Source organism: Carassius auratus, unplaced genomic scaffold (assembly GCF_003368295.1).
Source record: "Carassius auratus strain Wakin unplaced genomic scaffold, ASM336829v1 scaf_tig00005214, whole genome shotgun sequence".
In the NCBI taxonomy this organism is placed as follows: domain Eukaryota; kingdom Metazoa; phylum Chordata; class Actinopteri; order Cypriniformes; family Cyprinidae; genus Carassius; species Carassius auratus.
In genome coordinates, this window is record NW_020523638.1 from 829,974 (window position 1) to 963,701 (window position 133,728).

At 37.2% G+C, this 133,728-nt stretch overlaps 7 protein-coding genes across 11 annotated transcripts in view; 5 read left to right on the plus strand and 2 right to left on the minus strand.

Annotated features, from left to right (window-relative positions):
- The first annotated feature begins 575 nt into the window (after positions 1-575).
- LOC113070709 (proprotein convertase subtilisin/kexin type 5-like) lies at positions 576-41,543 on the plus strand. Of its 5 annotated transcripts, none has more exons than XM_026244110.1 (25): positions 576-1,042; positions 2,676-2,780; positions 3,836-3,979; positions 6,073-6,216; positions 6,920-6,996; positions 13,349-13,437; positions 16,430-16,602; positions 17,526-17,738; positions 20,689-20,789; positions 23,552-23,655; positions 25,372-25,489; positions 25,574-25,762; positions 25,935-26,071; positions 27,003-27,128; positions 27,199-27,298; positions 28,927-29,120; positions 29,209-29,293; positions 30,693-30,796; positions 32,137-32,275; positions 32,363-32,478; positions 37,218-37,320; positions 37,428-37,564; positions 37,660-37,856; positions 39,761-39,829; positions 41,416-41,543. In XM_026244110.1, exons 1-25 carry the CDS (start codon positions 872-874, stop codon positions 41,488-41,490), a joined length of 3,210 nt encoding a protein of 1,069 aa, XP_026099895.1. In that variant the 5' UTR covers positions 576-871; the 3' UTR covers positions 41,491-41,543. The 5 variants fall into 5 exon arrangements, with proteins under 5 accessions (XP_026099895.1, XP_026099896.1, XP_026099897.1 ...); XM_026244111.1 differs by having other exon boundaries at positions 872-1,042; positions 37,656-37,856; XM_026244112.1 differs by lacking the exons at positions 37,218-37,320; positions 37,428-37,564; positions 37,660-37,856; positions 39,761-39,829; positions 41,416-41,543 and adding an exon at positions 33,769-35,579 and having other exon boundaries at positions 872-1,042.
- LOC113070711 (proprotein convertase subtilisin/kexin type 5-like) lies at positions 41,524-49,130 on the plus strand. The gene is made up of 12 exons (XM_026244115.1): positions 41,524-41,698; positions 41,805-42,005; positions 42,126-42,209; positions 42,320-42,515; positions 42,762-42,976; positions 43,638-43,874; positions 43,976-44,209; positions 44,614-44,791; positions 46,619-46,833; positions 47,138-47,238; positions 47,486-47,678; positions 48,598-49,130. Exons 1-12 carry the CDS (start codon positions 41,539-41,541, stop codon positions 49,008-49,010), a joined length of 2,427 nt encoding a protein of 808 aa, XP_026099900.1. The 5' UTR covers positions 41,524-41,538; the 3' UTR covers positions 49,011-49,130.
- Positions 49,131-52,264: 3,134 nt separating this feature from the next.
- LOC113070712 (riboflavin kinase-like) lies at positions 52,265-55,045 on the minus strand. Its single transcript, XM_026244116.1, has 4 exons — positions 54,661-55,045; positions 53,224-53,375; positions 52,964-53,066; positions 52,265-52,841 (listed from the first exon to the last, which is right to left on the minus strand). The coding sequence occupies exons 1-4, from the start codon at positions 54,740-54,742 to the stop codon at positions 52,693-52,695; spliced, it is 486 nt and encodes a 161-aa protein (XP_026099901.1). The 5' UTR covers positions 54,743-55,045; the 3' UTR covers positions 52,265-52,692.
- An 18,477-nt stretch (positions 55,046-73,522) lies between these two features.
- On the plus strand, positions 73,523-74,844 carry LOC113070657 (forkhead box protein B2-like). Its single transcript, XM_026244051.1, has one exon. The coding sequence runs from the start codon at positions 73,795-73,797 to the stop codon at positions 74,743-74,745; it is 951 nt and encodes a 316-aa protein (XP_026099836.1). The 5' UTR covers positions 73,523-73,794; the 3' UTR covers positions 74,746-74,844.
- A 6,113-nt stretch (positions 74,845-80,957) lies between these two features.
- Positions 80,958-83,607, minus strand: LOC113070659 (C2 calcium-dependent domain-containing protein 4C). Its single transcript, XM_026244052.1, has 2 exons — positions 83,354-83,607; positions 80,958-82,385 (listed from the first exon to the last, which is right to left on the minus strand). The coding sequence occupies exon 2, from the start codon at positions 82,362-82,364 to the stop codon at positions 81,192-81,194; it is 1,173 nt and encodes a 390-aa protein (XP_026099837.1). The 5' UTR covers positions 82,365-82,385; positions 83,354-83,607; the 3' UTR covers positions 80,958-81,191.
- A 2,367-nt stretch (positions 83,608-85,974) lies between these two features.
- LOC113070713 (glycerol-3-phosphate acyltransferase 4-like) lies at positions 85,975-101,928 on the plus strand. Its single transcript, XM_026244117.1, has 13 exons — positions 85,975-86,348; positions 87,430-87,895; positions 90,073-90,145; positions 91,972-92,305; positions 94,443-94,517; positions 94,610-94,699; positions 96,190-96,283; positions 96,386-96,501; positions 96,666-96,721; positions 98,050-98,135; positions 99,222-99,350; positions 99,838-99,917; positions 101,307-101,928. Exons 2-13 carry the CDS (start codon positions 87,728-87,730, stop codon positions 101,413-101,415), a joined length of 1,410 nt encoding a protein of 469 aa, XP_026099902.1. The 5' UTR covers positions 85,975-86,348; positions 87,430-87,727; the 3' UTR covers positions 101,416-101,928.
- Positions 101,929-107,461: 5,533 nt separating this feature from the next.
- The window catches only part of inpp5l (inositol polyphosphate-5-phosphatase L), a 26,279-nt gene continuing 12 nt past the window's right edge, over positions 107,462-133,728 (plus strand). Inside the window, exons 1-16 of the mRNA XM_026244119.1 lie at positions 107,462-107,920; positions 118,648-118,689; positions 120,103-120,203; positions 120,553-120,640; positions 123,727-123,790; positions 125,059-125,162; positions 125,548-125,600; positions 125,909-126,028; positions 127,189-127,273; positions 127,366-127,461; positions 128,193-128,267; positions 128,379-128,452; positions 128,625-128,736; positions 128,855-128,923; positions 129,018-129,084; positions 131,187-133,728. The exon at positions 131,187-133,728 is cut by the window's right edge and continues 12 nt beyond it. Of these exons, the coding sequence (XP_026099904.1) occupies positions 107,861-107,920; positions 118,648-118,689; positions 120,103-120,203; positions 120,553-120,640; positions 123,727-123,790; positions 125,059-125,162; positions 125,548-125,600; positions 125,909-126,028; positions 127,189-127,273; positions 127,366-127,461; positions 128,193-128,267; positions 128,379-128,452; positions 128,625-128,736; positions 128,855-128,923; positions 129,018-129,059 (1,185 nt within the window). The 5' untranslated portion in view covers positions 107,462-107,860 and the 3' untranslated portion in view covers positions 129,060-129,084; positions 131,187-133,728. The remainder of the gene's footprint in view (positions 107,921-118,647; positions 118,690-120,102; positions 120,204-120,552; positions 120,641-123,726; positions 123,791-125,058; positions 125,163-125,547; positions 125,601-125,908; positions 126,029-127,188; positions 127,274-127,365; positions 127,462-128,192; positions 128,268-128,378; positions 128,453-128,624; positions 128,737-128,854; positions 128,924-129,017; positions 129,085-131,186) is intronic.

Consider the following 133,728-nt stretch of genomic DNA (forward strand, 5'->3'; position numbering starts at 1 on the left):
AATTAGGCATATGTTCTTTGTAAAAATGCACTGCAGTTATGTCTTTTGCCATTTTAAATGCTTGACATCTTTAAAGTCAGGTTGATTCTGATTGGCTGTCAACTTTTTTTTTATCTTTCATTAACAGGAAAACAAGATCATCCTAAAAAGCCATTCGAACACTATCAATTTTTTTTTCTCCAGAATTATACATCTCACAATTATGTTTTTTCTCTCTCTCTCTGAGACTTCTTTGATCATGGGGATAAAACAAACCTCGAGTGCCATTATATTCAATTTAAGCACTCCATGGGTCAATCTAATTTCACAACCAGAACAAACTGCTGTTAATACTTGACTGGTCTGTGCAGTTAAAACTGACCAAACGATTGGCCATTAGTATAAAAAAAATAATAAGACAAAACGGTATACTTAGTCAACCTTATTCTTCACTGACGGCTCCGGGAATCTTATCGCTGTGATAAATGCGACGCCGCCAATCTGTGTTGGCGGAACGCGGTGTGTCTTTAAGACCCTGCGGTGCCCCTGTAACTCTCCGTACTCTACCGACTCTCTCTCTAGTTATTTGAGGGAGGCGCTAGAGACATATCTCCACTTGGAAGTAACGGCACTGTCTTGAGAGGACAAATCAAGCCGCAGCCGTGCACACAGACTCTCGCATCTCTCTCTCTCTCCGCGGCCGATGCGCTGCAGGCTGAAGCTTTCCGAGGCTCGTATCCCGTGTAAACCCTGCGCTCTCCCTCTCTTCAGTATATGTGGAGCTCAAGCGACACTTCTATGAGAAACCCCGCTGAACGGCGAGACGAAGTTTGGTTGTTTTCCTAAACCGGGGGAGCTGGGGAGAGTCGAGGCGAGAGAGAGATAACGAAAGATGGGTTTGAACAGCCTCCCGTGCGTCCTCGCTTCGATGTGCTTGGTGTTTTTCTCGTCTTCTCCGTGCAAAGCTCGGATTTACACCAACCACTGGGCTGTTCGGATAGCCGGCGGACCCGAGCAAGCGGACCATGTCGCCACTAAATACGGGTATAGAAACCTGGGCCAGGTACGTGTGTCTTGCGCTAACATGCTCTGAAGCGTGTCACGGGTGTTATTTCATCGTGTTTGCTGTCCAGTGCTCTTTCTCCTCAGTTCAAGTGTGTTTTCAGTTTGATTGAAGTTTAAACGTCAGGGCTGGAAGCTTTGCACACAAGTTTCCCAGAGTTGTGTTTTGATCATTCAGACTGATAAATACACGTTTTCAAGACTTGAATCTTCACCAGTCTGCCTGAAGTCTCTTTTAAAATCCAGTTCTCGGAGTAAAACCCAGTGAGCAAACTGGTCTCCACTGACTCACAACAACAGGTGTTTCTGAAACTTTCCTGCGAACTGGTGGATCTGTTGACTGTTTTCTGTTAGTAATGAACGCTTGCAGATCATTGTAGGTGTACATCTGAATTCTTAAATGATGAGTTAGAAACTGAAGTCAAGCATGACATGCAGCTTCAGCAGGATTCATGTAAAATTCACTGTAACATGCTGAAAATGTTACAGTTTCTGAAAGTGTTACATCTTTCACGTTCCATATGTTCTAATTGAGTACTTAGAATACTTTATATTAAAATTACATATAATGCAGCTTTTTTTTTTTTAAATGTCAAATCAAGTTTTGTATATGGAAAGAACTGCATTATGTGGCATCATAAACTGCCTTGGTCTCAGTTTCATCTTCCTTATATATACTGTATATGTGTGTGTGTGTGTATAATGTGTATAGTTTAGTTTAATCATATGTTTCGTTATCCAGTTAGTGCTTTGGTGGTAAAAAAAAAAAATGCCGGTGCATTTAAATAATAATAGGTTAATGTAAGTTTATGGTGGAGCCTTAACCTTCGCTCAGGCTTCACCGAGCCTGTATGTCGGATCTCAGACCTGCCATGTGCTGAGAGATTTCACTGCAACCGTGTTCACTGTCTGATTTCACAATGTGCTATCTTATCGCTCATCTGTGCTTATTGTGCCAGCGAAGAGGTCCTTCCTTAACTGCAAGCTTGTCTCATCCAGAGGAACTATTCATGAAAGTTTAAGCACTCCTCTTGGACTTTGCAGCTCATCGGACTCGTGTCCTCTTGTGGGAATCTGTTATAGGATCCCAGAACGTGAGGTTGCCTTAGGAGCCAGCTGTAGCCTATGTGTTCATGAACAAAAAGAAATGTCAAGATAATTTCAAAGCAGTTGCTTTATTAACAGCGTAAGCCCATTTGATTGACTGCAAAGCTTATCATTGGCTTCAAGAGTCATTATTTTATTGTTTTTATGGCAGACTTATGTATCTCTATGGAGTACAGTAGTCTGGGGAGAATGTTTCATGGCTGCCTGGTGTTATTACACTTGCCAAATGAATCCGTTCAGTGGAAAGTGATACAGCTTCTTGAGTAACCAATCTTCCAGTCAATGACATCCTAAATAAATAATGATGCATGCCGGTTTCAATGTGCCTGCGGTGAATGTTGCTGTAGCTCTTTCCTATTTATTCATTCCAATATTGTTACATATTAGATGTGCCTGCCATGATGATATGTTTTTTTTGTTTTGTTACCTAGTATTAGTATAGCTGCGTGTTTTGCAACATGTTATTTTGTGATATGCTTGAGATGTTGCAATGCATTAAATGACAGGTTTGTGTGTTGTTCCTCTAGATTGGTGATCTGAAGGACTACTACCATTTCTTCCACAGCCGGACGATAAAAAGGTCGACGCTTTTCAGCAGAGGCACACACAGCTTCATCTCCATGGAGCCAAAGGTCAGGCTGTCTCTATGACAACCCCACACCTGTGTTCTATGGTCTATATGGACTCCTGATCTTGATCATCAATGACTCTTAATTCACTGTGTATTCAAAACAACTGTTGCGCAATGCACGTGCAAAGTTCTGTTCATGAACAACGCCTTGTGTATAATCTTGAAAAGGACGGTTGGGTTAACATGTTGGAAACCTCACCGTGTTGTTTTATCTATCTAATAATTAAAATTGTCATCTTTTACTAACAGTGTCATTGAAAACATGTTGGATTGCCTTTCATTTGTGGGAAAAAATGTTCAATGTTCATGCTGCTCTTTTCTATGCATGTAAAGTGAATTGTGAGCAATGTCCGTCAATCTCTAAAAATGACAAAAATCACCTTTAAAGCAAAAACTGAGAATTAGATTTTATTTTTATTTTTTTTTCCACCGTAGCTTTCAAATCTCATTTGCATTTGTATAATTATAAATCTGAAATGGGTCTTTTCAAGTTTGACATCAGTGATACCAAAAACCACTGGTGTCTCATAACCATTCGCGTTTTTTATTCGGCGGAGAACTAAATCACACAGGTTTGAAAAGACATGAGGGTCAATTTATAATGACCTAATATTAATTTCTACCAAATAACCTTTTGGGGCTTTTTGTAGCTGTATAATTGAAGTCAAACATTGCGAGATGCATTAATGAAGCCTGTCGAAGCCTGAATATTTCAAGAAAAAATTAAGATATAATATTGTGCATGAGGAAAGTTAGCACTATATATTATCACACATTTTTCTATTGTGACATTCTTTTTTTATATTAGGGGTATTTTCCTCCATAATTCTCATTACCAAAAAAATTCATTGGCATCATTCAAATTTTTGTATTACTATAATGAAAGTATGTTTATATCATCACAGTGTTTATGCCTTTGACTTGTATAAATAAAAAACATCATAGGATAGTTTCTGATTACTGTATTCCAGTAGCCATCATTCATTTAATAATTCATGAGCAGATGTTGGTGTTAGTTTGTCAGTTCCTAAAGGATCTCTTCTCAATCTTTCTCAGGTGGAGTGGGTGCAACAGCAGGTGGTGAAGAGGAGAATAAAGCGAGATTATAATCCCTCATATCCTGGTCCTCTACAGTACAGTATAGGCCAGCCCAGCTCCATTTACTTCAATGATGCTAAATGGAGCAGTATGTGGTACATCGTGAGTATTCTTAATTAATATGTTGGACATTGTTTTAGTGAGTTGCTAACATTGAAAAACACTGAAGTCTTGATCATTGTCATGGTTTTCATCATTTCCTACTCTACTGCAGAAAATATGGGGCACTACTGAACGGTTCAACTCTTCTGTCATTAACCAAGATCTTACATTGAATGAATCAACAAGCACGTCTTATTCTGAAAGGGCAAAAAATTCTTCATCAAATTGGATTTACTTTCTCTACATAAAAAAACTTGGATATGGGAAAATCATTGTTTCATTTATTTGTAAAGCGTTCCTTATTCCTTACACCTTACACCTTACAGATCCCACAGTGATAAATGGAAAGGTGATACCAGCAAGGAAGAAACTTTGAGATAAAGCCTATGATATAATTATCAAATAAAATCATAGACTAGCTCCAAATCCAGACGGTTAAAATCAAGTCACGTCTCATTCTCTTTAAATCAGCAATACAGCCCATTATTGAATTGAAATGCATTGTGAATGCTTTCATTAAAGACAATGTATCACGTTGTGTTTGGTTGAATGCAAATCCAAGCCAATCTTCTGCTTTTCAAAGCGGCTTTCACTAAAACGTAATGGCAGGTAGTAAAACCTCAGTGTTTTTAACTAAAACTAATTGGTCAGATTGAATCTCGCTTAACGGAAACGATGCCTGTCACACCAGATTAGCTGAGTTTCTACATGCGAAAACCACCCAGAGAGATAAACCGAGCTTTCCTAAGCTCTAACATAATGTCTAGCGGAGACATTTTCTGTGAGGTAACTGTAAAAACAGGCTTTTGTTTTCATAGCTGTCATGTTCCTCAACTCACAAGAGAGGAGAGAAAATGGTGTGGTTCATCGTGCTGCGGACATCCTTGCGCTTTTTTAGACCGTAAACAGCCTTTCAGATTTCCCAGAATGTACGAGAGGTTGCACTTTGGCTGGGGCTGAAACCTTGAGTCATTGCACACATAGCAATTGTTGTCATTACTTTCTGTCTTTGAACGTATTTATAGCTTCCACCCAAACGGCGAGCGCGAACGAAGCGCTTGTTCTCTAATGGGTTGTTACAGCTCTGTCAATGGTTAATATGGCTCAGATAACATTAATACTTTGACCTGAATGCATCCATTTGGCTCAGGTTTCTCATGTTGACCTGTGAGTTATACTTTGGGAGCATATAAACTTGACTTTCCAGGATGGGGTCTAATTCCAACACAAGGCCCAATGAAAGTGAACATTTGCTTCCATGTGACGCATGTAATAACAGTGTCTGAGATAGACGAGGAGAGATGCAGTAATTTACAGAGATGTGTTTTAAAAATAATGTTAGGTTGTTACTACGTACTTGGGATTTTTTTTAAAGCACCAAAAATAGGCAGGATTTTACAGACACATTGAGCTATAGTAATCGTGGGAGATGTGGGATTGAATCCACCCTTTATCTCATTATTTTTTTTTATATAATAATAATAATAATAAGAAGAAAACCCACATTTTATTTGCATCTGCAAACATGAACACAATGGGTTCATGGTAGTCCTTCTAAATGCTTAATGCTTAATGATCTGTAAGATTTTTTAAAAGGTTTTTGATGTTCACAAAGCTGCATTTATTTGATCAAAAGTGTAGTAATATTGTGAAATATTTGTATAATTTAATAAGGGTTTTATATATACTGTAAATATTAGGTTTATGTATTCCTGTGATGCAAAACTTAATTTTCAGTATCATTACTCCAGTCTTCAGTGTCACATGATCATTCAGAAATCATTGTGATATGCTGATTTAAGAAATATTTATTATCAGTGTTGAAAAAAGTTGTCCTGCTTATTATTTTGTGAAAACTGATTAATATGAAGTTCAAAGGAACAGCATTTATTTGAAATTTAAGTATTTTGTAACATTATAAATGTCTTTACTGTCACTTTTGGATAATTGAATACATCTTTACTGAATAAAAGTATTAGTTTTTTACAACTATAAAAACACAAAACCCTCGTTGAGTGTTAACATTTGAACAGCAGTGTGACTCTTCACCTAATTCGGTTGTTTTATGTCCTCTTTTATCTCTGTCTTTGCAGAACTGTAATGATAACATCCATAACTGTCAGTCTGATATGAATATCATGGGCGCGTGGAAGAGAGGCTATACGGGGAAGGATGTGGTGGTTACCATTCTGGATGACGGTATCGAGAGGAACCACCCAGATCTCATCCAGAACTATGTAAGTGTATCTCTCTGTGTGTGTGTTTTTAGGAAAGTAATTTCTTGCATTATGCGTACTCTGCATTATATACTTATTAGTGGTTACATTTTTAGTCACATTTGGTGTAAAGAACTGCATTTTGACCAAATAATAAATAAAAATGTCAAAAGCGTTTGACATTTAATATATAAAAGATTAATTTGCAGTAGAAATTGTAGGTCAGCTTGAGCACATTGCATTGTGGGATGCAGTCTTCTGTGTAATGTGCTTTCTGCTTTGTTGTGTCTGTCATTCAGGTATTCTTTGCATGCAGAGAAAATTTCCAAGGTTGGCATTTCTGAAATAGCTACCTTTTTGTAATGATTGAGCCTCACCAATGATGCTTCAGTCACGAAAAACTGATTCCTCGTATGTGTAAACTTACCTGGCATTAAAGCTCATTCTGATTCATTCATTAAGAACCTAAAACTAAGTCTTGGATCTGAGCAATTGAATAAATCAAAAGCACCCAGACTGAGACTGTTTCGTAAACTGACTGTGTTTATATAAGTTCAGTCCTGAAAGTACACGTCCAGATTCACATGTTCACTTGCATAAGTCTAAAAGCGTTGTTCACTTTTAAAAATGAAGTGTCCTATCTGGCACATTCCTATAATGGATGGAAAAATCCAGATTTGACCGTGTTCTCATGTGTCTGTTTCTCCCTTTGATCTGTGTGCAGGATTATGAGGCCAGTTATGATGTGAACGGTAATGACATGGATCCCATGCCCCGATATGATGCCAGTAATGAGAACAAGTAAGAGTGAAGTTCATTACACACTTTGAGCATATCAAGTCATTAAAACCCTGGAAAGGCTTCGTTTATACAGTCCTCTCTGTGTTGTGTGTGTGAATGTGGGTATTTGGCTTCTGATCTGTGTGCTAATAAGAGTGTTTGGCATGTTTGGTTGGTGAATGTGGGTTTTTGGAGTTAGCTTTTTGTGCGTCTGAGGGTTTCTTAGGTGTATGAGTAGATATGGCTCTTGGCTTGCAATCGGTGTGTGTAGAAGTAAGTGTATTTGGCATGTTTGCTTGGCAAAAAGGGATTTTCGGAATTAGCTTTCTGTGAGAGATGATGCGTGTGTGTGGAAATGTTGGCACAGGATCAGTGTGTATTTGGAAGTGTTTGGTGAATGTTGAGATTTGTTGTGTGTATGTGTGTGTGTGTATATATGGGTGTGTTTTGTGAGTGGGTGGAGGCCCCATGTGTTTTTGTGGCTGCCACTCTGTCAGTGTGTGTGAGCCTTTGCCAGATGGCTCTGAATCTTTCTTGGAGCGTTCAGACTGAAGCTTGGCCCGGGCTCTGATCCTCCATGCCGTTGTCGTTTCTGCAAGGAGCTCAACTGCAATGCAATTCTGCAACTGATGAGTGACAGCCGAACCTCATCTGCTCCCTCCGTGGAGTTTTGCAATCGTTTACGCACTCTCATGCCATTCCAGATGTTCATGTTTTTCTTTCTTTCGTGGAACACAAAAGGAGACATTTTCAAGAACGTTCACAAAGCTGTCTACTGTACAGGATAGCTTTCAAAATATGAGCAGATGAAAAAAAAATTCTATATTTATTTGTTCTAGTGTGCTATATTTAAAGTTAACTTTCCCAAAATGGTCATATTCGGTCCTCAAATCAAGACAAAGAAATTAAGTTTTGGCGCAGTGATATTTTAGTTATATTTATATACTCTTTTAGTTTCTAGTAATGTTTTTAATTGGCTTTCATTTTTTCAGTTTTCATTTTAGTTAAATTTTTTATTATTTTGTCTTTTTTGTTATTATTTTCTTTATATATTAATATTAAGATTTAATTTATTTTAGTTTTCGTTATTTCCAGTGAGTAGTTTTATTGCTTCATTTAGTTGCCAACAAGGCAACATTTCAAATGTATCTTTATTTTAAGATTTTTTTCATCTAATATTTATATTTTACTTCAGGTTTTGAGTTTAGTTTTTCATTGTTTTAGTTTCAAGTATTTGTCGTTCTTGAGCTTTTTGATTTGTATTTTTAATATATTGCTATAACGGATTCACTTTTTCTTGATTCAGTTTTAGTTATTTCCAGTTAGTTTAAGTAGAGGCATTTTTGTTCATTTTAAATGTTTAATTTAATTTCAGTTTTTTTGATCACTTTAGATTTTATTTAATAATGATAACCCTGTTTTTGTGTAAATACAATTTTTTAGGACCATTTTTAGGACAAAAAGGCTAATTTCCATCTACCTGTACAAGTTCTCATTACCATAATTTAAAGAATATTTTTTTGTCCCTCTTTCACACCTCTCCACGAGTTCCTCATTTATTTTTATTTTTTGGTATGATTCATGCCCAAAGCTCAAAAAGTGTGGGGTGAGCTATGTGCCAAAGCGTAATACTTTTCCCTAAGAATGAGCAATAGTAGTAGTGATTCTTTTCTTGCCTGGTTCAGACGCCTCTAAATTAGGGATGCACCGGTTGACCGGCCATAAATCGAACTGGCCAGTTTATGATTAAAATATGCGATCGGCAATCGGACGGTTTTTGGTCTCTTTTCGGCCGATTTTTCCAGAAGTACACCCGCATGCACAGACTGCATTGTAATCATTCGCTATGCAATGTGTGGGAAGTATTTCGAAATCTGTGCGCAGGACACGGGCAGCCATTCAGCACTGGAAGTGCAGAACTACACGTCTGAGGCACAGATAGCATGTTCAGCTCAACTTCTCGTGTGTTGGATGAGAAACCAAACGGACTAAACTGTGACAAAACTGAAATGTTTTTTTTTTTTTTGTAAAGTAGAACTTGCAAACACGTTTGAAAAGCCAGAAGTAAACGTCAGCTCTGCATTAGGATGATTATTTTTATTTTACCTTAAAGTAACATAGACTTAATTTGATTTAAAAATCACCTGCTGTAGTACACTGAAAAAAAGTGTTTCATTCATCCAATTAAAACATTTTAGGGTAATGATTCACATTTATATTTTTTAACTTGGGACAATAGTTACTTATTTTTCATTGGCTCAAGTAAAAAAACATGGATATGAATCATCACCCTAATTTTTTTTTTTTAATTGGATGAATGAAACACTTTACATCTTTGTTTTAATCGCACCAACATTATTTGATTTTAACATTTGGAATAATGTATTTATATAGCATACTTTTATTTAGTCTCACTGGTAAAGACTTTTTTTTTTTATGTAAAACCAAATGTAAAAAACTAAAATACTAAATGCTGATTAAGAAACATCTTATTGAATGTGTGTTGATTGTGTTGTTTGGATTGTAGAACTATGCAGTTATTGCCTTTAATTTCACATGGTTACAGATAATCTTTTAATTTAAGGCCAGTTCTCTGTAGTTTCAACCCAATTCAAGCTAGTTTGGCCAATTAAATACCAAATAAACATCTTGTTTAGGCATACTTTCCTTCTTTATTGTTTGTTGCTTAAAGATAAAAAAAAAAAAAAAAAAAAATCGGTATCAGAATCGGCCATGAAAAATCATGATGGTGCATCCCTACTCTAAATGCTGCACAAGCCCCCATCTGGAGGTATCTGTATGTGAGTGCACGTACACATGAGTGTTTTGCTGTCGTGAGCACTATTCCCCCTCTTAATTGACACTTTCAGGAGCCCCTTTAGAAGTATTTCCGTAGCCCGAGGAAAAGGGGAGTGTTTGACGCGGTCACTGTTTTCAGGAGGAAGTGTGTGTTGGAGACGGAGAGGGAGGTTCAGGTCTGCATGTATAGACACGCTCTATAGAAAACCATACCCCTCCTGTCTCTGTGAGGCTTCCAGTGCAAAGGTTCAAAAACTCTCACCCTGTAAAGGAAATATAGAGAACTCCTTTAAATTGGGCATATACTACATTTTTGTAGCATTTTATTTCCTTAAAGGGGGGGTGAAATGCTATTTCATGCATACTGAGTTTTTTACACTGTTAAAGAGCTGGATTCCCATGCTAAACATGGACAAAGTTTCCAAAATTAAGTTGTACGTTTGAAGGAGTATTTCTGTTCCAAAAATCCTCCTTCCGGTTTGTCACAAGTTTCGGAAAGTTTTTTTCGAGTATGGCTCTGTGTGACGTTAGATGGAGCAGAATTTCCTTATATGGGTCCTAGGGCACTTCTGCCGGAAGAGCGCGCGCTCCCATATAGCAGAGCACTGAGAGCACAACAGACATTCACTGATCAGAGCGAGAGCGTCGCGAAATGTCACAAAAGAAGTGTGTTTTTGGTTGCCAGGGCAAGACAACCATGCACAGATTATCAAAAAAAACAGCATTAAGGGACCAGTGGATGGAGTTTATTTTTAAAGAGCATCAACGGAGTTGTGCAAGTGTTTGTGTTTGTTCCCTGCATTTCGAAGATGCTTGTTTTACAAACAAGGCCCAGTTTGATGCCGGATTTGCGTATCGTTTATTTCTTAAGGATAATGCAATCCCAATGAAAAAGGGTCACGATCGTGTGTTGGAACCACAGGCGGTGAGTAAAACTGCTTCAAATATCTCTGCCTCCTTGTTAGTGCGTCCCCTCCCATGCCGGAGACCCGGGTTCGAGCCCCGCTCGGAGCGAGTCGTTGCTGCTGCTGCTCTCGTTCAGTTTCAGCCTCTGGATCTGATTCTGGATCATAAATATACGCTGAATCTGACTGTTAGCCATGGTTTGTTTTGGATGTTTTTTTCCTCAAGGTGTCACAGCTTCCAAACGCTCTCAACACAAAAGCCTACTCGCGCTCGTGATTCTTTAGCTCCGCCCACACGTCACGCCTCCAGCCGGTCGTGTTTTTCCGGGAAAAATCGGTACAGACTATCTTTCTCTTATGAATATAATAAAACTAAAGACTTTTTGGAGTTATGAAGGATGCAGTACTACTCTATAGGTACTCAAGATTAACAGGATATTGAGTGAAAACGAGCATTTCACCCCCCCCTTTAAGGATAATGCAGTCCCAACGAAAAAGGGTCATGATCGTGTGTTGGAACCGCAGGCGGTGAGTAAAACTGCTTCAAATATCTCTGTGTTGTTAACTTAGCTATCGGCGCGTAAGCACATCAAGTAAACAACATGCGATGTTGTCATCAAACTGCACTTTCCACATGTACAGCTTAAAAAAACAAAAAACAAAGACGACATAAAGTGGAACTTAGTCATTTTCCAAAACTGCTAAGCAAATATATACAGTTTCAGTACATACCACATAGAGACGTTGTTGCTGATGCTGCTCTTGTTCAGTTTCAGCCTCTGGATCTGATTCTGGATCATAAATATACGCTGAATCTGACTGTTAGCCATGGTTTGTTTTGGATGTGTTTTCCCCTCACGGTAATGTCACAGCTTCCAAACGCTCTCAATGCAAAAGCCTACTGGCGCTCGTGATTCTTTAGCTCCGCCCACACATCACGCCTCCAGACGGTCGTGTTTTTCCGGGAAAAATCGGTACAGACTATCTGTCTCTTATAAATATAATAAAACTAAAGACTTTTTGGAGTTATGAAGGATGCAGTACTACTCTAAAGGTACTCAAGATTAACAGGATATTGAGTGAAAACGAGCATTTCACCCCCACTTTAAAGTCTGCTTGTAATGTTAGTCAAGATTATTTGCAATTAACAAAATTTAGCACAAAAAATGTAAATATGAATGGGAGATATTTTACTCCATGATAATTTGTAAAGGTGCTAATAATTATGGCAGATGTGTATTGATTTACTTCAATAACAGGTTTGAATTTTGTGCATTTTTTTTTTAATGAAAGATCAAAAGGATCAACAATGCAGATTTATTTTCACAGCCGCCTTTGCTCATATTTACAAGGGTGCTAATAATTGTTTTTGGGGGGCGGGAGTTGTTCAGTGATTCAGTAAAGTCTCCCGTCTTTTGGCCGCTATCCTGCACAAGCTGTCGATCTTTTATGTGCTGGAATGTTTTGTGTTGGTTCCTCCACTGATAGTTTGTGTAATGTGAGTCTTTATTTCCCTGCGGTGGGTTTTGACCGTGAGCTTCACCGCCGGGGGTCGTTCTGAGTGACCGAACGGCTGTATTGTAAATATTGGGAGTTCATATATCTCACAGATGAACATGGGCTTTGCACTGGACTCTCAGACTGGAAATGCAGTTACTGACCCAGTCTGACCTTCATGCTGTTTGTCAAATGTGCAGCACAAGTGGAGTTTCCCCTAATCATGAGTGTGTGTGGCTGTGGACAGATCTGTATGTCACATATAACATGATTATCAGGTTTGTTTAGGGAACGAAGGAAACGTTTCAGTGTCTTGTGCGGTTCTCGGAAGGCCGGAAGGGTTCTGTTCCGGTGTGGTTTGTGTTTCTGGTTTTCACATTGACCTGTATTCTCCTAGCAGATGTGACTTGGTCTCACAAAGCAGGGTTTTGACTGTTGGCATTGTTAGTTAGACAGGAAAAAACTGTCCGAATGACATGTAGAGTGACCAACCACTTTATGTATTTTCTGCCATGTTTGAGTGTTGGATAACCATTGGAATAGTTTTAGTCTGGAGTCACTGGATCGGGATTGAGTCCTCGGACCACCTGGGGTTCCTCTGACCTTTCGACCTTTTGACCTTGTAAATGTTTCTGGTTGCGATGGCGACCGAACCCTGGTCTCATCCCAGATCTTGTGCTGCTATGGATCTTTACAATCTTTGTTTCTCTTTCTCTTTTCTTTTCCAATGGCTCAGATTGGAGATGGTGGTAACCATGGTAGTGTGAGTTGTTCTATGCAGCTGTTCACTGCTGGAGGTTCCAGCACCGAATCTGTCTCCATCTGTCTGTCTGTGTCGTTAGGGTGCGTTGTTTGTGGATGACTTGTATTAGATTTATGTGGCTTTAGTTTGGGTCAGGAATGTATCCACGTTGCGTCTGAGGCGGAGGAACCGCTCAAATGTTTTCCTTCAATATCTTAAATATTTAGCCGCTGTGTTTTAGCTCTGCTGGCCGTGGAAGCACATGTTTAGTTTCAGCCCAGCTGTTTCACTCTTTCTCTGTTTCCTGTCTACTTCTGCGTTCCTTCTGCGAGTGTGTGTAGTAGGTCAGCAGCAGTGCGCGCGCGTCTGTGTGTGTGTGTGTGTGTGTGTAGGTCATTACTAACACTAACGTCTGATGTGTTGTGTTCAGGCATGGCACGAGGTGTGCTGGTGAAGTAGCGGCGTCCGCCAACAACTCTCACTGCACGGTGGGCATCGCTTACAACGCCAAGATTGGGGGTGAGTGCGGCTGACTGTCACTGTCTGATTTGGACCTACTGCTGTAACTGGGAATTCTGCCTTTTGCTCGTACTCACATGCATACCCCTGTATGCACCCAGTACCCCACAATAGTAAAGATAGTCACCGATGTAATTAATTTGTAATAAAATTATGTGTACATATATATATATAAATGTGACACAATATCTGGCCTATTTGGAACTATTTTGAAATCTGGAATCTGAAGGTGCAAAAAAAATCTAAATACTAAAAAAATCGTCTTTGAATTTGTCCAAATGAATTCTCTCTCTCTCTCTCTCTCTCTCTCTCTCTCTCTCTCTCTCTCTCTATATATATATATATATATATATATATATATATAGGGGTGTAACGGTACGCAAAAATCACGGTTCGGTACGTACCCCGGTTTTAAAGTCACGGTTCGGTTCATTTTCGGTACAGTAAGGAAAAAAAATGCAAACATTAAACTGCAGGCTGTTTATTACTATACACTTTTTTTTTTTAATACTTTTGATTAAAATATATATAAAATAAAAAAAAAGAATAAGAAATAAAATACTGCTGCAAAGTTTTCCACTAAATAAAATACTCTCAAACCAATATCATATAATAAAATATAATGAAAAATATAAATAAATAACTATGATTACAGTGCAGCATTACCAATCCCAGCTTGTAGGCCTGCTTCACCAGAATGCCTGCTACTGTAGGTGACAGGGAGACCGCCGACAGACCAGGCTCTTGTCTTCATGACATCAATATCTATACTTCATGTTGAGCATAAATATAAAGCCTACTGATAAAGGACACCGTCAACATTATTGACGGCAAAATGGACTACGTATGTTTGACAGGTGCAATATTTGAAAATCGATAATTATTCATTTATTTTTTAAATTACATTTATATCTGAATTTATGTCAACGTATAGACTTTCAAACATCAAAGTGTCATGAATTAATATGTATTTGTGTACAAAATGACATATAAACATATTTTCTTATTCTATTTTGCCTGGAAACGCTTCCAACATGCGCGCGTGTCGCGTGAAAAATAGGCGTCGGTTCTATTTCTAGCATGCACGCGTTTTCTGCGCATGCCGCTCTCAACGCAGGCAGTCTGCAAGCTCTAACCTGTTAACATGGGAGCCGCACGCAGCTGAGACGCTTGCGCCACGCATCGTGTGTCGCCGGCCTTAGAATCAGCTGCAGGGCGGGATTTGCGCTGAACGCGGAGACTTCCGCCACTTAATATGTTCATTTGGAAACACGAAAATGTACTTATTTTCCGTGCACAAAATATTCCATTCCGTCATTCGGTACACACGTGCATCGAACCGAAAGCCCTGTACCGAAACGGTCCGGTACGAATACACGTGTATTCGTACCGGACCGTTTCAGTACAGGGCTTTCGGTGCAACACTGGTTGGCATTTACTACACCGAGCCGTAATTCACTGACAATCTACACAAAATTGATGTTATAATCGCAGGCGATTCTTTGTCGATTTTGAAAACGATTGTGTTAGTTGTCAGTAGACTACGGCTCTGTGTAGTAACTGCCGCTCCACCTGGACCAGTGTTGCCAAGTCTGCGATTGTTTTTCATGTCCGCGGTTTGAAGCAATCCCAATACCAATAGCGTGATATTTAGCCCCTAAAATGCTAATTTTACCAATGCAACCCTTCCAAAAAATTTATATTTTAACCCCGGGAAGCAATTTTTATCAGGGAACCTCCTGGAAACGCGATTGGACTAGTTTTGGACTATTTTTACGAAGCAACTGGGCAGGATTTGTTGTGAAAACCTGGCAACCCTGATCTTAACACACGTGCTGGAGATATACTTCTAATTACAGGAGCGTCTTTACTGATGAGATGTGCATGAAAATCGCATTCGATTTTTTTGCACAGCTCTAATTGTCGGTGAACACAATCCACCGTTGCCAGCTAAAACTCTGTAGGTCATAAAAGAAGCCATATCTAAACATGATCCAGAAGCACAGGCGTTTTCTCTGGGCCAAGGTTCATTTAAAATGGACTGTGGTAAAGTGGAAAACCGTTCTGTGGTCAGACGAATCAAAAAAGTTATTTTTGTAAAACTGGGACGCCATGTCCTCCGGACTAAAGAGGAGAAGGACAACCCAAGTTGTTATCAGCACTCAGTTCAGAAGCCTGCATCTCTGATGGTATGGGGTTGCATGAGTGTGTGTGGCATGGGCAGCTTACACATCTGGAAAGGCACCATCAATGCTGAAAGGTATATCCAAGTTCTAGAACAACATATGCTCCCATCCAGACGTCGTCTCTTTCAGGGAAGACCTTGCATTTTCCAGCATGACAATGCCAGACCACATACTGCATCAATTACAACATCATGGCTGCGTAGAAGAAGGATCCGGGAACTGAAATGGCCAGCCTGCAGTCCAGATCTTTCACCCATAGAAAACATTTGGCACATTATAAAGAGGAAGATGACCTAAGAAGAAATCCTAAGACAGTTGAACAACTACTGTAGAAGCTTGTATTAGACAAGAATGGGACAACATTCCCATTACTAAAATTGAGCAACTTGTCTCCTCAGTCCCCAGACGTTTGCAGACTATTATAAAAAGAAGAGAGGATGCCACACTGTGGTAAACATGGCCTTGTCCCAACTTTTTTGAGATATGTTGATGCCATGAAATTTAAAAATCAACTTATTTTTCCCTTAAAATGATACATTTTTCTCAGTTTAAACATTTAATATGTCATCTATGTTGTATTCTGAATAAAATATATAAAATTTGAATCTTCCACATCACTGCATTCTGTTTTTATTCACAATTTGTACAGTGTCCCAACTTTTTTGGAATCGGGTTTGTAGATCAGTTGACTAGACATTTAGTCAACATTCCTCTGACTGATTCATTTTGGAAATGAGTTAGTTTCATGTCTGTTGGATGTGATTGGCCCGCTGATCTTCAGTGTTTTCTTTGGGCTTGTCCGGTAGGTGTCCGCATGTTGGACGGAGATGTGACAGACATGGTAGAGGCCAAATCACTGAGTCTGAACCCTCAACACATAGACATTTACAGTGCCAGCTGGGGTCCAGATGATGATGGCAAAACTGTGGATGGGCCCGCTTCCCTCGCCAGACAGGCCTTTGAAAACGGCATCCGACTGGTAAGAGCCATCTCCGCATGTGTAGAAGGATTTTTCAAGATTATATGAAAAGTGTGTTATGCTTTTCCATTTTTCCATATGATGTGGCGTTCATAAATCATAAGTGTAATGTTCAGGTCTGGTCTCTCCAGCAGTCTGGCCCACCGAGGGTGTTTTCCTTTCCTTCTCACACTCACCACCTGCTACGACAGTGAACTTTAGAATGTGATTTTAGTTTATCTTCCCTGAGTCATGAGTCTCAGTCAGTAATTGGCATGTATCCTGTGCCAAAGGTGTGTTTGGAGGGGTTTAGGCATGTTTGAGGTATGTGAGACTTATAGACATCAGGTAATACTGGTCTCCTCTCATCGGAAAAGGCTGGGGGATATTAATGCTTGGAGATTATGCTGTCCTGATGATGTTAGTTTCTGCTTTGAAGTCTTTCAAGGGCTGTCAATCAGTTAAAACGGTTTCTATTTATTTGTTTGTTTGTTTGGAATTGAGATAAATGCTCATTACCATAATGCATCCATTAGATTATTTTTACAGTAATAAAGCATTGAAAATCATTCTGTCTGGAAACAATTAACTTTTTACATTTTTTATTAGTAAATTGAATGAATGTAGTTAATCTGAACCAGCCATGCTGTTATTGCTTTCAAAACGATTACATTTAAAAAAAGGAATTTAATCTAAACGTAAACCATTTAAATGTATTTTATTTCAGTTAGTTGCCCAAGCAACATTTGTCGTTTTATGTACTAAACTTATTAAAACTGAAGAAAATATAAATATATGTTAAATAAAATAAATAAAAATGACTCTATTACTAAAACTGTACTGTGAATATTTATTTTTAGTTAGAATAGTTATTTTTAACGAGCATATTTCATCGTAAACAAAACATGTTCATGTAAAACTTATGTTTTGTTTTTTCTTCACAGGGCAGGAAAGGACGGGGTTCAATCTTTGTTTGGGCGTCAGGAAATGGCGGTCGGAGTCGCGATCACTGTTCATGTGATGGCTACACCAACAGCATCTACACGATATCCATCAGCAGCACGGCAGAGAGCGGCCGCAAGCCCTGGTATCTGGAAGAGTGCGCCTCCACCCTCAGCACCACCTACAGCAGCGGAGAGAACTACGACCGCAAAATCGTAAGAAGAGACCTTAATCTAGATCTTCAGCACCGAGATACTGTCAACTGTTTGATTACAAATATTATTCAAAATCATTTTTTATGTTCAACAGAAGAAAAAAACTCCTAAATGTTTGGAACAACTCCAACAAGATGCATAAAACATGACAGATTTCACATTTTTATTCATATGGATTTGGAATGACGTTATGATGAGTAAAAAATGACTTTTGTTGTTTCAAAATGGATGAAAACTTGATATTAATCTGTGCTTAAAATGAGCTGAAAGAAACATATTTACTCGTTCCAATATTTATGGAAACCTTTTGGAAGTTAAACACCAGTAAACTGCACAATATCTTCGAATGTAGAGATGCGTCTCGCCATGTTTTTTCAATTTATTGCCGTTTAAATGTGTCTAATGCATTTTCATGTATTTCTTTGGCCACACACGTGTGTTTGATCTGCTTTTGGTCACAGTGTCATGAGAGCGTCCTGGTGTTAACCGCTGCGGTTTACAGCCCACGCACAGTTTTACACACTCCTCTGAGAGTTACCGAGCGTCAGAGCTTCCCCGACTCTCAGCTCGTCTCAGAGTGACCTGTGAAATTCCACACTGGCTTTCAAACTCCTTTTGCAATATATGTTTACATTCTGAAGCCCAGTGTTACAGACATTAGCACTTCTCTTTGTTGTGGTCTCCTGCTGTTTTTGGGTAATACCGCTGAAGTTATAGTTCACTGAAACTCAGTTTTCTCCAAGTTTTCGCAACTTTGTCCATTTTCTAGATTACTTATATTTACACAGGGTTATTATCAACCCATCCAGGGTTATTGTCATTTAAAGGCAACTGCAATAAAGACACATATTAGCAGTGAAAGCATTGATAGCAGTGTTTTGGGGGATTGAAAATGCTAACTTTAAAAACCACTTTCAACATGCAAGTGTTTGTGGAAACTACAGAAATGTGCAGTTGTGAAAGTGGTGACATCTCGTGCATGCATTTTATGTGTTCAGTAAATAGGTATGAGCGCAGGCGCGTGGTGTTTCTTTAAAAGTGATATCGCCAACTACTGGCCTGGCATGCATAATATAGCGTTATTGAATGTGTTGACAGAATTTGAACTGAAACTGAAGTCAGGGCGAGATATATATTGAGCAGCCCTACCCTTTTTTAAAAATAGCCTATAGGATTAAATTTGAATCACAGCTCCGCCAAAGCTATTGCATTTTACAGTTTATGACAGCCACAGTTTAAAGGCTGTGGTTCGTTCCTCATTCTCCTGAATAGACTGGAGTGTCGAATAGCCGAGCTGCACAAATATATCCACACCTGTACGAATGCTCACGGAGAAACTTTAAAGATTTAGAGAAAGCATTTAATTCCTAGAAAGAAATTGCAATGAAGCTTGGTGCTGAAGACCCGGAGTTATGCAAAAAGCGACACAGAGAATCATCAGAGAGAAGTTTCCAAAGCCATGAAATACATGTGTTTTTAATAAATGTTACACCATACTGCTGCTGCTGCTGCTGTTATTGTTATTTCAGTAAGAGAGTTAAAAGGTATACAATAAATGAAATGCCAAACGAATATACAATAATAAACCTTTGCTTTTATCAAAAGTAAATCATGATGCCACATAAAATAAAAAAGGTGTAACAATTTAAATCCAGTTTAATAAAATAAAAGAACACTAATAAAATAAAGTAACAAACCGATATGTTTTTTGTCCACTCCATGCTAAAGTTTTCAGACTATGGGACATTCACACTTCCCATAAACGACTGATTATGGTTCTTTTGTATTGCAAACATGTAACTTGACTCTCAACTGCTGCTAATCATTATTCTTTTGTCTATAATATACTGATGCCTGTCTCACACCTAGATTGCCTGGACTTCTTCATTTCGTTTATGTTTTGTTCAGGGGATAGGCACGAGCGTCGCAACATGTTTACAGTAATCTACACCCCACCTCCAGCAAAATGGCATATAATAGTGCATAAATACATGATTTGGGTTTACCTTGTAAGAGTTGAATGCTTATATCTTCAAATCTAAATGCATATTTTGTTATTGTTTTGGAGCACACTAGCTTATTGGTAACCTTAAGGTTAACATTCATACTAAAAGCAAAAAAACTTTGCTTTTGATTTCATGAGGACTTTAAGACTTCTGATCTAATAAAACCTATCTATTCAATTAGACAGGAAGGGGCTGTTGAAACAAAACAGCCACACTTTGTTTTTTGTGGATGTGACGTTTAGAGCAGAGTAAATCTGAAATCCATCATGCTGATGTCTCACAGCTGAAATTAGTCTCATTTAGATGATCCAAATGGCCTTAAACTAAACTCTTGAATATATTTCAAAGATTGTATTGCATGAAACTTCAAACTGATGCAAACAGTATCTGAGTGGATCCAGTCCATGCTGCTGAATCACAAATGCCCCAAAGTGGTGGTAATTTACAGCTAAGTGTAGCAAAATGGCACATTTATAGCACATTTCATTGGCCGTAAGTACTGCAGTTTGCATTTAACAAATACAAATTAAACTTTGGCAATGTTTCTTTTTGAGTTAAGTTTAGTGTGTGTGATTAAAGCAGCAGATGGAACAATATGTGGCTCTGTATGAGACGGGATGAAAATGAATACGCCATATAAATCTAAACCATACTAAAATCATAAACAGTAATTTTCAAAAAAGCAAATGAAAAATAAATCGTTAACTAAAACTAAACTCAAATAACAAAATACAAAAAAGCAATGCAACACTTGTTAAAATGAACAAAGCTGCCTATCCCATACTCTCAGTGGAGACTGTGTTGTGTGTTATAACAGGAGCGGTCAAGTATTGTTACTTCACTTCATGTTGCTCACTTGCAGTGTCAATACACATTCACTCCGTTTACCGATTAACACATGGAAACCCAATGCGAAAGAATAACCTGAATTTCTCTCTTGTTAGATCACGACTGATCTAAGGCAGCGCTGCACAGACAGTCACACAGGAACATCAGCGTCAGCGCCGATGGCAGCAGGGATCATTGCTCTTGCTCTGGAAGCTAAGTAAGTGGAAGCAAACTACTGTCTACTCTCATTTCTCTAAAGCCCCTTTCACACTGCACGCCAGACCCGGCAATATGCCGGAACATTGCCGGAACATTGCCGGGTCGCCTTCTGTGTGAAAGCAAACACGTCCCGGGATTGATTCCAGCATTGAACCCAGGTCGGAGACCTAGTAACATTGCCGGGTTCAACCCGGGACAAGTGCTGTGTGAACAAAACCCAGATCTAATGCCATGTCGAAGTGATGACGCGCGTTATCGCAAAACTCTTTTACCGGCTATTTTGAAGGAAGATCAAATTTTGCGACGAAAAAATATGTGCAAACATTCTTCCATTACATGTCACGCCCTGATGTCACGTGGCGTTACGGGATCTTTACGGGTTGTGTGTGAAAGCAGGCGCATATCCCGGGTAATCACTGGCAGTGTGAAAGTGCAAAATTTAGCGACCCGGGAACAATTGCCGGAACACTTTACCCCTGTTTTTGCCGGAATGGCAGTGTGAAAGGGGCTTTACACTTGTGTAGCGGAAGTGTCTGTTCCAGGCCACTTCATTGGAATTAGCATCACTAATTTAGCCACTAATCATGAAGGTGTTATGCTTTTCACTCTCGATGACCCTCTGAATCGTTCATCCAAAAATTCCTCCTCTGTTAAACGTGAGTTTCTTACTTTTGAACACAAAAGAAGATATTTTGAAGAATGAGGTTAACCAAACAGATGACCTTAGCCGTTGACTTCTATAGTATTATGAAATCACTGGCCACAGCTGTTTAGTTACCAACATTTATAAAATAGCATCTTTTGTGTTCAACACAAGAAATAAACTCATACAGGTTACACAAAATCAGTGACTGAAACGGTGACTTTTAATTAACGCTTCTGATGTGTTTTGACTGTGTGCCTTTGGGAAATGTATATTTATAAATTGACAACTCATAATTATGACTTCAGGTGCATTCAAGTCACTTTGGCTGGAGCAAGATTGTAGATACCTTTTTTCCAGCTTCCATGTTTTTTAACTAATTTTACAAAATAATGAATAAAAATGTGCATTGAGTGCCTTTTTTTCTCACTTTTTTCTGTGACGAGTGGGAAAGAAGTCAAGACTATCAATAATAGTAAAATACCACTTCCAACTAGTATTGATTGGGTTGTTGGGATGGGGAATATTGTTAATTTATGGAGAAAATATTATGGAGATATTTTTAATTGTGTTGACAGGAAGGAATTTAAAGTTGGTCATGTGGCGAATGATGAAGGTATGATAATTACAATTGATGAGGTCAAGTACGCAATTGAGAAACTGGATGAGAATAAAGCTTGTGGTCCAGATCGCATAACTTTAAATTGCAAGAAAGAGGGGTTCCCCCATACTTGATAAGAATATTATATTTTTGGTATATACATCAAACCTAACTTAAAAGTTCAATGGGGTAAGAACGTATCGGAACCGTTTTTTATGACGAATAGGGTTCGGCTAGGGGGGATATTGTCACCTTTTTAACCTGTACATGGATGTTCTTTCTGTGGAGTTGAATAATTGTAAGACTGGATGTTTAATAGGTGATAGTCTCATTAACCATTTGATGTATGCTGATGATCTGGTTATTATGTCTCCTTGTAGCGCAGGATTACAAAAGCTGCTTCGAATATGTTCAAGTTATGGTGTGCAGCATGATATAAAATTTAATGTGAAAAAGAGTGTGATTATGATTGTTGAAACCAAAGAGGACCTTAAGCAAAATTTTCCTTCTTTTTATATAGATGACCAAGTATTGAATGTGGTAAATAAAGTTAAATACTTGGGTCACATCATTAGAAATGATTGAAATGATGACGATGATGTGCAGCGCCAGTGCTGTAGGTTATATGGGCAAGCTAATATGCTGGCTTCTTTTTATACAGCTCACCTGTGGTGTAGGTATGCTAAAGCTAAAATGCAAAAACTCCAGGTGGCATTTAATGATGCGCTAAGAATTTTGCTTAAACATCCAAGGTGGACAAGTGCAAGCCAATTGTTTGTATCTAATAATGTACCTACTTTGCATGCTGTCTTAAGGAAGTGTATGTATAATTTCATATGTCGGTTGAATGATTAAAAAAATGGTATCATAATGGTCTTAAATGATGTTACATTAAGTGATACAAGGTATTTTTCCAGTTTGCGGAAGCATTGGAATGCAAGCTTGTATGTCTTTTAAATTCTGTGTGTGTATTTTCCTCTTCATTCTTTCTTCTTTTCATATGGACCATGAGTCTGAAATAAAGAGTAATAATAATCATGATAAGCTAAAACAGGTAAACACGTCAGTAAATGCTGGGTTTCTGAACTGCTTGACTCAAGTGGCGTGTTTTCTGTAAGTTTCAACTGTGTCTGATTTCACACAGGAAATTGAGGAGTACCTTGACATATGGCTTCCATGTGACTGTATATTCCCAGCACAATGCAGTGAACCAAACAGATTTAGATTGTTTCGATATTTCGGGGGGATAGTCGAGGACACATGGCATCCAGCTTTCTTTTGGTTTGATGTTTGAGCCCACTGTGCATGGTGAATTATGGGAGTGAATGCTTCAATCACACATCTCTAGGCAATGAGACTTGTGAAGTACAGCTGAAAACTGTGGTCAGTGTGATTGTTTGGATTCTAGTGATTGGATTTGAAGATATTGAATCCAGTTTGGAGAGATTATTTAGTCATGCAATTGGTCACGTAGATGCAGATGTCCATTCATCTTATGTTTGACTCTCTGTTGCAGTCCTTTCCTGACGTGGCGAGATGTACAGCACATAATAGTGAAGACATCTCGTGCTGGCCATCTCAGTGCTCCTGACTGGAAAACCAATGCCGCTGGTTATAACGGTAACAGGCTTTTTAATTTCTTTAAACTGCCCTGTCTCCTTTTAATCACCAGATGGGAAGTGATGCTTGTGAGAAACTTCATACCCAGGAATATTCAGATGTTGATTTTAATTTCATTATTAACATAATCTATTTCAGTATCACAAGAATCGAGTACTAGCCTAACAAAAAAAAAGCTTTAGCTTACTGCAGACAAATAAACAATTTATGATAAAATAAGAACAAAGAAACTAATTACATGTTACAGGACATAAAACCGCAACAGAACAAAGGCTTAAAAGAAATAGACTTATGTGAAAAAAGTTCATGTAGTAGAAATAACTACTTAAAATGTATGTTATCTTCACTTGTGTAAATTAAATAAAGATTTATTCCTATAAAAGTTACAAAAGTGATTCAGCTGAAAGCAGTGTGAGATTACTCATTAATGACACACGGCAGGTTTATTAGGCTGCTGTCACTTTAAGACAGAATGTACGACTCTAATATAGTGATATACATGCATTTTTTTCTCAACTGTTTAGGTTCTCTTAAGACATAAATGACTGTATTTATGAGGATGCTCTCAAAGATGGGCATTTTGAAACGTAAGTGTGTGTATTTGACCGTTCAAGCCCAGTAAGCTGCCAGAAAGATCTCCGTTCAGTACTTGTGTGCTGTCTGAGAGGCAGCTTTATGTACGTTTGGGTTTCAAGTGAGTGCACTCAGACCGTCTCTCAGGTGCTCACATATATCAGTTTTTTGCTGCTTCTTGTGCTCCGAGGGTTTAAAATCGCTTGTTTTTTTAAAACCGCATTTAAGTGACAAGCTTTCATGATGGCGCAGTGACATCACGTGTGCATAACACAGATAAAGACGATAGTCCACCCCCATTCCAGACTATGCTGAACAATTAATTTTACAACATCAATATACACCAGGGTTATTATGGTAAACTAAAACCATAAAAAAAACTGTCATGACTTGAAATGTGCTAAACATTTCCTTGAAATAAAATAGAAAAAAAAATCTATATGAATTTTGTTTTTATGTATTAGGCAAGTCATTGATTCTCATTTTCTTTTAGTTTAGCAATGTACTAAAATAACCAAAATTAAAACTATAATAATAAAATTGTAAAAGATAAATATAATCTAAAAAAAATAATAATAATAAAAAAAGCAAAACACAACAAAATTCCTAAAAATGGAGAGGGAAATTATGAAATTCAGTATAAAAATGGAATTACATTTGTTTCAATAATAATGAACCTATATGTGCTGTACTTCCCGGTCAGAGAACACCTGTCCATCAAAAGCTCACTATCCAATCAGAGTAGATCACTGTTAAGCCCGCCCCCCACGGGAGGGTTGTGTCAAAACACCAAACGAAAAACTGTGAAACGTAAGCGAAATCTGTGGCAATAAATTCAAAATCCATGATTAGCGAAAACAAATCTTTGAAAAACATTAACAAAGAATGAAGTATATTTGAAGAGCCTGTTAAATTTGTGCGACTGAGTAAATTTTTTTCGTTTTCATTGTTTTTCTTCTTCTTTTGCAATGGCATATTTTCGATAGTTTCTGAAAAAGTTACGTTCAGTTTTATAAAGTTTCGTTCATTATTATTGAAACAAATGTAATTCCATATATAAGAATAAAAACTAATATAGTCTGGATACTAAACTAGCCCTGATCTGCTTTATGATTGATGGTAATTTTGTAAATCTTCTTCCAGTCAGTCACCTGTATGGCTTTGGGCTGATGGACGCGGAGGCCATGGTGAAAGAGGCAGAGTGCTGGAAACAGGTTCCCCCACAACACATCTGTGTGGAGAATGCTGATAAACAAATCCGGTACATGCCATAGCTAACACCCCACAGTACGTCACATTTATTATGTCCTATGAGTCATAGTAAATGTATATCTGTTTCCCGTAGAACCATCCGTTCAGAGCATGTCGTTCGTTCGGTGTACAAGGCAACAGGCTGCACCGATAATGCAAACAATCATGTTATTTATCTGGAGCATGTGGTCGTGCGTATAACAATTACACACCCGCGGCGAGGGGACCTGTCAATCAACCTAACGTCACCATCAGGGACAAAGTCACAGCTGCTCGCCAACAGGTACAGTGCACTACGCACTAATCTTCAGTAAATGGCTACTTTGGTAGAATTACTGCATATTGTGGTTTGTTCTTTCTGCTGAATTTCAGTGGAAGAATTCCCAGATTTCCACTGAATTGGTCCAGTATTTTTTTAAGTGCATTGGTGTAGCATCTGTTTATTGTTACTGCAGGCTTTTTGATCACTCAATGGAGGGCTTTAAGAACTGGGAATTCATGACCACTCACTGCTGGGGAGAGAAAGCTGCTGGAGACTGGATACTAGAGATCTACGACTCTCCCTCCCAACTCAGGAGCCAGAAAGCACCAGGTACTTTCTCCAAGGAAAACACACTTCCTGTTCCTTCAGCCATTCCTTCACGTTTGATACACCACACGGTCTTACACAGAGGAGATTTGACAAATGCATATAAACTTAGGCTGTGTGGTTTATTCCGCTATTAAAAACTACCACAGTGCCAACCTTTACTGCGGTGATTGCATTGATTACAGTTGAACAGTCGAGGTAGTGTGACATGAAAAACGTTTGATGCATTTTTTGGGGTCAAAATTTTTAATCGTCCATTAACCGTAAGGCAGGCAGAATATCGAACTGGATTTGATGTCTAGTTCTCCTGTTGTCAGGTCAAATACAAAATATGTAGTTTTAATGACATAATATCTAGTAACAATGGAAAAAACATGTTGCTTTTATGACATATGCTGTTATTACAAGAAAATACATCATTTATTGAGCCATAATCTCATTATTTTTAAAGAACATTATTTTAATGACATGGCATCCCGATATTACGATAAAAAAACAAAAAAGAAACATCTAATTACTATGACAAAATTGAAAATTGAGAGGAAAAAAAGTAACAGTAGTTTTAAATAATATATTAACAGTAGTGTGTGTATGTCTGTGTGTGTATGTGTGTGTGTATATATATATATATATATATATATATATATATATATATATATATATATATATATATATATATATATATATATATATATATATATATATATATATATATATATATAATGAATTACTATAAAAAAATATATACTAATTGTAAATTATTTATGAGTCTATTAGCAGTCTTATCTCATTTTCTCAAGTCTTTGTTTAGTTTAAGTACTGATATTGACATACTTGTAAATAACCTCTTCCAATTGGGAAGGCAGAGAAGTATTAGCTCTATAAATGAGGGTTTGATTTCATTGCACACCGACGGACTTGTTATTCACTCCAGGCAAGCTGAAAGAGTGGTCTCTGGTACTTTATGGCACCTCTGTGCATCCGTACTCGATCCGCAGTGACAAGCCTCGCTCTCTGGCGGAGCCGCAGCCTGATGACGAGTACACTGAGGAGTATGTGGGTAAGTAATTATACTGTGGATCTGACTGTGTATCTGTGGAGTCTGCTCATCTTCTGTTTCCTCACGTAAGGCTCGTGTCACCCTGAGTGTGAGAACGGCTGTGAGGGTCCAGGGCCCCAGCAGTGCATCACTTGCCTCCACTACTTCCTCAAGTTCAAGAACAACACCAGGTACACAGCTTTCCACAACATCACCACACACTCTTTTAAATGCTTTTTTAAAAATGTTGGTATTTGGTTCAATAACGTAATGCCCACTTTTTTTTTTTCTGGATTCATTAAAAGTTATCTCGGGGTAGAACAAGTGAACAGACCTTTGCATGAAACAAAAATATCTCATGAAATGATATCACTTATCCATGCAGACCCTCATGACTGTAGGTCTCTTAAAATATCAGATCATTTCATATTTTTATCACATGGTTGGTTCAGGTTGAACTAGAATTAATTAACTTATTTGTGAAAATGCAATTTGTAAAGAAAAAATTATAATAATTTAGAAACCTATATTTAATCATTGTTTATTCATGTAATAAGATATTTTTAGTCATTCAATTTGAACTTTTTATATGAAAATCATTTGTTTTCAAAAACATACACTAATGTTCAAAAGTTTAGAGGCAGTAAAATTTTTACATTACAATAATTATTTTATTTAGCAAAGATCATCATCATAAGTGATAGTTATAATGTTTATACAATTTAAAATGTTGCAAAAGATTTCCATTTCAAAGAAATGCTGTTCTTTTGATTGGTGATTTTTGAGTTGGATTACTGTTTCTACAAAAAAAAAAAAAAAACATGTTCAACGTTGATGATGATAAGAAATCAAATCATCATATCAGAATGATTTCTGAAAGATCATGTGACACTGAAGACTGGAGTAATGATCCTGAAAATACAGATTTCCATCACAGGAATAAATTATATTTTAATATATATTCAAATAGAAAACAGTTATTTTAAATTGTAACAATATTTCACAATATTACTGTTTTTATCATTTTTTGATAAAACATTTTTTTGTTGTTGTTTTGGATCAAATAAAAGCGAAAAGAGAATCTTGCCGACCCCCAAACATTTTTGAACTGTAGTGTATGAAAGCAGCATGAATGCATGAGGACATTTCTAAGAACTGGGCGCATTTGTCATTGACCCACTTAAAGTTTCTGTGAAACTCAAATCAGTATTAAATGTCCATGTTTTCATTTGTTTGGTATGTAGCCTTATAATGAACCGGCTGTACATCCAGTCAGTCATTGCAAAATAAACTCCCTAGCTACAGGGCGATACAACACCCCAACATGAAGCATGTGCATTGCGTAACATAATAAGAGCTACTAAAGAATTGAGAAAGTTTTTAATACATTTCCATAATGTTGTGTATGTATTACTGAAAGTACGTTTTTTATTAGTGAAAATAATATTACTTGGGAGTCAAAAGATTAATTAACTCCAAAGCACATGCTGACAACAGCTGTGTGTCTGTGTGCCCCTGCTAACGTCTCACATCTATCCAGACACACTCTGTGTGTGTGTGTGTGTGTGTGTGTGTGTGCACCCACGTGTCATGATTACATTTATAGAGTTTGTGTTCTCCGGCATATCCCAGGTCACACAAGCCACGCTCACATCTGGAGCTGATGGCTTTCTCAGAGCCTGACTTTTGCCTTTGTTTCCTGGTGAAAGTCTTTCCTCACGGCTGCCAGATGTTGATTCTTCTGGTCTCATGTGGCTCTTCCTGTCTGTGTCTGTCTCTCTCCGTTTCTCTTTCCACCTCCCGTCTGTGTGTCTCTCAGGATGTGTGTATCCGAGTGTCCGACTGGGTTTTTCCAGGACGATAAGAAGCGCTGTAAGAAGTGCTCTCCGCTGTGCGAGACCTGCATGGGCAGCCGCGGTGATCAGTGTTCGACCTGCCGCTCGGGTCTGTATCTCGTGGAGGGAGGAAACAACTGCGTCAGCTCCTGTCCTGACGGCTTCTACCTGGACCTGGGCAAGTCACACTTCATCTCACTCCAAAAAAAACCCCACGTTGTGATTGGCTGTTGAATTTGAGACTTCATGTGGCTGTTCTCTCACAGACTCCACCATGTGCCGGAAATGCAGAGAGAACTGCGAGAAATGCACGTCTGCGAACATCTGCACAGAGTGCCAGACCGGTCTCAGGTAATACACTGCAAATACAGTATTGCACCTCCTACATGGTATTTTTAGAGCCATTATATGAAATATAGTCAGAATCTTGGCCTAAAACTTTCCTACGATCTACATCGAGAGGTGTCAGAATGAAGCCACGCTGAATTATCACTGGAAACATCCTGTTACACACCTCTTAGCTCTTGAGTTTAGATGCATGTTGAAATACTGTCTCTAGTGAGCGGGTTTGCTCGGGCTTTTCCTACTCCTCTCTGACGTTAGATAAAGAGGGAGAGAGAGAGAGTGGTGGAAAAACGGAGAGAGAAACGAAAAACAGGTCATGGCACAAAATCTGGCGTAATGCGCAGCAGCTGTTCTGTGAATGGTTTTGAAATATTCTCTGAATATACGTAAAGGTTTTTTCACCCACTCATCTGGACTTTAATCCGTCGTTGTTGATCTTTTTAGACTTGTTTAGACTACAGAAGGTATGAAGAAGGATGGCAGGGCTAGAGTGCAGATGAGATGAATTTTTCTGCCCGCAGTTTCTCTCGGTTTAAGGTTGCAGTTACAGTCTTTGTAATTATTCATTTGACTTGTCATTCATTGCTGTTTTCGGGGGAACTTTATTAGTTTACTGTATGAGTTTAGAAGGTGGGTCTTACCTCTGAGAGAAAAAAAAACCCTAACACAATGTTATAAAATTGTGATTAAAAAACAGCAGATCTACAATGCTGCACACCAACCATTCTGAGAGATATATATACTCACATTATTTTATTAAATATTTATTTTGCATCATTGAAACTGGCAATGAATATATTCATTTACACACATGGAATTCCATAATAAGGTTTTTTTTTATTTTTTATTATTGATTCAATAAAATTAAACGTTTATAATAAATTTGCACACATTCTATTAGCGATTACATTTTTTATTTTTTATTATTATTTGAATCACAAATAGCAGTTTCTACACAATAAAATATTTTAGAGCTTGATATAACAAGACAAATACTTTACATTAATACTTTAAATACATTAATATTTAAATGTTTAAGTATGTTAAGTATTTAATATTTTATTGCTTTTGTCTTATTAAAAAATGAAGTCATCTTATGGCCCTCTGGGAAGTTTTGCTGTGGGTCCCGGGCCCTCGTGTGAGAGGCAACAGCTAAATGTTTAGTTTTTACCTGCTCCTGCTGTCATCATTTTTATTATTTTGCACAACAATGATAATATTATTTTTCATGAGTTTTTACTTCATTAATTTACTATCCTTTTTTTTCCCTTAAATGCTTTTGAGGCTCATCTCACAGTTTTAAAACAGTGATGTGAAACAAGAGTGTGTAAGAAAGTGTGTTGTGGCTCAGTCTGAACCCCTTTGAATAATTCCTCTTTCTTGGCTTCTGTCTGTCTTTTTTCAGTCTACAGGGGAATAAGTGTCAGCTGAGCTGTGAACCTGGCACCTATTATAATGGACACAGACGAGCATGTGAAAAGTGCCACTTGACTTGTGCCACCTGTGCAGGTAAGCACTTTACTATAGTACTTTATTTTCCATTTAGGTTTGCAGTAGGCTTTGATCATGATCTTTGGCTTAAAATCAATTTATAAAATATAACTCCCAGTTGTTGTTTTTTTGATTGGCTACTCTGTCCTTTTTTTTTTTCTTCTAAAAATGTCAAGAGAATATAACCATCCCATGCATAAAAAAAGATGCAGTGTATGATGTCATTTTGAAGTTCTAGACTTAACAAGTACCTTCTGAGACTATTGCATCAAAGCTGTTCTCTCAGTGTCCAGAAATTGCAACAAATTACTAAGGCTTTGCAGAACAACCAGTGCTTACAGTTGAGGTCAAAAATTTACATACACCTTGCAGAATCTGCAAAATGTTAAGTATTTTACCAAAATACAAGGGATACAAAATGCATATAATTTTTTTTTTATATTGAACTGAATAAGATTCAGATTAAATAGATTAAGTTTCAAATAAAAGGTGCATTTAAATAGTCCACAAAAGAAAATAATAGTGCAAGGTGTATGTAATCTTTTGACCTCAACTGTAGCTGCTGAATATAGTTTATGCAGCACAATTACTGTTGCTAGCTCAGAATCTGCCCTAGATTTTAACAACAGTTGATGTATGCACACGTGTACCCTTGTTATGATCACATGTTCAAACTATCTTTATTGCAACGACACACTTCTAATTCTCAAACAATTACTCGTCACCAAAAGCTTTTCTTGTTCAAGTCATTAGGGTGAATTAAAGTTCTTCTTGGATGTGTAATAGCTTGATAATTAAAGAAAACTTTATTTAAAACTTTATCCTATAATCACAACTTAGTATGTCATAATTTAGATTGATGTCAATTTTTGTCATAATTTCAACTTTATCTCATAATTATGACTTGTCAGTTTTTGTCATAACTTTGACTTTTCTATTTTAACTTCATCATAATTCTGACTTAGTATGACCGTTTTGACTTATGCTAGTGTTATGTCATCATTTTGATGTGATGTCATTTTCAACTTTATCTCATAATTTTAAATGAGTATCTCATACTGATTATGTTTGTATATGGCAGAAATGGGCTTCCATACATTTGTCAACAGCTCAGAGAATCAGTTATTTTTGGTATCAGCTCCCATTTGTAATGATATGTGCCTTTTTAAGATTAGTTTCCCTAAAAGCGATAAGTTATTTGTGTTTTTGTAACTCATTCGCTATTGCCAGTGGCTTCCAAGCATTCTCAGAGGAAGCCCTTTCAGGAAAAACTTCTCTAAGTGTGAACATTCCAAAGTGCATTTCAAATTATTTGCAGTCTGGCTTTTTGGGAACATGATGGTATTCCCTGTGCACAGGAACTGGCATGGAAGCGTGTAATGAGTGCGCTCCGGGCTATTACTTTGAGGACTGGCGCTGCGTCTCCAGCTGCAGTGTGGGATATTACTTGGCAGAACAAACGACAGACAACGGAGATGTCCAGAAGTTTTGTCAGAAGTCAGTATCTCACTGCTTAGCATGACATCTGAGCGAGTGTTTATGTTTAAAGCAGTAATGACGGTCAGGTCTGTGATCTGCCTGCAGGTGTGACCCCACCTGCTACGCCTGCGCCGGGCCGGGGGACAGGAACTGCAGCACCTGCGCAAGCGGCTACAACCTGGAAAACGGCGTGTGTGTCGTCAGCACCATCTGCAAAGATGGTGAGTACTGTTGATGCAGCCATGCTAGCTTTTGGTTTGCTCCTTATTGCAGTGTTTTCTTTTCTTTCCAGATTCTGATCTGATTCCTTTGTGCTACTAAATATAGTAGTTTTTGCATGGGGTTGAATCATGGTCTGTTTATTTATTTTTTCTGATATTGCTTTCTTGGAAAAATGTGTCCAGGTCACATTTCACCCCAAAATAAAAATAAAACTATATTTCACAAATACGTTTTTGTTTCTTTTAAAAATTTCTACAAGCAAGTACATTAACCTCCAATTCTTAATACTTTTTGTTGTTTTATTTGATTAGTTTACTAAGATTGGAATCAGTAATTTTTTTTTTTTTTAAGGAAGTCTCTTATGCTTATCAAGGATGCATTTATTTGAACCGAAAAACAGTAATATTATGAAATATTATTACAATTTAAAAGAACTAAAATTCACATTTACCATTTATATTAATTTTTTACTCCCATGGCGGAAACAAACCTTTGAAAACAGTTGTTCCACCTAATATTTTTTTGAAAATCATGATAATTTTCTCAGGATTTTTGAATGAATTGAAAGTTCGAAAGCATTTATATTGAAATATTTGAAACATGTTTACAATATTCCAAAATATATTTTATATCATGTTTGATCAATTTAATGCATCCATGGGAAATAAAAGCATTAATTTCTTGCAATAATTCCCCTGAATTTTTGAACGGTAACATAATTTTCATGATTCTCAGTAGTGATTCTCATTATATCTTGATTATTGTAATATATTTTTTTTATTACATTTTTATAAAGGAACTAAAAAGAATACCATTGTGATGTGTAAATTCATTGCAAAATAAAAAAGGAAAAAATCTAGAAAATATGATAAAAAATATTATTGTTTTTTAAACTTTCCTCTGATTTTGTGGTGAGATGTGCCCAAATATTTCATATATATAAAATTTTTACGGTGGAGCATATTGTCTTCTATTTCTAGCAAATGAAAACAAAGTTACACTGTCGACCTGTGACACAGTAAAAATTATTTGATGATTGCAGAATCACTTTCTAAATGTTTGTTCTCCTTTTCTTCCTGATGATCTTTCCTTCAAATCTTTTCATCCTGGATTCCAATCACACCTGGATATCCTCCTCTGTCGAACAATCAACTGGATTATAAAAAAATACAAATAACAACCAACGTTTGCCCATCGTCTCTCACTGTGACCTGATCTGCATCATTTCCTGTCCGCCGCCCATCTGTGTGCTGTCTCTCTGCTCTTTCCTCTTCCTGCTCTCTGGAAAGCAAATGAAGAATCATGGGCGGAGGGAAGCTTCTGTGTGCTAGTGAAAAAGAACAATCTGTGCCAGAGGAAGGTTCTGCAGCAGCTCTGCTGTAGAACATGTTCTCAAAAGGGCTGAAGGAACTTTTCCAGCCACACTTGCCGTTCTGCTAATTTATATTCCAGTCAGGAACCTCAAATATGGGACTACATCGTGAGGTTTCCCGATGCCAGAACTACAACAAACCTACCTTTTATCTCTGTGTGTCTGAGTGTGTGTGTGTGTGTGTGTGTGAGTGTGTGGACAGAAACTGTCAGGGTGGTGCGACTGGGATCAGTAATAAACAGCAAATCATACATGTCAGTATTTTGTGACCAAAGCATGGATGCCAAATTTTTGTACCTTTTTCTCCGTTTTGGGTCTGAGAGAAGAATTTGGAGCGACATGCTAAGCGTTGAAGCGGCGGTTCTCTATTTTTCCGCAGTTTCACACATGATGAAAACAATGATCAAAGCCAGTTTGTGCATATTCTGAAATAAAGCGCACTCAGAGAACCTCTACGATTTGCAGCAAAGACCTCCGTGAGCAAAAGGGACGGACGCATAAACCATAGCACAGGTTCATCCACTGACCTTCATGACTGCAGTCAAATCAATAGCTGACTCTGGAGGTACAAGGTACAAGAAGTACTTCCTGAAGCGATAAGTGTTGTACTAACACTAACGACCTGCCGTTTAGCCTCGCAATGAGTTGAATGTCGTCAGGTGGTCTCACTTCACCTCAGGCTCATATCTCATACTTGTTTTGCGTGCGTGCATGTGTGTGTTTGTTTCAATCAGCGTTGAACCTAAACGTAAGTTAGTGGGCCCTGAAGAATCATTGACTGGGCTGGAGTACAGGTTTTATTCGTGGTAGCTGAACGTATAATTTGATACAATCAGGCCTTTGTGATATATTTGTTAAATAAATCCTTAAACATGCATGATGATTTGTGTGAAATAAGGAACTTTAAAGTGTGTGTCCGGGTAGATCAGGGTCAACAGCCCGCTCAACATCTGTTTTTACTTGATTTGGCCACCTCAAATGAAAAAACGAAAAAAATAAAATACTCTAGGGGAGTATGTAACGTTTTACTGAAGGTCAGAAACGAGGTGAAACGTTTAATTCTACTAATAGTACTACACACCACAAAATAGACTTCTGCATTCATTAAGGACATGTTTGACCAATCCACTTTTGTGCAGTGTTAAGGGGATTTCTATGTCTTTTATTTATGAATGATGTGGTTTAAGATGACGTAGCCTTTTATTTATGAAAAAGATTTCTAAATGGTCATCGTTCAAACGAGTTGGGTTTTGTGGATGGGATTGTCCAACCACTTCATGCTACTTGTGTGTTCACGACACACACACACAGACGTTGTAGTATGATTGTACTCTATTCAAGGTTACATAACTAATGTTATATAGGATTAACGAGAATCAGTCTATGTTCAGATGTGTTACATTTACTCTGTTCTGGCAACGTTGTTTCTTAATGTATATATGTATTTTTATCACTATTAATCTTAAATATATTTTGCACCCAGGTTCAACTGAAATAAGGGGGAAATGGATTCTAGAAGTTTTCTAAAATTATTTTATATTTCTTTTTTTAGCCAACCGCCATGAACCGTTAGTCTAGATGATGAAGATGTGTTGTAGTCCGGGCCAAGAAAACTATTTTATCATGTAGAGAAGACTGGACGAAACGAATGGTTTACTGATCTTTTTATTAATTAACTTTAAAATAAAAGAGAAGTGAGAAGCAGCGCTCACATTTTCATCATAATCATCTATGCTTGTTTATTTTGCCTTTTAAGAAATATTGTTCAGAGTTAAATTCTTGCGGTGAACTGATGTGAGAATGATTCAACCTCTCCTTGTTTTCTTAACAAAAGGCCCTTTTTGTTTCGAAGAGAATTCGGCATTTGAGCGAGAGAAAATCAACTCAAATGTGTAGAGGTCACACTGACTTTTAAAGAGACAATATCTGCGCAGCCCCTTGTTCTGACCTGTGGCTGTTTCCTTTAGTACGAACATTTCTAAAATAGTTGCAGCTCCTACACAACCAATGATGAATAACACGATAAAGCCATTATTACTGACACATGCTGTTTTACATGTTACTGTCCTGTGTCAAATATCAAAGTGATTCTTAAGCATTTTAGCAGTTGAGAAAACTCCTTTAACTGACTCTGGATCAGGACCAGTGTTTCTTGACGTCTAGTGATTGACGTCTCCGTTACGGTCACGTAGGGTCATGCGGGTTTGCTTCGGGACTGTCAGAATTGAGTGAATGGAGTGTATCAGAGCGTAAGCCTGAGGTCATCTGAAGGGTCAGTCGGCCATAGACGTCCAGCTCACTCTAAAGGAAATCTCACAAATGCATTGATAGACTGGGGTTAAAGGTTAGCTGGATGTATTTAGCTCTTCCCACATTCCCATAGCATCACTTTGGGATACTTTTGATCAATTTGGTCCTACTCAGAGAGTGAAAAATGTATTTTATATATATATATCAGGCTTGGTTAAAGTGAATGTTTCAGTCGGTTTCAGTTTTTTTGCATCTTACAAAATCACTTTTTTTTAAATTCAGCTTTCAGTTCTTTTTTTCTAAGGCCTGCTGATTGAATGAGGGCATTCTTCATGAGCTTTCTTGCTTCTTTTGAGAGTGATTCATGAATCCTGCATGGTCATGGCCTTTGAATTGTCCACAATCATAAACGTCAGCTGGTCAGTTCTTCAACCAGAAGCCTTTTATTATTAATGCTAAAGCTGAACAGGTAAGCACCTTGATTTCCATCTCCTTTGTATGTGTGTTGTGTGTTCTTTCATGTATTTGCTTAATCTACTTGTCTGTTTGCTTGTTTGTTTTCTTGTTTCGTTTGCTTGTTTGTATGTATATTATGTTTGTTTGTTTGCATGTATTTGTTTAATCTGCTTTTTGATGGTTTGCTTGTTTTGTTTGCTTTCTTTTTTGTATGGTTGTTTTGTTTGCTTTTTTGCATGCATTTGTTTAATCTGCTTGTTTCGTTTGCTTGTTTCATCTGCTGTTTGTATATTTTGTTTCGTTTGCTTGTTTTGTTAGCTTGTTTGATTTTCTTTTGTGTATTTTGTAATTTCCTTGTTTCTTAGCTTGTTGCATTTGCTTGCTTGGATGTGTTTTTGTTTGCTTGCATGCTGAATGTTTACTTGTTTTGTTTGTTTATTTATATTTATTTTAATATATTTGTTTACCAGCTTGTTTGTTTTACTTAATTGTTTGTATTTTCCTACTTTTTTCTAACTGCCTTCAGGGAAATTTGAGTTATTTCTGATGCTACATGCATAAATATACTAGTATAATAAACGATACCTACACTAGATGAAGTGGGATATTCTAGTTATGGATATTTATGTAGCTTGTGTTATCTGTATTTTTTTTCGTCAGGGGAGTATTTAAGCAAAGCTGAAAAATGTGCACAGTGTTCCTCAACCTGCTCGAAGTGCACTGGACCCAAGAGTAAAGACTGTATCAGCTGCCCTTACACCAGGTGAAGTGTGAACAAATCACTTGTTTCTCACAGCACCACAGTCAAAGTTACAGTGAGACCAGATGTGCACTGTGTGGGGAGAGATTTCAGTTTTTGTTCTTTGGCAGGCTTTTTGATAATGGGACATGCGTGATCCATTGTGATCTTGGGAAGTATGAAAGGGATGGACAGTGTCATCCTTGCCACCACACGTGCCTCGAATGTACCGATTCGGCACCTGACAAATGTACTCGCTGTAGCAAAGGTAACCTCATCATCATCATCATGACTGTCTCACATAAGAGAAAAATACAAAATCTTAATGTAATTCTTTCTCTGTTTCTGATTTCACACAGATAGGTTCGGAGTGGAGCGGTACCTCTTTGAAGGAGAGTGTCGTGAAAGCTGTCCAAAGGGCTATTCCCATTCCTCGAAGGGAACATGTGACCCCTGCCCTCCAAACTGCACTGTGTGTACTTCTACAGGCCACTGTCTCTACTGCACCCCGTCCTACTACCCCAAAGACGGGACGTGTGCCAAACTGGAGTGTGGAGTGGGTCAGTTGCATCATAACTGTTCTAGAATGTTTTTCCATGTTTCTTTTTTATGATGTTAAGACTCTTTTTGGAATGTGAGTGAGGTTTATTTGAGAATTCTTCTGAAATCAAATTAGTGGTTGAGCTGTAGGCCCAGTGTTAAAATCACATCCTCATTGCCAAAATACTAATTTGCCAGTATTTTTCACCATAATGTTTCCAATGGATGAATCTCAGAAAACCTGCCAAGAAATAACTATACAATATTTGTGATATATATGATGTATAATGTGTTTATACAGAGTGATGGCATTTGCCGTGCTGCTTTTTTGCATCAACAAACAATAAAAAAGGATAAAATAATGTTAAAACTGTAATATTGCGAAATATCATAAATTAAAAGATTTAAAATGTAAAACAAATGCAATTTAATTAAAATGTATAATTTAAACAAATGTTTTCTAATTGAATAAATGTGAAAATTTTATTTATTCCTGTGACGCAAAGCTGAATTCTCAGCATCATTACTCCAGTCTTATTATCAATGTTGTAAACCGTTGTGCTGATTAATATTAATGTGGAATTTGTGACAAGATTTCTTGAGGATTCTTTAAAGAATAGAAATTTTATAGGAACAACTTTTTTTTTTTTTTTTTTATAATCTCCACAGACATTTTTTTTTTACTGTCATCACTATCATCATTTTTATTTAATGAATCCATGCTGAATAAAAGTAATTTGTAATTCAAACATACTTTTGAACAGTACTAGCACAGTAGTAGTAACAGTAAAACACATTAAATGTATATTGTGATAAAGTAAAAAACTTCTGAGAATATATTAAGTCATCATAATAAATACAGGAAGTGCAAAGGGGGTAATGTACTTAAAGGTGCTGTAGGGAACTTTTGTATAAAAAATATTTTTTACATATTTATTAAACCTGTCATTATGTCCTGACAGTAGAATATGAGACAGATAATCTGTGAAAAAATCAAGCTCCTCTGGCTCCTCCTAGTGGTCCAATTGCCATTTGCAGAAACTCCACCGCTCCCGGTAAAAAACAACCAATCAGAGCTGCGGTCCGTAACTTTGAGTTCAAAATGTAGAAAAATGTATATAATAAGCAAGTACACCATGAATCCATTTTCCAAACCGTGTTTTTGGCTTGTCCTGAATCACTAGGGTACATCTATAATAAGTGTTTATATTCGGACCATTTTAGATTGCTTCGGGGATACCGCGGCGGAGTAACCCAGTACCTTTGTGATTCTTCATAGACATAAACAGAGAGAAGTATTTCCGGCTACGATGTTCTTCCGCAAGACGCAAGCAGTTCTGTTTATCAACCGCTAGAGCGTCAAAAGTTCCCTACCGCAGCTTTAATGCGCCTTAAAGTAGAAGAAAATGTACTTTTTAATCTTTTGATCTTGCAGTGCAGTTTGGCAAAGACATGTTTTCATGAGATTGCTCCGCACTAGACAGACGTTCTCCTCTCTCGTTCTGTGTGCGGTGCTAGAACGCTTCAGCCTTCATGTATATCTGTAAATCTAACTCTATGGATGTTGTTTGGCTTCTCACGACACCCACTGCTGTTTATCTAATCTTCTTCACAAATTGTTATCACAGTCAAAGATGAGCTGAGCATGAAGGAAGAGCTTGTCTGCAGAAGTCAGACTGAAGTAGCAGCAGAAATGAGACAGTGGGGGAACAGAAATTCTTATCATTAGTGGCAGACATGTATAAACGGATCCTGTGCTCTGGCCTCCAGGGCTCCGTCTGTTAGACTCATGCACACTCTTATTATACATGCTAATGCAGTCATTATCTAGTTTTTATGCACATCTGTATCATGCATTTTCTTTTTCCATGTTGGCGACAGTATTAAAGTACTGACTCCTGGTGCGATGCTTGTTCTTCTGTAGGTGAACAAGTCGACCTTGATCATGAAGACTGTGTTCCCTGTGAGGAGGGCTGTCAGCATTGCCTCTCTGGTCAGTATATCATTATTTGGATCCATGTGAACACAACAAGCATTGCTCTTAAAGAAATTAAATGCATCATGTCTTAAGCAAAAACCATCCTTTGCGTAAAGTCTTGAAAACGTCCAGTTTAATAGTCTGTTTATCATTAGCAGGGGCTAAATTTGTAATTAAACCCAGAAATAAAGTTTTAGCATTTAGAAAATGTTCCGTGTTCGTGTTATTAATGCTATAAAGCCTACTCTGTCACTCTATAACACTATATTTTGATACACAGATGTCTAAAGCTTATCAACATGATCAAAACTTTGCTGAAAACCTGTTGTACACAATCCACTACATGCCTTCTGTTTTCTGACTGATAGGTTATATATTTTAAGCAAGTAAACGGCATTTTAGTGTAATTTTAAAAACATCCCCCTTTCAGGTTGTGGTTCATGGTGTTTTGTTTTTTTGTTTGTTTTTGTTTGTGGTAAAATCCTTATTTTAAATTGTCAGTAATATTAAAAGACTAACACTTACTGGACTTGAGTTACTTGATTGGTTTACTTGATTATATATATATTTTTAAATCATGTTCAAATTTATCAGATATAATGCATCAGGGTCTTTTATTTTATGAATGTTTTTACTTTAACAATTAAGTGTTTTTCCTCCTTGAGTGTGAACTTCATGTTCTGTCTATATAATACTATATGAGCCATAAAAGCCTGATCAAATATGATACTGAAAAAAAATCTTATTTAATATGTCAAGATTTACATGCGTATTTCTTACTTTTCTTTTTATATACTTTTTGCTCAGATTATTAGGTTTATTGTTTATTACAAAATTCTAAATTACAAAATGGAAGCATTTTTGTGATCTGGACCCGTTTCTGCTCTAGATGCACCAATGATTTCTATATGCGTCGTGTGCAGGCTACTAGTGAACAAATGATAGGTTGTGTGTGTCTCACCTCAGCTTCCAGTATCTTGTTCATCTGTTGTTATTCTCATAATTAGAGCATGTCTGACTGTATCTCAAACTGTAGCAGGCTGCCTGCATAGGCTGCACTTAAAGACAGTATTATTTGACATCATGGCTCAAAATCATGTGCAAAATGCTGTCTAGATGAGTCAGTGTGTCAAGATTAAAGTTGTAAAGACACAGATGTGTCTCACATATCAGCCCGCAGCTTTCCAGCCCATTTAAATCAGATAAACCAATAAAGTTAACATCTTTCCTTCAACAAAAAGATTTGGAAAACACAAAATCATAATCTAATTTCTGTCTCTGCAGCAGCTCAGGCAGATAAACAATAAACGTTTTTTTTTCTCATGCAGGCGAAACACATAGTCAAACCAAAAAAAACTAAAAGTAGTTGATTTGTATAAATTCATAAGGCAATTAAGTACTAACACAGCAGTATTACATTATTGTTTTGCATTATGAGCTCCAGTAAACGTGTGAAATGCAGCAATGTCGTCCTCTGCTGGTCGACATAATATTGCAGGAAGAAAAAAGCATTTCCAGTCAAGTTTCTAAATCATTATTAATTTAAACGAGTGTGTTCTAGTAATCAGAAGAGTGTTTTAACAGTATGTCTTTTCTCTTAGAGAGTCCAGAGCATTGCATGGATTGTTTACCGGACTATTATCAGTAAGTGTGTCTCATGTTTTCTGACCTGCTGACTTCAGGAGTATTTATAATCCATGTGCTAATGGTGTAAAGAGTAAGAGATGGGGTATTTCCACAGGCTGAAATCGAGCTGTCACAAGCTCTGCCCTGAGAGGACGTTTGAGGACAGGTTTTTAATGAGGTGTGCTCGATGTGACGATTACTGCGAGTCCTGCGATGCCTCTGAATGTTACCTGTGTGAGGAAGGCTTCTTCCTGTCAGGTCAGATCATCTCACATATGCCAGTTTGTGTCAGCATTCAGGTCATCTCACTGAAGCCTGCACCTGCCCAAATATCCGTCTGTTTACTGTAATCATGTTGCTGCAGATGGAAAGTGTGTAGAAAGCTGTAAGGAGGGATTCTATGGTGACGTGAAGCAGGAGTGTGAGCCGTGTCACCGCACGTGTCGATCATGTGGCGGTCCGGACAATAACGACTGTGATTCCTGCGAAGATGACATGTTTCTAGACAAGGGTCAATGCATCAGCAAGAGCGAGATCAAGTGTCCCGACGGAAAGTTCCTAAACGGTACGAAACCTATTTACTATAACTTGTGTTATATTGAGTTTAAAGAAACTGGAAGTCTTTTAAATAAGCGTGATTCTGTATTTCTTGATTGTGTGTGTGTGTGTGTGTGTGTGTGTGCAGGTCAGGGTGAGTGTGAGCAGTGTGACTCCTCCTGCAGGACGTGTTCAGGGCCAGGGGAAGACCAGTGTGACTCCTGTCAGAAAGGTGAGTGAACTTCTGTAGTGCCTTCAGTCTATTTATTTCTCAGTGTGCATGTGCACTTATCTTTGTCATATGTTGCTGGGATCTACATGCGTGTTTGTATGTCTACGCAGACATGTTTCTCACCAACAGCCAGAGGTGTGTGTCCGATTGTCCACGTGAGACTCATGGGAACCGGACGAGTGGACGCTGTGAAGACTGTTCAGCAGGCTGTTTGGTGTGTCAGGACTCACATCACTGTGTGAAATGCAAAGGAAGCTTTGGTCCGCTCTACTTGCAGGACGGCAAATGTGTTGCTGAGTGTAAAAGGTGAAAAATGTTCTCTCAAAACACACAGAATGCTACGTGTTCACACGCTTGGTCTCATGCACACACAGGCTGCATCCCAAATGGTACTTGTCAAGACTTTTATTGACTAGCACTATAAAACCTGTGCAGTGTCTTGATCAAACTCAAAAATATGTACCCTTTCCACCAAGGTACCAACCTTTAGTTGAAGCTGGAACACAGCTGTACATTAACAAAGAGCTTCTAATGTCTGTGTCATCCTCACAGGGGTTACCCAGAGGCCGATGTTTGTCACAGTTGTGCCGTGGGATGTGCTTCCTGTGAGGGGGGAGCCGATATTTGTCAGAGCTGTGAGGAAGACTATGTGCGTTTCAAACACACCTGTATGCATCAGTGCCCTTCCAGGCACTTTGTTAAAGATGGAGTATGTGAGCTCTGTCCAAACGGTTGCGCCGAATGTGACCAAACGAGCAAATGCAGTGGTGAGGTCCTTAACCGTATTCATCACAGACTGACATTTTGTAATAATAACCACTAAACTGTATTATTTACTGTTGTCCCAGGCAAGTGATTTCAAATAAATGTCTTTTTTAAATATATATATGTATGTATGTTTGTATGTGTATATGTGTATGTGTGTGTATATATATATATATATATATATATATATATATATATATATATATATATATATATATATATATATATATACATACATACACACTGTATTTTCCGGACTATAAGTCACACTTTTTTTCGTAGTTTGGCTGGTCCTGCGACTTATAGTCAGGTGCGACTTATTTATCAAAATTAATTTGACATGAACCGAGAGAAATGAACTAAGAGACATGAACCAAGAGAAAACATTACTGTCTCCAGCCACGAGAGGGCACTCTGTGCTGCTCAGTTCTCCTGTAGTCTACACTGAAGACAGAGCGCCCTCTCGCGGCTGGAGACGGTAATGTTTTCTCTTGGTTCTAAATAAATGAGACTTATACTCCAGTGTGACTTATATATGTTTTTTCTTCGTCATGACGTATTTTTGGACTGATGCGACTTATACTCAGGTGCGACTTTTACTCGGAAAAATACGAGATAGAGATGAAGTTTTGAAACTGTCTTCTCTTTCTCCTGCTCTCTCAGCATGTGGAGAGTACTACTTCCTGCATGAGGATCAATGTCTGGGTGACTGTCCCAAGGGCTACTTCACAAACACTGAGCAGAAGCGCTGTATGCTGTGTCACAGTGACTGTGCAGAATGTAATGGACCTGATGACGATGACTGCACCTCCTGTGGGAATTATGGAGATGTTCGTCACAACGGAAAGTGTCTGATCCGATGCCCGCCAGAAACATACCTGGACGGAGCAGAGTGTCGAGGTACAATACATGTTCTCCCTCGTTTATGGGTGTATTGCCTCAGATTGGCAGGATAGTGTTGGACATATCACTGACGTCAAATATGTCAAATATGTTTCTAGAGTGTGATAAATCCTGCCTGACGTGCTCGGGTCCTCATCCATCCTCCTGCCTCACCTGCAGAGACAACATGAAGAAGGATGTGAACGGCCACTGCCAGTTCTTCAGTGACTGCTCTCTGCACACGTTCGCCGATACGGACGGCCAGTGCAAGTCCTGTCACAAGAGTTGTCTCCGCTGCTCGGGCGCCGGCAAAGAGCTGTGCCTCAGCTGCAACCCCAAACACTTCCTGTTCAGTAAGAGACCCCACCTGCCCACAAATTGTCATTTCTCTAAGAAACTGAGCTTTAATGACATTAAGTATAAAGAAAGATCTTTAATTTGTTACTCGGCTTGTAAACACAAACTCTTTCTGTTCAGTAAGAGCTGACTTGCCTACCAGATTTCATTTGGACAGAGTATAAGAGACACTATGAAAGTGAACATCATTAAAATGTCCTTGAGAACCTATGAATTATCACGTGATTTACTAAATAACAGAAATTAAGTGAACTGTAATGTGAAGTTTGAAAAAATATGCTTGACAAAGGCTGTCATCTTGCCAGCTGTCTGAAAAAAGCTGGACTGAATAATATTAATAATAATGGAAATGCATGCATGCATGAACTAATGTCTTGTACACATTTCTGTCGTTTGTCAGATCAGATGTGTGTGTCCACGTGTCCGGATGGTTACTATGTGGACGAGGACAAGCAGGAGTGTGTTCAGTGTCATGTGAACTGTGCGTCATGCCGTGGACATCACAGTAATGACTGTATATCCTGTAAACCAGGTCTGCTTCTGCTCGGACACAGCTGCTTCTCCACCTGCCCACCAAGGTAGCTGATTCACCGTATTAATTATTTGTATGTTTTTATTTATTTATTTATTTTATTTTATTATTTTATTTAATTTAGTTAGTAGTTTATAAATGTCGTTTTTATCATCCTTATAAATTTAGATAATTTAGATTTATTTGCACTTGTTGCTAAAGTAAGAATCGAGTTTGGTTGCAGTTAAAATAAAATCAAACACATTGCAACATGACTGTGGAAAGCCTGTGCGTCATTGAAGTATGTCGTTTTTGAAAATCGGATACATAATGAGAAAGATTCATGTCTTTTAACTCTTTCCCATCTAGGGTGCAGTCTTTTTTGTATTGCACTTGAGTAACATTTATTATAAAGAAATACAGCACAAAGCACTGACTTTTTTTTTTTATTTATGTGGCCAAATGCTAAATCACTACTGTTAATGTAATACTAATGGCTCTCTTTTGTTCTTTATTGTCTTTCGACTAAAATTCATGAAGCATTTCACCCACAAAAAGGTCTGAAAGTTTTAGATATTTTCCTCAGTGTTTATAATGTTGGATAATAACACGAAAGCAACAGTGTGGTCCAGGAGCTTTATTTCTGTTTCTTTTTTATACACTAAACTTTTATATTTCTGATTTATTCATAAGTATATATCCTTTTGTTGAATGAGTACTTTTATTCAGCAGGCAGGTTTTCAACTGATCAGAAGTAACAGCTATGTTACAAAAGATTTCTATTGCATCTGAATACTGTAATTTTGACCTTTCTATTCATTAGAGAATCCTGAAAAAAATGTAGCACAGTTTCTACAAAAATATTATGCAGTTCAACTTTTTAAGAACATAATCATTAGAAATGTTTCTTGAACAGCAAATCAATATATTAGAATAATATCTGAAGGATCATGTGACACTGAAGACTGGAGTAATGATGCTGAAAATTCAGCTTTGCATCATAATAATAAACATCACTTTATATTTAAATACAAGTAAGTGTTTTTTTAATTGTCTTACTATTTCACAAGACTACTGTTATGGTTTATTTTTGATCAGATGAATGTAGCCTTGGTAAACCATAAGATCGTTTTTTTTTTTTTTTTTAAATCAAAACCATTAACAATCTTAAAAGGTTCATTCTCCCACAATTACTCCTCCTCAGGAGGTGCATTAAAACCTGTCACTGAAGAAAGAAACTCAACATGGGTTTATAACAACGGGAAGATAAATAGCATTTCATTTTCAATTTCTCATCTATTTCTTTCATTATAGGATAGAGAACAGATGGCCACAAAAGGACGTTGTGGATCCTCTGAGGGGGTTTCCCAGTGTCATAAGACTGTCACATTAACATTATGACTGCTCACCAGAGCGAACTGAAACTAATCATCTACTATTTCATCTTGTTGGAATATTCTCAGTCTAAATGGCAACAAAATACATACATTTTGTGCAGCAAGATTACAGAGAGGTTTTTCTACTCCACCTTTTTATAACTGATGCTGCATAAGCAGGTTAAATTGGTAGAATATGCAGCATTTTTCTCATTTTTGTCCTTCAAAGAAATTATTACTACAATCAGTAGCTAATTGCTTACATTTGGGACAATTATCTTTTCAATCATGCATTAGCAGGAGAAGGAAGAAACCGTAGAGTGATACAAGAAACATGAAAGTTGCACAGATGTGTTGCAAATGCATAGTTTAGCAGGAATTATACAGAATCAGGTGTTTTAGAGTGTAATGATAATGCTAACTGACTTGCTTTTGATGCAACTAAATCGTGATTATTCAAAGACGATGTTTCCCAAAATGAGAAAGCATTGTAACACATGTCTGTATTTTCCCTGCAGTTACTTTGTGAACGCCACTAGCAGAGCATGTCAAGAGTGTGACCACACGTGTGAGGAATGCTCAGGAAGCAGCCGCTTCTGTCTCAGCTGTAGAGATGGATACTTCCTGATGAGAAAGTCCGGACAGTGTCTGCGTACATGCCCGTCAAACTACTTCCTTCACACCTTCGACGGAGACTGCCAGAGATGCCACCCCACCTGTAAAACATGCAAGGGTAAAACTTAAAGGAATACTCCACCCCAAAATGAATATTTTGTCAATCACTTTACCCCCATGTTTTTCCAAACCCATAAAAGCTTCGTTCATCTTCAGAAAACAATTTAAGATATTTTGGATGAAAACCTGGAGACTTGTGACTGTCCCATAGACTGCCAAGTAAAATACACTGTCAAGGTCCAGAAAAGTCCAGAAGAATACATGTAGAAAACATATCCTGCATTTGAACTCCTTAATCTTAAGACTGTTTTTAGGACAATCAGCATGCAGATGATATGATTTGTGTCTGTGTTGATCGGCAGGCTCTGGTGCGGTCTCCTGTACATCATGTTACGACGGTTTCGAAATGTATGGAGGAATCTGCTCGTCTTTGTGTCTAATTGGGGAATATCCCATCACTGTGGTAAATTACTTTTTAAAACAGTTTTATCAAATCAGTAATCTGTCACCGACAACTTCTAAACTTAATTTTCTCTCTTAACCCTTCATTATTTATGTTTATCTTTATATTTAATTATTCCTGACATATCTGACTCATTCAAACATACATTAAATGGTTAAATGTGTGAATACCCACCTTTTTAGATTACTGTAGAAAAATGTCTTATTTTAGACACCGTTCTTTCTAACACGCTGTGTGTTTTGCACAGAATAACTCATGTGCGAAATGTGACCCATCCTGTGAAGAATGTAAAGGCCCGGGACCCTACAGCTGCATCTCGTGCCCGGTTCTACAGCGCCTCACAGAGGATGGGAGGTGTCTTCACTGCTGTGGAGAAAAGAACACAGGCAAGGATTCCTCAAGATTCCACTCGGAATGCTGCCAGTGCCAGGCACTCAATGGTACAAACTTTGAATTAATTAATTCACTCTACACAGAATTATTATTTATTTTTTTACAATTACTATGAAACAATTTTCACTCAGAAATAGCTAATACATTTTGCAGACATGAAGAAATGGCAAGCAACAAATTTATTTTTAAAAAGCCTGAAAATTGAATTCTCTACTGAAAATGTACTACAGTAATCTTTGTTTCGTTTACATTTTCTCTAAAACAAGTTTTATTTTTAAGACAGTTTATGTTTAGTATTTAAAAAGTCTTTACAAATAATGATTTAAAAATGTATACATTTCAGTGCTATTTTCATATTATTAATGTACTATTACCATATTTATTCATATTTATTTCTATTTTTGTGGCTTTCATTTTTAATTTCAGTAATATTGTGTGCTTTCGCTATTTGAAATAGTTAACATTTTTATTTAACTTATCTTTATTTCAGTTTTAGATTTATTAATTTCGGTATTTCAGCTTATTTTTCGATATTTCTGATTATTTTATTTCAGTTAATTGCAGTTAAGTTTTTGTTTAATATTTATATTTTTATTTCCACCTTATTTCAATGAACAGTTTTAGTAATAAAAAAACCTCTGATATATTTAAACTGCTTTACAGATAAAATGATTTACAAATCAATTATTTATTTGAATATTTATATGCAGAAAGCTCAAACTTCTGCTTAACAGCCTGACTAAATGAAATCTTTTTGCATTTTTGTTTGATTTTAATTCTATTCTATTTTCTGTCATCATGACATCATGCTTAGCTTGAACCATCCATGTAAGATTCACATAGCACTGGATCATTAGACAGCACTCACTCAAAGAGGAAGATGCTACTAAATTACACTTTGAACATTTTTAAACACTAAGCCATTGCATTCAGGAAACCATTGACCTTTAACCTCTCTTTTCTCAGATGAATGCATTGTCGCACTGAGCTACAACCTCTTCAGTAACGATCATGTGACTTCGGTTCATCCTGGCCTTTTTGTTTTCACTGTCATATTTGTGCTGGTGAGCTTGTGGCTCGCCATTTTTCTCTTCCTGCATTTTCGGCAGAAGATCACCTCAAAACCCATCGTCAAATTGAACGGCTACACCAAAATCACAGATGACCCCTTCACCTCTGCGACCCTGAGGGACAGCATGCCGATGGATTATTGCGATAAAGAAAAGGGCCAAGAGGAAGATGAGGATGAGGATGAGGACATCGTTTACATGGGGATGGACGGGATAGTGTATCGAAAGTTTAAATACAGCCTGTTGGAGGGGGATGAGGAAGAGGAGGTGGTGGAGCTGGAATATGATGATATGTATACTTTCACATAAAACATTAAAAGCTTGTTTGTTTTTCTTTGATATGTGCATATAATTGTTATTTATTAACATTTTGACTTGCAGAAACCCACTAAGCTTCACCAATCAACAATTAAAGAAAGTTCATCCAAATATCATGCTTTTGTCGTCATTTATTCAGCATGGTGTTGTTCTAAACCCTTATGGCATTATTTCTTCTAACACAAAAGTAGATATTTGGCAGAATGTGCAAGCTGCTATTTTACACACCATGAAAGTGAATGGTGACCATACATTTTTAGTTATTTTGATTGTGTATTAAAAAAGTGGATTCAAATTGGCTCAAACGTTTGGAATATAGTACTTAAGTTATACGGACTACTATTTGTATGTTGTTGTATTTTGTGGTCTCCATCCACTTCTATTGAATGGAAGAGAGCAGCTTGGATGGTGCACATGAAAATATAATACTCCTTTGGTAAGTAACTAAATATTAAATATTATGTGATTGTTTCATCAATATTCATCAGCAAGTCATGCCTTTTGCTTTATATTTGTAGCTAAACAATATTTCATCCAAATATGAAAATTTGGAGAAAATGGAGCCTCTGCAGTGAATGGGTGCCGTCAGAATGAGTCCAAATGGTTGATTAAAAACACCACAATAATCCACAAGTGACCCACACCACTCCTGTCCATCAGTTAATGTCTTCTAAAGTGAAGAGCTGCATGATGTAAGAAATCCATCATTGATTTCAAAACATTATGAATCAATGAGAATCAATAGTTAAAAGTTAAAATAACTTTTTTTAAATACCTGATGGATTTGTTTCTTACAGATTTTAATTTCACATGGCATTAATTGAGGATGTTATTGTGATGTTTTTATCAGCTGTTTGATGCTTATTCTGATGACACCCATTCACTGCAGAGGATCCATTAGTGAGCAACTGATGGAATAAAAAAAATTATCCAAATTTGTTTTGATGAAATTACAAGCTAATCAATATCTTGGATGGCCTGAGGGGTGAGTAAATTTGCCATTTTCGGGCAAACAATTCCTTTAAGACCTGTCAATGATTTATACAGTGTATTGACAGGTTTTTTCAAATGTTAGCTTATTAACAGTCTGTTATGATAAACTGAACATTATGGCTCTTTGTAATTGGTTTATCTCAGTTAAGATTGATTCCTTGATTAAATTAACAGTGCTGAAAACATCAGATATATGTAGAAACTGATCTTAAGACACTACTACAGTCCCAAGCCAGATTAACATATTCAGTTAATGAATGTAGCCCTACAAACCATAAACTAATCCTTCAAACACAACTTTGTATCGTTTAAAAATGTTTTTATACTTTCATACTTTTATCATATTTTTTATAAATGTTTTTTGCACAGCTTGAGAGATTTATTTTGAAAACATCTTCTGTTGCTCCAAACTCTTGAAAGGTGGTTTATATGTGATGAAGGGTTAACTACAGACAAGTAACAGATTTCCATTAGAACAAACCAAGTCGTTTGATTGCATGGGAAACCCTCACTGAAATGTCAGCTGACCTACAGCACACAAAATGAAATAAGAGCCGGTTCACTCAGCCTTGAGGGTGTCTGTTTTCAGGACATTATCTGTACAGCAGCCTCTCATCCATACAAGCTGACCAAATATTTAGCTACACTGACTTTTCTTAAATTTAAGAGACTGGGACTTCACCAAAACCGCTTTTCCACTTTCCAGTCAGGTTTACTTAAATATTCATTTTACAAAACAATATATTTTGATTATAGTTTTTTTTTATATTGTGAATCAGTGTTTATTTTTATATCTTCAGGGTTAATTTTCACACAAAATAAAGTATTTTGAATAATGATATAGGGACCAAACGGTTTCAGGTTCCATTGACTTTCATTTTAATTTTTTAATGGGAACTGAAATGCTTTAAGTTACCAACATTCTTCCAAATCTTCTTTTTATGTTCCACAGAAGAAACTCGTACATTGATGAAAACCTCTCCCAATCACAAGCCAATGTTCAGTTGGGTGCTGTTTTTAATCATCATTTTATTTAATATTTTTAATCATTCTAATCAAATAAATGCGATTGTTAAAGTAAAGCTACTAAATGACCAATGCCTCACAAGATTATTTATAATGGACAGAGCGTTTATTTACACAGATTCTGAACTAGATATAATTTATTTCTGGTACATATTTCCCTTTTCGCTGATTTATGACATCATGAAAGCATTACAGAAGTTTTCACAAGCACACGCACACACACAAAACAGCAGTAAAATACCACTTAATGCATTTGTTTAATGCTTACAAGCAGGTTTCAACACTGGAGGAACTCTTGGTTGTGCACTGTATATTAATATGTTAGATTTCACTTCTTGAAGGCACTGCCCTAACCTATAAAGGAAACGTAACAGAAAAGGGGAGAAAAAAAAGCATGCACACAGTACCAAACATAAACAAAAGCACCGGTTCAACATATTAAGAGCCAGTCTAGATGAGTAAGTGTTTGAACATTTACAGACTGTGAAGATAACCGTATATTAAAAAACAGGTTTTAAAGAGTATCGCTTTTTTTTTATTACTAGTTACTTCAAGGAGCGGTCACATTTACCGCTCTTCAGCGAATTTTCGCGGGCGAAATCCAAATCCACGTGATCGGGAGTTCCGCGTGAGGTCGAACAATTTCCCGCAAACATTTTCCAACAGGATTCGAGGATTTGAGCAAAAGAAAGAAGCGAAAACTTGGGTTGAAACCGATTTCTGTGTGAGCTTCGTGAATCGTTACACTATTGTTAAGGAATCATTTTTTTTTTGCCCGTAAAATTCGGCTCATAACGTGATGGCACCGGAAGAGGACAGCAGCACGCGCTTCAAGAACCAATTCAACAGGAACACAACATGGAGAAACAGGTAAATAATTTGTAAATCGACGATCTGACCTGACTCTTGATTGTCTTCTCAAATGTAAAACACTACTAAATTATAGAACAAGAGTAAAATACATGTTGTTTTAGGTTAAAGTTTAGTAAACCATATGTACGTTACATACAAGCAAGTCTTTGCTATACAGATCTCCTATACAGACTTAAATATTTAAAAGGCCATTTAGATTAATTCATTTTGTCTTCAGTCACTGTTTGTTCTCCGTCTGCCCAGTTTCTAGGCTTTAACTCTCTTTATCTCAACCTTGGACTTCCAGCAATGGGCACGGTTCTCTGAGAACCATAAATAGCATTCGTTTCATCTCAAAGAGGAGGAACACAAACTGACAATTGTTAAAATGTTTTATTCAAGTAAAGAGAGTCCTCCTCAAACAAAAAAATAAATAAAAGAGAATGTGGCGAAAGAAGTATCCATCTAAAAGAGGAATTTCACCAGGAAGAAGAGATTTTGAGGCTCCCTGACTTCCACATAGTATCTATCATCTGTGGTAATCGTGGAGGTCTGGGAAGAGCTCTGGGAAGTTTAACCTGTGCAGTGATCATTCACCAGTAAGCAACCTGATTCCTCCTTTTTGCGATAAATACAGAAGCAAAAGAGCTATTTGATGATACCATATGAACATAAATGCACATAGTGCCTGCACTTGAGCAAAGCACAACATAGGGACAGAAATATTTTGTATATTAAAAAAACAATAAACTGCATATCTAATAAACAGGCTTTTAAATAGAGGCGATGGTGAAAGTGAATGTTACAGTCGATGACCGTTCAAGATCTGATTGGGTGTTGTCAATACCGCCGTCTTGAAGAAATGATGCTCTTTCAGTTTCAAGTGCTCAGGCAGGTCCAGCTTCATCTTGGCTTCCTCAATGTCACTATGAATCGCTGCTATCAACTCATCTGGGAGGAAGACATGACTGTGAGTTAAAGTCACCGAATGAGTGTGTTTGGGTGAGTGAACAGGGCATCACTGAGATCATGTGATGTGGGAGTGAGTTCAAGAGAGCAGCTCAGAGTCTTACCGAGTGATTCGAATCCTCTCTCAGGACGAATGTAGCCGACCATGGCCACACTCAATGTTTGACCATAGAAATCTTCCTTAAACTTGTGGATCACATGTGTTTCCTGTTACACAGAGAGATAAATACATTATATATGACATAAGAGATGCACTATCAATCTATACTGCTTTTAAAAAATACCATTTAATGAATGCAAAGATATCAACAGAGGTCCATAGCTTGTAGATATCTGGACACTAGAAAGGATGACATGGCCATACCATGGACTTCTTCGTGTTTTTGTAGTAAGGGTTCCAGCCGATGCTCATCACCATCTTGTGAATGTCTCCGTTATCCACGCGTGCCCATCCGTAGTAGATTCCAGTGCTGATGTCAGCGGGGAGGTTGTCCACAACCGACTCTGGGAAGTTTGCTGGGATGGGAATGGAAAGAAAACATGAGCTCTAGTAAGACTAAATACTGGCTTCATGTTATTTTCTTTAATCAGTGTTTATGTCTGTGTTTACATTTGAGACATGACAAACTTGACAAGTAAGGGATCATTACAGCCATTTATTATCGGAGAATACTTTGCTACATGACAAATAAAAATACATGCACATGAAGTCATGATTTTTAATGCATTTTCCAAAATTATGAGGGCATTTACACAATGCTGTTTTTCAACTACAAACAGAAAACTTTATGCATTTTGAAAACCGGTTTTAAAATGCCAGTTTTTGAAAATGATACTGTTACTGTCTCTATGTAATATTTTCAAAAATGAGATTCTCTAAAAATGAAAATGGTTCATGAATGCCAGAGTCAGCAGACTGATTCTGGCATCACTACTGCCAATATAAAACATGATATGAGAGACACCAAGGTAGTGTTGCCATGGGCTGTAGTGAATTATTCAATTTGGTGATACTGGTAATAGAGTACAGCAGTCAGGTTCCAGAAGTAAAAATCCCATTCAAATTCTCAATAGGTGAACTGAGTCAATTTCCCAGTGCTCTTAAACTACTTAATTCACTTATACTGTAAAAAACCTACAATATATTGTTTATCGATTTTAATTGGGTAGTCATTCACAATGCTTCGTGGGATTGTAGTTCTGTAGTACAACGTTTTGTACCTTGGTCATTTTGTCACGATTTTTTGGTTCAAACCAAAGATTGTAAAGTTGTGATTTACCTCGTAGCTGGTTAGTTTGGTTCATTACTTCTAACTCCAAGACTTCTATAAAATCCCTATGGGAAAAATTAATAGAGAGCCAGGGCTCCTGAAAAGATGGGCGGGCACTGTTGCGCTCGCTGTCGGGTCTGGCCAATCACAATCAAACATTTCACAGACGCGAGTTGTAAGACCTATAACCTGTAAGTGAAGTTATATAATAATATGACCAGAGCTTTTACTGAACGGTAACATTCATTACAAGAGTAAAATACTTATATATTGAGTGTAAAGAAAATCAAAAAGCAGCATAAGGAACAATAAATATTGGACATCTTTGGATCAGCTATTCCTTTACAAGCGACGCGACAAAATACAGTAGAACCACAGATCTATATATGACAAGTGAGTAGAACCCATTATACTCGGTGACGCAATCTACACGGATGCCTCGTTCTTTTTATGACGTAAAGTTACTGACACGCAGTTCAAATGCTCTTTAACGGTCGCTCCGGTGTAGACACGGACGGTGTGAGTCTCACCTGTTGGGATGCCCAGCTCTTTGCTTCCCCGTCCGAATCCGCGGACGACCTGTCCCCGACAGAAATACGGCAAACTCCTCATGTCGACGGGTTCACAGTGATCCGGAGATCCAGAGCTGGGTCGGTCAGAGAGCCTGCTGATTCTAGACTCTTCTCTCTTTAACTAATGAGCCCTCTTACACGGGGAATAACCGTTTTATAACGAAGAGCCTTGCAGTCTCGGTCCCAGCCGTTGTGAATCTTTAGATGAAATGAAGGAGTGTTATCCTCCGGGTTACAGCTGATCGGTGAGTTGATTTCTACCGTGATATATGACCGGTTGGTCAACTGAAAGTGTCGTACTCATCATCATACAGCAGTTTTTTCACCAACGACCTTCGCTGACGTATTTCCTTCAGCATACATTCAAAATAAAAGACCTACTTTTTTTTTCTTCAACTTTATCAAATGGAACTGAATGTAATTTACCGAAATCACTAGTATTTTGTGTACAAAGAAAAAATTAAGCTCGTACGAAATAAGTGACTAGACAAAAATAATAATTAGTAGATATTTTTGTCCGATAATAATAAAATACTCCTGCTGCCTGTCACCACGTGACGAAATGTGTATTAAAGGTTAGAGATCATATGATTTTAAATACCTTTACATTACATTCACGCTTCCATTCTATAAACTATTTAATTACCTCACTTTATAAATAGCTCTTGCATGACTCCGAATGATTAAATAATTGTATGTTAACAGTTTTTATTCATGTTTATATACTGTTTGATTAATTATTTTGCCAAACCACCATCAGGTAACAAATAATGTACTTCTTCAATTTCTCAATAAGTTGCATCTGTCCGATCTCGGTGGACATTAATGGTAACATTAGGTTTAATCCAATCCGCAGTCAGTAGTTTTCAATGAGAAGCTCATGCCTTCAGTCAGTGATCAGAAGATGTCGCCATTGTCTTCAGGTGTGGAGTATCATCTGCGTCTCGAGTTCTTTTATAGAATAGCATTTCCTTTAATTATATCTTAATTTGAATTGATTAATTTATCTATTAATTAAAAAAATGTAAAACATAGTTGCAATCCCAAAATATTTGGAGATGCACAAAACCTGGTTATACTTGAATGTATATTCCGAATGAATAAATAAGTTACAGCAATAATACAGTTGCATTATATTTAGTTCTCATGTCGCAAAGTCCGTAGTACACTGTTTTAACACTACTAGTGTTGTTGCCAAATTTTGTCAAAAGAAATAATAAGGAAGAAAATTTGCACATAAAAGTTATGTGCATATCTTATTGCTAACTTGAAAAAGTAGCCTAGAAACATTTTATGAATTATTTATTAAATGATTACATTTTTATCTTAAAGCTGCGGTGAAAGCAAATAATTTTTATTACATTTTTAAGGCCTTAGATTTGAGTCTATTTATCAGTTATTGACTGGATCTTTAGATGTAGGCGTTGCACTCGAAGATGACCGTGAGCTTGCAGTGGATTGTGGAGGGGCGGGGTTTAGGTAAACTAAATGATTGAAGAAGTCCAGCATGTGTTAGAGAGAAGACTGTCATTTTCACCATTACAAGGACGAAACAGGTGAATTTAAACAAGCACCAAACTTTCCCCAGTTGATTAATTACAGGACAATAAAACAGTTGTTTTGGTTTGCAAATTTGTGTTTCCAGCAAACCCATCGTTTCATCACAATTTCACCATCCAGTTAGGCACATCAACCATAACTCCTTCAAAAACAGCTAGAAGCCTTGGAGTTATGACTGATGATCAGCTGACTTTCTCAGACCACATTGATAAAACTTTCCGATCCTGCAGATTTGCTTTATTCAACGTCAAGAAGATCAAGCTCTTTCTCTCTGAACATGCTGCACAACTCCTTGTTCAAGCTCTTGTTCTGTCCAGGCTGGACTGTTGCAATGCTCTATACCTTTACAATTAATCCAGAACACGGCAGCAAGATTAATTTTTAATGAGCCAAAAAGAATAAACGTCACAGCTCTGTTTATCAATTTGCACTGGCTAGTCTATCTGTTATCTTTTTATGTATTATATTATTTAAAAGCCCTTGCTACGTGTACTCCGTTTAAGATAACTGAGACTTGTGTATCATTGCTCTTTTGTTGATTTAGATTGCTTCCATTGTCCTTATTTGTAAGTTGCTTTGGATAAAAGTGTTTGCTAAATGACTAAATGTAAATATGTGTATGAGGCATTGTCTCATCAAATATGCAATTTGTGCACATTTCCAGAACAGAAATCTGGACACTGGATAAAGCCAACCAAGTTTAACGTTCTTGTTTCATTTTATTGAGTTCTTAGAGTTAAATGTTTTTACATCCTGTTGGTTATATCTCTTTATCACTCAAAAATACTGTCATCAACAAGGAAAAAAATAAATTTTCACCATATTTTTTAAGGGAATAAAATGTTATATAAATCAAATGATATAAATAGAAATAGAAATAAACTGTAAAGTTTGGTGTAAGTGCTCCTGAAGTGGAGATTTCTGGGTCAGTGTATGAGAAAGGAACTCATTTTGAGAAAGAAAAAAAAAAACGGCTAAAAATATTGAAATTTAAATCTATGTAAATGGATGACATGTAATACACATGACATAAACACTCAAATGTGTATGTTGGATGTCTTTTTCCCCCAGTATTCTGAAAGAAGACAAGTTATGGAAGCAAACCACCCAAAATCTCAACATTTTGGGACCAGTGCCTGAAACGTGTCTTGCCTTAAAAAATAAAACGTACATGGATGCATTGTTCACAATAAAATATATACAATTACAAAATACACAATTTTTAATTTGTGCAAATTTAAGTTGGATTACAAATGTGTTCTTAATTTTTTTGGAGGGGATATAGTTATAGATGTACTGTATGTGTGTTTACATGTGTTTCTGGTCATAATTTTTAATGATTTAGAATTGAATATAGCATGATAAAACCACAGGACATTATCTAACATCATCTGGCCAACTGTTTCCACAAACCGATGAAGCCTCCCTTAGATACAACTCAGTAGTTCACTCAAAAATAAAAATTCTGTCATTATGTACCCAGCCTCATATCACCCCCATCAATGCGCAAGTGAAACTAAAGCAAGTTGCTCCAAAAAAGATAAATTCCTCCAAAAAGGAAGCATCCTATCAGGGCCGGGTCAGTCTGTGAGAGTGATGAACTTCCACACACCCACACTCAGAGCGTGAGACTCACTGGCAGTGGCTGCAACACAGCAGTAATGAAGCAGGTAATGCATGCTTAATGAAGCATAAACACATTTAAACACAGCTACACAGGAGAGATTAACAGCTTGTATACTCACATTATACACCCACTCCAACATTATTACAACAGCAGTGCACCCCATCTCTCTAGCTCTCTCTTAGTTTCCCCTCATACACGTGCACTGACTCCTCAAACACACCTGTGAATAAACCTTCAACTGTTTATAGTCTCTCACCATCTGTTCGTCTCTTACTACAGCTACAGCGTGGCTACTAGACGCTCACACACAGACGATTGATCGCGCTGATAACAGACAGGGCACGCATCCTCGGTAGATTTGTTTCATGTTTTGACTGCATCTTCTTTGGGCTTTTGCCTTTTTTTGACTGATTATGGAGAAGGAAGGGAAATCAGATTGGGACAGGTTGCATGCCAGATTCGAACCTGCATCACCCATGAGAGCACCAAAGCTCAACACTAAACGGAATGTGATGTGAGCTTGCAGGGTTTAAGCAGGCTAAATGATTTGGGAAGCCATTATTACCAATACGAGATCATAAAAGGTGAATAGGATATTTGTTTAAAGGAATAGCTATGACCGTACTTTCACCAGCTGATTGATCACAGTAAATTAAGACAATTGTTTTGTATTGCAAGTTTAAATATGCAAATGATGCATTATATTTGCATATTTATGTACTCATTTGCATACATGTAAAAAACAGAAATCTGAACATTATAAAAAGCCAGGTTCAAAACTGTTTCATTCTGTGGACACATTCGCGTTTAAGGTTTTTACAGGATATTAGATATCTATTTTGATAAATATAAAAATACTGTTGTATTTTTAGGTCTAAAATGTAAAATCACAAATGATTGGTTCTGCCGACAGGGCGAATGTCCTCAGTAGATTTGTTTAATGGGTATCACTTCAGTTTAGAGACTTGCTTATTAGCAAACATGTTACTGTTTATTAGTACTTATGAAGCACATATTAATTCCTTATATTACATTAGAATTGGTCCCCCAACTAAAGTGTGACCATTGAATGTTTCTGACTATATATTTTTTTCCCTTTTTTATTAGACAGTGATCATGGAGAATAAAAGGAAATTGGATCAAGACAGGTTACAGGCACCACAGCTCAACATTTCTGACATGATTATGGCTTGATGACACCATCATGATGTTCTGGAAAAAACAGCCTGGATACATTAGGATTTAAGATGTGTAAGTTGTGTTTTCTTTCATGCATCATCTGTACATCATGGGTGGTAAATACTGACATTCTGTTCAGAAATATACCCATTTATGAAATATGAAATTAAGATATATTGGAGGTCATACAAAACTTGCAGACTGTAATACTGAAGGTAAACTTGAATTTGTGAATATTACTGTCATCCTTTAAGTACACACGTGAAGAAGTGCATAAAAATTTGCCCCCTCTCTGTGCAAAGTGTACAAAGTGCGCTAGATGAAGAAGTACAAGTGCCACAGCACAGAGGGGGTACAGAAAGCCAGACTTTTTGATTAATACTGCTCTAAATTAACTGTTTACTCTACAGACTCTTAAAATTCCCAGATTATGATAATTTTGTGACAGGCAGCGAGATTGATGTCTGAGAGCTTGTTTTAATTAATGGTTTTGTTTGTCTCTGGAGAATGGATTTTTTTTGTTCTTCTTTATGGTTGCTTTTGAACACTTTTTTTAAAAGAAGCTTTACAGCGAAGTAATGGGACCCCCATGTGTGTTTTTGAATAGAAGTGAAAAAGTGTCTACAACGATTATTTCGTGTTTGAAGGAGAGGCTAATCACACATGCCGTCGTGTTTGCTTTTTTTCTCTTTAATGCTAGTGGTTATTGCATTTTTATGACTTTTGAAATGATCAAAAACAAAATTTGATTGTTTTTGGGCGTGTGTGTGTAGCGCAATTGTTAAAATCTCTTATTTATGTGTTTATCATTGAATGTTCCATATTCCCTCAAAGTTTTAAGTAACTTTGTTTGAAATGCACTTAAAGTAACATTATTTCAAATCTAGTTTATGTTCACATAATCATAATGAAGGCTTGTTATGTCATCTCTTTATTAAAAATGCACGTACATATAGGCTTGTTTCAGGATGAAGTCAAGTGGTGTTTATTCTTTAATCTAGCAGTTATCCTTTTAGAGATCACTTTGATCATTTTTATTTGATCTTAAAATACAGAGATTTACACCACACTTTCTTATTGTGGCATCCAGTTTGTTAATTTCAGATGTAGATTTGTGAAACTAGCATTCAATGAAGGCACAAGAACGACAAAAATGTTGTCACCTAAATATCTGCAATAAATAATTTTTTGTAAGTGTCAAGACAAAAACTACAACCATTCTGAAACATTACAATAGTTTAAAGTTTATTGTGTGGTTAATGGCTCTCAAAAATAGCAACTTTCATACTGAGAACCACAAAAAGCACATATTGTGCTATTTAAAAAATCTATACTACTGAGAGATGTTGGGGAAACTATTTCATTTGTGTATTTTATTTTCACGTCCTTGTAGGTCATTCCACAGGAACTACTGACAGACACAGATAAATGTAGAAGTTGGTAGGAAGTGAGGAAGAGAGCGCGTAAAAAAAAAAGTAAAGCTGACAGGAAACTGTGTGCATCCATTGCATTATTACCATCTCTAGGACAGGGTCGTTTTTCACTACAGATACCCTGATGAGAGCTCTGACAATATCTAGTCTTAATACCCCTCTTAGCAACACTCTTCCAAACACGTAACGCACAAGTCTCTCCGAGTTATTTAGTAATGATGACACCTAAACTCAGGGGCCTGTGATGTGGGGGCCCACTATGGTACATGTTGGGCCTGAGGGTGAGAGGGGCCACCCTTAAAACCATTTAAATGACAAATCTTTATTAACCGACAAGACTTGTATTTTTGCAAGAGCAAAATATTTTTATTCTGCCTTATAACCTTTCTAAATATGTAATGTTTTGTTTTGTTGTGGTTGTGCGCTCTCTCTCTGCGGGCCCACCACAGGTAACGGCTGTTAAACAGTGAATTTCGGCTTCTCCGACCTGCCATCATTATGTAGAATCGCCTAAGGTCCAAACTCCTGCTCGATAACTCATGCCCCGTGCAAATTCCCATGCAAACACAGTCAATGCAAAACACATTTCCTGCTGTCAACAGCATCGCTGGCGAGAATCAATCAACCGTTCATCCATTTACACTCTTTGCATACCCTTATGTCAAAGAAAAAAGCGCTCCGAGACTCCGCAGCTCTTCTGAGGCGATTGTTCCATCGTTCTGAAGAATCCATCAAGCCGGGTTTGATTGATAAGTCTGTCTGCGCTCACAGCAGTACAGCTACAGCAAATGGGGTGGCAAAGCGCGAGCTGACATAATGCAAGTCTGCGCAAGTTTGGGAGACAGACTGAGCGGGTCCATGGGGGGTAAAAGTTTGATGCGACATGCTACAAGACACACACAGCACTCGTGATGGCACACACAAGCTGCCCCCCTGTCCAACCCCTCCACCAAGACGGAGTTCAGCATGTCTTTGTAAAAGTATTTTAGAGCTTGACACTATTGTGGGTTTTGCGTCAAGATTTATTTTCAGATTTAACGGCATGGGTTTATCAGTTGTGGAGCAGTTGTTTTTGGAATAAACTTTTAATACATTCAGCTTGCCAAATACTCAAAACATGAATAATTGCAAAAATAAGTCATAGTGGTTAATGCAGTGCCCCCTCCCATTTTTAGAGTTAGCTATGGCAAAAAATTTTGCTATGGCAAAAAAAAACATTTTTGCACAAACAGTTGGTTATAAAGGCCCATTTACACCAATAACTATAACTATAACCATAACTGTACTGACTGTAGCGATTAATTAGTTTTCATAATCATTATACTGTAATTCTATGAGAGTATTAGCTCATTTATGTCATGGATTAAAAAATGAATTGTGACTTTTAGCTCACAATTGTAACTTTTTCCTTGCAATACTGCGTTTATGTCTCAGTTTTGCAGTTCTCAAAAAAAAAAAAAAAAAAAACAATTGTCACACTGTTATACTGCTGCCACAGGTTGCTTTTTAGTCTGTGAGTTGAAGCAAAACCCTCCAGTTCAGAATTGACTTCAGTTGCAAGAAAGAAAAATGGCCAGACTTGTGAGATAAAAAGTCACAATTACCTCAATTTTAATGATTATGAAAAAAGACTTTCTTAGAAGCTCAAACATTTACTCCAGCAGACAACAATATAACACAACAATATGCACTTCTCCAATCATTTAGTCCAGTTAAACCCCATCCCACAACACCCACAGCTCAAAATCCAATTGGATACCAATGGATGGGACTAAGTCCAACACCCAATATTTTCTTTTTCTTTTTTTGATAATAATAAATGTTTAATAGTCATAGTTAACTTTAATAATTTACATCCATGATGTGAACGAGCCTTAATCCGATAACCGAAACGAATGACTCTAAAGAGCCAGTACATTTAATAAATAGTTGAAATTAATCTGAAACACCGCCCTGTATAATTAACAGCATTAACAGAGAGAGAATTAATCTCTATAAGCAAAATGATCATTTTAACTGAAGTACTCCCAAATGAATCATAATCCAAAACTAATCAGTCTGAATTGAATCGAATCCAATTGAATCAAATCTATTCACCCTCCCATGAAACACAAAAGGAATTATTATAATAATGTCAATGCTTTTTTTTTTATAATAAAAATAATAGTAAAATAATGTGAGATTTTAATAATAATTAAAAATGTAAATATTGATTAGGCCTACTGTCTGTCAAGTTATCTGATTATTCCCACCAAGTCTTAGGAGCCAATGAGATTCATCCAGAGAATTTCACCAATTTATTTTGATTTCTATCTGCAAGACAAGTCTTAATGACAAAGGTCCTTAAAAACAAGGCAATCTTAAGGCCAGCATAATGGATCTCACACTAGGGGCCAGCTGTACACAATGTAACGCCCCCCGTGCAGAGAACCGCCCCCCTGCATAAAACACATTATTCTTTGGGGGGTATGTCGAAGCGACACGACCCATTCGCCCGTGGGTCCCGAGGGAGGAATATGGGCCCCCTCTTCAATCTGAGTCCCTAGGAGGGCCACCCAGCACCTGCTAACCCAGGGCAGTACTCATCAGAAAAGCATTTAGCGCGCTTGCTAACTCCAGGCCATAATTAGGGTGGGTAATTATTTACAGGCAGCACTGGGCAGAACTGGCCTAGCATAAACAAACAGGCGGCTTGGAGACACTCGACAAACATCGTTAGCTCTTCGCTCATTTTCGCCCAAACGGCAAAAACACTAGCAGCATGTAGACTCTCTCCCGGGGAAAAAAATACCCAAAAACTTCTGGTCTGAAAAGCAATCATTTCCCAAATAGCTAGCACATTTGAGACACACAAGTAGGCTTATTGTAACATCTGTAATGTGCTACACACACAGAGAGAGAGATACACACCCAGACTCACACGCTCATGAATATGATAACGTGTGAAATGACAGATTTATTTGTGTGTGGCTCCAGGGTTTTATCTCTAGCACAGTTCATCAACTCCTCAGCACGAGGACTGCTAACCAACGCAGCGCCTGCACATGCTAATTACTGGACCATGGTTAGTTTCAAACCAAAAGATGTGCTTCCATCAAAATGTGTGCCCTGCTTTTTGCTTTTATGAGATTTTTCATCTATCTGTAAGAATGTGAAAAAGAGTAAAGGTTTAAAAGTTTAAATTACTGAGCCTTTCTGTAGCCTGGAGTGCATGCTGCAATGCTAATGATCTAATCACATTGTCACCAGTCTAAACTAGCTCTTTTTGTACAGACAAATTTATTTTATTTTCAATTACCAGATTGAAATGAACTTTAATCTTCATAAAGGTGAATATTTCTCTTTTTTAAAATGTTGTAATGAATCTGCATCAATAATCCAGTGATTCGAGCCAATCTGCTGTAAACATTTACTTCAGACGGGAAGGATGACTGTGTACAGGAAAAAACTAATTGTTGGTTAATCACCCCGTAATGCACTGACGCAATAATCATTTCAAGGACCATAATAGTTATCAATCACAGTAGTCCTAAATTACGCAGTGTGTGCTGTGTACATAGTGATAGTTTGACTGTAACTAATAAGCTACATTGTGTTTGTAGGCCTTGTTGTTTCAAAATCGCTGGCTGGTTCTATTTGAAAGTGCAACACTATTCACGAAGCTGTTTCTCTTGTGCATATTTAATTTCACAGGCAGTAAGACGGAGAGAAACGAGAGGGGCTTGTGAGTGCTCCAGATGGTTCCAACGCTCCACAGAGAACTAGGCCTCATTGTTTGATTTTTTTTGTACGTTTTAATTAGCTGCAAGAAAAAGAAAGGAAAAACTTGTAGGTTTTCTTTAAAGAGTGGGTGACTGACTGTTGTCAAGAAGAATTTGCGTCTACTGAGTGAAAAGTTAATAAATTACCAAACAGCAAAAATGATACGTCTCTCAGTTAGGGATGCACAATAGTCAAAATTGATATTGGATACTGAATGTACTGTACATGCTAATTTATCCAATTTTACATTAAGATAACTTTTACTGTCATGTAACGCTCATTTAAAGTTAAACGGTGGTTCATCCACCGTCAAGTCATTTCAAATCTATTTTTTGTCCATCCATTGAAAGTCAACATTTTTAAGCTTCACACGCACGTTTGGACTTCTGTTTACCATATTTAATTTGTTCTTTACATTTGTGCATATATAAACATTGCAATGAGCAATGTTTATATATGAATAATGTTTATATATGTGTATATATGAATAAAAGCCTAAATTAAATCTGTTCATAAAGCAGTTGTGAAGACTTTGGTTTATACTGCTCAAATCATATGGATGACTTTGATTATTTCAATGGAGAGTTAAAATTTAGTGTATTTAAAATATCTTTATCTGTGTTCCAAAAATGAACAGAGGTCTAATGGGTTTGGACATTAGAGTGAGTAAATTCATTACATTTTTTTTGGCTGAACTATCCCTTTATTCTTTAAAAACACTAATAATTTAATGTTAAATTAATCTTCGGCAAATCTCAATATAAATATCCATTTTTCATACTATGATATTATGTTGATGATGCCCAGATTCACTTGATTACAACGACTGGTTTTAATTTTTAGTTTATTTTGTATTTAGACATAATATTAACTATTAATTTATTATCAAATGTTTTGATTATATTTCATTAAATATGAAAATATTTAAAGGTATAATCGGTATCGGTGCACTTCCAGAGTGTTCGTACAATTGTAAAGAAATTCTGTTTTAGTTTAGCATGTTTTAAGGCTTTCTGGAGCACTGCGATCTTCCATGGTTATTGTCACACTTGGCTGAGTAAGTATCATTCTGTCATCTACACAAACGCATACAGTGCACACATACACATATACACACACACAGTGCGCACACACACACACACACAAACTTTAATGCTCTAATCAAAGCAAGCTTATTTAGTCCTTTGTAAAGCATTTACGGTCTGATCCTAAATGCTGCGCTTGTGGCTTTGTTCTCTTCTCAAACACAATTAGAAGATAATATATAAATATATACATACTGCAAATGACATGCATATGATGGCTTCATTTGAAGCCCGCTCAGGTCATTAGTAACCCAACAGGGCGCTACAGAGCCGCCGGTCCCTTTCTGCCAGTCGACCAGTGGAGATTTATTTGATATTAACTCCCTAATGGCCTAGCTCCTTTTCTGGTAAAATATGCACAAAAGTCCAACACGAACACTGCCATTCAGTTGAATGCTTATTTATTCACTAAACGAGGATCTAATGTTCAATGTTCCCTGGACGCTAAGGTAGTTCTGGGGGAGGAAGGCTTCCCCCTACAGCTATATACATCATTTATTTTACACATATCCCGGTATCACACACTGGGCAGCGAGGGGAGAAGAACGACTTTATGAAAATCAGAACAGTGAGTGTTACAGGGGACATTAAGAGTTGGAGGGGGAGAGCTGTGAATGGAAGCAAAAGAGGGTAGAGCAAGAACATCGTCGCTGGAGAGAGACGATGTCTCTTGCCCGCCACCCACAAGCATAGTGGGCTGCGCTCGACACCCCTCTGGTAGGAAGCGGCTTTCACTTACCGCATCTCTAGAACTCCGAGGCCCTCGCAGCTCTGACAAATGGTCGTTATTGCACAGTTCTGTTTCCACATAAACTTCTTTAATGCATTAAGAAGGATGTCTATCTTGCGAGTTGTTAAACACACTGTTAATTTAGTCGTAGCACTCATGTTCATGAGGCAGGGCTGAGATTGTTAAGTTGGCTGTGGTTTTACTCAAGTCTTGTAAGATTCAGCATTAATCCTTCTAGTGGAGGTCACTGAAATAAAAAACTCTCATTAGCTCTCATCTCTCATCTATACCTAATACAACACTTTCCATCCAGGAATTGGATAAAATCCATATCTATCTAAATCCATGACCTTATTGTGTTTTAATAATTCATTTCTCAAATAATACCTCAAAGTAATATACCTTTTTTGTCAAAACTTTGCTTCTTAAAATTGTCCTATGCTGAACTGAAGCTCCACAAACGTTTCAAAAACTAGTATTGCTATTACTAATAATATAATATAATATCATTATTATTGTTACTATCATTAATAAAAAGGTTCTGATTCACTACACCACATATACCCTTACATAAAACAACCAAATTTTCTTAAATACTACCACAAATTATGCCACTTTTCCTTGTCACCTGTTAAAGCTCCACTATAGCTTCAAAATACTATTGCTTGTAATAATAGTAATAAAATGACTAGTAATAATGCTAGTATTACTAATATACATTTTATAGTAGTATAGTATTACTAATATAAATTCATATTAACGTATATTATAATATAATCAATTTAAGCCCTATTAAAATATATATTTATTATTAAAAAATAAATATTTGATTTGGTACGTAAAATATAAATTTACGTATATAACCAAATAAAGTTTAAAAAAAAATTCTTAAATAATACCACAAATATTATTGTATAGCCTGTTTCGTCTGTGTTCTCTGTGTTTCTGGCCTTGCCTTGCCTTGCTTGTTTTTGATCTTGGACTGTTTTCTTGTTTTTGATCATTTGCTGCCTGCCCTAACCATTGCCTGTTTATTGGATTACTCTTTTGTCTGCCCTGGATTAAACCTGCTGCTTGACCCCTGCCAGTTTTGACTACTCTCTCGTAAATAAAGCTGCATTTGGATCCTCAACTCAGTCGTCACATTTCCCACGTTACAGAATAATCATCCACACCTGGATCTAGCGGCTTTATGGGGTGTCTCAGGCTTATCATGAATCCAGCAGCACAGCTGATGCATCTCTGTCAGGGTGATCGACCCATTGAGGACTACCAGTTCAGAGCCTCTCCACAAAATGACAACCATTCCAGATTCTCTTTCCGTCATGTCCGCCATTCCAGAGTTTCGTCCCATTACGGCCGCCATTCCAGAGTCTTTTCCCATCATGTTGACCATGCCCGGTGCCTCAAGGTCAGTCCCAAGGTGTCCGAGACTGGCATCCAGTAAGGAGGATCCACCACTGATGTTGGTGTGAGTAGCAGGCATCCCAAGTACCTCAGAACGAGTCATCACAGTGACTGTTCCCAAAGGCTCAGTGCTCCCTGTAATGGTGGTCGCCATCCTGTGCGTTTAGGCTACTCACTGCTCTGTTACTCCTCCTGAGGGTGCTCCAGTCCACGAATCCATATCAGAGCCGGCTCCAGTCCTCGAATCAGCTCCTGAGGCGGCTCCAGTCTACAAGTCTGTGCCAGAGCCTGCTCCAGTCATTCGAATCAGCTCCAGACACTGCTCCAGTCCTTGAGTCTGCTTAAGTTCCCTCTTCACAACCAGGAGTGCCATTCACTGTTCCTATGACTCCATTTCCCATGTCACGGCCAGGAGTGCCATTCCCTGTTCCAATGACTCCAGTTCTCTCATCACGACCAGGAGTGCCATTCGCTGTTCCAATGGCTACAGTTCCCATGTCAGGCCAGGAGTGCCATTCCCTGTTCCATTGACTCCAGTTCCCTCGTCACAGCCAGGAGTGCCATTCCCTGTTCCAATGACTCCAGTTCCCTCATCACGACCAGGAGTGCCATTCCCTGTTCCAATGACTCCAGTTCCCTCGTCACAGCGAGGAGTGCCATTCCCTGTTCCAATGACTCCAGTTCCCTCAGCACGACCAGGAGTGCCATTCCCTGTTCCAATGACTCCAGTTCCCTCGTCACAGCCAGGAGTGCCATTCCCTGTTCCAATGACTCCAGTTCCCTCATCACGACCAGGAGTGCCATTTCCTGTTCTAAAGAGTCCAGTTCCGTTGTCACGCCCAGGAGTGCCATTTCCTGTTCCAATGACTCCAGTTCCCTCGTCACAGCCAGGAGTGCCATTCCCTGTTCCAATGACTCCAGTTCCCTCATCACGGCCAGGAGTGCCATTCCCTGTTCTAATGAGTCCAGTTCCGTCGTCACGCCCAGGAGTGCCATTTCCTGTTCCAATGACTCCAGTTCCGTCGTCACGCCCAGGAGTGCCATTCCCTGTTCCAATGACTCCAGCTCCCTCATCACGGCCAGGAGTGCCATTCCCTGTTTCAATGACTCCAGTTCCCTCATCACGACCAGGAGTGCCATTTCCAGTTCCAATGAGTCCAGTTCCCTCATCACGACCAGGAGTGCCATTCCCTGTTCCAATGACTCTAGTAAGTACAACTCCTCCCGAGGTGGCGGTTTGCACTGCAGAACCTCCTAAAGCAGGGGCCTCCGCTCCAGCTCCTCCTGAGGTGGTGGCTTCTGCTGCAGAATCTCTACCTTTTAACTCTCTGTCGGTCCAGCCGTGGCCAAAGAAACTGTCTGTAAACCCTCTGATGGTCCTGTCACAGCCAAAGAGGCCATCTGTGAACTCTCTGCCTGCTCTGCTTTGGTTAAGAAACACCGGTTATGAACCTGTCGTCCCACCCAACCTCCCTCTCCATCCTTCTCCACCTGTCGTATTCTTTGTTCTCTCTCCACTGTTTTGTGTCTGTCCCTCAGGTCATCCTTCAAGGGTGTTTAGCGGTCAGGATTCGCCTTGGGACAGTCAGCCTCTAGCTGCATCAGAGTTAGAAGATCCCAGATTTCCAATCTCTGTCAGGAGCTCCAGCTAGATTGCCCCCTAAGCTTCACTAGAGGGCACTCGATCCTTAACCTTTGCCCCCCCAGACTGTTGTCCCTCCCTTACTACTACATTTCCCATAAGCCTTTGCCTTGACTCATTATCTCTGATTGCATTCACGTGCCTTGTTATCTCATATGTTTCATCCTATTTAAAGTCTGATTTGTTACTTCCATATGGCTGATTATTGTATAGCCTGTTTCGTCTGTGTTTTCTAGGTTTCTTGCCTCGCTTGTTTTTGACCTTGGACTGTTTCCTTGTTTTTGGTCATTTGCCACCTGCCCTAACCATTGCTTGTTTATTGGATTACTCTTTTTGTCTGCCCTGGATTATACCTGTTTGCTGCTGCTTGACCCATGCCTGTTTTGACTACTCTCTTGTAAATAAAGCTGCATTTCCTCAACTCCGTCATCATGCCTCCCTCATTACAAAAGCCTTGTTGCTTAGCAGTCCTCACGTCGCTTCAAATATTAGTGTTATTACTAAGATTAACTTTTATTTTAATATAATATAGTAGAATTTGTATAATATTAAATTTGTATTATTGAAAATAGTATTTTGTTTTATACACTATAGCTTAAAATACTAATATTATTACTAAAATTAACTTTTATTATGATATAATATTGAAATACATTCTAATTATTTTATTATTTAAATTATATGTTGCTTTTATTTTGTATTTGTTATAGCTTCAAATGCTAGCATTACTAATATAATATAAACTAACACAATATAACTAAACAATATATTTTTTATCATTAAAATCATAGATAGATAGATAGATAGATAGATAGACAGATAGATATTTGCCCAGGATATTTTCAGTTTGAAGAGGGGTCTAATAGTGACATATAGTGACTGATTACCAGATGATATAAAAGCCAAAGGTTCACAACAGTGTGTTTAGATTATAAAGAGTAAAATGGATTTTCAAAGGTCTGTTGGGAATGGATTACAGCAGGTCTGAAAATAGCAAGAATATATTTATGTAGGTGGTTAATGAATTGTGGCAGGTAAGGAATAAGGAATGGATTGTGAAAGGTAAGGAGTAACTGTAGGGAAAGGTTTGTGGTAGGTAAGGGCCACAGACTGTGGGCCCCTGGGTGTGTGTGTGGAGGGGGAGACAGACTCTGCCAACTGCACGATTCACTAAACTCTCACCAGGGGAGGGAGATAGATCGTTTTAATGCGTATGTGTGAGTGAGAGAGAGGCGAGTGAAAGAGCAGGGAAAAATACTAATACAGAGAACCAAAATGTATATTCCATATTAAGTATGAGAATGGCTTTTATACTCAATTGTGTATATCGGCCTGATCTGCAGGTAGGAAGATGAATTAGTTTGCCTGCATGCTTATATAGACCAGAGGCAATGGAAAGGAAGGACAATTATATAAATCTACTTCAAGTGCGCCATGTCTAAGATATTGTCTTTGTGAGTTAGTTTATGGACAGACAAAGCCTAATCTTAAAACTTTGCTTTAGGGTTGAACCTTGAAATATCTCTAGAGTTTGAGCACTCAGCATATGCCCTGATACAATTTATCTAGAATTCATAAACTTTAAAACGGAGCATTAAAGCGATCACGTAAACTTATGGGAGGACTTCCTCGTCACACTTAAAGCGATCATATGTTAATTGGCATCCATAAATCATTCGGTGGCCATGAAGTCCTCTTGCTGGTGCCAAAGTCCCATTTCCCAATAGGACCACTCTAATTGATTTAAATGCTTCGTCCTTGCGGCAACGCTACTATGCTCGCTTAGTAAGGGGTCTTTAACGTTATTATTATTACCGTGATTGCGGGTTTCTCCATTTCCTATTTTACCACTAGAGTCAGAATCTTTCGCCCAAAGCTGAACAAAATAATTATTAGCATCTTGGAACAAACAGACGAACCCCCCCGACCCTTGCCTCGCGGCCCAGAGCCGACCCCCTCCTCGCGCGCTCATCTCCCCGTCTCCGTTTTTGCCACGTTCAGCCCTTAATTTATGCAAAATTAATTGATATATCTTTTATAATTGATGTGCTGTAAAATTAATGAGTAATTTATGTAATTAGTCAATTAAGGCTAATTCCAGCATATGTTCAATATGCCCAGAAGATGCACTTTACAAGTTGTTATTTGTCCAGGAGTTGAATGCAGAGAAAACCGTCTAATTAATTTATTATGCATATCAGCGTGTTGTCTACTTAACACTGCGCTTTGTGGGAGCAGGTTTAATATTGATCTAAACAACACGGTGAGGAGGAACGCGCGCGCTCCCGCAGCAGCCTCGCAGGGGCCTTTCGGTGCCAAGCGCGCCGCAAGATTCGCGTGTCAAAGGCGCTTCTAAACACACGTTGTTCGTCAGCGGTCTGGCGCTCAAGTTGTATTTCAAAAGACATTAATCGCGGGATATAATAGCGCTGGGTGTGAAATATGCATGTTCGCCGGTGACCCTTTAAACTAGAGAAACACCGGAGCTCTTCAGGAACATAATGAGAAAGATCTGTTGGCTAATTAATTGACACCGTTTTGAATATTCATCGCTAATATAACCACTACGCCTTTAATTATATTGTTGGACATCGCTCTCAGGAAGGTAAATCACTGAAGGCTTAATTAATGTAATGTATTCTCCTCCCCGTCGGGAGCCCGCGTAAGAAGGCGCCTGGCGGGAACGCGCCGTGACACCTGGCCGCACAAGAGCGGCTGTGCTTTTGTTGTTCTGTTTACCAGAGAACCTGCTCTCGGGGGTTGTGGGGAAGCGTTTATCCTTGTGAAATACGAGCAAAGTTCAAACAGCTTGACAGGTTGATTCTGACTCCGCTCAGCTGCGGTGAAATACGGGCGCGCTCTTGGTGCGTGCGCGCAGACGCGTGCGCTTTCACCTTTTGAATGATGTTTGTAACAAACATTTCACCTGAAATTACTGAAGAGAAAGCAGTTGTATGTAATTATGGAAGCAACGTGTTAATCTATTACTGGGGTCAGGTTTTGACACAAGGCCACGTATTATCCCTTGTATGATGTTCAGGGGAAAAAATATATGAATTGATACTTTTGATCCGTTTTGTGAAGATGTGGTTGTCGTGTTGTTGTCCCTTTCTCTCCCTCTCTTTCTCTGCCTTTCTCTCCATTTCAAATTTTTTTTTTTAACACCATTTATTTTTAGCTTCAGGGGTGACCAAAAAATTGTAAAGTTTGTGAGCAAAAATGAGCTTGCTTGTTAAATGTAGCAAGCGAGATCTCTGATCTGCAGATCTGTGTCAGAAGGCTTTGCCCAGAGGACAATGTTGTGGTTCATCAAACTAACAGTTGAATAAACAAAGTCACATTTATTACCGAAGATGCTCATAATATTCTGCATATTACTATTATGAATAGCATATTAATATAAGTACCTTTTCTACTTATGGTTATTAAAATTAATAAATGTATTTAATTGTAAGATATACTGGAGAAGGCATGCAAAGAAATTATTTCCCCCTAAATGTTCATCCCTGTTGCCTATTTCATTTTTGTTTAAACATCTTTTATAAAATAAGGGGAAAATAATAAGAAAACCCCACAGTAAATAGTTTTGTCTCATATGTAATACAAAAAAAAATAGATGGAATTTTATGACTATATTTCAAAATTCACGACTGCATACTTGATATGCCATTTAAATAATGTTAACATACCAAACTTTACACATTTAAAAATACTAATAATACGCTGTGGCATAATGGAAGTCCATATGATGGCTTTTTAGACTTTTTTAAAAGTTTATCAGCACCTCTTCAGCAACAGCATAAAACAAACAAACAAACAAAAAACATAACTGATCTCTCTCACACACACACATACACACACAAAGGGAAATATAAATAAATGTTGTGGTTTGCACAGGACTAAAAAGTAATTTTCTCCATAAATATTTATGCTTTTTTTCTTGTTAAACTGCTTTATTTACAATATTTTAATTAGCATGTACAGTGAAAATAAAACCGCTGTGAACAATGTGAAGGACAATTATTAATGGCCTATTCCTGTTTAAATAAGGTCTAAACTCCCAAAATTTCGATTTTATGGAAATCGAGACGTTTAAAATAATTCCAGCGCACTCCAAAAACAGAATAGCCTATCATATGGAATGGATCATTCACATGCACGTCATTAGTGTGTGCTATCATTATCAGACTCATTAGTGAGCGCGCTGCTCTTTGCCTCTGATTGGTAGAGATGAGTAGGATCAAACGCACATGAAGTCAGTCCCTCCCCCTATTTCCCCCTTATTCGTCCTAAAGTCAGTGTCATCATAATAAAACGCAGCTAGCGGGGGGTCTGGACCTCTGCCATTCTTACAAAAGCGTCGCGGATCCTCTGCGAGTCAAAGCCGAGCGCGCGCATCCTCCGGGAGAACTTCTCGCGCTCTGAGAGGACGCAGGTGTCGCGCGCGCGTGCGTGCGGGGAGTAACATTAGAGAGGTAACTTTCAAACGGTCCCGTTTTCTTTTACATACTTGTGGATTGTGACTTTGTGAGATGTTTTCATGACTCGCGTCTTATAAAGCAGCTGTAAACATTTCAAACAAACAGTTGAGGTCAATCAATGACTTTTTTACCTATACGGACGATATGCTGGCTTGCTTCTGACTGATACTGAAAAGATTTTTAAAAATGCCTCGGCCAGGCAAGAACTCCTACAGTGACCAGAAGCCTCCATACTCGTACATCTCTCTGACCGCCATGGCCATTCAGAGCTCCTCTGAGAAGATGCTCCCCCTCAGCGACATCTACAAATTCATCATGGACCGTTTCCCGTATTACTGTGAGAACACTCAACGCTGGCAGAACTCGCTCCGGCACAACCTTTCCTTCAACGACTGCTTCATTAAGATCCCCCGGCGGCCTGACCAGCCAGGAAAGGGCAGCTTCTGGGCCCTGCATCCGGACTGTGGAGACATGTTCGAGAACGGCAGCTTCCTGCGCCGCCGCAAGCGCTTCAAGCTCCTCCGGGTGGAGCATTCGGCTTGCAAGAGCGGCCCCGTGCTGCACTCCTACCACTCTCATGCCCAGCCTGCTTTGCACCAATCCCACCACCATTCGGGCAAGCTGGCCGTGGGTCACCCGGAGTACTTGGGCACCATGGGCCGGCTCTCCCACTTCCAGAGCTACACGCTTGGCGGCGGGCAGAGCGGCAGCTTCAAACACCCATTCGCCATTGAGAGCCTGATTGGCCGAGACTATAAAGGAGTGATGGCCAGCGGGTTGCCCATTGCCTCGGTCATGCATCACCTCGGGTATCCCGTGCCCGCTCAACTGGGCAGCATGGTCAACTCCGTGTGGCCACATGTGGGCATGCTTTCTGAGCCGGTGTCATCAGACTACCCACCGTTCAATGTGGCGGTCAAGGGGCTGTACCATCATCACCCGGGAACCCAAAGCATGCCTGCTGTGCCCATGCCCATCAAACCCACTCCGACCCTGGGCGCAGTCCCGTCCTTGACTGGCATGACGCCGGGAGTAATGCAGCTGTGCCCAAGAACGGCGGCTCTGATGGAGAGAAATGCAACAGCTCTTGTCGAGGAGAAAAGCGGGTCTCTCCATCCTGCTCTCCTGCAGTCCTGAGCCAAACACTGAAGATTCAGACACGAGGGTACACATAGTATGTTTTGGGGACGGCTGTAGACTGATTTGAGATGACAGCCTTTTCCAGAAGATCTGTTAAGAGGGTTATTATTATTTTTTTTTTTATTATTATTTTTTTTTGCTGTGTATTATATTCTACAGAGTGCAGATGGTCAGAATTTGGCTCTGCTGTTTTCTGCTTTATGGTATGTGCACATGCTTTATCTTCTTTTAAGAAATGGTGTACGGTACAAAGGACTGTATAAACCAGAAAAACAAAAACATAGATGTACAATTTTGAAAACGTCAAGCCTTATAAAAGCTACACAGATTGTGCATAATGAATTAAAAATTATGACTTGCATGCTTGTATGCCACTGTTAAAACAGTGGATTGCTGTGCATCTGGGAGAGAGTCGTGAAATAACCCAAAGGGAATTTTGCTAAATTATTGTATTCATGTAAAATACCTTTATGTTAAAATGTTGTTATTTATTATCATAAATGTTATACATGTACTGTAAATATGTATAGAATATCATCACTTACAGCATTTGAATTGCTATTGTGGTATTTACTAACATGATGTTGAAATATTTTATGAAGATGAAACAATCAAATAGACAATTATAGTGAATAAAAGCAGGCCTGGTTGAAGTGTTCTGTTTTTAAGTGGTAAGCGAGTTTAAAAAAAAGCAGTATTAATGTATAAGATTTGTAAATTAAATATTTTTAGAGTAAAATCAGTCAATTTCATTCCAGTTTCTGTGCAGTCGAATGTCTTTTTCTCAACGTCTTGTTCATTTGTTTTTAGCAGAATAACATCATATCTGTTACTTCTTTAAATTTGTACTCTTATGCATGTAAAATCAAAGGCATATGTATGCATATATATTATATGCATATATATGTGTAAAATTTTAGGCAGTAATATGATAAAATTCTTTCAAATATACTTAAATGAAAGAGACAATTTTAATGCAACAGAGCATTTTTGTGAATAGGAAATGGTTGTTAAATAATCTTTACATTGTTGTTTCACTGAATATTTAATATATTGCATTCCACTTTGTGAATTATTTCACCAAATCCACATTTTGAACTCCTTACCCTGACAGACAGTGGCTGAACATCCACAAGCATGAATAGCTTAATAGGATTCGCTTCCTCTCCATTTTTGAACATTAAGACAATTGTTGCTCCAAGGCATAGAGACGAAAGACTGAGTCTATTTGCCAAACTACAGAAAACATGACACTGTCCAGCAGAGGAGCATTTACCTAAGAACCCATCCTGGTGTTGAGTGCTGCTTTATACATTTAGTGTTGGGTTGAGTTCACTGCTGGACTAGTTCATGTAACTTTCTAATAGGGCCAGGAATATATTTCAGGAATAGTGATAATGCATACATACCTAACCTGACTTTACAAATACAGCATATTTGCAAAAAATAAAATAAAATTAAACCTGTAGATTTCATTTAAATAACATTAATACGCATGGTGGAATCAAGATGACCATATGATCCATTAAATGATCAACTTACATGTCAGTCTAAAAAAATCCACAGATGTTTTTCTTTTACTCTGTGTGTGTGTGTGTCTGTCTGGGATGCTGTGCTTCACGTAAAGCGGCGGTCGAGACAGATGCATGACTTCAAAAGCAGCCGTCTGATAAAGTTGTTTTGTCCTGCTCGTCTTGACATAAATTTCACCTTTGAAGCTGAGAAGCTGGTCCTCTTCACAACACAAAAGCTGCCAGTCGGGAGGCCATTCAGAGTGTCACTGTTTAGCATGGCAAAGGCTCTCTTATACGTCTTGATTTGTGCGCTGCGGCACACGCTCACACCAGGAGTGAGCCGAACCTGCCCTCTGAACAAATAAGATGCACAAGTGGCTGCCTGATGTGAAAACTACACCCACATCGCATCTAGTCAATGAAAAAGATCCGTCTCTCTTTCTAGCACTTGCTTTTCTCTGTCTACATCACTCTCTGGATTCATTACTGTCTGACGGTAGCAATCTCCATTTCTCTGCATCTTAAAAGACATCAAATTTGTCTTTTACCATAAGCAGCTACAGTGTAAATTTCAGACAAAATGTGATATTTTGCATATGTTAGTGCCTTTTGGAAATAAAACACACCAAGTGATTCGGTGGATAAGAAAATCCACCAATTAAAAGCAAATATGTGACCATTTCTTATTGCAATTATGATTACGCTATGACTTTTTTTCAATTCTTTTTGAATTTTTTTTTCAACCCTTGAGTCTTTTAAATATGGATTATGTGGAAAGTATGATGAATAGGAATGAGGGCATCGTGAAGTTGCTGGTCTGCCAGAATTTGATATGAGATATTATTGTTAATTACTCTGACTCCAGCAGGGGTGGAGGTGACACATTCATGCCCGTCTTAATGACTGCAAGGACCTCGTCTTCATAATTAACCATTTAATACATGAAGCTTGCCACCGTGAGCCCCAGCAACAGCACAGCAACTTAGTACAATTATACGATTCTTTATAAATGTTATAATTCTGGCCACTAATTAAGTATAATATATTGCCTTAATTCATCTGAACACATAACTGAATTGATAGATTCACTGTTTAATTTGTCTGTCTCTTGAAATCTCAAAATCTGGATTTTAACTAAGTAGCTTTAGTATAAAGACTGTTTGTTCAATTTAAGGTACGATAATTGAGAATATGCTCGGTTAACAACAGCAAACTCAAATATTATTAGATTTACACTACTGTTCAAAGTTTAGGGCCAGAAATACTCAATTTATCGATTGATAAAAATCTACTACTATTCAGCAAGGATGCATTAAACTGGTCAGAAATGATAGTAAAAACTTCTGTAATGTTTTTGTAACTGTGTAAAGATAGTTTGGTATTTATTGTGTATAATTAGTTTAATTAGTGCCTCAAATTTCATTTCTTTCTGGCTCAAATTTCAACTGTCATAATTTCCACAGCTACACTAATAAGAACACTAGTATTAACAGAAGTGCTTATAAAACATGTTGACTGCAGGGCAGTGGAAATGACATACAGTATGTTCAGATTCAGAAACAATGACAAAATGAAATGATTGAAAGCAATGAATGAACATTGTTGGTGGACAAATGAAACGTGAGGGACAGACTGAAGTCTTTATCCTCACAGAGCTGATGTGTAAGTGATGTTAAAGGACATTATACAGTAGCTTTGCTCCATGGCAGCTCTCAGGCGCTGGAGTTCAGTGGAAACACATTGATTTGTTGTTTCAGGGCTGAGCTTCACTGCTTGGTGTGTGTCTTCTGACTTTCCCCTTCAGCACACCTCCAGCCGTAAGTCAGCGGCTCTTAATAAAAAGCTCATCTGACATGCATTAACAAAAGATAGCAGAGGTCACCAGAGCTGAAGTGCTGATCACTAAATCTCTCTTTCTCAGTGATTCACTAAGAACAGACAGCCGCGTTCGGACTGCCCCGTGGGCTAATTGAAATGGCTGGAGGTTGTCCTTTTAACAAGGATTGTTAGATGCAGCCAAGTCCGTGTTAATGGGGCTCAATATAGCAGATTGTCTGCTGCTGGACTGCTTCCTCTGATTACCTCCATGAATTCTCAGGGCATTTCTACAAAGTTTTCATGTTTTTCATAACTTTCAGCTGTCCCAAAAAACATTTTTACTCCAGTGAAATGATTATAATATACATATTTTTTAATGTGTATGGACACAGAAAGGTAATTAAAATGCATTTTTTGCAACAACATGCCCTGTAGTATTTTGCGCACTCAAACCTGCAATACAAAACATATTTAATCAAGGAATAAATAAATAAATGTTGTAATTTTAAATCGTAATAATAATAAATACAAACTAATAATAAATAAAGTACACTTAAAATAAATCAATTAATTGAAAAAAAAATACGCTTTATTTTAAGGGGATGTTTTTTAATAAAAATTAATCAATATGAATAAATATTAATTTGTTACATGTACTTTAGGGTTAAGGTTAGGGTTTGGCTTAGGTTTACTTGTAAGTAGTACATGTCACATTAAAATAAAGTGTTACCATAAATTATTTATAACATGTAAAACATTCCCTAGTTAACATATATGAAAAATATTCTTTAACACGATTGAACTTTTCAGTTAAAATCTGCCATCATTTGTCTTTTTTCTCAAAATATGGGAGTGGGTTTACTGTTTTGATTAATCAACAACTGCAACGAAAATATGATGACATTGTAATTTTTGTATTTTTAGTATAGTATTTTTTAGCAAAAAAGGGTTTGAACCAGATGTAAAAAAAAAAAAACATGGCTAGAAAACATATGTTTGAGTAACTGGACCTTTAAAACCTTATATTTCCTGAAATTATCATTTTTGTGACAACTTGCCCCGGATGCAGTGTGTTCCTCAGTTTAGTGAAATGTACAATATGTGTACATCCTTAACCATACAATGTGGAGAAATTTGTTCCCAGAAGTGAGATAAACCTGACAAAATAATTGTCACTATATCCTCATTCAGATGGCTAAGTGAACGTGTGTGTGTGTGTGTGTGTGTGTGTGTGTCCATGCATGCGGGCTCATTTTTAAGCGAGTGTCTGATTAGTGTAGAGAGTACACACACTGCTCATCTGGAGTTAATTGGCTGTTGACAGCAGTTAAAGGAAAGGTCCTGCGCTCCTCCCTGCACATTTATCTTTCTATTAGAGCAGACACTTGGGCTTTTATTGAACTAATTAGCACTCTCTATCTGTTAACACTGTCCTTACAGCATGTGCACTCCTGCAACATGTGTGTTTGTGAGGGAGTTCATGCTACAGATTTGTAATGATTATCTCAATCAGACAAACACTGGCCTCTGTGGACTGCTCTTGATTCTTCTTCCTGTAAAGGGCTCAGACTCCGAGTGCTTGAGGAAGTCAAAGCTGAGGCCAGAGAGAGAAACTCATGCTCGCCCTCTTGTGTTCAGAGATTGTATTATATCATGAAGAAGAGCAAGGGCTGATGGGGCAGTTTGCCACTTGTTGTTTATACAGTTCATTTATTATGATTTCTGTTCTCTAAATGGTTAGTTATTTTGTATATTACTCCTATTAGGAGTAAACTGCTTGTTTAAAAACTGTTTTGTGTTTTCCACATTTGTTTTACTGTGTTGTACCTGAATAGCCATTAAATAACCTATAACACATTTTAATTGTTTTACTTCTTTTAAAAAGTCATATTTAATATATTTTTTAAATATAATACTTTTTCATATTTTTCTTCTCAAATCAGGTTCCAACAGGTAACCTTTAGTGATTTTTTTTTTTTTACCAGAGCTGTTATTGATAAATACAATTAAAACAATTATTAATGTTGAAAATATTTACAAATGTTGCCTTTGACAAATATAACAGAAATGAAAAAGTTGAATGTACTAAAATTACTGAAACTAAAACAGAATTAAAAAAATTCAATCTAAATAGAAAATATAAGTGAAAACAAACATTTTTAAAGTGAAAACTGAAAATGTATGAATAAAAATAATTCAAAATAAATAAATATATATAATAGAATATAAATAATACTAAAATATTTCATAATAGTAATATGAATAAACCAACAAAGCAATTTAAGTATTGACATATCATTTTTATTAATCTGATGAAAATATACAAATTTTTATAAACAATTGTTACATTTATTTTTAAAGTAATCAAAACATACATTCTCTATTTGCTTTTGTAATTCTATATTTCTGTTACTTTTATGAACCTCATTTTCTTGTTATCTGTTAAATCCACATCCAGTGATTTACACTATTATAATATGTTTATTTTAAATGACAGATAAATATTCACAACTCAATTAAAAACATCATGATCTGTGTAACACACCTCTGTAGCTAAATATTTAGATTTTGACAAACTGTAGAGCAGAAACCTTCTTTAGGCAATTCAAAAGATCATTTATCTGTTTTCTTTTTTTACTTTATGGCTGGATGTAGTTTCATGTTGACAATATATACATTTGGATTATGGTAAAACACACAGCTCAGATCATACTATCAAGTAACTAGCATGAAGTTTCCTAACATTGTAAAAAATAAAGGTAAAACTGAGCAGAACTGGAGACATGGTCAAAGAAAAAATCAGAGAAAACGATTATATTTAAATGCTTTTGTGTTTGCTCTTATGTGAACGTTGTGTGAATGTTATGTGCTGTTATTTTTAAGTTATGTGAACAAATGCAGATTCTCTCTGGAGTATTCAAAAGTTTTGCAACTGAACCCAAAGTTTCTCAGGCAATGCAAACAAATGTAAAGTTTCTTGGGGCAACACAAAGCTTGCAATGGAGCACAGTGTTTTTTTTAAGGGGAGTGCAAACATATTGCAATTATGAGAACGCCAGGTTTCTTGCACACAAAAACAGTACAGATGGAGCTCATTTCCTGTTGTTCCCGTCACAGAGGCAGTAGCTGACAGAGAGGTTTGATGACGATTCCCAGCACCAATCCTCGGCCCAGGCCCGAGGCCTTATCCAGCACCTTCAGTCTCAGAGCCAGATCTCCCAGACTGCCCTGCTGCTCCTCAGGCTCCTGGAAGAAGAAGTCTTCATTGAACACGGGGTCACGGCAGTTCCTGATGATGGCGCTGTGTTGCCGCTGCAGCTTGCCTGGAGCGAGGCTTAGGGTCAAGCTGCATGTCAGAGGTCGAAGGTCGCTGGGATCTCTCAAGCCCTCCACAGAGATCACGCGGATGCGAACTGTCGTAGAGCTCTGGGCTGCGCTGGTCCTGAAGGCAGAGACGCGCACCCGGCCTCTCTGAGGAAGAGGAAGCACGTGCTCCTGATGGAAGCGTTCCTGGCAGTGCAGCATGTCCAGGGGGAACTGGATGGGCGGGGCTAGTTTGGAGCAATGGGATGATTGGATAACTTTAGCACGCTGACAGACTTTTGACACAAGCTTTTTATCTGGAGTGGAGTGAACTTTCTCTTTCTCGTCTCTAGAGGCATGAACGTCTTGCTGCAGCGGCTCCTCAGAGGTCGACTGGTCGCTGGTGAAATCCTCTCTTCTGATTGGCGGAGGTGTTGAATAAGGGGAGGAGTCAGCAGAGGGCGTGTCACTCTCACTGCTGGCCGTCTTCAGCACTGGTCTGAAGGACAGTTTGGGTGTTTTGATGGTCATTCGCTCTAGTGTGTAACTGGTAAGTGCCGAGTGGAACAAAGACTCTTTGCGCCGCGTGTTCGGACTCTCGAATAAACCCGACTCGTAGCATTTCAGTGAGTATGGGATGGGTTTGAGTTTGTTGGAAGCCGCTGTAGGTTTGTTTAGACTCGCTCTCAGTGGCTGGGCAGTACCAGGTCTTGACAGTGATGTGTTTGCACAGCTGGAAGCTTTTTTTTCTTCGTTCAGACACTGTGAGATTTTTGCAGCGTCTGCCATGAGGCAGCGCTTGGTCAGTTTGGGAGGCAGGAAAAATTCAGGAATTTTTTCAGGTGTCAGGACGTTGCAGTGCAGTTTATTGAAGATGCTGCTCTTGGCTGAAATCTCCTCCTTATTTTTGCTGATGAGGTGATTGATCTGCATCGGGAGATTTTCTGCTCCCGCCTGCACTTTCTGAAGGATCCACATCATGATTGATAATGCTGATCAGCTCTGCAAAGAAAGACGAGTTTCATGGGACAGTTCACTGAAAAAATTAAAAATCTTTCATTTTTTCAGTCATAATTTACTCCCCCTTGTGTTGTCCCAAACGGGTTTGACTTTTTTCTTCTTCTGCAAAACACAGAAGAGGATAATTATTTTGAAAAATGTAGGTAACCAGACCAATACCCACTGACTTCCACTGAATTGGAAAATACTGTAATACTGAGACATTTCTTAAAATGATTTATTTTATGTTCCACAGAAGAAAAAATGAAATGATGAAAGAGTTTTACATTTTTAGAACATATATTTCTTTAATAGTAAATGAATACCATTTTAAACAATTACAAGACATAAGTTGTGACCCAAGTGAAGAATAATACACTATACACATACTATTGACTATGCACTCAAACATCCAGTGTAAATAGTTTTGAAAAGCTGTTTTGAGTCCAACATTCCACACATTTGTTTTCAGTTTAATAAGTGCATCATCTGGGTTTTTGAAGTGCACTTCTTCTTGTTGGGATTATCAGTATTAACACACAACACACAGTATACTTTATATTACAAATTGGTACAGAATAGGTCATAAATACACAAATCAGGACATATCTATAATAAAAATGACATTTTATACTGTAATCTATAATCCTTGTTTGAATAAACATTTAATCTTTTACTAATTATTATAACGTTGTGGTTAAAAACTAAATAAGGGGAGTGGTTTCAACTTTAGTTTTCCAATCAGCAACACATACTACAAATCACCTTCTATTTCACTAATATATTTACATTAAGTTATACAACTAAAATGTTAAACATGTATTAGTATGTAGAAATTAACATCAATTTAGAGTGATGAAAAAGTAAAAGTCTAGTTTATTATTAGTTCATTATGTATTAACTAATGCCAACCTTTTAGTAAACTGTTAGCATTATGTGTATGAAATCTAAAATGATGATTTTGTCCTTACCTGTTTGGATGATCTGCGGAGGAGATCTGTGTGTGGTCAGTGATGTTCAGGTATGTCTCTCATTTATTCAACACACTGTGGCCAATCACAACACACTTTCTGTCCCATAGGCCGCCTCTCTCTCTTTCCTCTGTATGTAGCCTAGAATATTCTCCTTATCAGCTAAAACCCTTGAAACTGGTTTCAGAAAAGCCCTTACAATCAGTAACCTATGAAACAGTTCTGTCCCAGAGAGCCACACTGTTCTCAGATCAGATGAACAAGGATAATTCAATATTTTTTTCTTATTCTTTCACATGTAAAGGTCACTGTCACTGTGACATCACAGGTGTCACTTCAAAGAGAAACCTTTGCTTCGAGTCCCGTCTGGTCAGGCTCTGTTCTCCGGTGTAGCCTTCATGTAGAGGGGTCAGAAGTCCTGCTGGGTCTAGTGTCCCGATGAAAGCTTGACGTCAGGGTTTTGGTGGGGGGAATTATTCAGCTCCTCCTCTGGATGTCTTTTTGTTGTATGTCTGTATGAAGTTTCATGATTTTTGTATGTGTTTTTTATGAAATCATTTTTATATAATAATTTATTTCATAATTTGTTGATTTTAGTGCGTTTCATGCTCATATTATGGTACTTGTTTATGTGTTATAATTCATCAGGAGGTGGTTAATTCTAAACATTATGAAACTGGTTATGTATTCGCAATTAACTTCCGAAATCCTCAAAACAGCACACATTACCAGATACAGTTTCACAAAGAAAAAAAGTATTTTAATGATTTATGATATATATACACACATACATTGGTGTATATAATTTCTTATTTTTTGCATTTTTGTTTTACACTTCAATGTTTCAGATCATCAAACAAATTTAAATATTAGTCAAAGATAACACAAGTAAGCACAACATGCAGTTTTTAAATGAAGGTTTTTATTACAAAGGGAAAACAAAATCCAAAACTACGTGGCCCTGTGTGAGAAAGTGATTGCCTGTTAAAACTGTAATAAATGGAAACATGAATTCTGCTGTTTACCAAAAACTCCTGAAGGAGAATGTCTGTCCATCTGTTCGGGACCTCAAGCCGAAGCGAATTTGGGTTCTGCAGCAAGACCATGATCCAAAACACACCAGTGAGTCCACCTCTGAATGGCTGCAGAAAAACAAAATGAAGACTTTGGAGTGGCCTAGTCAAAGTCCTGACCTGAATCCTATAGAGATGCTGTGGCATGACCTTAAGAAGGCGGTTCATGCGCAAACCCTCCAATGTGGATGAATTACAATAATTCTGCAAAGAGTGACCACAATTCCTCCACAGCGCTGTAACAGACTCAGTGAAAGTTATCACAAACGTTTGATTGCAGTTATTGCTGCTAAGGTTGGCCCAACCAGTTGTTAGGTTTAGGGTGCAAACACTTTCTCACACAGGGCCATGTAGTTTTGGATTTTGTTTTCCCTTAATAATAAAAACCTTCATTTAAAAACGGCATGTTGTGTTTATTTGTTATCTTTGACTAATATTTGAATTAGTTTGATCCGAAATATTAAAGTGTGACAAACATGCAAAAATAAGAAGGGGTCACTTCATCTACAGCGATATTGTTGACTTGATTGCAAATAAATGCACAGACACTATTTAAACTGAACAGAGATGACATCACTGAATTCATGTCATTTTGCATTATTAACAGTGTTTTCCTAATTAATGTTGTTCAGTTGCTTTGACGCAATGTATTTTGTTTAAAGCGCTATATAAATAAAGTTGACTTGACTTGACTACAATAAATTTGGAGGTATTATCAAAAGTCATTAACAACAATACTCGTTGACTGACATTAAACGGTTTTTAGCTTTTTGTACAGTAATGTTTCTGGGCAATTAGAAACGGGCAAATAATAATTATATATATATATATATATATATATATATATATATATATATATATATATATATATATATATATATATATATATATATATATATAATTATTATTATTATTTATTTTTATTTTTTTGCTTTTTACATTGCATACAGTCCTGCAGCACCACCTGCTGGGTTCTTAGTATAAATTCTGCTGTTTGAAACAACAGTTATTTTAGCCTTTTAGGATTTTAGTTATTTTCTGTATCTCGACAAATTAAGCTCCGTACAGATTATTTAGTTGTTGGTCACTATAAAGTGCTTTTGACTTGCTGATACTGGTCATTGGAAAAAATAAATGGTAGGGTTAGAGACTCCAAAATTGTCTTTAATCGCTCAGATATATAATAATTATTTTGTTAAATTAAATGCTGAGCTCCTCTGTTTTGTTGTAAAGATGTGAACTATTATTGAACCTGAACCTGAAGCGGAAGAAGCACGCTGACACGGTGAACTCACAAATCCTGTTACTTTTCTCCGCGCTCCTCAGGATTGACCAATCACATTTGACAGTGATTACTAGCCAACGTTCGTTTATAATATATATTTTAGCAACTTCTAGAGCGAAATTGTACGAATTATACCAGTCATTTATAGTACAGATTTCTCAAGTGAGACAAAAAATGTAGAAATAAAATAAAAATAAGAAATCGTCCTCCGTCAAATGTGTCGCATCGGTTTTTCCGCGCCTCGACACGCCCCCTGTCGGAACATCCGTCGTGGTGTACTTCTGCAATCAGACGCGCGTCAGTCTGTCGTCACTCACGACTTGCGGATCTTCGGTCTGTTCCGCCGGTGTCGGTGAGCGCGAGGCGGACGCGCCCTCGGGTTGAGATCGACGCGGCTCAATAACGCGCAGAGTAGTGCTTCTGTAGATACAGCACGTGACGCGCGGATGAGCGGCGCGTCTGAGTAAGATGATCCGTGACAGTCACCAGATCCGCTGCTCTGCCCGTTCAACAGCCGACTAACGCTAGCTGACAGCTACAGCTGGCACAGATGAGCGGTTTATAAAGTCATGTAGTGTGTCTGTAGTCTTCGAGCAGTGATACAGATCAGATCAGATCAGTCTGTGTGACCTGACGCGTGAGTACTGGACTAAATCTACTTCATTACCGCTGCTCAAGTGTTCTGTATAATGTAGTCAAGTGCTGTTGAAACTTATGTCTCTCCACTACCTTTTTAAATAAAGTTTTTTTCTTTTTTCCTTTTTATTATATATATAATTTAGAACAGCCAATGAAATTCAATTTAGTGTAAAATATAGTTGTAATTTACTTCCTCTTAACATAAAGCAAATCATTTTAATACCTTTAATTCCAAATTATTCCCATCTTAATAATGACAGCGCAGTAATACTGTTTATCGCCTTCTTTAATGAGATCATAAGGTCAGAACTGATTATTAGTTAACAAATTTACTTTAGTTAACATCTTAACTGTACCTCAATTTTCTTTGGTCAGTTTCAGACAGTGTTATTGTAGTATTATCTATATACTAATAGTGCTCTCAAACGACAGTTTTTGTTTAGATAATATATATGTGTGTGTACTGTGTAAATTTAAGGAAAATGTTTTGTTTATATATATATATATATATATATATACATGTATGTTTGTGGATTTATAAATACATGATAAATATTCATTGTACACATACATATATGTAAACAAAAACTTTTATTATGGATGTGATTAATCGTTTGACAGCACTAACTAATGTACTATTTATTAATATTGAGAATTTTATATTTTCAGAGTTTATTTTAATTTGAGAATAAGTTTTAGTACTTTATGTACTTGCATTTTTATTGATGGTTGTTTTATTTTAGCTCTATTTCAATATCTGAAAACAGTTTTTTTTTGTTTTAGTTTAAAAAAAATGGTTTTGTATTGTGTATATAATTGTGGCTGAGAACTATGAGCAAAAAAATTTTCTCTCCTGTCCTCTCCTCTCCTCTCCTCTGTTATGTAAGTGTAAGTGTGTCTCTCATCTCTGTACTCGTGGGAGCTCTGACTCAAACGTGTCCTTGTTTGAGATCCCAGTGTAGTCCCAGGCCACTCTGTGATCAACCTGTTGCATTTACTTTGGTGTGTTCAGTGACAGTCATCTGGATTTGTATAAACCTGTTGAGTGACTCCTGTTTGTGTTTCCTTCCCATCTCCAGGTTTCTCCAGTTTTGAGTGAAGAGCTGTCATGTTCTCTGAGCCTACAGGCATCTACATACAGTTGCAAAATTGCCATTGTTGAAGAATATGAATCACCTGTGGGCAGTGCTACACGCAGAAGGATGTGTTTGCTTCATCCAGTCGTGAAATGAAAGACTGTAATGGACACGCTCCACATCACACTCCAGAGACTTTGACCCTAAAAGTGCCTGAGACAGCTGTCTATTGGAGTGCCACTTTCCTTTCCCATTTCTATCAGTTTTCTTCCTAAACAAACACCATTTTTATTTGGTAAAAATGGGCCCTTCTTTGTCTCCTTTCAATAATCTGCTATGCATGCTGCTGGGCATCTCGTTCACCGTCTGGTTCACACTGCTCTTGGTCTTCATCATCGTTCCTGCCATCTTCGGGGTGTCCTTTGGGATCCGCAGACTCTACATGAAAACGCTGCTCAAGGTGTTCGAGGTGAGGCAGGAGCTCGTCACGTTGGGTTTTCAGGATGCTGTTGTTCATACTGATTTATTTGTGACCTTGCATTTGTTCACTGGATTGTATAGAGTTGACAGAAAGGTTGGACTGAGACTGAGAGCGATAATTAACCAATCATTCAGTCGCATTAAATCAGTAGTTTTAAATACTTTAAGTGAATTTATGCATCACAACATTGTAATGCATGGAAAGAAAAATTTATATATTTAGCAAAATATTACATTTAACAGTGTTATTAAATTGTAAGCATTTAAAAAAAAAAATTAAGTGAGTTTTAGATTCTTAAATTACAATTAAATATTTAATGTTTATTAGATATCTGATATGATAATGACATTGTGTATAAAATCATGGTACTATTATGTCCAAAAAACACTGTATTATCACAGCACCGTGTCCAAAAACTGGTACTAGCATGGTACTTTTTGATACTTTTTATTTATTGAGTGTAGTGTCAACTTCTCATGTGCTTATGTTTTACATATTCATACTCTTATATTATTGAGTTCATCTGATAAGATGTAGATGAAGTTGGGAGTGCACAGTTTGCATTTTTTATGGGTCCAGAGAACATACTGGGATCTAAATATGAATACAGTCCTGTTTTAAACTAAGAGGCCAGGTGCAAGAAATGAGATCTGGATGAAGAGCACATGTTAAGCACATATGGTTAATGTTTCTAGACAATGCATGATTTGCTTCCTTTACTGGCAATGTCCCCCCCCCCAGATGAAAATCGTGGAGTGGAGGTGGAGTGTAGAGTCTCCAGCTGTGGCTGATGTATTTCAGCATTACCTCACGTCCGTCTGAGGCGGTTATGTAACTGCCTGAGCAGACATGCGTGTTACTCTCCTCCTGCTGCCTGAAACTGAAAACAAGTATTTTTCCAACATCAAACAGGAGAATTTATTGAAATAAAGGAGAAATTCTAGTGAAACGTCATGTTGTTTGGGTGTTAAACAACATTCGCTTAGCCAACCTAGTCACGTAAAGCTGTAAAGAGGAAGTTTGATAGATAATAATAGTTTTAAATCCCTAAAAAATGTTAAATAAGAAAAAAAAAATGCTAAAAAGTGCTATTCCTGGCTGTGTGTAGAACCTACAGCTCTGCAGCTGTACACAGCAACAGCATTGGACATTTATACTGTACCTTGAGCTTCCAGGGTCAAGATTAGGAAAAACTGTGTTGTGTCTCGGTCCTCAACCTCAAAGCACTCTTCTTACAGATTAGAAGAAACCTCAGACGGAGAAATAAGACAAATAAATAGACTAAGATTGAGGCATTGAAGATAAAGCAAAACGAGTGTTAATTTGGCAAGATGTCAATAGCAGCCCTTCAGTGTTTTCTGATTCTCAAGTCCGTTGTGTGCTCCACATGCCTGAATTAACATACTGACATTATTCGTCTTCCCACAGCTTTTCAATAAAGTGCTTGTTGTTCCCTCGGGGGAACATTATGTATGTATGTATGTGTGTGTGTGTGTTTGTTTGTGCTACAGTCCCCCGCAATATGTTTCCAAATCATGAAACAAGCAGTTTATTTTAAGGTCCATTATGATATAATCCATTGAGGAAGTAAATGAGTTTAATTTGGCGATGGTGACTCGCTGACTGTGCATTAGATGTGTAACAGAGTGCTGCAGGGATGACATTGTTTTAGGCCAAAACCTGGAAAAAACAAGTTAACCTAGCATTTTAGCAATTCCAGTTCCATTGGGGGAAGCTGTGGCCTAAAGGTTAGAGAGCCGGACTAGTTACCAGAAGGTTGCAGGTTCAAGTCTCGGTGCTGGCAGGAGTTGTAGGTGGGAGGGAGTTAATGAACAGCACTCTCTTCCACCTCAATATGTGAAACAAAAATATGTAATCACTGCAGCACTCTCTGGTTACAATAATATTTATGATTTTTTATGATATTTCCCAAAATTCATTGATTTATTTGTTGATCAGAGGGTTAAATATGTATTTAGTTTCAAATAAATTACATTCTAGCATTTGTATGCATATAAAGATTTAGATAATACTTTTATCTAATAATAATAATATTTTTTCAATTAAATCAAGATCAATATTTAGTAAAACTATACTAGAATGTCTCAGTGATAATAATATTGCATTAAATTGACGTTGTTTTTCTTTGTTTGTTTTTTTGTCAGTGGGCCACAGTGAGGATGGAAAGAGGAGCCAAGGAGAAAAACCATCTTTTGTACAGGCCTTGCAGTCTTAATAGTACGTGTGTCCGCACACCTGTGGGACGAGATCTGTTACTTCTGCTGTGTGCTCGTCTGCTTGTTCATCTGAGGGACATCGCTTGTTTTGGCGTGTCCCAAGTACACTGTCAAACTCACAGAACGTGTTCTGGGGTGGTTTTGTCAGTTGACCTATCAACACAAAGATCAGGCAGCAATTAAAGGCAGTCAAACTACATTTGTGTCTAGGGCTGGATGATTTTTAGATTTATGGTTTTTTTAAATTACATCGATTCGATATTGCTTCTCAAAAGCCACGAATCAATTTTTTCCAGTATTTATTTCAGCACACATTCTCTGTAGGATTTTTATGCTCAAATGAAAGACTTTTTAAGACCTGAACACATAAAATGAATACCTTATGAAGAGGGTAGGGCAATGTCTATAGTCCCATAAAATACCATAAAATTACTGTAAAAAGCATAATTTACAGTTCAGATACAAGTTTTCACAAAAACGAAATGATATTTGACATTTCAGCCTTTAAAGCAAAAACAGGAAATATGGTATATGCGCACTCGTCTAACTTCCTAGACTTCATCACCGAATGTATGGTGCACTCTGTAGATGTGTTTTGTATTTGCTTTTCGCGATATACTCATAATATCAAATGACATATATAACGATATTATCGCAGACTATACATATTGCACAGCCCTATGTTTAGATTTTTATAATACACTGTCTTCTTATCGATCCACCAGTTGACATTTAATGTTCTGTGTGTTTGCAGGGTAAAAACATGGGTCGATTTTCGCATTGGTCTGAACTATGAACAAAACAACAGTTGTATTGAAAATGCTCATTCACTCTCTGCCAGCAGGTGGAGCGTTTGGTAGAAATATAACCTTTCCCCTTGTTTAATTATCACATTTAGGCATATCGCAAATCTGGTCTTTCCATCCCAAATTTTAAGACCTTTTGAAATCATAATTAAGACTTTCTTGTACAATTTAATACTTTTTTTAAGGCCTTAAATTTGATAGAACTAAATTCAAGACCCCGCGGAAACCCTGTTAAACAAGATCTGAGTAATGTGAATCTTATCATTACTCTGCTCCACTAGATGTCACTCTTATTTATCTTGCGCAATGTTACAACGGAAAGCCTGTTACTCATTCAGCGCTTATCTTATGAAACTGCTGATGAGAACCAAGAACAAAGCCATACGCGTGATTCACAATGCTCAGGTGAAATGCTAAAGGAATACTATACATTTACAGAAACATTTGATATCACGGATAAGGCGCCATGATTTCTGCAATCAATGAATGAATGGCGGATGGTGCAGCGCATTGTTTTGTTTAATAACGTACATACATACTGAAGCGAGGACGACGCTTGCGGTGTTTTCAACTTCTATCATCTCACTATGATGATATGAATACACAAATATCATCTCCAGCTGCTCTGAGAGTCACTTTATTAGCATTTCACCGTTTCATTTGAGAAAACTACCGATGTATCACATACACAGCAGCTGCAAGTTCCTCACGGCAACCCGTCAAAATAAAAGTAACGTTATAGTTTAACGTTAAGGAACGTCAGAATATATTACTATATAGCAGTCTTAAGACTTAATGCTACTACTGCTCATACATATTAATCTTTTTGTATTCACCATTTGTAAACTCGTGTTTACTTTTTAGAAATATCAATAGGATTTGTATTAAAACTATATTCACTGAATGTAATAAAAAAAATCGACAATCGAAATCGAATCGAAGTGTTTGTTGATCTAATTGCAGATTAAGAAAATATAATTTCTTCTAATTTCTTGATATTGTGTGTATTATTTTATCCCAGGCATTATTGCTAAAGAACCTACATCACTTGAAGACGAGCTCAAAGAGATTCGGCGAAACTGCAGCAGCCCAGAGTTGGAAGGCTCCGCCTCCACCATCACAGGCCCCTCCCCTTCCTCGTCAGAGTTTGAGATGTCGGACACCTTCTACTTCTGCCGCCGTGGCATTGAAAGCATCGTAGATGACGAGGTTACCAAGTGTTTCTCGGCAGAGGAGCTGGAGTCGTGGAACTTGCTGACCAGGAGCAACTATAACTTTAACCACATCAGCAGCAGACTGACGGTGCTGTGGGGTCTCGGGGTTGTCATCCGTTATGGGTTCCTGCTGCCCCTCAGGTGAGGAGGTTCGGCGCTAATATTACAATTCTGGTTGATACAAAGAATTTGTATTGCCAGTAACCCATAAATAGCTGATATTTCAGTTTTACACTATTTTGCCTAATATATTAAAATAGTATAAACTAAAATCAGTAATTTTGAATGGCAGTGAATGGAGGCGTTACATCATTGTAATGTACAGTATGAGAAATGTATATTCATTTGTAAATTTTAAATTTGCTAAGAATATATTTAACCATGTTAAAAGTATTCCAGTAATTACTTCAGTGAACATTAGATGACAGTACAAGTAATAAAATATATTTAAAAAATAGGAGAAATAATCATCAAAATTAAATACAGAGTATTGGCTTCCAATATAAGCTGGTACTAGAAAATTAAAAAACCTAATTTATGCTGGTAATGGATGAGGTACCAATATATAGTGTGAAGTAAACTAAGAAAATAACCCTCATTTATTGAATAAACAGATGAGACACTCACTGTGTTCTGGCACGTGTGTCTGAATTTAGCGTCTTACAATACAGGCTAATTCTGCCGCCCCTCAGGGCCTTATGGAGCTTGTGTAGGATTAATGTCAGTCAGGGCAGTGGCCTTAACCCACATTCCTTAATATAAACTCCTCACCATCCCGTGGGCACATTTGAGATGAGGAAGTGCGCCTGATATCTGAGCTCTGTTTAATCAGATGCTATCAGCCGCTTATTGCAGGATTAATTGAATTATGGACAGAAACCCGAATGCTCAGTATTATTGCTTGAACTTTTTAGCAGCATGCATTGGGTCAGAGCTGTGGTGCGATGGAGAGTGTGTGTGCTCCTGGAACTGTTGTGATCATAGCTCATGTGGGTTTATATTTGACCTGTGAGTGACATATTACAGTCTCTCTAATCCATCAAAGAGCAGGTCACTTGGTATTTTAAAGTGTCCTAATATTGTCTTGGAGTCCCCTACAACAGATTTAAATGCATTTAAGATCAGAAAGCATTGCAATTTTATCAGAATATACATTTGATATTAGAGTCATTTGCCAATGATTCCAAAATGATTTGTTCCTAGCAAGTTCAGAGCAAACCCCTCCCTTCCTCAAGCCTACTCTGCTCTGATTGGTCAGCTGGACAAGCCTGTTGTGATTGGCACAGAGAGGAGTCCTTGAGACAGTTACCCAGCACTTCTATTGACAAAACACCTTCACATTAAACAATAATATAGTGCGCCAATCCGTTCTTATAATAATGACATAATACAAAAACACTTATTCAAGCAAATCGGGCACACAGCTAAAGTTTAGCTGCTAAACTGTGAACACTTAAAAGACTAATGGTGGGTTCCTGACTAACTGATAAACAATACAGTCTGTAAACCAAAATATGTCTAGTGTAATGTTTGAAGAACGACAGACAAAAGACGCTCTGTCTTAACTTTGAATCAGAACAGCTGTGTCACAGGAGCACCAGCCTTAAATAACTCCCTCGTATCACCCGCATTAACCCTAGAACTGCCGCTGCAGCACAATAAACAGCAATTTCACAATGATTATAAAGTCTGTGTGCTACACTACATTCATTATTATTAAAATAAGTAATTAGAAAAACCTCAGTCTACAATAATCAACACATTCTTAGGAAATAGTGAGTTCACAGTAAATTATCAGAACTTCTTCAGTACGACAGTGATTTGTTTTACCTGGAAACCTAAAGCTGTACTAGGTATACATCACATATTAGCAAAACAACTTGGTATTTTGAGCACTCAGTTGAAAATATACACGTAACGTATCAATCGTTCTACTTACAGGTTGTGGTTCGGAGATGCTTGTTAGTCCAAATTAAGAAGATCAGAAGCCAACAAAGATAAAAGCCAAGATTAGAGATTAATATTTTATATAAAAAATGCACTCAGTAATTTATTGCTTATTAATTTTTTTTTAATGTAAATAAAATGATTAAATATTAAAATGATATACAATCATATGATATGAATACTCTGAATATTCTGCATAAAGTATAGGGTATGTTTCAGAGATCCAGAAACTGCAAACAAAACACTTTTAAATGGAAAATAGTTCAAAGGGTCAGTTTTGTAAAGACTGTTCTAGAGTTGGAGCTGAAATGTCTTGTTTTTGGTTCATCAGGTTAACATTAGCAATCACAGGAGTGGGCCTATTGGTTGTCTTAACTGCCATGATTGGTTTTCTGCCCAATGGGAGGTAGGAAACAATATAATATAACAAATTTTAAACTAGTCCTAGATCTGTAAGGCCAGTAACGGATGTTAGCGTGTCTCTGTGTGTGTTTGCAGGATGAAGAATTTTCTCAGTGAGAAGGTGCACCTGATGTGTTATCGTATCTGTGTGAGAGCGCTGACTGCTATCATCACATACCATCACAGGTAAGAAGCGCCACAGAAAAACATGTGCACGCTTACTCGAAATCTCCTATCTGGAGCCTGCATTCTGAAACAACATGTTCCCAATCACACACATACATGCTCACAATAGCATACTCATACTCATACACTCACAATGAGATTCTCACAATCTTATGAACACACATGCACACCCACATTACCTACAGTACACTAACAATCAGACATTCACATACACGGGCAGTCACACACACTTTCTCAATCAGGCAGTCACACAATCACAATTACACAAACTAATACCCATTCTGAATCACATACATGCACACTAACATTCACTCAGTCATACACTTGCTTACAATCTGACACGTTCACAATAACACCTCCATACACTCAAATGTTTTATTCTTTATTTAACCAGGTTTTAATCATGCATTCAGAATCACATGCTCACAACCACATATTCAAAGTTCCCTTTGAAGTAGTTCTTCAAACCTGACTGTCTTCCTTGGGACACGAAAGAAACATTTGGAGGAATGTGCATATTGCTCTTTTCAGTGCATTTGACCCTAAGCAAAGACCTTCCCCCTGAATTACTGTTGCTATGTCTGACAACCCATGACACTCTCACGCCAGGCAGTGAAAAATACATCAAGGAGCAAAAAGGACACCGACAACGAGCCGACAGACAAGACAGAGCAGGTTACTTTAGGTGTGAGACAAAGTCTAAGCTTTTACATTTTGTTTGCTCTTTAATGTGTCTTTAACATCTCTTCCTCTTAAATAAACATGAATCAACATCAGAAGGTATCTAGTTTCAACCGTGAAAAGACTTCAGTAATCAGTACACCTGAATGTAATAAAAAAGGTCAATTCTTCAAGGTCAAGTCCACCGACGTTAATCTACTCTCTACTCTCTACTCCACTGTCCTGTCTGTAATAGCAGAAACAGTGTTATGATTGGTCAGATCGCCTGTCAATCAGAATTCCTTGTGAATTAGAGCTGGTGCTTGAGAAAGTTAACTTCTTTAGCATGTTCTGAATCGATGGTTAAGGGATGATTAGATTCTGAAGTTATCTGACACACAATAGAGTAGGGTCAGACATAATAACACCCAAACGGTGACAGTGGGTTAACATGGGTTTGGTGTTTCAATGTCAGCTCAGCTTTCAACTCAATTTGAACTCCTCCAGTTCCCTCTTTATAATCATCTCATCTTGTCATTCCTGCATGTGTTCATGTGTGGTGTTTCAGGTCACTGTCCTCCTGTGCATTCTCTCTCTATCTCCTGTTCTCTTCTTCCCAAAATACGATAAGAATAAAGAAAAGTCTTTCTCTTTCTTTCTTGACCAGTCAAATTGTCTCCTTTCCCAGGCACGTTCAGGGTTTTGTAACAACAAAACAGCATGAAGAAGATACTATTAATCTGTTAGACAAACTCACATTGCTCTGCCTCTCCTGCCACTATTAACTCCCTCTGCTCAGAAACCCGTCTCTTTGTGTTTCTCTGGGACAGTGAAAACAAACCCAAGAATGGAGGCATCTGTGTCGCCAACCACACGTCACCCATTGACGTCATTATACTAGCCAGTGACGGATGCTATGCAATGGTAAGTTTGTGTTTCTTAGTGGGTATGTGTGAGAAAGCTGCTCTCAGAGGGTTAATCGTGTGTGTGTGTGTGTGTGTGTGTGTGTGTGTGTGTGTGTTATAGGTGGGTCAGATCCACGGGGGCCTGATGGGGCTCATTCAGAGGTCTATGGTGAAAGCTTGTCCACACATTTGGTTCGAGCGCTCGGAAGTCAAAGATCGCCTTCTAGTGGCTAAAAGGTAATACAGCATCACAGCTTGTTCTTATATCTGTGCCTTTTAACCAAAAGTGCTGGATTCTTCTAAAAAATATTCCTCTTAGTTGAAATATTTCACTGAATTGGATTATTTTAAACACTCATACATTGTTATTATTGTTATTAATCAAAAGAGTTTGATTCCAGGTTGAGCGATCACGTAAAAGACAAAAGCAAACTGCCGATCCTCATATTCCCTGAAGGTGAGCTGAACTCATTCTCAGAAGTTTGTGTTAATATGAACGGGAGACTTAGGCTACGTTCACACTGCAGGCTGAAACGACCCAATTCCAATTTCTTTGCCCCTTATGCGACCTGTATATGATCTTTTCATGACAGTCTGAACGACACAGATCCGATCTTTTCTAATGTGACTCAGGCCACTCGTGTATGTGGTCCTGAATCTGATACGTATCCGATCTTTTGAAATGCGACCTCCGTCTGAACGGCCTGGCCACATGTATCCGTCCCGTACGTCATTGATACGCTACAAACATCATAATTCTGCGTTGAAGTAGGAGGGAACGAGAAGAGCCACTCACATCAGTATCCCACCACTCCTGGCTGCGACTCCGCACCCACACGTTTCTCAGTACCGACGTTGCTAACACTCTGCTCCACAAAACGCCATGGCCAAAAACCTTGCTCTCCTCCTCCTTTTTAATTTTCTTCTTAAAACGAGAAGATTGTAATTGTGCTGGCTCCGTTGGGAAAATAACGTTAATATGGCAAAAAGAGCTCCGCTGTTGTCTACAATGTTGTTTACATCCATGTTTAACGTTAGCTACTTCCGCAAACAACGAGTGACGCTGTTCACCGTTGAGTACTCTTCTGCGCATGCGAGTCACTTCTGGGTCATTTCAAGTTCACACAGGAGATCACAAAAGGTAGCATTTAATTGGAAATGTGAACGGCGTTGCAAAAAAATCAAATTTTTTCAAAAAAATCGGAATTGAGCATTAAGCCCTGTAGTGTGAACGTAGCCTAAAGTACTACTATGTTTGTTTCCTGCATCCACGGACATTAAAACATTTGGGGATGGTAATATTTGTAATGTATTTAAAAGAAGTCTCTTATGTTCATCAATGCTGCCTTTATTTGTTCATACAGTAAAATACAGTAAAACGGTAATACTGTGAAATATAATTTATATTTCCATTAATGGTTTTCTATTTGAAAAACATTTTAAAATGTAATTCATTCTTGTGATGCAAAGCTGAATTTTCAGCCTCCATTACTCCAGTGTCTCATGATCCTTAATATTTTTGTGGAAGCTTACTAACCCTCAACTTTTGAACAGTAGTGTATGTATTTGTAAATTGAAATGCTTGTGAACTGATCTGTTTTTTTCAGGCAGAGAAAGAATGTGACGGAAAAACTTGTTGTGAATGAATAAATTACAGTTGACCTTTTACAGTTTCTCCACTGATTCATAAGTGCATATAAACGTGTAGTAACTAACATGGAATAAGTGATGCAATTTGGTTGTTAATATGCTATTACTGTATGTTTATATTATGTTTGTCTCCAGGTACCTGCATTAATAACACATCAGTCATGATGTTCAAGAAAGGAAGCTTTGAAATTGCCTCAACCGTCTACCCTGTCGCCATAAAGGTCAGAACATCTCACTTCCCTTGTGAATACTTCGGGTTAGGGATGTGTGCAAACCTTGAACATCAAGAATTAAACGCTGGTTAAACAATGTTTGTGTTGTGATCTTAAAATGATACGTGAATGGCACCCATGCTAGTCTGAGACCGCTAATGAAAATACTGCTATGTTAAGAATTACATCTTTTTAATGAGGTCTCAAACTTTTGGACTCTACTGCAAATTGTTAGACATGTTGAGTTTAACGTGAGCTATTTCTGTTCTCTGAGTTGATCTGAGTTATGGCTGGTGGATGATATAACAGATATAACAGGCGAAACAAAAAATCCCATAGACCTGAGCCATCTCTAGGGACTTGGGGGTGGACTCTTTTGACTTGGTACAGTAAGCAAGCCCCTAGCCATCCAAGAAAATCATAGCAACATGTTTGAAACCACCCACAACACCCTGGCATCAAGTACAAATCTAGTATTACCACAGTGTCCTCTTTTCATTGCTGAAATAACTTTTTTTTTCTTTTACCGATCCTTTACATGAGCAAATATCCTCTGACAGGGCAGTTAATGCGTTTGTTACACGTAAAACATGCTGGACATCGTGATTATTCCCAATTAAAAGATGTTTTTTCAGTTATCAGTAATGTAATGTAGCTGGTATGATTTCACTGTGAAGCTGCTTTTTCAAAGGTTCCTCCTCGTTTGCATCCTCTTTTACTTTATCAGATTTTTTGCTAAGAAAAATGATGAAGGGCAGATGATTAGGATGTTGATGTCATAATCAGTATTTGTCAGCAATAACATGTTAACATCCTTAAAACAAGATCACTTGGGAGGCAAAATTGTGTAAGATATTTTTTACATTGTGTTAGCTTCAATGTGTTTTGTTTTTAAATGCACTTTTCTCTGTGTATTTTAAGCTTTATTTCAAGGTTTAAAAGTTTTAAATACCATCAATTTTTTAAACAGATAAGAAATAATATCTGTATGTATTTGTTTTGAGAATATGTAGGTGTTTCCTGGAGAAAAAAAATGCGTCAGCATTGTGTTGGTGGTTGCATTGTATTTAATTAGCATGTTTTGTGATTTTCTAGTATGACCCTCGGTTTGGGGAAGCCTTCTGGAACAGCAGTAAGTTTGGGATGGTGAATTATCTGCTCAGGATGATGAGTAGCTGGGCCATCGTGTGCAGCGTGTGGTACCTGCCTCCGATGAACCGTCAGGTAATGCCTACACACATACATCCACTCCTTGAATGCAGTTAAATCCGTATTATGAATGATTGCACTGCCCTTCCTATTTTTAAATTGGTGCATTTAATACTCAAATCAAGCACAAATGAGCCTGTGTGGGTTTGGAGTTTTGTCCACCCACCAAAGATTGGAAATGGACATCTGTGTTTGCATGTGGGCATGCAGATAAACAAATACACCATTGTTTTTTAATGCACGTAAAGGCTCCTGTCCCAAAAACCGCCCCACCTTGAATGCTACAAAAGTTCTCTGGAAAATCACTTCCTTTGTGTATTTATAGTTTGATTTCCTATTTCAGAAAAATAATAATGGTTTCTTCAATTATACTGCTGTTAACTGAAAATGCTGAGAATGCGTTTTTTTTAAACAAGTGTGAAAATACATTTTTAGCACTTAATCAATTTTAAAACCAAAGGTCAGGTTTTTTTTTTTCAGTGTCTGTTTTGTCAACTTGCAGGAAGATGAGGATGCAATGCAGTTTGCTAACAGAGTAAAAGCAGCCATTGCCAGACAGGGTGGTCTGGTGGACCTGCTGTGGTAAGTCAATATCTGACTCAAAATGAAAAATCTGTAAATCTGGCTGTAAATAAATGGCAGATATGGAACGAATATTAATCTAGCAACATAAAATGAACCTTAAAGGTAGGGTAGGATTTCAGAAAGGCTAGCAGTAGCAAGCTAGCTTTAAAAGCGTAAGATCCCACTCTCCTAGCAAATCACTCTCTAAAGTCAGGCCTCCTCCAAAACACATGAACACGCAGTCCAGTTCAGAGGCTAACCACCGACACGATGAGAGAGGATTGAATGCAACTCTGTCAGATTATCTCATGTCTCGTTCACTGGTGAGAAAACTTTAAAGTGCAAAGTTCATAACATTATAATAATAACGCCTTCCAGTCTCACTCGGTCTGCAGTAGTGCAATGAGCAAAGAACTAACGGTGCACAGGTGTGCAGATACATATGTTTACAGGACAGCTTATTGTAGCCCTCGGACTGAGGAATATGATTGGAAGAACATTTTATGGTCCTACACCTTCTTCAGACAGTATAAATACATTTAGACCATTTAACTTAGTGAATGCTATCAGGATGTGAATAGAGACTTTTAAACAGCATAACAAAATATGTTTCTGAACCAGATCACCTACCCTGTCTTTAACGTACATAACCGATAAGAAAAACGGTTGCACTTTATTTTACAGTACGTGTACTATCATGTACTTATAGTGAACTTACAGTGTATTTATCTAAGAAAGTTCTGGTAATACAAGGTAACTACATGGGGTAGGGTTAGGTTTAGGGGTAGGTTCAGGGTTAGTACCTAGTTATTACATAGTTATTGTAATTACTATAATAAGTACATAGTATGTACATGAGGAACAGGACTGTGAAATAAAGTGCTACCAAAAAAAACATCAAGTTTGAGCCGTCACACAGGGAGTTGTGGTAATGTCAATGTAGGGGTTTTGTGAGATGACTTGTTCTTTCTCACTTCTAAAAACTGTAAATTTAACAGTATTCTACTGTAAAATAGTTTGAAATGTCCAATTCGTTACATTATTACAAATTTTCCACTATAATGAAATTTACCTTTGACCAATTAACAAGTTTATAACCGCAGCAATTTTACAGTCTTTTACTGTAATCATGATCATTTATTTACAGTTTGAACACATCTGTTGAGGCCAAAGAAAAGTAATAAAAACACTCTTAATATAACTGACTGTCTGTTCAGACAAAATGTCTGGTTTAAACTGGTTTAAGCTGATCTCAGAAACCCTTTTAAACCCGGCCGACATGGTTTTGACCAGACTGGGAGGTCAGCAAACCAGCTTAGGCATATTAAACTGCTTTTCTTAGTAGATAAATGGCTTTTTTTGGTAAATGTTTAGTTGAAACAATTACTATTCTATATTTCTTTTAAGGGATGGTGGGTTGAAACGAGGGAAAGTGAAAGACAATTTCAAAGAGGAGCAACAAAAACTCTACAGCAAGATTTTGGTTGGAACGCAGGAGGTCCGCAGTCGCTCTTGAGGAGCGAAGACGAATCAGGTGAGGACCTGGAGGACAAGAGATGGTTCAGAGACCTGGACGACGACCTTACGGTTTTGTTTTACATCCAATAACAAGTTACTGTCCTTGTTTAATTGTTCGTCTTTGTGAAAAAGACCGAAATGTGTCCAGTGTAAGGTCAGATCGGGATCAAAACACCAGGAGATGTGTTTTGATGTGTAATGTTACTTGTACTGAATTGAATGTAGCGTGATTCAGTCTATAGTGGCCGGGTTACTCATGAGGAGTCATAAGGACTCAATGCAGCAGTTTAATGCTTTCTCTCTTTTGTTATCATTAACTCTTAACGTGTCATTAGGACGCGGTAAACTATTACATTTGATGGCCATGTGTGGTTGAAGGAAACGTCTCATCAGGCTGCACCTAGGTGTCCGAGAGCATTTCTCTCTCTTTCTGCTATACTTCTGAATCACTTTAATCCTGGATTTTAACAGGAGAAAACCGTGGAAATATGCACGGAAAACCTGCTCTTTATTTTGAAGACATCAAGGGAAGCCTGACCTTTGCAGATGAAAAATCTGCATTGACCTTTTAAAATACCTCTGGATAAACAATCAAACCTGTGTGAACGGTTTGAGAAGAATTACTTACAGTATATATTGTTAGTTTTTTTTTTCTCGTCCTGTGTGAAAGATCCAGAATTTTTCCTTTCATATCTGGGATTTAAATCATGCGTCTTGATGACATTGTCCAAGTGAAGGCCAATTGGAAACTCTATGAGCTATTCTTGAGGCATTGCACTCATTCAGATTAAACCCAGTGTTTGTGATGTGTTAAACAACACTATGCAGCATGTACTGTATATATGCAACCAGTGTTTCCTACAGGAGTTTTTTTTTTTTTTTTCAGATCAGTCAACCCTTAAACATGTTTAACATATTTTCCCAACACATCAATACATTTTTTCAATGTATTATTATTATTATTTAAAAGTAAAATACGTTTTATTACAAAAAAACTCTCAAATTCTGTTGCGAATGTATGTCTTTAAAACACAGTTCTCAGTTCTGGGCTCCTTTTGAGTTCATTGAGCGAGCGAGTAATCAGATTGGATTGAAAAAGCTGTCTGATGATTTATCAGTGTGATTTTGTCTGTTCAGACCAATGCATAAAAAAACTGCAGACAGGCTGAACGAACATAAAAATTCACTTGTGATATTTTTGACACAGAATATTAGTCTTTTTACTGAACTCAAAAATGCCACGTCCTTGCAAATGTAGCTTTAGTGCAACAACATCCTGAATATCAGTGCAGGAAACACTGTACGCAACGAACTATCTCTAAAACGAACTAACTAAAACACTGAAGGGCTCATAATGAAGCGGAACGAAAAAGTAGTATTTTTACAACATGCTGTGTAAACAGAAAACATTTAAGCACTCTTACGTTTGAATAATAATTACTTTGCGACTGCTAAAAAAGTCTGTTCATTTTGTTCATTTATTCTGTTGATAAGTCTAGTTTGTTTAAAATGAATGTAATCCGGATGTACTACATACGTCACGTTATAATTGTCATGTGACTAATAGAAGAAGTCAGTTGTGTCGCTTTGTGTGTCATTCACAAACTCTCTCATGGCATCATCCGCACACTTTTCTCCCACTTTTTCATGAATGCTGTGAATTCAGACATACTACTCATACTGTTTTCTTTGTGTACTATATGCAAAGAATACTATATGGGAAATGTGCAATTACAGATGCATAAGCTCAAGGAGGCATGTACTGTACAATGGAGTTCCCCAATGGTTTTTGATTCAAGAAGAAATTATTATACTTCGCCTCCAAAATTGGAATCGAATTGGCTACAAGTGGTGTATTACTTCACTAATTACAACTTCAACTACAACTTACAACTGACAAGAGTCAGCTTGTAATAAACAGATGAAATATAAATAAAGTGTAGACCTCAGCTGTGATCTGAAATAGCACTCTACCGTTTTAAACCAGTTAACGAGTGCATATAAATGGCCCTGTGGAAACATCGAGACAAGATAGATATACATGTTACAAGTCAGAATGCATGATATAAAGTTGCTCAGACCTGATGTAGTTCTCAGCTTTTTGAGGAGGTTTCACTGGAGATCCTACTAGAGCTCAGTGTGGAGGGAGACATTAGTTATCTTTCCATCTAAAGTTGACAATTTAATTTGTGCGCAAAATTGGAATATCGCATAAAACACTTGCAAATTAAGCCAAAGACGACACAATCTTCACTTATACACTGCCACTAAATATCACTAAGTACAGTAGGAGAAGCATCTGAATATAATCATTTTCATATATAATAAATGACTTGCGCCTCAGAGCGAGCAGACGAAAGTCTATAAATGCAGTCATTGCTTTTGGAGGGGGTTGTGTAAGACAGGTCTGGAAGGCTGTTATACAGAAATACTTTGATGACCGGCTTTGCACGAGCATTTAAGAAAGAGCAAAACAATATTTCAGATGCTGAGCAATGCCATCGCTCTGCTGGTTTGTCTAGGTATCCCCTCACATGATGCACAATGGAGGATTTTATTCGATAAATGTGTTTCCATCATAGTTTATGTGCATTTCGGATAAAAAGGTTTGTCCAACACAATTGTGCGCATGCATTTTTAGAATTTATGTGCATCTTTTTTTTAGGCGATATTCCAAAATGTGCATAATAAAGGTGAATGGAAATAGCTATTGATCATGTAGGACTTACTCCAGTGCACTGACTTTGTGCTCTTTCTCCAGTGTTTTTTTACTTCATCATAAGTTCAGTGTCCTCCTGAGATCCAGCAGTTCATTTGTAGATGACATGTATTTATAGTCAAGTCTATACATGTCCTCTTCAAAACTTTAAAATTGACTTGTGCTTTTCAGAGATACAAAACGTTATTGGTAGTTTGCCCATGATAACTTCCTGCCATTGTTTTAAAAAAAGCCTGACATCACAAAAACATCTACTTCAGCAAAATAAATATTGTATTGAAATTATTCTAGGTCAGAAACTGTACTACAGTAGTATTGTTTTTGTTTTTTTGTAACTTGCACTATTGTTTAGTATGTCATGCTCATTATAGCTGCATTTATTTAATCAAAAAATAAAATAAAATGTTTATTAAAAAAAATTTTATTCCTTTAATGCTAAATCTGTATTTTCAGCATCATGCCTCCAGTCTTCATTGTCACATGATCCTTCAGAAATCATTCAGATTTATTTGAAATAGAAATATTTTTAAAAACTATTTCTATTTTCTATTTCTTATACTTAGTAACATTTTAAAATGTCTTCTACTTTTGATCCATTTAATGCATTATTTATTTTGTTAAGTTGTCAGCAATAGAAATTTGCTTCTCACCTGGTGGGGAGACTTTACAGGTGAATTGAGTAAAACAAACAAACCAAAAAATAAATTAAATAATTAAAATCATATGAAATGGCACTAAATTTGCCAACGTTTCATTGGTTTAACTTTGATTGACAACTGAAAATTTTATTACAAGTTGCAAAATGTGTTAATATAAACTTGCTTCTTGCCTTAATTTTTAACTGGGATCTGATTCCTGATGTCCACAACAAAAGACATGCAATATATATATATATATATATATATGTGTGTGTGTGTGTGTGTGTGTGTGTGTGTGTGTGTGTGTGTGTTTTCATTTCATGTCATTGGAAAATTAAAGACATTACAAAATCCTAAATGAACAAAAAATATATTTTGCTGGCTCTCAAGAGGATACAACATGTGTGCTAATGTGTCTTTGCTACACTAACAGTAAAGGTTCTTTAATGAAATCACCGGTTCAACAACGAACCTTTAACATCCAGTGAACATTTCCATTCCACAGAAGGTTCTTTATGGTGGAAAAAGTTTCTTCAGATTTTTAAAATTGTCTTCACACGACAAAAACAATGGTTCATGTAAGAACTGTTCACTGAAAGGTTCTTTGGGGAACGTTGGGGTTGTTTTTTGTTGATGGGATGGGGTTTCCTCTGTAATAACAATGACTGCTGCTATACTCTGAAACAGCACCTTGCTAATACAACCTGTACATCACTGACTGATATATTAGTTACAAATATTCCAATGTGAAACAATCATATGTACAACTATATGTCATATATGTAAATAAAACAACTTCAACAGAACATTCACTCAATTTTGGCAGTTATGTTTCTGTTATCCTTTGCTTTTTTCCCAAAGGATACACTTATATTACACCAAGTTGTCCCAGGTCATGTGACGAGGGAAGCCCACTGTGGTAAGAGTAGCCCTCTTGTAAGGTTTGAGAAAGATCTAGCCTGGACATTGTTTTTAGACTCTGCATTGAACTGAGGAATAGGGACAAGTTGTTCTGCCAGAGTCCTTTCACTCAACATGAATTATAAACATTCATTCAGCCTGCCGCTGCTGGGCTGGAGTCGGACCGGAGAAACAGAGATTTTCCTTCATGGTGGCATTTCTCTTGAAAAGTGCCATGCAGCTCTTAGGTAACATCCTGTCGACCAAGAGAGGATACAATGACTTCAGCCTGCAGCCAAAGAGCTGATGGATGGGTCACAACACAAAAAACAGCACGCTAGCGAACCGCTTGCTCATTGTTTTCATGTGTTCGGTATATTAGATTCAGTTTAGATATTTAGGGATCTTTAAAAGGGCCATAATCAGTCATTGTGTTTGGATCTGGTGAATATCACTCCAGATCAGTTTTGGAAGAACATTCAAAATGACAAACTGACCCCAATTCAGTGTCTACCAGAGCACACCGGACATGTGAATATCTGCGTCAGTTTCTGAGCCATTACCTTACCTTTACCAGCTCTAAATCCATCAAACTAACTAGATTATCAACTAATCTGTTCATTTATCTAACTTGTGGTACTGCACCAGTACAGACACAGAACAGAAACTACTTGAATCTGTTGTTTTTTCCACAAAATCTTGGCAGTTGGATTTTTTTGAATGCCATTATGCAATAAATATTAGATGAGATACTGAAAATATCATTAATATTGTATATGGTATTGTTATTAAACAATAAATCATGCATCAACCCTGAACAGTTGTGCAATACAAGGATAGACATGAAAACGCTATTTTAATTATTTTTAAATGAGCCAAATAAAATAGCATGTATTTTCTTGATTTTAAGGTAACACTTTAATTTTAGATGTTAAATTCACTATTTGTTGTTTTATATTTTTGTTTTATAATTTTTCCATATAGTTTTATAATTTTCCCATATAGTCTAATGCAATTACATCAGAAGTAACTAATTACATTACAGAGGAAATTAAAAGTAATCCCTTACTTTTTCCAATGGAAAAGTAATTACAGTAATGAATGATTAAATAATTAAAAAAAAATTATTTGCTTTATTGCCAATGCATTTGCACAGATGCACAAATAAAACAGAAATCTGGAATGCTGTTTTGTTTCAAGTTTCAAGAGGATTTTAAATACAATACTTTGTTAAGGGATATTAACATAATGTTGATAATGCATTACACCCAACATGAGCAATTATCATTTTTAATGTTTTTTATTTAATATTATTAAATAATATTAATATTAGCAATGCATTTGCCTACAGATGCACAAATAACTACAATACAGATATACAGGTGTTTCGTTTTAAACTTGGGAAAAGGCTAAGTTTTAGGAGAATATTAAATAACAATAATAATATAAAAATTATGCCAGTAAAAATACGTAATAAAATTAAGATTCTACACTATTAAAACCTGGTTAATTCAGAATCTTAAATCTGGGAACAGGCTATGACTGAAGAGTATTAAATAATGTTATGGCACAAAAACATGTAATAAAATAATTTTGCACTATTAAATTAACTTATTAAATTGTTATGCTGAAGCATTTTACTGTGTGTGTGCATGCAGCACACACAAACTCAAAGTACATTGATTTTCTGTATTTGTATATAAGCTGACACAAGCTCAGTAAGTACAGAAGGCCTAGATACATTTGCGTGGCTCGAGTGAGTGACAGACGGAAACTTTGACGCTGCGCGTGACAGTAGCTCACAGTACTACATGTGCAGGGCGGAGCTTCACATGAACATAACATTGAGAGAGCTTCTAGTTTGGTTCAGTCTGCCACGACAGGAACTCCGAGGCTACAGATGCATCGACGCTGGGTTTATTCATCTTAAAATCCTAGTCCAATTACCATGCAGACAGGAGGAGAAATCCCTCCGTGTCCACCGCCGAGCAACTGAAGCCCGTGAGCTCTTTCCTCATGACAGCAGGACTGGAGATGCGCGCGGGGCTCTCGTGGGCTCTGTCTTCAGGGCGAGATAGCTAGACTTTTCTAATCTTGTCTGTAAGCCGCTTGTTTCTCTTCCACCAAAGAGCTGCGAGTGGGATTTCCTTCGCCAGATTAGACTTTTCTCCAGCTCGCTTCTTATCATGGAGATGCACACGGACGTCCTACTGGTGACTGCAAACGTCGGATCACTGTTTGACAATGTAAGTCGCCTCTGTTTAACTCCCTTACTATTTTCCAGCTGGAATACGCGGCGTAAATGAGTAACGCAGGGAATGATTTGGGCTTTCGGTTATTTCACAACCGCTCCTTTAGCAACTGAACGCAGTTGGCTAGTTAACCTGCCGCTCAACGCTACCTGTATTTCTTAGGTATTTATTAAAAATAATCGTGATATGATTGTGGGTAGGCCAAAACACCCTCCTGAATAGCTGACGCTTTAAACAAACACCGAGAAGCGCGTTTAATTATTTAAGTTCTATACATTTCAGCCTAATAACTCGTTAGATGCCGTTCACAAGGGACGCATTCTTGCGTAATACTGCGCTGTTTTATTAGCAGAAGTATTGTTTAATGTAAACGCGCCGGACTGACGCCGTTAATTTTTCAGCTTTATGCGTCTCGTTTTTTCAAAGACGCTGTATCGAGTTGAAAGAACTTCAACTTTTATAACGCGTCTCCGTTCCGTTGCGCTGCGTCGCGCTGGTTCTGAACGCGTCCTTCGCAAGCGTTCCCGACGCGTCTCTCGCTCGTGATAGAGCTGGACGTTCCCGTGCCTTTCCTCCGTGTTGGAGGTGCTGCAGAGAAACACACTTCAGGTTGTCTTCGCTCCTCTGGGCCTTTCTCGCACTCGAGTCCCCAGTCTAGAGTGATCTCCTCTCCCACTGACGATGTGACTCTGACAGCACCTCCCCGCAGGTCTACCGACCTATCACAAACCGCGCCACCGGCCCGACTGTGTATTCAAATAAAACAGGAAACTGACAGACAGTTTGAGAGTTTTTCAAAGCGCTGCCGCGAAACTGTGGAGCTGAGCTGCTACAGCACTATATAGGGTGCTACTAAACACAGTGATGCGCAGTTAAAATAAGACAGGAGAGTGTTAGTCTACACTGAAGAGACAAACACAAGTGTATGTGAAAGCTGGCAGCAGGTGGTTTTAGTTACAGTAACTAAATCATCAAAAACATGTTCGTTATGGACATCTAGAATAAGAATGTTAGTCCGTGTTTAGGAGAATAAAATGCATGTGCTTATGAACAGTAATAGCTATAATAGCTGCTGTAATAGCAGTAGGGGTTTCATATTCACTAAAACTAAAACCATAAAAAATTGTATGTTTAGTCTACCTAAAATATAATAAAACGTTTTTTTTTTAACTCTTAAACTTTTTTTTATCTAGTTGCCAAGGCAGCATCTATTTTTTTTTTTTTTTTTTTTTTTTTTTTTGGTTTAAACTGTGAGTGTACTAAAATTAAAACAAAACAAATTTTGATGTATTAAACTAAAACTAAACCTAAAATAATAATTAATAAAAACCAAATAAACATATGTACTGTATACTGTATATTTTTGTATAACAAAAACACAACAAAATAACTAAAACGTAAAAATAAAAACAATTAAAATATTAATATAAACTGTAATAGTATCCTAAATAATACTAAAACTAGCAGTTAATGACAATCTGTTCATACATTCCTTAAAACCACGAGGCCTACCCATTTTTATGTCTCCAGTATTTTTATTTTTTATTTTTTTATTACTAATATGTTTTTCTGTTTCACCACTTATTTATTAGTGTTCCTGTAGCTCAATTGGTAGAAGCAGAAGTATATATTAATATACAGAAGGTGCACAGAGTCATTCATGCAAACACAGAACACCATCATGGTAACACACATGATACTGAAATAATGGAATAAACTTTCATTAAACAACAGAAGATGTAACATAAAGCCCAAATGTGCATAACTGATAACATAAACTATTAAAAACATGATTATTTAAACAAAATACTTTCAAACGTGGAGTGTCACGTGGGGAATTCTGGGAATATCAGTTTACAGTTTTTGACTGTGAATTAATCATTTATTTGTTCTTTTTTACTTCTAAAAGCTGTTTTTACAATTTCAAATTTACAGTATTTTACTGTAAAATTACATGAAAAGTCTGGTTAGATCTTTTACAGTTTTTAAGTTTAATAGCACCAGGAGACTGTGATATACTGGGAAAACCACACACAGTTGGAGAATGATTGTTAATTTTTAAACAGTATGTTACAAAACATTTTGAGACTTTTACATTGTATAGAACTTTTAGCTCAGTTTTCTTCATCAAGTTAATAGTTTGTCCGATGCTTGCACTAAAGGCATGTTTGATGCTGTGTCAAATCATGAAGCTTGATGAGGTGAAAATTTGTGCTACATTTCTAAATGATTGGATTTCTGGACGATAAAACAGGAAAACACACATTTAAAGGGCACAAGCATGGCCTGAATGCAAGGCAATATCATATAACAGCCTATAGCATTGTTTGTTTTTTTTCCCTGATAGCAAAAACACAGTAAAAATGTTATTCAGCAAATAAGAATCTCTTTAAAAGAGTGAATTTTTCCCCTTATGCTGTGAATGTTCAGTTCAGATTTCCAGAGTTGTGGTTTAGATGTATTTGTTAGAGCACTGGCTTCACTGTGCATATATGGTGGACTGAAGCTACAAGTGGAAATTTGGCCACGTACCCAGTTTCCTCTGGCCATGTTTGGCTGAAAAAAGCACATGTCACAGTCCATTGTGACTGTAAACAGATGAATATCTTTTCCCAAAGGACTTCAACCCTTTCCTCGCTTCTTTTTTTGAACAGGTCGGTATAATGTTGTAACAGACTTCCAAAAATGGTTACATTTTTCTGATCCACAAGAAGAGTTCACTAGCCCTGTCAAATTTTTCAAGATCCTTGAGTTTGGTGTGTTTAGTTATGATGCATCATGTTTAATGATAACATTTGGGGTGAATCTCACTGAAAAAGTAGAAATGGAATGGAATGCGTTTCCTTAAAGAATAGTGAGCCCAGAGACGATTAATGCTAATGATTTCTATGATCCACTGAGGCATTACCCCAAAGTCCTTACCCCTTACCCCATTTAGTTTCATGACAATGGACAATGTTTGCCCAGCAAATACTGTCATTATGTAAACTTAAAATTGTACTTTACAATGTAATTTTGTAATATATTATTTCGAAATATTTAAATAATAAATCATTATTATTATGCATGACAGTGAAATGATAATGCCATGATACAAAAATAAAAACCCTTCATGTAAAATGAGCGTCTTTTTGTTTATACAGAATATAAATTCAATTTTTTTTATTTTTATAAGCCAAACATCTCTTGATGCATGCTTTATTTTAAAGTTCACACAAATATAGCCGTTGCGATGCATATAGCTAGGAAGTTCTCACATTTGGTCAAGAAAATGTTTGACTGCAATTCTTAGAACAAGAACAAGTATGAACAAGTATGAGTATTAGAACAAGTATGCTATGCTTATTTGCATAAATTATATTCTTGTATTTTCTTGTTCTGTCATGGCAGATCATGAGAATCTTGCCAAACGAGTAAAAGACGATACATTTATGACATCGTAAATTACAACAATTCTGTATTCACATTCTTGTGTGAAGTGTGGTTAAGGCTAAAGACTCTTGTGAACGCGTTTTTGTAATGCAAAGGGTGTTCTGGCAAAGACTGGTTGTTTTTGACATTGCATGCATGTTAGATCAAATCATACTTTCATACAGCTTGTGATGGAATAACCGCATATTCAGGTGCAAGCGTATCTGATGAACTCTTTATCTACACTTCATCAGAGCTGGTTAAAAATGTCTTGTCCCTCCGACAGCGTCCCCTGTAAGACACTGCAGTGCTTACCTACCATTTAAAAAGTCAACTTAGTTCTTCAGTACTTTTTTAAGTTGGATGTTAGCACGGGCTGGAAACTGGCAACAGGAAATGATGCATTACAAATTTGGGAAATTCTCTTGAGAGATGAGATGAAGGAAGTCTCCATTAGCCTCCCCACCCTTCAAATTCACTGGAACTAAGAACACAAAGATAGAAGGCACATGAGCGACAGTCCATTAAAGGTCTTTACAAGATCAAAGTAACACTTAAAATTGCATCAGAAGCAATTTTGTTCAAGGTCCTGTCGAATTCACTAGAAATCACTGTGATCCGGTGATTCTTTCACCGGCCGTGCAGTCAAATCCTCTTGACCTGGTTTCACGGCATGCTTGACAGACTGTGGAAGGGAGTGTCAGCGTTTGCACTCTTTTAAGTTGTCATTGCATGAAAGAGACACAAAAACAAAAGAAACAGAGCAATGTAGCAGTATGTTTGAGTCAGCATGTAGACCGGCAGTGGTCTGTGCTCTGTTACAGTTCTCAGATGAAGTCCTGTCCTTTACATTACTGTTCAGGAGGAGTGAAGTAAATTTCACACTTGTGGTTGTAGTAGAGTGGACCACAGGGCACACATTTGTGACTGTTTTGTAGCAACCAGTGTTATTAGGAAGTGGATCGTGATATCTTTAAATATGTTGTGTAACATTTATTCATTCTGTGGCTGATTTTTTTTTTTTACTGTTACTACATCCTATACTTATCCTTTGAATCGTTAGTCTAATGATGTATGACCTCCATTATTTATGAATCTGCAGTATTGCACAATACTTTAGTCCAAACTTCAGCGCAAAAAAATGTCTAAGTAGTCCATTTGGGATCCTTGTGAAAAATGTTTTTCAACACACTTAAGTGCACTTTTAAAAAGTACACTTTGTAATGATGTTAAAATAAAGTTTTACTTTAAAGTGCATTTTAAATAATTGTTTTATTCTTTTCCCTCGTGTTTTAAATAAATACACTTATTTTGATGTGTCGACAAATATACGTGTAAAGTACTTTATTATTTTAACTGTAGTCTGTTATTCAATATTACAATTAAAGTCCATTCATTTTAAATGTACCAATTGCAAGTTCATCATTATAAATGTATAATTACAGATATACTTTAATTCATGACAAACAAGTTTCAGTATATCATAGTTTCAGTTTGTCATAAATGCTTGTTAGAATTTGGCAGTATACCATATTTAAAAGACTATAGAATTTCATATAAACATGTGCTTAAGTCTAATTTAAAATGGGTCATGTGATGCAATTTCAAGTTTCCCTTTCTCTTTGTAGTGTTACAAGTTGTACATGAATAGATAAGATCCCTAAAGTTGCAAAGACTAAAGTCTTAAACCCAGAGAGATATTCTTTGTAAAAAAGAAAACTTGTCCACAACCTGTTAAAACGCCTCGTTCTAACTCGCTCCCACATGTCTACGTCACTGTGTGGGAAGATTTGCATAACACCACCCAAATGTTCACACAAAGAAAGAAGGCGTAACTTTGAATATCGCTTTTGAGAACTGTTCGTGTGTGCAGACGTTGTACAGTGCAAATCCATGAATTCATGTTCTGAAGTGAAGTAAGCTTCAACAGATTTCCTCTGCTCAGGGAGTAGGAAGCAATGAACACCGTGTAGGGACCATGTCAATGGGAACACAGTTCATGCACGGAGCTCACTTCTAACCAACTGATTATCTGAATTAGGTGTGTTTACAAAGAGAGACATGCAAAATATGCAGAGCTGGGGGGTGCGAGGACTAGAATTGAGAAACGCTGGTGTAGAGTACACTGTAAAAAAAAAAAATCCATAAAAAAAACACAGATAATGTACTGGCAGAAAATTACCAGGACATTTTCTTTTAAAATTCTGTAGATTTACATTTTCTTCTGTACCATTAACGGACAATCCGTTATGCAGAAATTTCTAAAAAATGATTGAATAAGCCTATCTTTAGTAGCAAATATGTCCAGCACAATATTTACAAATTAAACATGGTTTATATTTACCTCATTTCAACATTCTTAAAAGTGTGTTCAGTAGCTTTTATTTGCCTTGTACAGGTGAAGACAAAAATATTATGACATCAGTTAATTTAACAATGTGTAAAGAACCATTGAAAAAGCTTGTATTGTAGAAAACCTTTTAATTTTAAACAGCAACAGGCAGAAAAAGAACGAACGCATGAGCAGGTACCAAATAGTGCTCACACAGATAAAGATCACTATGAAAAAGTCAAGATTCAAAACTTTTCAAATACATGGGAAAAAGCTAATACAAAGACAGCTGTCATTAATATTAACTACTACAGACTTATATTCAATAGTCAAGTGAAATGTTCCAGTGTTGACCCCATTTTCCTATAGGAGAACACAACATTATTTAAAAGGACAGTTCACCCAAACATGTGAATTCTGTCATCAGTTACTGTTCCACATGCATACGATTTTCGAATATAGAATATTTTTAATGAAATCTCTGTCCTTTCTGTCCCTCCATTGACAGCCTACAACTACCATTTTAGTTGGTAGTTGTCTTGTACAGCATTTGAAAATAAAGAACAAGGATTCATGCACTCATGCCTGACATTTCAATGTGAAACTAATAGAACTATACAATCTAAATTAAGAGCAGGGCTCCAAGTGTTTTTGTGCTTTTAATATATCTTGCCATGTGCCAGTTGCCATGTGAGGAAAAAAAACTTTTTTTTCTTCTTTTGCTGCATGTTCAGTCCAAGTTCTTTGTTGAGATTTGATGAAACCTCAAATTGTACATGGAATCTCAAAGTTGTTCATAAATGAGTCTTGGAAGCATTGGTTCCCTTTATTTGAATCTTTGACCTTCATTCAGGATTTCTTCACAGGACGATTGGAAATCACAAATGAAATAAATGAAAGTGAAGTACAGAGTTGACGAAGTTGACAAAGTTGAGATTTAATTATCAAGTTCAAGTTCAAATATTGTTAACTTGCATTTCCAGTGGTCTCCAATTGCATCTGACATGTGATCTTCTCAACAATGCTTTATGATACACTTAAAGAGATAGTTTACCCAAAAATGAAAATTCTGTCATTAATTACTCGCCCTAATGTTGTTCCATGACCTTCGTTCATCTTTGTTCAAACTTTTCATTTTTAATGTTGCACTAAAAATTCAACATATGTATGGGAAAATATAAATGTAAATAAAGAAATACATTGCCGTTTTGCATATTCCATTTCAAATTGAATTTTGCTACCCATATGCTTCCATAAATAATAAAAACATACAAACCCATGATAAGAATGCAGGGGGTGATTAAGATGCACAGTACAGCAGCAATTACAACCTGTCATTAGAAAAGAAAGGAAACACCATGAATGTCATGAACTACTGTCCCTTTAAAGCACAAGACTCACATCGACGGACTTTACATCAGTCAAGACTTTTTAACTTGAGACTGTCACTCGCCAAAAATGGTCATTTTGACAATTTTGTGTTCCTTGGTCTGTGAAAGTGCGAGAGAAAACTCGATGCACTCCTGATGCACATTCTCTGTGCGTGCTCGACGTGTGTGTGTTCACAAGACATTGTGCCAGAAACGTTACAGAATTAATCATGTGTGTGAGTTTGTGTTTAACATAGACAAGACAATAAAATGTCTAAACCTACCTCGTTTGGCAGAAAAGGTGTTGTCCTTGAAGAATTCCATGATGTCAGATCTTCACCTAGTCATAAAATCTCTTAAATAAAGCAAATGTAGTAATGGTGTCTTCTTTTCTTGACAATTGCTCTTCCAGCTCCTGTTGAAGGCATGAAGTGCTCTAAACACAGCTGTACAGCACAGAGCTTTATGACACGCTCAGTAAAAATTACACCACATCAACAACAATTAAAAGTTAATAAACTTTTATTTATAAAACTGAAAGAGAGGACTGTAACACATACCTCCACGTCGAGTAACGTTAAGATGTGACGGTATGCTGAAAATGACGAATGCGATGGCTCCGACATTCATTTGCCAAACAAGCCAGACAGCAACTAAGTTAACAAACTTTACAGTTCATCACATTTAACAAAAAAATGAATGAAGACTGGCTCTCCAAACCCCGAAATCCAACTTTAAAATCTAATTTTGACCTATCAAAATCCGCTTGCTCAAGTTTTCACACCCATAATCGACTGAGCTTCTTGCTCCCACAATGCAAAGCATAATTTAAAAAATACAGAAAAACACCTGTAAAAAACAGTTACAGAAAATTCCTTCAAAATATTAAGGTACTGTTGTTATACCTTATTAATATCATATTGTTGTACTGTATTTTTACAGACCTTTTTTTTTTTTACAGTGTAGCGCTTGTTGTTTGTCGTTTCTCTGATCACAATTGCAGACATAGTTTTATGTTTACGCGACACGTTGCAACGCAACATGTAAAAACACAGTATAAATCATTATAATCCGTAACTATGTCCCCACTTGATGCGACAAATCACTCGTTTTTAATAGGTTTTATTGTTTTTGTCTTGTTGCACGGTGTTTTGACCGGGACACACATCACAATGTGACGAGGGGCGTAACATTTCCGTTACATGTTTGGGGCATTTGACCAATCACAACACACTGGATAGCTGGCCAATCAGAGAACACCACACTTTTCAGACCGAATGTGTTTTTTGAACCTTACACCAAATACACAAAGTAATGTTCTTTTTAGCAACATCATGTTGACCGCTTTAAGTTCATTAAATAATTAAGTTTAGCTAAATTTAGCTGCATTTAATATACAGTTTACTTATTATAATTGCAGTTAATATATATTTTTAATTGCAATAAACATGAATCTAATTGCTTGTCTGAAATGATTACTTTCAGTTTGCACTTAATTATGTTATTTTAAATTATATTTTTCCATTTGAAATGCTCTTTTTAAAAGTATTCTAAAGTGTACTTCCTTTTCCCAAGGGGCTGCTTGAAATACATGTAAAAGATATAACACATCTGAAATATATCATAGAGCCTAGTTCTCACTCTCCACCCTCTTAACTGAAATATCTAAACTGTTTTCTGAACCCCATATCATATTTTAGAGCTACAAGCTTGCTGGCTTTGTCAGGTCAATCTTAATTCCTTTTGCCTACTCACTCAAATGGAAGGCATTTCGGCTATGCATGACCTGCAGTAGCAGGACAGAGATCTTCAGATGAAAATATACATGTATGCAGGGCTTCATTCACTGGAGACTCTTTGACTATAAGCAGATTTTGGTCCAGGTTTCATCTCAGTCTGACCAAGAAACTCCCTTTTAATGTCTTTGATAAAAAATATATATATATTTCTCTAAATTCTTCAGTTGAAAAAGTCATGCAGTTAGTTAATGACATGGAATCAAACAAATGGTTAACGTGATTAAAAAATGATTGCAATCAAACTTTAAAGTAGTTTTTTGTGTTGGTTCAGGGTTTGCATCATCTGAGGTCCTCGGAGGGGTTGGAATCATCTCTTCTCAGGTGTTCAGTCATCTCAGATCTGTGTAAGGGCTGGATTCAGACTGAAGCGTGTGTATTTCATAGTTACCTTGGGATGCCCATCCCATGGCAGAAACAGAGAGGCAAATAGAGAAAAATTTGCGTAGCTGCTGTTCAAATCAAGCAAAGAACGATAATGTGCATTTTGGTCAGATATAACTGGAGTACAAGGTTATGAGACACATTATGTGTATGCTTGGCTAAAGAGATGTGTTTTTAATCTAGATTTAAACAGAGAGAGCGTGTCTGAACTCCGAACATTATCAGGAAGGCTATAGTTTGGGAGCCAAATGTGAAAAAAGCTCTACTTCCTTTAGAGGACTTTGCTATCCTAGGAACTACCAAAAGTCCAGCGTTTTGTGACCTTAGGGTGCGTGATGGGTTGTTGTGTGGGAGAAGAGTTAGGTAGGCAGGAGCTAAACCATTTAGGGCCTTATAAGTGAGTAATAATATTTTGTAACCGAGACAGGACTTAATAGGTAGCCAATGTAGAGATTTTAAAATTGGGGTAATATGATCATATTTTCTAGACCTGGTAAAGACTCTAGCTGCTGCATTTTGGACTACCTGTTAACTGAAGATGGTTTGGGTTGACTCTTTTAATAGATGTTTTAGATGTGCCATGACTCGCCCATGACTGTTGGAAACCTGCTTCTCAAAGCCAGCGCTTCAGAAACATGTTCAACAAACATTTGATCAGAATTTTCCCACCATTTACATGCATACAGTACAGTACACTCACTTTTAAATGGTTTTTGCTTTCAGTTTTATTTATGTATTATTAATGCATTATGTTGATGCTTTTCTTTTGCACTGTTGTGTATCCTTACAAACACACAATAGCCTCATTTATTGAGTTTTTGGATGAAGTTAGATCAGGTGTCTGTCAGCAGCATATGTTGACTGCATATACGATCATCTCGGTAGTATTATATTTGATACTATATTGTGTAGACCAGTTTTGTTTCTTGTGTAGGATAAAAGTAGAACGGCTGTACTGTACTTTCACCGACTCGTCTTGATAAATATCACATCCACAGCTGCTAAACTGTTTTATTGCCATTTAAAAGTCAACTGTGAAATACAAACTAAATGTGCAAAGTGCAAAACACACCTCTAATGTATAATCTGTGCGGTATAGGTATTACTGTGTTCATTGCATTATCTATGTCTGTCTCCCCGTCTAGTTAATTTAATAGAGAACTTTTTATCCATTTAAGATGAGAGTAAACATGATGGAAGCACTTGCCTATAAATGGTTTGTTGAAGAATTCAGTGGCAAAATTGCCTGAAACATTACAATTGAAAGCAGTCCTATGTAATGTCTCTTGTTACTGAATGTGCTGCAGAAATCCTTTATCCAGTAAATCTAATCCTCACTGCAGTTTAAGCTGACGGCCGAGGTTAATCAGACCATATTGTTAGTATTATAAAAGCTGTCTAACAGGGAAATCTGGTTGTTGTTCTCAGGTGGGTGAGATTGAAGGAGACTGGCTGCGCGAGTTCTTCACGGTGAGTTTGTTGCCTTTCATTCAAACACACACATTTGATGCTGCTCAATGTAGCGTGGTAGAAAAGCTAAACACGAGCTGTTTTAAACACGCTCTGTACATTGTCAGAGCTGTCCATCTGTTCAAACCTGCTATAAACACACATATAACACACCTTTGCAGAGTGAACTTTACTCTGCTAAATGGACCCTGTAAATCTAAAGGTGTTGGTCTCATTTATACAACCTGTCTTTTGTGCACCATAAAATCATGTTATGTTATCTGCTGTGGTCATGTTATGAGCACAAGGAAGTTAAATCACAGTTTTCATGATTTTCCTGCTAGATATAATGTGTACACAATCTCTGTTGCCTCTTTTACATTGGATATACATGTATATAAATCATCTTTTACCTGCAGTGCAGAGACATTCACAAGCTGCACATGCAATAAAGAACTGCTTTGTCAAAAGAAGACATCTGCAAGTTTTTGATAGATTGTAAGAACATTATCCACATGTCCTGTTAGTATTTTTGTGTTAACTGCTGCAAACGATCTAGTGCATGAGTGAACTTTCCGAATGAATCCAACTGAACCATAAACAGTTTCAGTCTTTTTGCAAACCTGAAATGTCATGGGCGAAATCCAGTCATTTCTATAGGATTCTATGCATTCTGGAGTTTCATATGAGGGCAAAAAAGTTCCCCATATCAATCATCTTCAAGTTGTTCACATGAATTTGCTGCACTGAAAGCGACTTCTGTGTGAGCTGTGAGTTTCATTGCTACATTATTAACAAAGGACAATTTGTTTTCCCCTGCAATATTTAGCAAACACTATTGTGACTCTAGCTTTAGGCAATTTATTTAATTGTAATAACTAAATGCAGTTGGGTCATTGTTTTTGGTGCTGTACCTTTAAGTTGTCTGTGGTTATGGTGCTTATGAGTCTTATTTTTGTGCTGCTCTATCTTTAAATAGCAGAGTTTTTGTTAAACTGAGACAAAAATAATCCACACTGAAATGTTTTGGGCAAACACTCCGACTGACATGAACAACACAGTGTTGACCATTTACCCATGGTACTCTAATGGTAAGACCTTCTGGGGTTAGGAGTGATATTATCTATCCTGCTCCCTTCTCTAGACAAGTTTCTGAAGACAGAGTGGCATAACTGACGTCATTGTAAATGTGGAAGGTCAAGTGTTGATTCATTCTTCTCACATCAAAAAATTGGAAGTGAAAGTTTGGAATGGAAAGATTTTGCTGCTCAGTTTTTAATAAAGGATCAATTTAAGTTCTGTTTATTATAGTATGTTTTTTATTTTAAATCAGTGTTCTTATATGATTCTCAGGATGTGATGCTTGAATTAATTTAAAGGTGCAAAAGTGGAGAATAATGAATTGTATGTCTTTATGTAAATCATATCTCCTAGACGGTGCACATGTATAAGCCACGCTTCGTCGCCCTGCACTTTCAGGAAGTTGGTGGAAAGGATTATATGATGAACATGGGCCACGCAGAGAACTTCTTCTGGTGAGATTACGGCTAATTCTGGACTACAAACTAGTAACCTTATTAAAAGTACTGTAGTAGTGCCATCGTTCTGTACAGTGTCAGTATCAGATAGCAGCAAACCACTGATTACTATGTTTGTATACCATGTTATTTACATATTTACATGTACTCTGAGTTTTTTTTTTATTAAAGAATATTGTGGTCCTGCAATGTCACATGTCCAAATAATGTGATAGCGATACTATATTTTCAGTATTATTTTGGGATGACAGCTATGAATTAAACAGAATGAAAAAAATTACTGTATTTATTGTTTTCATTTTAATATATATATGCAAGAATTATAATGTTTTTATCATTGTTATAGGTCCATAGAGTCCAGCTCTGAGATGGCCGACTTCGACAGAGTCTGTGTATATGTAGACAGTCATTTCAAGGCTGTTGACAGTTTCACGGTGAGTGATATGGCTGCTGCAGTATCTGATTTCACATGCTTCCTTAGTGATTTAGTTCAAAGGAATCACATCTATCCATTATGGATTCTCTTAATGTGTTGACTCTTGTGCTACTAGCATTGTAGTTGGTTTGTATGTCCACTAGGTAGAGCTATATAACCATTTTGAGTACTGCCAAAACCCCACCTCACTCACTTTCCTGTTATTGAAGTGCTATTCTTGTGTATAATCACAGTAGTGCCTCAAAGTTAAAGGCATAGTCCATCCACCTAAAATAAAAACTAATATTTTTTTTTATATTTAAGTCAATTATAAAAAAGCACAATAATAGTGTTTTATACAAGTTGCACACTATATTGCAAGTCTTCTGAAGACATCCAATAGCAAGTAACAGACCACAATTATATTTGTTTTAGAACTTATAATTGTTCCCCCAGTGAGCTGTTAGCTTCTGCACTCGAATAGATGAGATAAACTTTAGAACAAGATCAGTCCAGTACATGAACAAATCAAACTTATAATTTCACCCCTCTTGTGTTGATTTGAATTGGACAAAGTGCTACAACAGATCTTAAAATATGAAGTTATGCTAAATAAATTATACACTGGGGTCCAAAAGTCTGGGAAAGACTGTTTTGAAAATTAGGATTCCGAATTTAATTTAAACCTGCAAACAGAAAATGTTAGAATTCTGAAAAAAAAAAATATATATCTAAAAAGTAAGACATATAGTTTCTAAACAAAAATACAAACACCTCTTGAGTATGTTAATTCTTATTCAATTGCTGTCTAACAAAAGTGATGGACCAAAGACAGAGCCCTGGGGCACCCCTTTAATTTCTCCCAGTAACTTAGTAAAATCTGTAAAAAGAGAGAAGTTGCTGGTGTTTGGCAGGGTGTTAACCCTCAGCCCATCCAGATGAGAGGTGCTCTGTGTGTGTGTTTGTACGCTATGTGTTAGGTCTGTACCTTGATGGACTGGGTTAATGTGCAGGAGTGGCCAGGCAGCGGACCGAGTCAATACGTTTAACTCCAGATTAAAACTATTGATTAGGCCCCTCTCATCTGAACATGATAAATAAACTGAAAGTCTACGTGTGTGAGTGAGTGAGTGAGTGAGTGAGTGAGTGTGTATTTGTTTTGTTGATGCAGGAGGGTCAGTGAGTTTTTCTTTACGTGCACCCTTTGCCAAACCTTCTTCACTTTTTGTTACCAAATTATAAATGCATCTACCAATATTGAAATGCCATACTCAAATCATCTTTGTCAAACCAAATTTGGCCCTTCACATGAGCCTGTTTCAATGTTCCAACACACACATACACACACATACACACACTAAAATAGAGATCAGCACACTTATAGCTTTACACCTATCTTCATCAATCAGGCCAGTGCAGCGTTTAATAAAAATGTATTGACTTAAAAGTGATTTTTTTATCTAAACACCATTTGTACGATGAGTGTGCCAGACGCTCTCTGCATTTACACACACACTCTCTTCCCAGTCAAGCGATGATTCACAACCCTCAGAAAACTAATTACAAATCAATACAGATGATGTGAGACAAATGAGAATGAAGGTGGGTGTTAACACAACTGATGGCGGTGTGTGTGTATATGTTAGAGAGCGTGTGTGTGAGTTTATGCACTGCAGTGAGGACCTTCTTTTTAAAAAGTTGCAAAATTTTTAAATTTAAATTTTTATTTTATGCCATTACACAGTTTTTTGTATTGGCAATCAAAGAGACACATATTCCCCACGCCTCAGTGGTATTTAAAATACAGTAGATCCTTGGCCACAGCATTTAATGATACTTTACTGCAATGAATTAGCTTTTATTTATTTAGCTTCAAAGTGTGGAAGAGTCAAAATCTGGAAGTATTTTAGAATTTTTTCATTTAAATATATATTTTAAAATACAATTTATTTCTGTGATCAAAGCTGAATTTTCAGCATTATTATTCCAGTCATAATGAGTCACATGATCCTTCAGAAATCATTTTAATAAGTTGATTTGCTGCTCAATAACCATTTCTTATTATTATCATTGTTGAAAAAAACCCTAGCATTTATTTGAAATCTAAAAAAAAATCAAACTTTTACTCACCCCAAATATTTGAATTACATTGTATAAATATTCTTGATAGTCCTTTTTATGTTTTTAAAAGTCCTTCAAAAACAAAAAAGTGTCACATGCAAAACATCTATTATAATATAATTAACATTTTAAATGGTTTTAAAATTATAAATATATATATAGATAATATATATAAATTATTTTAAAAAAAAATCATATATCATAATATGCTAACCAGCCAAACTTTAACCCCTTGTTCAAAACAAGTTGAAATCCAGTCATTTCTCAGTCCAGTTCCCAATCTCCGTGTCCCACCAGAGCTGTTGCACTTGTGTAGTGCATGCACCTGCTGTAATGTCCAGTCTCTCAAGACTGGTCATCTAGAAAGAACTGTCACATCAAAAAAACATAATTTCTCTCACAAGATTTATATCTTTCTCCTGAGATGGATATTTTGAAGAAATCATAAATGTGTGTATGTGTTTCTGGTGTGGCGTGCTTCATGTCATTTTTCTCTGCCATGCATTGAGCTTGTGTTGATTGTTTTAATTTTCTGTCCGTATTGATCTCTACGGGGCTGGATTGATGTGCGCTCACTGGAGCAAGCAGCTAGTACATTAAATCCATTCAGCGCGCTGTCAGAAAAGATGCAGGAAATGTGTGCGTGAGGTTTGTGAGTATTGCATGGGCAAATCTGGATGTTGTTTAGGTAGCAAAACTATGGGCAAGTCTATGATGGGAGACTTCAGAAAGGCTGTGACTGTTACAGTGTCTTAAAAAAAGTCAGGGTGGAAAGATTATGATGTGTGTGCACACCATCAACGTGATCCAAAATCAAAGCAGCTCTTCAGACACCGGGATCTCTGTGTGAATCCCTGCTTGTGCATGACTTTAGGCTGTCAGGTCATTAGCCCAGTATCCAATCAGGACATCATTAGAGCTTCAGAAGATCACATCAAATCATGCATGATTGTTTGGTTGACTGATTGATTTATTTGATTTTAGGCTCTGGGAAGCATGTATTTCATCCACAAGTCACTGAAAAATATCCTACAATATGACTTCAATGGTAAGTTTTTTTATTTGTATTTATTATTATTATTATTTATATATTTTTTACTAATATAAGGTATTAAGGATGAAGTCCAGGTTATATCACAAAATCAGAAGACACAAATATGTGTAAAAGGGATAATATACGTCTCGTACTGGAGTCCTGATCACCCTTTTGGGGTTTAATATGGAGTATGTCAAGCTGAATGTGCATCATCCTTCTTATTACATGCGTATCAAGCAAAAAATAAAAAATAAAAAGAGTAGTGCAAAGATATATAAAACAAAACAGTAGTAGAGTGGTCAGCTGGTCATGCATTGTTACCTGGATGAGCCGAGATGTATTCTGGAGTATTTGTACACTAAATGATGAATGGACCGAATTAGTTTTTTTAGGAGAGCTGTGTAACTGCAAATTATATATTTTTCTTCTAAAAATTAAGATAATTTTTTGGACCATAAAGATTTTTGCATTGTGACAATATTTTATTTTAAGCACATCACCAAAATATTATGTCTAATCATTTTAACATGAAAAATTATGGCATATTATCTAAACTGTAAAGTATCTATACATCATTAAAGTACTTTAGTACTGCCATTAATTTATGCTATGTGTTAACTGAAAATGTCAGAATTACGGTCATAAAAAACACTGAGAAACACCATTGGAAGTTACTGAAATTAATAATGTGAAGTAAAAACATTGGATACTTTGCAGTAATGAGAATGGTATAAAATGGTATATTTTCTCAAAATGATTTATTACTATATATTATAGTATTAGTATTCATGTAAATGTTTAATAAAATGTTTGTTAGATGAATCAGATATCTGGTCATTTATTTCCAGGGAATTATGTAGTGAAGTGAGTTAAAGGGTCCAAGGATTAAACATGTGAATTATATTTTGCACAAAAATAAAACAATTTTGAATAGAAAAATGTGTAATAAAGTTAAAATAAAACACACAATCTCACAAGTCGAAAAACAACTCATTCACTGCTATTAGCAGAGAGATAAATTTCCCAAATAAACGTGCTCCTTCGACTCATTTGGTTAGAGTCTGATAGAACAGGACTCTAGTCACAACATCTCATGAATAATCTCTCACCAAGAGGACTAATAGAAGAGCCATTAAGATCGTTGGCCTATCAGATCAGTGTCTCATAGATCCTGCGCTCACAGCCTACAGCCGCGACACCACTCCAACATTAGTATATTGATTTGACATTTGCATGTTTTTCTCACAATATGTCTTGTTTGTTTATTCCTCCTCCTGTAGTGAATGAGTTTAAAGACGTCTCAGGACATAACAAGTACGTGGGTTCACTGGAAGGAGTGACTTCCATGGAAAAAGAGAAATTCCCAAAGAACTTTTGGCCTGATGTAAGTATTGTATTACTGCGTGTGAAGTGGAAAGTTTTATTTTTTAAACTATTGTTGTGAATTCTTATTCACTTAAGAGTCTCATGTGTCACACACTTCTGTTTTGACTACATTTTTAGGGATGCACCTGTTTATTTTACTCCTACTTGTATTGTTTAAATTCTCCAGTACAATGCATACAGCATTTGTTAAATAATCCTTTAAATACAAGAACACACAGTAAGCAGAACAAATGAGTTCCTTTGTACTGTACTTGAAAATTACTAGAATACAGTTACTTGCAATTACAGGGAAAAAAAATAAAGTACTGGTACTTTCTTGTCTCTAAAATTAGATGAATGCATCTTTAATGTTAATATGCATATGTATGTGCATTTAATTACAGTTCAAGTGGTCCAGAAAAGGCTACATGAGGACACGATGGCTCATTCACAACCAGTATGTTTGCACACTTTCGAGATGTCTCTCATAATTTTCTTTACAGTCTGTCATGCATGTGTTTTCTGGGCTCAGTGTGAAGTGTGTTAGCAGTGTTAGTGGGTTATCAGAAGTGCATTACTTGCAGACATGTGGCAGCAGTACAAATAGAGAAGTACAGGAACTGAAGACTGAGTGATAAATGAATGGAGCCTGTGAACTCCATCCTTTAAGCTAATGTCCCACATCAGTCACAGAGAGCGACGGGACTGATAGACACCCCTCCCCCAGTTTAATCATATGTCTTGTGTTGATCTGTGTGTGTACAGGGGTTTAGATTTGGTGAACGTTCACCTGTTTCACGACGCCTCCAACCTCATCGCCTGCAACTCTAGTCCATCAGTGTATTCTGGAAACCGCAAGAAAGCGCTCAGATACGTCATCAACAGGTTTGTGCTTCGGAATCATGCACTTGAATTACTCACATGAGTTTGTGTTAATTAATTCAAGAAATAAAAATGACAGTGAATGCAAAGACATGAAATTATAATTAAATACTATTCATTAGTGCATGTTATATATCCCTATATTAATTAATGCAGAAACGTTCGAAAGAACAAAAATGAATATTTCCTGAATATTTACTCACCCTCAGGCGATACAAGATGTAGATGCATTTGTTATTTTATCGGATCAGATTCTTAGGAGCATTGCATCACTTACTCACCAATGGATCCTCTGTAGTGAATGGGTGCCGTCAAAATGAGAGTCCAAACAGCTGCTAAAAACGTCACAATAATCCACAAGCAATACACACCACTACAGTCCATCAGTTGTCTAGTGGGGCGAAAGTCTGCATGTTTGTTTAAACAGTCGCTTCTGGCAAAAATCCATAATTCATAACAACACTTCATCCAGTAAAAAAAATGTCCATCACCTGTTGTCCTTTCATATTAAAATGCATCTACATATTTGTTTAGAACTGTTTTGGCTTGTAAACAATGCTTGATCTGTGAATATATTTCTCACCTGATTCAAACGACACTCTTTTTTGACTGGAGAAAGCAATATTTATAGATAGCGTACTCAAATTTTAGCCGGAATGGTTTGAAGTTATAATAAATGTGTTACAAACACACAGCTTTTCACTTCACTGGAGTTGTGTGGATTACTTGTGGATTATTGTGATGTTCTTATCAGCCGATTGGACTCTCATTCTGACGGCACCCATTCACTGCAAAGGACCCACTGGTGAGCAACTGATGTAGTGCTACATTCATCCAAATCTGTTCCCATGAAGAAACAAGCTTATCTGCGTCTTGGATGGCCTGAGGAAGAGTGAATTTTAAGCAAATTTTTGGGTGAACTATTCCTTTAAACCAAGGCCACATACAGTGGAGAAACATAATATAACACTATAATATCATAATGCATGCATCATGACCAAATCAAAGCCTGAATAGGATTAAGTCCCAGCTAAAAATATTTCCAGTCGAATATTCTCTTACACGCAGAAACACATGCTGTGTCATGTCGTCTTTCAGCACAAAAGACACTGGATGTGACGTGGTTGCGGCTCTTGTTTCAAACTCTTGCTTTTGTCTTGCAGGATATCAGATAGCAGCTACAGTCCTTTCCCCTTCTTTCTGTTTGGGGATTTCAATTTCCGCCTTGACACACTCAGTCTAGTACAGGTAGATCTGACTGATATATGTCCTGCATAACCACTGAACGCATACACACATGAACTATACGAAGATTCATATGTGTGTTTCTCTGTGAACAGAACCTCTCCATGTCGGCTGATATCCAGACGGTGAAAAAAGACAGCAGCAACGAGGTCGAAAAGATCATCTGTGAAGAGAAGGACAACGACCATAAGGTGAACATCTACTTAAAAAGCAGTCTCTGTTTCAAATAAATAAGTAAATCCATAATATGATATGCTGATTAACTTATCATAAAGAATAAAACTTAATAGTGGCAGCTGAAAATGTAGCTTTGCATGACAGGAATAATTTGCATTTTAATACATGCAATATTATTGTAAATAAACAAATATTATAGTTCGCACCGCATTTCAGATCAAATAAATGCAGCTTTTTGTGATATATTTTGTAATTGTTTTGCAATTATTTATATATATTTTTAATATAAAAATTACAGTTTTTACCTATTTTTTATGATTGTGTTTTTACAGAGCCTCCAGCAAATCTAGTGTCACACTTGCTTCACTAAGACTTTGCAAACATAGATCTTAAAGGCTCTGACTTTGCGTCCAGGAGATGATTAATATTTTCTTTTTGTGTGCGCTCAGACATATCCAGTGCACTGTCCAGCCAGATTTATGGTTTTTGGAGGGGTGATATTGACTTCTTGCCAGTCCAGAAAATGCGAGCTTGCATTTAGATCGCTCCCGCAGACGTGTGCTTCATTTTTTGTGCCAGCAAAGTTGGAGATCCTCTCCGTTCTTTGCTAGTTTTTTATCCCCTGCATTAACCCCTGTCCTTCTCTCCTCACCTCTTTGTCTTTCCTGTGTTTATTTCCCCTTTACTCTTGTTTTATTCCGTTCATTCTTTCTTTCTCTCCTTTTTTTAACCACTCCATCACTAGGTCCTCCTCCACATAGAGACCAAGTTATTTGCTTACTTGCACCAGGCCGTGTTCAGAGAAAACAACGGGAAAGAGGTCTGAACTTTGTTTTAACAAATTGTAAACTGACTAGAGTTTCACAGATTATAATTTAAATAGTGTATCAGTAAAAAAGAGTCTGTGCTTATGTGTTGTTCTGTCTTCCAGCTGCTGAAGTACGATAAGGAGATCTCTGAATTTGACGACGTCCTCACAGAGGAGGACATCCACTTTCCTCCCAGGTGAGCAGCTTCAACAAGTCTTGTTAAACACTTAAAGTGATACCTAAATACTCAACTGACGAGAGACTTTTAGAAACATTACAAAAGTTGTGTGAAAGTGTGTATAGATGATGTATTGTAGTAGTGAGTCTGAAACAGTGATGTTGCTCGTATCTTGTTTGAATGTTTTCAGTTATCCATACAGTGAAGACTACACTAAACCTACACAGTACATGAACACGCGATGCCCGGCATGGTGCGACCGCATCCTAATGTCCCACAGCGCCTCAGACATCATCCACCGGGTGAGATTTAATGGCATCTTAATTAAGTTTGTTGCGCCGTAACTAAATATTTTCTTACTTTTAACAAATCCAGGGGTTTAAATGAATAACCGGTTGATTTATTGTGTGTGGTCTGCAGAGTGAAGAGGATGAGATTGGTGTTGTGTATGACACACTGGGCTCCAACATCTGCATGGGAGACCACAAGGTACTGTGCATCCTATTTTTATTACAAGAAATAAATGAATAGCAATGAATGAATCAGTGAATTCTAATGTTTATCTTTTATGTCTTGTCTCCAGCCGGTTTTCCTGTTTTTTCAGATGAAGTCGATCACACATTGACACACAGTACTGGTAGAGTCAAAGGGTGAGGCATGGGATTTTCCTAGAAGCATAAAACTATCAGATTGGGTTTTGATCAATATATGTGATAAATATGGACAATATGCCAACAGTTTTAATACGCAAAGAAATGCAATTAAACACGATTGGCAGATAATTAAATTCTATTTTCATATATGCTTTTATAAATTACCAAAAAAAAGCAAATAAAACCAATATAATTAACTTAATTTTTATGTTAAGGATTTAAAATGTAAAATATTATTATGCATGGTGAGCGGCTTTAAAAAATCTTGTTTACCCACTATATTTAATAGTTCAAAATATTATAAACATAAAAATCAAAGCATAATATCATTCTGAGCTTCTAACAGGCCAAGATATATCATAGATGTATACAAATATTAAGCAGTAATTTTAGCCATTGGTTTAGGTTCAGCAAGATTTAAAATGAAATAAATATTTTCATTCTTTCATTCAGCAGGGATGCTTTCAGTTGCTCAAAAAATGGCAGAAAAGATGGAAATAAATGCTGTCTTAAAGAATCCTGAAAAAAAGTATCACTGTTTCTGCTGAAATATTACGGATAGCTAATATCAGAAATATAAAGATAGCTAATTCATGTCATTAATGTTTTAATATTCACTGAGTCAACGTGGAATAGTTGTACTTTTACAAATGTATTCGTCCTGCTGCAGGGCAAGTGAAAGAATGAAGGCGAAAGGTGATTAAAATGGTTATTTTTGCCAGAAAAGCTACTACAGGCATGTATACTTGAACTTAGCATGTTGAAAAAAGGCGTTATTTGTCAACTCCCCAAGTACACATCTCCTGTTTCTGGATGTAGTCCTAGAATGGCCATCAGTCCGCCCGAGGGCTGTCCTGATGTTCCCCGAGGAGCCGTTAGCAGCCCCTCGGCCCTCATTCACAGAGATGAAGCACCTCAGTGCTGCGTGATTGAAGACGGCTCCTGATCTATCTCTGGTGGATTCTCTGTCTCTTAAGCCTACGCAAGCAATTCTGTAAAGCAGCAGTGTTCATTAATTACAGATACACAGAACACACATCTATTGGCATTTTTAGGGCAATGATTTTGTTTTGCTGCCAGTTTTATGTGTGTTCTATAGGTTACGCTTGTCTAGGGTTTGGACGGCTTTACTACTGCTGACTGGTCTGTCATTTAGTGGTGTTCGATTATGGACATTATTATTCCCAGATACTTAAATCAAAGAGTTGGGGTCTATATGTATATTTACTGTTTAATATTATGTGTAAGATCATGCCATATACATTGTAAACCATTTCAGTTGGCTAAAATAGTTATACCATTTAGACCACTTTGAATGTAATTACTGATCAAGAAAAAGTGGAGTGGAGTAGAAATGACAGAAACGATGAGTAATGAGTGGAAACAAAGATGGTGTTTTATAATTTTATAAAATAAATATGAATATAAAATAATGTACACTATACAGTATAGTACAGGATACAATACCAAACAATGTCCAACACAGAACTGTACAGAGATTGTGATACAGTCAGACAGGTGAACAGGCAAGGCATGGACGCTTTATTCATAAAACATATATTATATATTTCATTCTCAATGACAATTCAGAGTGCCTTACACTGGTTTAAATAGGAGGGAAATTTTAAATAAAAAAGAGCATTTAAAATTACTTTAGAACATAAAAAAACGTTATTATTTAAAATGGTTTGAAACTAATAAAATGGAATGAAATATAGCATAATACAGTGTTTCCAATGACAAAATGACACATCACCTTTAAAACTAGCTTATTTGTGTATGTGTGTGTGTGTGTGTGTGAGTGAGTGTGTGTGTGTGTGCGTGTGTGTGTGCGCGTATGTGTGTGTGTGTGCATTAATAATAATAATAATAATAGTGGAATAAACTAATTTTATTAAGATCAAGTATACACTATAATGTGATTTTTAATGACCCATTTCCTTCAGTAATTCATTTCGATTGCCTATTAAAAGTAGTACATGTCAAATACCCATAAACCAAACTAATTAGTCAAGTCGTTCATGTGCAAGTCTAATGTTTTCATACATTTTATTTGGATCTGTTTAGATAATAACCACTTTTTTCTCTCTCTTTATCAGGGCTTCCTGTGCTGTTGACGTGTATCTAGAGGTTATTCTGTGGACATCTCTGCCGATCACAAAAAGCACACACACACACACACACACACACACACAGCAAGACATGAGCAGACCCCTACAACACCCAGCGCACAGGACTGTCAAACTCAAGTCTGCACAAAACACAGGAACTGTTTATTTCTGAAAGCCGTGTCCTCTGCTTTCACGATATACATTTAACAAAGACTTCAAGTATGTTCAGTGTGACTTCAGAAATACCTGAACGAAGAAAAACAGGACACAATCAAGAAAGACCGAGAGAAAGAACACAAAGGCACTTCTCAAAGCTCTCGACTCCTCACTTTTCGGTTCACACTTTACATAGAGTATGTAAACTTACACGGATTACAGTGGAAAAGCTTTAAAATTACAACTCCATTCGTTTGCTTTCACAGTAGGCTACTCTTGTGAATACAAGTATGCAAAAAAAAGATAGAGAAAGTAGCACATCATATCCAAACGCGAGCTGCTGCGTCGCACAAGCTTTGGTTGCTGTTTCAATCTAGAATCTGAAATTGCTTTGCATTGCAGTTCATCATAAGCATTTCAAAGGGTGTAGGGCTTGTTCTGGTAAAACACTGTTCAGCTAGTAGCTTTTCAGTTCTTATACTTCTTGCATGTGCGGGTATAGATTCATAAGCGCATGTTTTTGCATTTACACTGGCCTCAGCACTTAACGGCTGTCAGCTTCAGTCATTGTCTCTGCGGGGTTGTTAGTCAGACTCTCGGATCGATAGAATATGTACAGGACAGCAAGGGACAAGTTATAAAACCATTAGCGCTTGTGAATTATGGAAATCCCACCCAGAGTGCCCTGGCCTGGAAGCCCCCCAGACTTTTAATTAGAGCACTAGAGCAATGTGAAAGCTAGTGTGGAGCGTAGCGTGCTTGTTGTTTTAAGTGCGTGTCGAATCTTGGGTATCTGGTATTGTTTAATAAAGTTTATCAGCTCTGTATAGTATCTCAATGGTGTTGGTCCAGCGTTAAGTCCGTTTAAAGCTAGTCATAATGACCAGTTATCATATTTTGTCTGGTTAATATGCTGGTTTGTAAATTGCTTTATTCAATGCTTTATGAAATTACTTTAAATTGTAAATACGTAGCGCTTCTTAACTGTTATTGAATCACCTTGTTTCGTTTTAATTGTTGAGGAAATGTTTAGAGTCACATATGCTCCGAAAAAAGGCTAGTTCACCCAAAAATGAAAAATGGCGGTAAACAAACAGTTGATGGTAGCCATTGCATTTTTTCATACAATGGAAGTCAATGGCTACCATTAACTGTTTTTTTTTACCAACATTCATCGAAATATCTTCTTTTGCTGAAAGAAATTCACATAGGTTTGGAACAACTTTTGAATGTGTCATTTTCGGGAGAGCTGTCCCTAAATAATCAGAAGCTGGCACACTTTTATAGTAAAATGTCCCTTTAAATGCAACATGTTCCTCATTTCAAATCCAAAGCAAACAATTTACAAACAACCTCTACAAGCAATTAAATCCAGATATGACAGGGCCGTGGTTTCTCACCCAACATGAATTTATTGATTGAGTCGATAGAATCTGAACACCCCATGCATAATTTACGCACAAGGGTTAAATGGTACGGCCCACCTGTCAATAATGGACTTGTTGTAGTTGATTCATGGTATGGTCAACATAATTTACTGTTCTCGAGGGCATCGCTTCAAACCGTGGTTCAATAGAAGGCCACGGAGCCGCGCTAGGAACGGCATTGATGTCATTTAGCATTTGAGATTTTACAGACAAACACAAACACTACAGTCTTTTGAGATTTATGTGCACAGTTATTAGCATGCTAAATTAAACGTGTATGTAGCCATTCATGTTTGGGGAACTATTTTACTTTGCAGTGATGTGAGCATTTTTTTTTGTTGTTGCAATTGTGAAATTAGACATTGCTTATTTTATGTTAACCTTTTTCTTAAAGTTATTTCTACTTTCTGTTTCTTTCATTCTTCTTTTCTTTTTTATTAAAACTGTTAGACTTGTTTGAGGCGGTGGAATGGGATCTGCCGAAACGTGTTGAAAAATCCTTTCTATATTATTAAATATTTTCTATCCAGAAAATGGATAGTGGTGGAAAGTTTAAGATAAATGGTGACTGCTGGGCCAAGGGAGACTTGTCGATAAGATCATAACATTTGCCATTTGAAATTATGGGTTGTTCATAAGGCTTAAACACAAAAATAAATCTGAAATAATATTCATCCATAAAAAATTGCAGAAGCAGAAAAAGTGATTGACACACAATACTTGATACTGTGCCAAATATTCGTTTGTTTCCTCACTTTTTTTGTTCCATTTTGTGACTTGTGACAAACCTTGTGTTTGGTAAATGCAGTAAGATAGCTGTACCTCGTGTGCTGCCGAATGTTGACTGGCCTGAAACGTTCTAAAGAAACTGTACTATATCTTCTGCAGCACCTATGAATGTCTTTTCTTAAATATATTATGTCTTATTTCCTAATAAAATGTATATA

Bases quoted from the DNA above. Each gene is read 5' to 3' on its own strand.
- LOC113070709 (XM_026244110.1), top strand. From the start codon at position 872: ATGGGTTTGAACAGCCTCCCGTGCGTCCTCGCTTCGATGTGCTTGGTG. The intron at 2,781-3,835 runs GTCAGGCTGTCT...AATCTTTCTCAG, and splicing joins TCATCTCCATGGAGCCAAAG to GTGGAGTGGGTGCAACAGCA. The intron at 3,980-6,072 runs GTGAGTATTCTT...CTGTCTTTGCAG, and splicing joins GGAGCAGTATGTGGTACATC to AACTGTAATGATAACATCCA.
- LOC113070711 (XM_026244115.1), top strand. From the start codon at position 41,539: ATGGGGTATTTCCACAGGCTGAAATCGAGCTGTCACAAGCTCTGCCCT. The intron at 44,210-44,613 runs GTAAGAGACCCC...GTCGTTTGTCAG, and splicing joins CCCCAAACACTTCCTGTTCA to ATCAGATGTGTGTGTCCACG. The intron at 47,679-48,597 runs GTACAAACTTTG...CTCTTTTCTCAG, and splicing joins CCAGTGCCAGGCACTCAATG to ATGAATGCATTGTCGCACTG.
- LOC113070712 (XM_026244116.1), bottom strand. From the start codon at position 54,742: ATGAGGAGTTTGCCGTATTTCTGTCGGGGACAGGTCGTCCGCGGATTC. The intron at 53,376-54,660 runs GTGAGACTCACA...TTCCCATCCCAG, and splicing joins AGAGCTGGGCATCCCAACAG to CAAACTTCCCAGAGTCGGTT. The intron at 53,067-53,223 runs GTATGGCCATGT...TCTGTGTAACAG, and splicing joins AAAACACGAAGAAGTCCATG to GAAACACATGTGATCCACAA.
- LOC113070657 (XM_026244051.1), top strand. From the start codon at position 73,795: ATGCCTCGGCCAGGCAAGAACTCCTACAGTGACCAGAAGCCTCCATAC.
- LOC113070659 (XM_026244052.1), bottom strand. From the start codon at position 82,364: ATGATGTGGATCCTTCAGAAAGTGCAGGCGGGAGCAGAAAATCTCCCG.
- LOC113070713 (XM_026244117.1), top strand. From the start codon at position 87,728: ATGGGCCCTTCTTTGTCTCCTTTCAATAATCTGCTATGCATGCTGCTG. The intron at 94,518-94,609 runs GTAGGAAACAAT...GTGTGTTTGCAG, and splicing joins GGTTTTCTGCCCAATGGGAG to GATGAAGAATTTTCTCAGTG. The intron at 96,284-96,385 runs GTAAGTTTGTGT...TGTGTGTTATAG, and splicing joins GTGACGGATGCTATGCAATG to GTGGGTCAGATCCACGGGGG.